Consider the following 144,179-nt stretch of genomic DNA (forward strand, 5'->3'; position numbering starts at 1 on the left):
TTAAAGAAATTTTTCATACAAGATGGATGATAAAACCCCAGGAGACATATGCTCCCTGGGGTAAAATTACAATTATCAATAAAAGCTAAAGAAGAAGCAGTTTTAATGCCTAGAGGAAAAAAATACAGAGTATGTGGGCTGTGGCTTTTAAGTAAATTGGTGAAATTACAAGTACCCACCACAATAAGATGAGGAGCCTGTGTCAGAGTATAAGTGAACCCACAGCTTCCATCTACAGAAAAATCTTGCTTTGGAAAATAAATAAATAAAAGGAGTGGAAAAAGTGTGTTTGATGACTAAATTGATTTACACTCTGATACAAATTGGTCTCAAATAGTTCGGCCACCAGAGACCTCACTCTTGAGTAGCTCTGGAACATACAAACTCCAAAAAGAAATGGAAAGAGAAAGGTTTAGATGGTGAGTCAGTTAGGGCTCAATGGAGGACACAGAAATCACTCTAGACATTTCAAGTAGGAAAAGGACTTAGTACAGGAATTCAGTGCACTCAGAAATGTTGGAAGGCCAGAAGCATAGGTGTAAAGTCAAAGAGGCACTACTTAGTTGAAGAACTTCCACCATAGCTCCAATCCAAAGATCAGGAAGCTTTCATCACTGCCACTACCACCTCTGATTCTTAACATTCATGGAGCTGGTGACTAGACAGAGGACTGCTGAGCCTGGTCAATGCAATAACCTCCAGACCCCAATGAGCTCGCTTGACAGCTAAAAGTGACCTCCATCTCTCTTCTCTCTCCCAAATCTCATACCAGTGCACCTAAATGAAACAATCTGTCTTGCAACCTACCCTGGCTTCAAGGAAGTAATCATTAGCTTTTCTACTGAAAGAATAAGAATATTTGTAGAAGAGTGTAGGAAGAGAAGGCAATAATAACTGACTATACCTAACCTGGTAAGATGATATTTTGTAAAAATGAATTTTCAAACACATGAAGGGCATTATCGCAGAAGAAAAACTAGACTTATTTTGAGTGCAGCTGAGAGCAGGCTAGAATGCTTAATCTGCCCTGGTGTATCTTCCTAAATGGGAGTTCCCTGGAATCCACATCTTTGGGTTGGGACAACTTCTGCTCTGAATATGTTCGTTCTGGGGCCCAGGCTGAAGGGGCAATGGCTATCCAGGGAATGATCAGCTTATAGAGATCAAGCCAAACTACACAAGCAGCTATGAGGCCTTTGCTCACAACACATCTCCCAACATTCCCTTGGCAAAAGCAAGTCACATGACCAAGTTTAATACCAGTGAAAAGTATACTCTACCAACAATGGAATAACACTCAAATATTACACAGCAGAGGGACGTACTATTGCAGGGAAGTCAAGAATTGGGGCCAATTATTCAATTTGCAACAATTTCCAAAGTCTTTTCTAATGCTACTGCTTTGCAGTCTGTAATTCAATGACAGAGATTCATGAAAATATGCGAACTACTTCAACTCTCCAGTTACCCACTTTCTTGCCCCCAAAAGACCACAAATAATTAATCTCAGTCAAACTGAGCCTTTTCTTAACCCTTTGTATCTCAAGGGAAGAGTTTTCTGTCTCTAACCAAGACCAATTTTCAATCTCTCCTCTAAATTTCAACCCCCAATCTCAGAGACTTTCATTCATCCCTATTTCCTCTTCTCCTCTCCTAAATCTTCACCCTGGCTCCTTACCCAACACATCAAGCATTTGGCCTATGATATTAGAAACAAAACCTCTCTCATGACCTTATACCTCCTCTTGCACTCTGCAGCACTCTCTGAAATCTGGCCCAAACTACAAAGAACTACAAAGAACAAAAAACAAAGAACAAAAACATATTCACCGAGTTTACCATTTCTTGTTGGAGGCTGTGGTGAGGCACAAGAAAGAATATTCCTCTTTCCTGCCTGAGTTCCACATCAAATGAGAAAGATGAAGAAAGACGAAGCTAATGTTGAAGAATGTGGCTTAGCTGTGAGATCCAGAAGCACCTATCGACTTCCTTGCCCTCAACAGAGCCAATGTGAGGACAGTTTGAGTCTTCAGGGCACACACACTTCACCCAAGCTTCTGGCTTATTGTTTCAGGTAAAAGAGGAAGGAGAAATGTTCAAACCCCATCCTACTTCTTGATTAGTTCTGTTAATGGAGATAAATGGACCAATAGCAACAACCTAAGACCCGAGAAAAAGATGCAGAAATAGTTGTAAAATGTCTGCTTAAAGTGTCCTTCATGGAGACTAGAGACTGGAACAGAACTCTCTGAGAGCTGCTTTACAGGTCTGTAACTTGATTGAGTTCTCTGGGCTATTTACAGTATTGTTCCTTCTGGAATACATATAGGTAATACATATACTTCCTTTGCTATGGAAAGCTTTTATCCCCTTAACTTCTCAGAAACCCTCATTTCTGGGTTTTCCTCTTAATACTCTGAGCTGTTCTATTTGATCACCTTAATGGAGTGATCATGGGGACACTTCCTCTTTTCCCACTCTGCAGTGTCCCTTGGAAATCCCATCCACTCCTGTAATTTCCACAGTCACTCAGGTGCTACAGACCCATATAACTGGGTATTTATATGCCTGCCAGACATTTCACCTCAAGGATGACCATCTACATCTCAAATACAAATGTCAAATCAAATCTGGCATCTTTTCCCCAAAGCAAGCTTTCTCTTCTATTGTCTCTGCCTTTGTGAGCAGTGTTAACATTCACCCGGTCATTCAGGTCAAAAAATTTTAACATCCAGACTCCTCTCTCTTCTCTCCCTCTCTGTCCTCTCTACCACATTAGCAAGCCCAAAGAATTTTATTTCCTAAATATCTTTCAAGTCAGACCCCTCCCTCAGCCTCCATTTCTATTTGCCCTTGCCTTGGTTGGAACCCTCGTATCCATTCAAACATAATTTACTATAATAGTTCCTCAACCACTACACCCAATTTCAGCTTCCTTAGAGTGGACCTCTTTTGCTTGAGGTTGTTTGTTTTCTTTTATTTTTATTTTCTTCTTTACCAGTCTAACAATAATTACCTCTTACTTTGTTAGCAGCATGACAATTTTGCTGAACAAATATAAGATGCCAGCATGTTTTCTCTTAAAAAATTCTTTTAAATCCTTGATGTGTGTGTGATGTATATGGCAGATCCCTGACAGCTGAAATATTTGAGTAACCAGAACTGTCTATTTTTTAATAATGGTGGTGAATAGAAATGATACAGGATATGTTAAGGGTGAGAGAATTTTTAATTCCAACTTTTTTAGGCCCAATAAAGGATTTCATAATAAAAATTAAATACATCAAACCAGATGATCAATGATTCTCTGCCTTCTTCTTCCTTGTCACTAGTAATGATTTAATATCCTCGGGGCTCAATTGTGCAGTTTCTGTGGGTTTTGTTTCAGGCAGACATGGTTCCTTTGAGTAGAACTGTGTCTGTTACAATATCCAGGTTACTGAAACCCACTCCATAAACTTGCGCTATACAAATCTGTGCTTTCAGCTCTGTAACACCCCCTGAAACACTTTTCTATCAAAGTAACAGTTACCTTAGATGTGTTGAAACCCACCAAACATAAAGTACTCACTTTAGTCTGTCACACACTGCTTCCTCCACCTTATACACCAGAAGGAAGTCCTTTGGTTTGAAAGATTTTCCAGTGTTTGAAAAAATGAATCACTTTCAAGTTCCAGGTGAATATTTTCTAAAGGAATTTGCAAACGGTTTTAATGACACCACTGTTTCTCTTCCCCCAGTCTCAGCTCAAATCTGATTCTGTGCTCTTTAAATTCAATACCAAGCTTAGATTTTTAGACTGTAAGAGCAGAAAGAATTTTTGTTTCCATCTCAATCCCACCTACTCACTTTACAGCCGAAGAGACAGAGACCAGGAAAGAGCAAAACAGTTGTTTAAGGTTTTGATATGGTTGACATGACTGAGATTTTTCCTAATCGACTCAGGATTTTGAACAGCAGGGGTTCCTCTGACCCTCGGACTATGGCACCTGTCCCGCCTGATGCCCTGGCTTCTGGCACTATCTCAGTTGCCACTCATGATCACCCATAAAAGGCCAACTGTGGCCTCTCTTCCTTAAATCTGAAGAGCTCTCTTTAAGTCTTTCTCAGAGAAAAGAGCCATGTGAGTGGGGCTGGGGAATTTCTGCTAAGGCTGAGCAGTGAGCCACTGTTTCTGGTGGCTTATACCCCTTATCAGAAAGAACAACATGGTGTAAATAGACACTGTCAAAGCCAGTGGCTCAGAGAGGCAGCTGGTATCCAACTTGAAATATAAGTGACACTCTGGTTGCCTAATAGAACTGGGAGTAAGGGGGTTGTCGGTGAGGGATGGAACATGATAGCATCATAATTTTCTCTTCCAAAAACACAAAAATAAAATGATTAATCTCCCATTCCTTTTTGGCAACCCTCCCTACACACACATACTAACACACACAAAAATAACCACTACCTATTCCAGCCAGCTATCATTCTGAGATTTTGCGATATACTTACATCTATTAATCTAGGGACATGGGATAAAGACAGTGTGATTTCCTCTGCGTATTTGAATATTTCCACTTTTTCTAGAGTCATCGTCTTTACTTTGTATCCTAAACTATAAGGAATATACATGAAATGCTGAGATTGCAAGAGTTAGCCTTCATCTTGCAGCAAACAAGAAATGCAAGTATTCATTTTCCAATTCTTTTTTCAGTCACCCAAAAAGACAAGCAAGGTCTAGAGCCCAGCTCAAAGAATCTATAAGGAATGCTATACTATTACACTATGAAATGTGAAATGAGGTATACCTGGAGGTAATGATGCCCCCGTCATTGGAAATAATCAAGGAGGGAGTCAGCAAACAGTTGATCAAAAGTTTGTTAAAAGGAGTTTTTAGCATCCAGCTGAGGGTTGGAAGAGATGGTCTTTCAGTTGCCTTCTAACGCTGAACTCCTGAGGCCGAGTTGTGGTTATGTGCTGAGAGCAGTTGGAGCATTGATTAGAAAGTGGACTAAGGGTGAAAATGGAGCAAGTGTAGAACAAGCCATCATGGAAGCTGGTGAGGTGGATTCCAAGGAGACACCAATTCTACAAATCAAAACATCAAGGTAATAAGTCCTTGCTGTAGTCAATATTTTTCTTTCAGGTTAATCTGTCTGGAGGGTGAACAAAAACAAGAATTAAGTGCTCTGGCTATCTTCTCCATATACATAATCAATTAAGCAATGCAAGTTAGATTGGTGTCTGGCTGCATAAGAATTGACTATTGAGGCTGTTCTTTTTCAAAGAACATCCAGAAGGCAAAACGGCCTAAAGAGCTTGTAAAAAGTCATACCTGCTTTCTGAGAATCGAGTACAATTGTAGTCAAGGCAAACAATTGTCACTGAACTCGGCAGCAGCCAATGGAGAGGACCTACTTGTGTTTGTGAATTGACTAGGTAATACTATTGCAAAGCATCATTGATCCTAGACAGTATGAATGAGAACTAGGCTGAATACTTTTACTTCTTTTCCCTTTCCCTTCACAAACCAATAGTTTGGGAGTAAATGGACATCATTGTTTTGTAGCTAGATACTCCATGTTATTTGAAAAGTATCCCTCTTACTAAACAGCTTCCTTCTTTCACAGAGAAAATCTGGCAGACAAAACTGGTTTCACAATCAAGTGACAGAAAAAATACCTGTGATCCAAGAGAAGGTCATCTAATATAACAAGGGCCAAAAATATTCATGTAGGGCAGGAACAAGGGTCATGCATTTGTAAATAGGAGGGGATATATTATCGTTGACATTGTTCATAATTGCCGATGCATGGTGATAATCAAGCAGATGAACTTTTCGTCAGCTTTCTGATAGATTATCCTTCTCATATAGACAGTTGATTGCTTCATGGCCACACTAGACCTCCCCCCATGATAAGACACCATTTGTGAGTATCTTCCAGCCCTTCTCCCTCATGGCATCTCTCCAACATACTCCTTTTAAAAGAATATTCCACATCTACCTGCTGGTCCTCATAGTCTCTTTGCTAACTGGTATGATGAACAACCTAGATAGCATATTAAAAAGCAGAGACATTACTTTGCCAACCAAGGTCCGTCTAGTCAAGGCTATGGTTTCTCCCGTGGTCATGTATGGATGTGAGAGTTGGACTGTGAAGAAGGCTGATGGCCAAAGAATTGGTGCTTTTGAACTGTGGTGCTGGAGAAGACTCTTGAGAGTCTCATGGACTGCAAGAAGATCCAACCAGTCCACTCAAAAGGAGATCAATCCTGTGTGTTCATTGAAAGCACTGATGCTAAAACTGAAACTGCAATACTCTGACCACCTCATGCGACGAGTTGACTCACTGAAAAAGAGTCTGATGCTGGGAGGGATTAGGGGTGGGAGGAGACGGGGACGACAGAGAATGAGATGGCTGGATGGCATCACCGACTCGATGGACATGAGTTTGAGTGAACTCTGGGAGTTGGTGATAGACAGGGAAGCCTGGCGTGCTGTGATTAATGGGGTCGCAAAGAGTCAGACACGACTGAGTGACTGATCTGAACTGAACTGATGATGAACAAAAAGATTTGAGAAGTGGAAGGTGCCAAACATAAGCCATGGGATTTTTTTTTTTAATTGAAAAGAGATACACAGTTCAGTTCAGTCACTCAGTTGTGTCCAACTCTTTGTGACCCCATGGATTGCAGCACACCAGCCTTCCCTGTGCAACACCAACTCCTGGAGTTCACTCAAACTCAGCTCCATTGAGTCGGTGATGCCATCCAGCCATCTCATCCTCTGTCGTCCCTTTCTCCCCCCACCTTCAATCTCTCCCAGCATCAGGGTCTTTTCCAACAAGTCAGTTCTTCACATCAAGTGGCCAAAGTATTGGAGTTTCAGCTTTAGCATCAGTCCTTCCAATTAATATTAAGGACTGATCTCCTTTAGAATGGACTGGTTGGGTCTCCTTGCAGTCCAAGGGACTCTCAAGAGTATTCTCCAACACCACAGTTCAAAAGCATCGATTCCAATGCACTAAGCTTTCCTTATGGTCCAACTCTCACATCCATACATGACTACTGGAAAAAACCATAGCTTTCACTAGATGGACCTTTGTTGGCAAAGAAATGTCTCTGCTTTTTAATATGCTGCAGTTGATGCCATTTCCTACATCCAACGTCTAGTCAAATTGCAGCAGGTATGACCAAATACAGGCTCCCCAGGTGGTGCTAGTGGTAAAGAACCCACCTACCAATGCAGGAGACCTACGAGATACGGGTTCAATTCTTGGGGAAGATTCCCTGGAGGAAGGCATGTCAACCCACTTCAGTATATTTGCCTGGAGAATCCCATGGACAGAGGAGCATGGCAGGCTACAGTCCACGGGGTTGCAAACAGTCAGACACGACTGAAGCGACTTAGTATGCATGCACACATGACCAAAGGCACTTCCTGATCCTCCCACTAGAGAGCCACCCCTCGGGCTAACTGTAGGCTAACAAGCCCCCTCTTTACAGCAGTAACTAACACACATTGCAAGTCAACTAAGCCATGTCTGACTCTTTGCAACCCTATGAACTGTAGCCTTCCAGGCTCCCCTGTCCTTCACTATCTCCCTATACTTTGTTTTTTTTAAAAAAAAATTTTTTAAAGGAGAAGAAAACTGCTAAATTCTCCTATATCAACCAGGTTTGTTCATTTTTCTGACTTCTACAAATCTAACGCTTTCTATTTGACTCCTTATGGTTCTGTTACATTAAGACTCCTGCAAGGTCAAAAGAGACCTTGGTTTACTAGGTCTAGAGCTAGGTTTACTAGCTGCCAAGGATCAAAACTGCAGAAGTTCTCAGAGACAAGTAAGTTTCTAATAAACTAAGTTTGCACTTGCTTAAAAAAAAAAAAATAAATAAAATGTCAACACTGTGCAGGCAAGTACAGAGATGGAAATGAAAGCTCTGCCTATCACCGCAAGCTTTATTATTTTTTTTTTTTTTAAATAAAACTGATTTGGATCAATTTGAGATAACTGCTGGGAGACGCCAGGTTTTATTTTAGCTACATTATTTGTTTTTGTTTCTGACCTGTGTCCTGAGCGGAATGCTGCCAGTGTTTTACCAGCAGCACAATACAGTTCTAGAAGAGTTAAAATAAGAAACCCTACCTGTTTAATCTGCCAGAAAACACAGGAGAGGAGCAATCAGCCCTGGGAAGAGGTGCTCTGAATGAGGTATGCCTGGCTGCTTTAGGCCATGCTGTCTGTCAGTCTTTCAAAATTCAAGTCATTACCGGATGTTGATCTACTATAATATTGTGATATTTTATCTGATTGCACTTACCTGATTGTGCCTTATCTGCTATTTGCCTTCCCATTCTTCCATGTATATTAAATGCAGGTGCTTTTATTATTCTGAGAGCTAGAAAGTGTTGACTGCTCTGAATATAAATGGGGATATTATATCATTAACTTGCTCCAAAAGCAGGGCCATTCACTGTGTAAATCACATGCAAGGCACCTAGTGGAGACACAATAAACCATAATGTATTCAGAAAGAAAGCAATGGAATGGATAAGGAGACAAAAATTTAAGGCATTGTTAAAGAAGGGTAATCTTCGAAATCCTATTTGATTCTTTCAAACTAGCATTTGTTGATAATACAACCTTTACATTAGAAACTTTTTTAACTTCATAAAAAAAGCTTTGGGGGGAGGCAGCATCATATGGAATGCTATCACTAATAGGATTGCATAGAAACGCAATCACTAACCTAATATGGCTTGTCTAGGTTAGAAGAACGTTTCAGAAGTGCTAATCTTTCAGCAGTGTCTACTCTGCTTTGGCAAATACAGCCTTACCCAACTCGGGTGTACTGCTTAAACAAGATGAACAAATGACCAAATTCTCTCAGCATTTCCAGATGTTGAAAGGTGAATAGTTTAGAATCTGGTTGCAAATTTCAAAGGAAGTAATCAGCAGCGAATTAAGGCAACACTGTGACCACACATGGCTGCCCAACCATCTGGGGTTACATGCTCTGCTTAGTTCCCACTAGGTTGGCCTCACTGAAAGCTAATCCACAGCTATTTAAGTGGAAAGTTTCAGAAAAATCTATTTTCAGAGCAAACGTTATGTGCGAGTTTCAGTGAGCCACTGCCCTCTGTTGGATAGAATATCTGATGGCCTGTTCATTTATTAGAGTGTTAGATTCCTCCACCATGTAACAGCTGGGAGCCAGGCCTTGTAAAGGAACACAGGTGACACACTGCCTGAAGCAGGGTGGCCGGAGTCATCACCCGACTATCAGGGCTGAGTGTGTGAGACAGAAAAGAGCCTGTTGTGAGGACAGCTGGGAACAGGAGGAATAAGCTCCTCTCCACTGTGTCATCAAGGAGGATGTGTTTTCTGCTCCCACTTTCCTCCCAAATTCCATGTGAGCCAACAAAGCCTAGAGTGTGAGTGCCATTTCTGTCTCCCCCAACCCTCAACCTTCCCCACACTTCCCCAGCTGTTGCTTATAAACGTAGGCCTGCACACATGTTAAGTCACTTGAGTCGTGTCCAACTCTTTGCGATCTTATGGATTATAACCCACCAGGTTCCTCTTTCCATGGGATTTTCCAGGCAAGAGTACTGGAATGGGTTGTCACCGCTCTTCCAGGGAATCTTCTCCACTCATCAATCAAACCCTGGATCTGGAGAATATCACCGAGTCTCCTGCAGCTCCTGTATTGCGGGCAAATTACTGCTGAGCCACTGGGAAGCCCTTACAAATGTGTAGAACAGTCTGTTTTCTCTTAACTGAACAATCGTATGTTGAAAACACCTCTATTATTTTTTACTTTCATACCTGATTTCATTAATTAAAAAATGAGGCAATAATCAAATCATTATAATAATCTTTATAAAGAAACAAGGTTTTTCAAGCCCCTCCCTAATGGGCCACCTACTTCAGCCATCATTTTTTTTATTATTATTTTTTATTGGAGTATAATTGCTTTAGAAAGTAACATAACATTGTAAAATACCTCTTTAGGTCAAGGTTGCTCTTTAATTAGAGACTCCTCTATTCTTCTTAAATGATAATGCTTGAAAGCAAAGCACATATATGGAGGATAGTCTGATCTTTTCAATGATCCCATATTTACACATGTTTTCTCTGGAAAGACATTGTAATAGGTTTCTTATAACATGATGTTGGGGCTGAGCGTGGGCCATCCGCTGCTTGAGAAGCAGTGAACCCAAGAAGAAAATTCTGACCCTCTTCTGTCTCCCTGAAAAGCAGGAAATAAATTTCTCATGTGAAAAATGCACTCCCAAGGACTTCCCTGGTGGCCTGGTGGTTAAGAATCTACCTTCTGATGCAGGGGGCATGGGTTCAATTCCTGCTCAGGGAACTAAGATCCCATGTGCCAGATGGCAACTAATCCTGCGTGCTACAACTAGAGAGCTTGCATGCCGCAATGAAGATCAAGCATAGCCAAAAATAAAGTGCATTTCCTGCGTCTGAAAGTAAGACGGCCTTACAGCGGAAATATAGAATTACAGCCGGGAAGCTTCCTGTTACTTTTTTTGTTTACTACCCCAAAGTCAAACTCTGTTTAGATTCTTTACAAATTACACATGCTAAATCTAAGTTTCTTTATCCTGTCCGTTCCTTATTAATTGTTTCTTTGACAGCTCATACAACTCAATTAAAAAAAATAAATTAAAAATGGGCAGAAGAACTAAATAGACATTTCTACAAAGAAGACATACAGATGGCCAACAGGCCCCTGAAAGGTGCTCAACATCAGGAATTATTAGAGAAATGCGAATCAAAACCATAATGAAACATCACCTCACACAGGTCAGAATGGCCATCATCAAAAAATCTACAAATAACGAATGCTAGAGAGGGTGTGAAGAAAAGGTAACTCTCCTGTTCTGATGAAGGGAATGTATATTGGAGCTGTTACTATGGAAAACAGTACAGAGGTTCCACAAAAAATTGAAAATAGACTTGTCATATGATCCAGTGATCCAACTCCTGGGCACTAATTCAAAAAGATCCATGCACCTCAATGCTCAGAGCAACACTACATACAGTAACTAAGACATGGAAGCAACCTGAGTGTCCATCAATCAATGAATGGATAAAGAAGATGAGGTACATTTATAAAATGTAATATTACTCAGCCATACAAAAGAATGAAATATTGCCATTGGCAGTAACATGGATGGACCTGGAGAATATCACACCAAGTGAAGTAAATCAGACAGAAAAAGACAAATATTATACAGCGTCACTTATATATGGAATAAAAAAAGATAATACAAATGAATTTATTTATAAAACAGAATAGACTCACAGACATAGAAAACAAACAAAGTTTTCAAAAGGGAAACAGAGTGGGGAAGGATAAATGAGGAGTGTGGATTAAGATACACACTATAATACACAAAATAGATAAGCAATAAGGATTTACCATGGAGCGCAGGGAAGTATATGTAATATCTTGTAATAACCTATGATAGAAACCAATCTGACAAAATATACGTAACTGAATCACTTTGATGTGTGTCTGAAACTAACACAACATTATAAATCAACTATACTTCAATAAAAAAAATTATTGTTTATTTATTGTCACTCCTTAGATCTCGTTTCTATAAGACCTCTGTGGGCATGAGTTAAAATTTATTCCTCCTATGAATATGTCTTGTGTCAATTTTATTATTAGTCTAGCCAGAAGAACTCAAGGGGCAGAAGAGCAAATTTCCCCTTCCTTGACACTGAATAAATTTCATTTATTTGCTTATATATAAAAGAAAGTTTTACTGGATATTATTTTAGACAATTTAGGAGGTTCATTCTTAAAAACTGTGAAAATTAGTGAAAAAGCAAAATAAATATCCTAAACATAAAAGCTAAAATTATAAAGCTTTTACAAGAGAGTATTGGAGAATATGTTCATGACACATGAGTCAAGATTTCTTAGTTCATACAAAGCAATAATTGTAAAAGAAGACAAAAACAGACTTCATCAAAATTAAAAAAAATTTACTCATCAAAAGACACCATTAAGTAAATGAACAGGCAATCCATAAACTTACAGAAAACACTGGCAAAACGTGTATCTGACAAAGGATTATTACCCAGGGTATACAACGATCTATGGCACTTCAGCAGTAGAAGACAGACAATTTGCTTTTTCTTGCTTAGTAAAATTACTCTTATGAACCTTGAAAAAAAACCAAAAATGGGCAAAAGATTTGAAGAATCAAAAGTATGTATGCCTGAATGGCCAATAAGCACATGAAAGAAATGCTCAACATCACTTGTTATCCCAAACTGCAAATTAAAACCACAAGGAGACAAGACCAAACACCCCTGGAATGTCTATAGTCAAAGAAACTGACCCCAGCCATCAATGGAAGTGGGGATGGGGGACCTGAAGCAACGCTGTCCACGGAAGTGTAACTGAGGCAACTGCACTGGGAACCAGTTGGGCAGTTTCTTCTAAAACGAAGCATAAGTGCACCCTATGACCAGCACTTCCACTGAGGTATTTATCCAATATAAGTGAAAATATTGACACGCTCACAAAAAATATTTGTGAAGTTTACAGGGGCTTTACTCACATAACCAACAACTAGAAAGGCTCACAGTGCCCATCAACAGAAAAAGAGATGCTGACATGGTGGTAAGCAAGGAAACTAGCAACACAAAAGAACAAATGACTGAAACATGAAAGAGTGTGGATCACTCTCATGAATATTGTGCACAGTGAAAGAAGTCTTGCACACCAAAGAGTATACATTATATGATCTCATTGACAAGATGCCATAATACACAAAACTAATCTACAGTGGAAAAACTCAGAACAGGAGTTACCACTGGGCCTTGGAGGAGAGATTCACTAGGAATAGGAGTGAGAGAACTTTCTGTGTTCTGTGTCTTGATAGCTTATATGTGTATATATGTTTGTCAAAATGCAATGAACATACTCTTAAGATGGTGCAGGTTCATTGTAGATTTTAAATGCTAATATTAATAATATGCCTTTAAAATATTTAGGGGAAGTATACAGATGTCTTTGATTTACTTTGAAGTAATCACAAATAATAAGATCGTTAATGCATTGATAACTATGTAATAAAGCAAGTCCAGTAATGCCAATGGTAGAATCTAGGAGCTGGGTATGAGGGTGTCCCACAGTAAGATTCTTACAATGTTGCTACTTGCTTAAAAGTTTTCACAACAAAATGCTAGAAAACGTGGGGAAAAAAATATGAACTACAATGCACACAACAGTAACTTCTCATTTGGTCATTTATTAAATTTCAAATTATAATTATAGAAAAAGGCTTATTTGTTCAGGCCTTAAAGACACATGCTAGCAAAGTAATACTCAAAATTCTACAAGTCAGGCTTCTACAGTACATGAACCATGAAATTCCAGATGTTCAAGCTAGATTTAGAAAAGGCAGAGGAACCAGAGATCAAATTACCCACATCTGTTGGATCATTGAAAAAACAAGAGAGTTTCAAGAAAAACATCTACTTCTGCTTTATTGACTACACCAAAGCTTTTGACTACGTGAATGACAACAAACTATGAAAAATTCTTCAAAAGATGGAAATACCAGACCACCTTTCCTGTCTCCTAAGAAATCTGTATGCAGGTCAAGAAGCAACAGTTAGAACTGGACATGGAACAACAGACTGGTTCCAAATTGGTAAAAGAGTACATCAAAGCTGTATATTGTCACCCTGCTTACTTAACACATATGCAGAGTACATCACACGAATGCCAAGCTGGATGAAGCACAAGCTGGAATCAAGATTGCAGGGAGAAATATCCTCAGATATGCAGATGACACCATCCTTACAGCAGAAAGTGAGGAAGAACTAAAGAGCCTCTTGATGAAAGTGACACAGGAAAGTGAAGAAGTTGGCTTAAAACTCAACATTCAGAAAGCTAAGATCATCCAGTCCCATCACTTCATGGCAAATTGATGGAGGACAATGGAAACAGTGAGATATTTTATTTTCTTGGGCTCCAAAATCACTATAGACGGTGACAGAAGCCGTGAAATTAAAAGATGCCTGGTCCTTGGAAGAAAAATTATGACCAACCTAGATAGCATATTAAGAAGCAGAGACATTACTTTGCTACAAGTTCTGTCTAGTTGAAGTTATGATTTTTCCAGTAGTCATGTATGGATGTGAGAGTTGGACTATAAAGAAAGCTGAGCACAGAAGAATTGATGCTTTTGAACTGTGCTGTTGGAGAAGACTCTTGAGAGTCCCTTGGACTGCAAGGAGATCCAGTCAGTCAATCCGAAAGGAAATCAGTCCTGACTATTCACTGGAGGGACTGATGCTGAAGCTGAAAGTTCAATACCTTGGCCACCTGATGCGAACAACTGACTCCTTGGAAAACACCATGACACTGAGAAGGGAACAACAGAGGATGAGGTAGTTGGATGGCATTACTGACTTGATGGACACGAGTCTGAGCAAACTCTGGGAGTTGGTGATGGACAGGGAAGCCTGGCTTGCTGCAGTCCATGGGGTCACAAAGAGTAAGACACGACTGAGCCACTGTACTCAGCTAAATACACACACTAACAAGCTTAACTTTATTAAGCTCCACAAAGCAGGGCACTTTGACTCTTTAACTGATTAGAAGTACATAGTCTGGCTGGCATATGAAAGAAAGAAAGTGAAAGTGTTAGTAGCGCAGTTGTGTCCAACTCTTTGCAACCCCATGGACTGTAGCCCACCAGGTTCCTCTGTCCATCAGATTCTCCAGGCAAGAATACTAGAGTGGGTATCCATTTCCTCTCCAGGTGATCTTCCCAACCCAGAGATCAAACCCTGGTCTCCTATACTGCAGGAGGATTCTTTACTATCAGAGCCACCAGGGAAGTCCTCAGTCTAACATATAGTAGGTGCTAAATAAATATTTGTGGATGGAATTTTTCATATACAATTCTTTTTTTAAAAAAATACTTATTTGGCTGAACTGGTTCTTAGTTATGGCACGTGATTCTTCATTCTTGGCTGCAGCATGTGGGATCTAGCTCCCTGACTAGGGATCAAACCTGGGCCCCCATGCATTGGGAGCATGGAGTCTTAGCTACTGGACCACCAGGGAAGTCCCTCACATATAATTCTTAATCAGACTATTTCACTTTTAGAAAGTGAAATGTGATCAAAGCAATTCAGGTGTCTTCTAAAACCCAGCCCACAATCAGAAGTATTCCTAAACTCAGTTTAGACGGTTCTAACACTGGTTAATATTTGTTACCTAACTAAATTGATTTTTAAATGATAATGGGAGAAAATAAAATGCAAAGAATTTCAAGAGTTCGTGTAGTTCATCGATCTAAAACTGAATTTGGCATCAGAATTATCTGAAAGTTTTATAAAAATTATAGTTCTCTTGGCTACAGTTTGGAGATTCAGATTCAATAGTTAAGTAGTTTTTTTTTTTTTTTTTTTTTAGTTCTCGTGTAATTTTAGAGCATATGTAGGCTTGCCAATCAATTATCTTGTTCATTTCAACTACTTCAAATGTATCTTCCAAAATGATGGCAAGAGAAGTAACTTTTATTTGGCTGCTTCCTTATCAGATAGTAAAGAATCCGCTTGCAATGCAAGAGACCCTGGTTTGATTCCTGGGTTGGGAAGATGCCCTGGAGAAGGGAACGGCTACCCACTGCAGTTTTCTGGCCTAGAGAATTTCATGGACTGCACAATCCATGGAAGATTGTGAACCACCAGGGAAGTCCCTCACAATCCAAAGAGTTGGACACGACTGAATGATTTTCACTTTCATTTTCCTACATACTAGTCACTGTGTTCTGTTATCTCATTTTGATCACATAGCGACCCCTCCAGGTGAGTATTATTAACTCCACTTTACAGTTTGGAAAATAGAGACTAGGCGAAGATGTGTCTCAGGGCCATTGGAAAAGACGCTGATGCTGGGAAAGATTGATCGCAAAAGAAGAGGGTGGCAGAGGATGAGATGGTTGGTGGTATCACCAACTTAACGGACATGAATCTGAGCAAACTCCAGGAGATTGTAAAGGATAGGGAAGCCTGGCATGCTGAACCCCTTGGGGTTGCAGAGTCTGACATGACTTAGCCACTGAACAACAATAAAAAAAAATGTTAAGTAACTTTGTCTTAGGTCATTATAGCTAACCATAGAGGTGACTTCCCTGGTGGATCAGCAGTAAACAATCTCCCACCAATGCAGGAGACAATGTTTGATCCCTGATCTCCTGGAGAAGGAAATGACAACCCACTTCTGGAAAATCCCATGGACGGAGGAACCTGGTGGGCTAGAGTCCATGGGGTTGTAAAAGAGTCAGACACAACTTAGTGACTAAATAATAATAACAACAAATTATAGAGGACACAGGGTTTGAGGCCAGATGTGTCTACAAAGCTGTCACACTAGAGCAAATTTTTGTCATAAAAGGGTAAAAATTAAAGTTTTTCTTCTGGCATTAGTGACTGTGATGCTGTGCAGCAAGTTCTTAATTTATTACTTAAATGCCAATTGGTATAATCTTGGCCTCTGCCTCGTTTCAGTATCAATGGAAAAGAGCAGCTGATATGATCCTTTATATACAAACTTCCATATCTTTGGAGGCAGTGAAGGAGGGAGAGTGAGTTCTAGATTTGTATTCTTCACTTCTTTCTAAACCTAGATTACTCCACTTCAGATCCTCAGAGTTCTCCAAATAATGTCCCAAATTAAATATTGCTTTCTCCTCTGTCTCATGCACAAACACAATAGTCTTGAGCTCTTCACCATTTGAACATACCTTAGGCAAACTCTCATCTGCCTTACTGCTAGAATAAGAAATTCTTGGCCAAGGTCTAAAGTAAATTGCTATTAATACCTCCTTCCTGGGTTGTTGAAGTGATTATTTGGGATTTAGTTCTCTCTCTCTGATGCTGTTTCTAGGTTCTAAAAAATTTACATATATTAACTAATTTAAACTATCAACTCTTTGAGGTTAATACTATTATTATGCCCCCATCTCATAGATGAGGTCAACTGAAGCCCAGAGAAATTTGAGGCCAGAGGTGCCACAACCAGGATGAGAACCAAGAAGGCTGACACCAGAGCAGAATTAATGTTTAGTTTTATTCTGAGAAAACGACCCAGTACTTGAGGGTCTTTTCTGGAATATATTTTACTGCTCTAAAAAGAGGTGGTGAACTCATGACTCTCTACCCATTCCTGAGTCTTTGACAGACTTCATTAGTAGAAGGTGGCCTCCATGGCAACCCACTTCAGTATTCTCGCCTGGAGAATCCCATGGAGGGAGGAGCCTGGTAGGGTACAGTCCATGGGGTTGCAAAAAGTTGGACATGACTGAGCTACTTCACTTTCACTTTCCAGGTGGGTTCTCAGAATCCTTTGTACTGTAGAGCTCAGAGCAGACCTAACTGTCATTTGGAGTTGAACATAAAATAGTGTGTGCATGTGTGTTCAGTTGCTCGGCCATATCCAACACTTTGCGACATCATGGACTCCTTTGTCCATGAGGTTTCCCAGGGAAGAATACTGGAGCGGGTCGCTGTTTTCTCCTCCAGGGGGTCTTCCCGACCCAGGGATCGAGGCTACATCTCTACATCGCCTACATTGACAGGCATATTTTTTACCCCTAAGCCATCTGGGAAGTTCCACATAAAATAGACCACTGACTAAAAATAGAGATGTATCTACAGCTGCCAATTGTCTACCCTTACTTTTCCCATTAAATGAAAATGCCCATTTGGCACTCTCTTCATGCAGAGAGTGCCAAATGGGCATTCATCTATGATCAATCACTTCTATGCTGTTTGAACATAGCTTGAAAATGTAAAATGCCTCTATCAATGATTAATGATGCTCTTACCCATTGTGTGCAACTACTCAAGTGAGGAGATGCTGCTTCACCTGATAGTCACAGAAGGGCACCAACAGCATTTAGGAACAAACAGGGGCAAAGTGGTTGATGGTTCGTGGGTGCCGCAATTTCCCAGGATGATACTCCAATTATCAGACAAAACCTCCTGTCACCATCAAGGCACTTCATTTATTTTCTCTGCTTCTAGCTCCCTCATACGTTTTAATCTATTCAGATCCTTGGAGCCACAAAAACACTTGTATGGTGTGTGAGAGAGTCTCTGGTTCTGGAATTAACTTTGTCTCTCCATAACTGGAAGTAGTTAAGATCCCTGTCCTAAATGATGTCCCACTGTGATGTGGAAAAGTCCAGTTATCAGCCATTCATAGTGGAAAATCAGAGGAAAAAGAAACAGTCTGGCTTTGGCAGAAAACTGAAACTTGGCTCTATTTTCCTGGGTTGTTGTGGGCATGGCTTCTAAGAAGTGGGGAGAACTATCACTCCCCACTGTTTCATGATGGAAGACAATGTATAAAAAGTACTTTGCACAGTGCCTGAAACACAGGCAACTCATTATTATGATTGCCACCATTACGTTTATTGCTAGAATTGTCATTTCCCTGGGTTCTCTCTTCATATATTACCCACACTCAGAGCAGTGACATTCGAAGTCCACACTGTCTTTGCTTGATGGGGTTTCTTTCCTCTTTGGGGCCCAGGCAGCAATGATGGCATGAATCCCTTCAGCAGGAAGGACACTTCAAAAGAGCGAGTGGGTTGACAGAAAGGCACCTGGCCTGTTTCACAGCTGTGTCTAAGGCCATGCATCCCAAATAGTTAACATTCCCCATACAGCAATTTTGTCCTTGCCAAACAAGGATTATTGAAACAAAAATCTTTAAAAAAAAAAAAAGTCTGTCCAAATGTAAAAAGGCAGTAAGAAGCAATGTAATGAGGCAAACGCTGTATATGAAGGTTATTTAAAATGTGACATAATTTTTTACACTCTGTTTCAAACTTCTAACCACCCTGCCTGCTTATACCTGCCAAAAACCTGCGATAATATCTGATGACACCTTAGGGACCACTTCCAGGCCTCTCCTGCCTTCTCGTTCTTCATTTGCAGAGATGTGTAAAAGATTATGTGGGTCCACATCTCACTTGAAAGTTCAAATCATATTCATTTGCTTTTAGATCATCCCTTTGTTCATTTATAGAGCCAGAGAATGTTTCCAGGTTCCAAACAGGGAAACAGGAGCTATTACGCAACATACATATCAAACAACTACAACTTTATAGTCCCTGAAGCATAGTTACTAGAGAAACACAGCAAGGGCAGGAAATGTCTAGCTATCAAGGTAATACTTTTATACAACGTAATTGACATATAGATAAATAGATAGATAATCTCAAAGAGCCTGCATAACCCAGCCTCATAAACTACACCAAAAATAAAACCACTAGGCCACACAAATATTTTATTAGCAGGTTTTCACAGCTCTGATGAGGTTTTCACTGATGACATCTGTACTTTCTCATCTCAAGACATCAGAGAGAAATTCAACAGTCATGGCAAATTTCCATGATAGTAAGTTAAAAAGTAGAGTTTCTAGAAGCAGCACAGGGTGTCTCCCACTGAAATTACAAAATACCTCCACACACCAATGCTCAATTGCCGACCTGTTAGTCTTTGTTAGTCTGTAAAAATCTCTGGGACTCGCTGAAATCCAAGGGTCTGAATTAGAAAACCCATAGAGCATTCTTAAAAGTCAGGAGAAGTTGAGTAGCTATTTGCTTACAGCCTAACTCATCCATCTAGAGATTGATCTCTGCCAAATTCTTCTTGATTCTGTTACTCTGTTATTTATGAGGACTGTGGCATCATGTTTCAGGAATTACCAACCAGTCAGCACTGATGGGTATATATTTTACTTTCTCACTCAGTGGCAAAACACATATATAATGAATTCTTGGGAACTTATCTCTTTCAGGGAAAGTCAAAATAACTACTGACTCAATGATCTGCTACACTACATATTCCTGGATAAAAGGAAGGTTCCCCTCCATTTTTTACAGAAATATTTCAAAACATCAGCATTTCCAACAAGATCAGAGAAGTACCAAAAACTAGCAAAACAAGAAAGTATGTTCCATGAGTGAGAAATTGTTTATGAATATTTTTATACCATTTTAAATTTGTTCTCAATGGAAAGACAGCAACAGATTAATTGCCCACATGTCCATTTGATTAAAAAAATTTTTAAACAAACTTACTTTACTTTTATGGCTGCAGATAGGAGTTATTAACCATCTGCCTTTGCATTATTTAAACATTATACAAGTAAACTTTTTTTACAACCAGAAAACAGTTATTCATAGAATTGTACATTTATTCCCCAATAATTCTTCTTTGCCACTTTAATAAGGGCTTAAAGTTACCATCATGCCAACTCTTTTTAAAATTCATTACCTATAATACTAAGAAAAACAGATGACAATACAATTATTTGATTGCAAATAAAGAAGGCTTAAAAGAGATTGTTTTAAGAAATTTATTAGCAGTACATGGAATTCCCTGGCAGTCCAGTGATTAGGACTCCGTGCTTTTACTACCAAGGTCCCGGGTTCAATCCCTGGTCAGGGAACTAAGATCCCATAAGTTGTGCAGCACATACACACATACACAAACTACTAGCAGTATCAATTATCTCCTCTTGAGAAAACAGTTAAGAGGGGAAAATGACAATCTAAATTATAACTCACACTGTTAAAGGAAATGAGGGAGACCAGTTGACAGTTGCACTAATGGTCTTACATACGCAAATATCCTGCTGCATAGTAACAAAATATGGCTAAACAAATTACCATTTTACTTCTCTCCTTCTATGAAACACAGAAATGAGTAGGCCTGCAGAATCAGACAATGTGTCATCTGGGAAGACAATTCTTAGATCTCAGACTTCTAGTTTCAGAATTCTGAGAAAATACAGTTCTGTTGTTTAAGCTACCCAATCTGTGCTTTTTGCCATGGCTGCTGTATAGCAAACTAATACAGGAAAACTATTAATATCTTTGTGATCCGTGTGACACGCACTGAAATAACATTAATAATCATTTTAATAGTTTTATTAAAATTTATTCCAGATGTTTAAAAAAAAAAAGTTCTTTGCTATATAAAGCAAGGAAATAGAGGAAAATGGGGGTAAAGAGAGGTGGAGAGATAAGGCTTAAGATCTCCTGAAGGGAATATAATAAATCCAGATTTATTAATATTACAGAAACACCCTGCAACTTCCCTGGTGGTCCAGTGGCTAAGACTACATGCTGTCAGTGCAGGGGGCCCAGGTTCAAAACCTGGCCAGGGAACTATATCCCACCTGCCACAACTAAATGATTCCATGTGCCGCCACTTAAAAAAATACAAAGAACCGATGTGTTTCAGCTAAGACCCAGAACATCAAAAAAAAAACAAAACAAAACAAAACAAAACAGTATACATATATATATATATATATATATGCATATTTATTTAAATATCAATTTTTTAATAAAAAGAGGAAACACCCTAAGGAACAGAAGTCAGAAAAACCTAGCCAAAGACAAATTTACACTGAAGACAAACTCTGAATGAGAGACAAGAAAGTGACACAGAAGCTCTGTAGAAGGGCAGAGGCCTCCCCAGTCACTCCGCTGAGACTGAACAGGGAATTCAGGTAAGGAAACTGCTCAGGCCAAGAGAATAACCACGATCAGCACATGAGGTAATGGTGCTCAGCATTGACATGAAGCTAAGAGCAGTGCTTGTTCACAAAAGCCAGACAGGGAAACATCATGACCCACAGGGCACTTGACTAAGTACACAGAGAGGGCTTTTCTTCAGCAAGGGGGACTAAAATAATCATGTTCCAGTTGGGCTTAATGAATTTTAAAAGCCAGAATGGAAAGGATCAAACTGTTTACAATAACTTAACTATGTCCCAGTAAAAAGACTAAAGACCATTTTACATGAATGAAAATATCCAGCATCCAACAAAGTAAAAGTCATATTGTCTGGAATTCAATTAAAAAATTGCCAAGTCTGTACAGAAACTAGAAAGTGTGACCCATCATTGGGAGAAAATTTTATCAATTGAAACTAACCAAGAACTGACACAGAAAAAGGAGACAAGTGCTTTTAAAAAGTCATTGTGACTATTTTCTGTATGTTCAAAATAATAAGCAAAGATATGAGAATTATTTAAAAGATGGAAATTAACCTGATTAAATCTAAAATTACATTGTAGTAAGGAACAAGGCGGCGGAGGGATAAGACATCGAGACAACTCTCTCCCCCACAAATTCATCAAAAGAACATTTGAATGCTGAGTAAAGTACACAAAACAACTTCTGAATGCTGGCAGAGGACATCAGGCACCCAGAAAAGCAGCCCATTCTCTTTGAAAGGAGGTAGGAAAAAACATAAAAGATAAAAAAAGAGACAAAAGAGGTAAGGACGGAGGTCCGTCCCGGGAAGGGAGGCTTTAAAAAGAGAGAAGTTTCCAAACACCAGGAAACACTCTCACAGGCAAGTCAGAGGGCCACATAACCGGGAGGAAAAAGAAAGAAATAATTAAAACCCACAGATTAGCTGCGAAAAGGTAACTCCCAACGGAAAAGCAGCACAGACACCTGCTTACGCCATTAGCAAGCGGGGGCTTGGCAGGGAGGAGCCGGCTGAACTGCTTAGAGAGAGGACTGGGCTTGAATGCCACAAGAACAATCTAAGAGAAATGGGGATAGCAAAGCAGGCTGGGATAGCTTCCCCACGAAAAGGCTGAAAGCTCTAACCTAAGACTCCTCCAGCCCCGCTCACAGATAAAAGGGCTGAGCAGAGTGAGCTGGCTGTGGTCAGCCCATCCACCATCCCCCGTCGAGACAGGCAGGGAAGTCAGCTAGAGCCAGAGGGGGCAACCGCAGCCCCAGAAAGGCATCCAATAAAAGCTACAGGCAGGCTTGTTGCTAATCAAGACTTCTTGGGCTCAGGCCAGTCGATATCCACCTGAGAAGGTGCGCCGGTTGTACACCCAGAAAACCGAGTGGCAGGGACTGGGGAGGCGATAAGTCGCAGCCACCGCGCTCTCCAAACACCTGGTCACCTGAGCTGCTCGGACCGGGGAAGGCACAAAACGCAGGCCCAACCAAGTCTGCGAGAAACTGAACTTGAGACGCTTAGACCTGGGAAGTGCATGCAACCCAGTGCCGGCATCGGGCAGTTCCCGGCAGAGCAACCTAGAGCCTGTGCAGTGTAGACTGGGACAGCACAGGCGCTGTGAGCGGGGGCAAACCCAGTGTCGCCGAGATGCTGCGAGCACTCCCCACAGTCACCAGAGATATTTGTCTGCAGCGTTCCTTCCTTCCCAGAACAGGACTGAACAACTGAGCCTTAAAAAGTGTCCACCCACCTCCTAGTATCAGGGCAGAAATTAGACACTGAAGAGACCAGCAAACAGAAGCTAAAACAGAGGGAACCGCCTTGGAAATGACAGATAGAGAAGTCTAGAGGCTACTCCAAGAATAAGACCAAAAACCAGAGGCAAGAGGATTAAGCCCGAATCCTGAGAACACCAGAGAACTCCTGACTCCAGGGAACAATAATCTATAGGAGCTCATCAAACACCTCTATACCTACACTAAAACCAAGCATAACCCAAGGGTCAACAAGTTCCAGAGGAGGACATAAAATGCAAATTCTCCAGCAACACAGGAAAATAGCCCTGAACTTCAATACACAGGCTGCCCAAAATCACTCCAAACCCACTGACATCTCATAACTCATTACTGCAATATAAGCAATATGAAGAGGCAGAGAAATACCCAACAAGTAAAGGAACAAGATAAATGCCCACCATCACAAACAAAAGAGGAAGATATAGGGAATCTATCTGATAAAGAAATTCGAATTTTAATTGTGAAAATGATTCAGAATCTGGAAAGCAAAATGGAGTTACAGATAAATAACCTGGAGAAAAGGATTGAGAAGATGCAAGAAAGGTTTAATAACGACTTAGAGGAAATAAAAAAGAGTCAATATATAATGAATAATGCAATAGATAAGATCAGAAACACTCTGGAGGGAACAAACAGTAGAATAATAGAGGCAGAAGACAGGATAAGCGAGCTAGAAGATAGAATTGTAGAAATAAACGAAACAGAGATGAAAAAAGAAAAACAAACTAAAAGAAATGAGGACAATATTAGAGACCTCTCAGACAATGTTAAACGCTTCAACATTCGAATCATAGGAGTCTCAGAAGAAGAAGACAAAAAGAAAGACCATGAGAGAATACTTGAGGAGATAATAGTTGAAAACTTCCGGCGAGAGACGCCCGGCTCCCGGCGGCGCAGATGCGAGAGACGCCCGGCTCCCGGCAGCGCAGACGCGAGAGACGCCTGACTCCCGGCAGCGCAGACGCGAGAGATACCCGGCTCCTGGCGGCGCAGACGCGAGAGACGCCCGGCTCCCGGCGCAACCGACCACGTGCAGAATCGTGGCTGAGAGGAGCTGCCCCGCACCCAGGGTTAGGGCGGTGGCCGAGAGGAGCTGTACCACGTCCAGGAGGTGGTGGCTGCTTGGGCACCAGAGGGCCGGGAGGAGCTGATCCATATTCAGGGCAGGAGGGGCAGCCTTGAGGAGATACCTCTCGTCCAAGGTAAGGTGCAGCGGCTGCGCTTTGCTGGAGCAGCTGGGAAGAGATACTATACGACCAAGTGGAATATAAGAATCCAGTGTTCTGGGGAGGAAGGAACAAGACGGCGAGACCACTTTCTTCCCAACAAATTCATCAAAAGAACATTTGAACGCGGAGTAAAGTCCACAAAACAACTTCTGAATACTGGCAGAGGACATCAGGCTCCCAGAAAAGTAGCCCATTGTCTTCTAAAGGAAAGAGAAGAAATCCAGCTCCACCCACCAGAACACTGACACATGCTTCCCTAACCAGGGAACCCGGACAAGTCACCTGTCCAACCCCACACACAGCGAAGAAACTACATAATAAAGAGAACTCCACAAACTGCAAGAAGAGGGAAAGGACACCCCAAGCAAAGCAATATAAGCAAGATGAAGAGGCAGAGAAATACCCAGCAAGTAAAGGAACAAGATAATTGCCCACCAACACAAACAAAAGAAGAAGATATAGGGAATCTACCTGATAAAGAATTTCGAATTTTGATGGTGAAAATGATTCAAAATCTTGAAAGTAAAATGGAGTTACAGATAAATAACCTGGAGAAAAGGATTGAGAAGATGGAAGAAAGATTTAATAAGGACTTAGAGGAAATAAAAAAGAGTCAATATACAATGAATAATGCAATAGATGAGATCAGAAACACTCTGGAGGGAACAAACAATAGAATAACAGAGGCAGAAGACAGGATAAGCTAACTAGAAGATAGAATTGTAGAAATAAATGAAACAGAGAGGAAAAAAGAAAAACGAATTAAAAGAAATGAGGACAATATTAGAGACCTCTGGGACAATGTTAAACGCTCCAACATTCGAATCATAGGAGTCCCAGAAGAAGAAGACAAAAAGAAAGACCATGAGAGAATACTTGAGGAGATAATAGTTGAAAATTTCCCTAAAATGGGGAAAGAAATAATCACCCAAGTCCAAGAAATCCAGAGAGTCCCCAACAGGATAAACCCAAGGCGAAATACTCCAAGACACATATTAATCAAATTAACAAAGATCAAACACAAAGAACAAATATTAAAAGCAACAAGGGAAAAGCAGCAAATAACACTCAAGGGGATTCCCATAAGGATAACAGCTGATCTTTCAACAGAAACTCTTCAGGCCAGAAGGGAGTGGCAAGATATACTTAAAGTGATGAAAGAAAATAACCTACAGTCCAGATTACTATACCCAGCAAGGATCTCATTCAAATATGAAGGAGAAATCAAAAGCTTTACAGACAAGCAAAAGCTGAGGGAATTCAGCATCACCAAACCAGCTCTCCAACAAATGCTAAAGGATCTTCTATAGACAGGAATCACAGAAAGAGTGTATAAACTTGAACCCAAAGCAATAAAGAAAATTACTACTGGATCCTACTTTTCAATAATTACCTTAAACGTAAATGGGTTGAATGCCCCAACCAAAAGACAAAGGCTGGCTGAATGGATACAAAAACAAAACCCCCATATATGTTGTCTACAAGAGACCCACCTCAAAACGAGGGACGCATACAGACTGAAAGTGAAGGGCTGGAAAAAGAGAGTCCATGCAAATAGAGACCAAAAGAAAGCAGGAGTAGCAATACTCATATCAGATAAAATAGACTTTAAAACAAAGGCTGTGAAATGAGACAAAGAAGGAAACTACATAATGATCAAAGGATCAATCCAAGAAGAAGATATAACAATTATAAATATTTATGCACCCAACATAGGAGCACCGAAATATGTAAGACAATTACTAACAAGTATGAAAGGGGAAATTTACAATAACACAATAAAAGTGGGAGATTTTAACACCCCACTTACACCTATGGATAGATCAACTAAACAGAAAATTAACAAGGAAACACAATCTTTAAATGATATAATAGAAGAGTTAGACCTAATAGATATCTATAGGACATATCACCCCAAAACAATGAATTTCACCTTTTTCTCAAGCGCACACGGAACCTTTTGCAGGATAGATCACATCCTGGGACATAAATCTAGCCTTGGTAAATTCAAAAAAATTGAAATCATTCCAAGCATCTTTTCTGACCACAATGCAGTAAGATTAGATCTCAATTACAGGAGAATAACTGTTAAAAGTGCCAACATATGGAGACTGAACAACACGCTGCTGAATAATGAACTAATCATAGAAGAAATCAAAAGAGACATCAAAATATGCATAGAAATGAATGAAAATGAAAACACAACAACCCAAAACCTCTGGGACACTGTAAAAGCAGTGCTAAGGGGGAAGTTCATAACAATACAGGCATACCTCAAGAAACAAGAAAAAAGTCAACTAAATAACCTAACTCTACATCTAAAGCAACTAGAAAAGGAAGAAATGAAGAACCCCAGGGTCAGTAGAAGGAAAGAAATCATAAAAATTAGGGCAGAGATAAATGCAAAAGAAACAAAAGAGACCATAGCAAAAATCAACAAAGCCAAAAGCTGGTTCTTTGAGAAGGTGAATAAAATTGACAAACCACTAGCCAGACTCATCAAGAAACAAAGGGAGAAGAACCAAATCAATAAAATTAGAAATGAAAATGGAGAGATCACAACTGACAACACAGAAATACAAAGGATTATTAGAGAGTACTATCAGCAATTATATGGCAATAAAATGAATAACCTGGAAGAAATGGACAAATTCCTAGAAAAGTACAACTTTCCAAAACTGAACCAGGAAGAAATAGAAAATCTGAACAAACCCATCACAAGCACGGAAATTGAAACTGTAATCAAAAATCTCCCAGCAAACAAAAGCCCAGGTCCAGACGGCTTCACAGCTGAATTCTACCAAAAATTTAGAGAAGAGCTAACACCTGTTCTACTCAAACTCTTCCAGAAAATAGCTGAGGAAGGGAAACTTCCAAACTCATTCTATGAGGCCACGATCACCCTAATCCCAAAACCTGGTAAAGACCCCACAAAAAAAGAAAACTATCGGCCAATATCACTGATGAACATAGATGCAAAAATCCTTAACAAAATTCTAGCAATCAGAATCCAACAACACATTAAGAAGATCATACATCATGACCAAGTGGGCTTTATCCCAGGAATGCAAGGATTCTTCAATATACGCAAATCAATCAACGTAATACACCTCATTAACAAACTGAAAAATAAAAATCATATGATTATCTCAATAGATGCAGAGAAAGCCTTCGACAAAATTCAACATCCATTTTTGATAAAAACTCTCCAGAAAGTGGGAATTAAAGGGACATACCTCAACATAATAAAAGCTATATATGACAAACCCACAGCAAACATTATCCTCAATGGTGAAAAACTGAAAGCATTTCCCCTAAAGTCAGGAACAAGACAAGGGTGCCCACTCTCATCACTACTATTCAACATAGTTCTGGAAGTTTTGGCCACAGCAATCAGAGCAGAAAAAGACATAAAAGGAATACAAATTGGAAAAGAAGAAGTAAAGCTTTCACTGTTCGCTGATGACATGATCCTCTACACAGAAAACCCTAAAGCCTCTACCAGAAAACTACTGGAGCTAATCAATGATTACAGCAAAGTTGCAGGATATAAAATCAACACACAGAAATCCCTTGCATTCCTATACACCAATAATGAGAAAATAGAAAGAGAAATTAAGGAAACTATTCCATTCACTGTTGCAATCAAAACAATTAAATACTTAGGAATATATCTACCTAAGGAAACAAAAGACTTGTACATAGAAAACTATAAAACACTAGTGAAAGTAATCAAAGAGGACACGAATAGATGGAGAAATATACCGTGTTCGTGGATTGGAAGAATAAATATTGTAAAAATGAGTATACTACCCAAAGTAATTTATACATTCAATGCAATCCCTATCAAGCTACCAACAATATTTTTCACAGAACTAGAACAAATAATCTCACAATTTGTATGGAAATACAAAAAACCTCGAATAGCCAAAGTAATCTTGAGGAAGAAGAATGGAACTGGGGGAATTAACCTGCCGGACTTCAGGCTCTATTACAAAGCCACAGTCATCAAGACAGTATGGTACTGGCATAAAGACAGAAATATAGATCAATGGAACAAAATAGAAAGCCCAGAGATAAACCCACGCTCCTATGGACGCCTTATCTTCGACAAAGGAGGCAAGAATATAAAATGGAGAAAAGACAGTCTCTTTGACAAGTGGTGCTGGGAAAACTGGTCAGCCACTTGTAAAAGAATGAAACTAGAACACTTCCTAACACCATACACCAAAATAAACTCAAAATGGATTAAAGATCTAAATGTAAGACCAGAAACTATAAAACTCCTAGAGGAGAACGTAGGCAAAACACTCTCCGACATAAATCACAGCAGGATCTTCCAAGACCCACCTCCCAGAATATTGGAAATAAAAGCAAAAATAAACAAATGGGACCTAATTAAAATCAAAAGCTTCTGCACAGCTAAGGAAACTCTAAGCAAGGTGAGAAGACAGCCTTCAGAATGGGAGAAAATAATAGCAAATGAAGCAACTGATAAAGGATTAATCTCCAAATTATACAAGCAGCTCCTGCAGCTTAATTCCAGAAAACTAAGTCACCCAATCAAAAAATGGGCCAAAGAACTAAACAGACATTTCTCCAAAGAAGACATAAAGATGGCTAATAAACACATGAAAAAATGCTCAACATCCCTCATCATCAGAGAAATGCAAATCAAAACCACAATGAGATACCATTTCACACCGGTCAGAATGGCTGCTATCCAAAAGTCTACATGCAATAAGTGCTGGAGAGGATGTGGACAGAAGGGAACCCTCATACACTGTTGGTGGGAATGCAAACTAGTACAGCCACTATGGAGAACAGCGTGCCATATGATCCAGCGATCGCACTCCTGGGCATACACACCGAGGAAACCAGAATTGAAAGAGACACATGTACTCCAATGTTCATTGCAGCACTGTTTATAATAGCCAGGACATGGAAGCAACCTAGATGTCCATCTGCAGATGAATGGATAAGAAAGCTTTGGTACATATACACAATGGAGTATTTCTGAGCCATCAAAAAGAATGCATTTGAATCAGTTTTAATGAGGTGGATGAAATTGGAGCCAATTATACAGAGTGAAGTAAGCCAGAAAGAAGAACATCAATACCGTATATTAACGCATATATATGGAATTTAGAAAAATGGTAACCTGAACCCTGTATAAGAGACTGCAAAAGAGACATAGGCATTTAGAACAGTCTTTGGGACTCTGTGGGAGAGGGTGAAGATGGAATGATTGGGGAGAATGGAATTGTAGCATGTATATTATCATAAGTGACCAGTCCAGGTTCGACGCATAAATTTTCCTCTGTTCATTTCTTTGCATTTGTGCTTTTTTAATAAAATTCTTTTTTAGAAAAAAGAAATAGTTGAAAACTTCCCTAAAATGGGGAAGGAAATATTCACCCAAGTCCAAGAATCCCAGAGAGTCCCCAACAGGATAAACCCAAGGTGAAATACTCCAAGGCACATATTAATCAAATTAACAAAGATCAAACACAAGGAACAAATATTAAAAGCAGCAAGGGAAAAGCAGCAAATAACACTCAAGGGGATTCCCATATGGATAACAGCTGATCTTTCAACAGAAACTCTTCAGGACAGGAGGGAATGGCAAGGCATACTTAAAGTGATGAAAGAAAATAACCTACAACCCAGATTACTGTACCCAGCAAGGATCCCATTCAAATATAAAGGAGAAATCAAAAGCTGTACAAACAAGCAAAAGCTGAGATAATTCAGCATCACCAAACCAGCTCTTCAACAAATGCTAAAGGATCTTCTCTAGACAGGAAACACAGAAAGGGTGTATAAACGCGAACCCAAAGCAATAATGAAAATGGCAATGGGATCATACTTATCAATAATCACCTTAAATGTAAATGGGTTGAATGCCCTGACCAAAAGACAAAGGCTGGCTGAATGGATACAAAAACCAGAACCCCATATATGTTGTCTACAAGATACCCACCTCAAAACTAGGGACACATACAGACTGAAAGTGAAGGGCTGGAAAAAGATATTCCACACAAATAGAGACCAAAAGAAAACAGGGGTAGCAATACACATATCAGATAAAATAGACTTTAAAACAAAGGCTGTGAAAAGAGACAAAGAAGGAAACTACATAATGATCAAAGGATCAATCCAAGAAGAAGATATAACAATTATAAATATTTATGCACCCAACATAGGAGCACCGAAATATGTAAGACAATTACTAACAAGCATGAAAGTAGAAATTATAAACAATGCAATAATAGTGGGAGATTTTAATACCCCACTTACATCTATGGGTAGATCAACTAAACAGAAAATTAACAAGGAAACAAAAACTTTAAATGATACAATAGACCAGTTAGACCTAACAGATCTCTATAGGACATTTCAGCACAAAACAATGAATTTCACCTTTTTCACAAGCGCACACGGAAACTTTTCCAGGATAGATCACATCCTGGGCCATAAATCTAGCCTTGGTAAATTCAAAAAAATTGAAATCACTCCAAGCATCTTTTCTGACCACAATGCAGTAAGATTAGATCTCAATTATGGGAGAAAAACCTTTAAAAATGCCAACATATGGAGGATGAACAACACACTGCTAAATAATGAACAAATCATAGAAGAAATCAAAAGAGAAATCAAAATAAGCATAGAAATGAATGAAAATGAAAACATAACAACCCAAAACCTCTGGGACACTGTAAAAGCAATGCTAAGGGGGAATTTTATAGCAATACAGGCACACTTCATGAAACAAGAAAAAAGTCAACAAAATAACCTAACTCTCCATCTAAAGAAACTAGAAAAGGAAGAAATGAAGAACCCCAGGGTTAGGAGAAGGAAAGAAATCGTAAAAATTAGGGCAGAGATAAAAGAAAAAGAAACAAATGAGACCATAGCAAAAATAAACAAAGCCAAAAGCTGGTTCTTTGAGAAGGTAAATAAAATTGACAAACCACTAGCCAGACTCATCAAGAAACAAAGAGAGAAGAACCAAATCAATAAAATTAGAAATGAAAATGGAGAGATCACAACTGACAACACAGAAATAAAAAGGATCATAAGAGACTACTATCAGCAATTATATGGCAATAAAATGAATAACCTGGAAGAAATGGACAAATTCCTAGAAAAGTACAACTTTCCAAAACTGAACCAGGGAAAAATAGAAAATCTGAACAGACCCATCACATGCACGAAATTAGAGGCTGTAATCAGAAATCTTCCAGCAAACAAAAGTCCAGGTCCAGTCGACTTCACAGCTGAATTCTACCAAAAATTTAGAGAAGAGCTAACAGCTATTCTACTCAAACTCTTCCAGAAAATTGCTGAGGAAGGGAAACGTCCAAACTCATTCTATGAGGTCACCATCACCCTAATCCCAAAACCTGATAAAGATCCCACAAAAACAGAGAACTACAGGCCAATATCATTGATGAACATAGATGCAAAAATCCTTAACAAAATTCTAGCAATCAGAATCCAACAACACATTAAGAAGATCATACATCATGACCAAGTGGGCTTTATCCCAGGGATGTAAGGATTCTTCAATATCCGCAAATCAATCAATGTAATACACCACATTAACAAACTGAAAAATAAAGACCATATGATTATCTTAATAGATGCAGAGAAAGACTTAGACAAAACACAACATCCATTTATGATAAAAACCCTCCAGAAAGTGGGACTAGAACGGACATATTTCAACATAATAAAAGTTATATATGACAAACCCACAGCAAACATTATCCTCAACAGTGAAAAACTGAAAGCATCTCCCCTAAAGTCAGGAACAAGACAAGGGTGCCCACTCTCACCACTACTATTCAACAATTCAACATAGTTCTGGAAGTTTTGGCTACAGCAATAAGAGCAGAAAAATACATAAAAGGAATACAAATTGGAAAAGAAGAAGTAAAACTTTCACTGTTTGCTGATGACATGATCCTCTACACAGAAAACTCTAAAGACTCTACCCGAAAACTACAGTAAAGTTGTAGGATATAAAATCAACATACAGAAATCCCTTGCATTCCTATACACTAGTTATGAGAAATTAGAAAGAGAAATTAAGGAAACTATTCCATTCACTGTTGCAACGAAAAGAATTAAATACTAAGGAATATGTCTACCTAAGGAAACAAAACACTTGTACATAGAAAACTATAAAACACTAGTGAAAATAATCAAAGAGAACACTAATAGATGGAGAAATATACCGTGTTCGTGGATTGGAAGAATAAATATTGTAAAAATGAGTATACTACCCAAAGTAATTTATACATTCAATGCAATCCCTATCAAGCTACCAACGATATTTTTCACAGAACTAGAACAAATAATCTCACAATTTGTATGGAAATAAAAAAACCTCGAATAGCCAAAGCAATCTTGAGGAAGAAGAATGGAACTGTGTGAATCAACCTGTGGACTTCGGGCTCTACTACAAAGCCACAGTTATCAAGACAGTATGGTACTGGCATAAAGACAGAAATATAGATCAATGAAACAAAATAGAAAACCGAGAAATAAATCCACCCACCTATGGTCACCTTATCTTTGACAAAGGAGGCAAGAATATAAAATGGAGAAAAGACAGTCTCTTTAACAAGTGGTACTGTGAAAACTGGTCAGCCACTTGTAAAAGAATGAAACTAGAACACTGCCTAACATCATACAGCAAAATAAACTCAAAATGGATTAGAGAGCTAAATGTAAGACCAGAAACTATAAAACTAAAGGAGAACGTAGGCAAAACACCCTCTGGCATAAATCACAGCAGGATCCTCCAAGACCCACCTCCCAGAATATTGGAAATAAAAGCATAAATAAACAAATGGGACCTAATTAAAATCAAAAGCTTCTGCACAGCAAAGGAAACTATAAGCAAGGTGAAAAGACAGCCTTCAGAATGGGAGAAAATAATAGCAAATAAAGCAACTGATAAAGGATTAATCTCCAAAATATACAAGCAGGTCCTGCAGCTCAATTCCAGAAAAATAAATGACCCCATCAAAAAATGGGCCAAAGAACTAAACAGGAATTTCTGCAAAGACATAAAGATGGCTAACAAACACATGAAAAAATGTTCAACATCCCTCATAATCACAGAAATGCAAATCAAAACCACAATGAGATACCATTGCACACCAGTCAGAATGGCTGCTATCCAAAAGTCTACATGCGATAAATACTGGAGAGGGTGTGGAGAAAAGGGAACCCTCTTACACTGTTGGTGGGAATGCAAACTAGTACAGCCACTATGGAGAACAGTGTGGAGATTCCTCAAAAAACTGGAAATAAAATTGCCATATGATCCAGCAATCGCACTCCTGGGCATACACACTGAGGAAACCAGAATTGAAAGATACACATGTACTCCAATGTTCATTGCAGCACTGCTTATAATAGCCAGGACATGGAAGCAACCTAGATGTCCATCTGCAGACGAATGGATAAGAAAGCTTTGGTACATATGCACAATGGAGTATTACTCAGCCATTAAAAAGAATGCATTTGAACCAGTTCTAATGAGGTGGATGAAACTAGAGCCTATTATACAGAGTGAAGTAAGCCAGAAAGAAAAACACCAATACAATATACTAACGCATATATATGGAGTTTAGAAAGATGGTAATGACAACCCTGTATTCGAGACAGCAAAAGAGACACAGATGTATAGAACAGTCTTTGGGACTCTGTGGGAGAGGGTGAGGGTGGGATGGTTTGGGAGAATGGCATTGAAACATGTATATTATCATATGTGAAATGAATCGCCAGTTCAGGGTCAATGCTTGTTACAGGATGCTCAGGGCTGGTATGCGGGGATCACCCAGAGGGAGGATAAGGGGAGGAGGGGAGGGGTTTCTGGAGGGGGAACTTATGTACACCCGGGGCGGATTCATGTCAATGTATGGCAAAACCAACCAATATAATATTGTAAAATAATTAGCCTGAAATAAAAATAAATAAATAAATAATTAAAACAATAATAATTACAATGTAAAATATGAGAACTATATTAGATGGGATTAACAGCAGGTTAGAAATTACGGAAAAAAGATTGGAGAATTTGAAAGACAGTAAAGAGAATTTCAAAAAATGAATGGAGCATCAGTGAGCTATGATAAAAAAAATTAAAGTATACTACATATGTGTAAAGTAAGTCCCCAAAAGAAAAAGAGGGAAATAAAAAATTATTTGAATAATGGTAATAATAAATAATAATGATTTTGAAAAATAAATAATAATTGTTTGAAGTAATAATGGTTGAAAATTTTCTAGATGTGATGAAAATAATAAACTCACAAATCCAAGAAAAATAAAGACTCTGAGCACAGGAAACATGAAGAAAACTACACAAAACCACATTGTAATCAAATTGCTCAAAATTAGTAATAAAGAAAACAGAAAAAAGCACTTGAGAAAGACATGTTATACAGAGGGGTAATAAGGACAGGAAATATCTCACTGGAAACAAGCAAAGGACACTACAATAAAGCAACATCTTTCAAATATTAAAAAAGACAGACAATAACAGGTATTAAAGGAAACTGGAACCCTGATATACTGCTGGTAGTAAAGTCAAATGGTCTAGCCATTTGGAAAAAAGTTTATGAATTCCTTAAAAAGTTAAACATAGAATTACTATATTATATAGTAATTCTACTCAATATAGCCAAGAAAAATGAAATGAAAACATTTGTCCACACAAACTTGTACATGAACATTCATAGAGGCATTATTCACAATAGCCAAAAAAAATTAGAAATAACCCAATAATGAACCAACTAATGAATAAATAAACAAAATATGATATACTAATACAATGGGAAATTATTTAGCCATAAAAAAGAAACAAGTGTGGCATCTGCTACAATATGGATGGATCTTGAAAACAAGCCAGATACAAAAGGTCACCTATCGTAAGATTCTATTGAGAGGAAATGTCCAGAATAGCAAATTCTACACAGAAGAATTTATTAGTTTTTGCCAGGGCCTTGGAGAAGGTGGGCATGGAGAGACTGCTAATAGGTAAAAAGTTTCTTTGCAAGGGGTGAAGAAAATATTCTAGAATTACATAGTGTTGATAAATGGGCTTCGCTGGGGGCTCAACGGTAAAGAATCCACCTGCCAATACAAGAGACAAGGGTTCATTCCCTGTATTGGGAAGATCCCCTGGAGAAGGAAATGACAACCTATTCCAATATTCTTTCCTGGGAAATATCATGGACAGAGAAGCCTGGTGGGCCACAGTCCATGGGGTTACAAAAGATTTGAACACAACTTAGCAACTAACTTAAAACAATTATCAACTAAATTAAAACAACAACATGAATGCATAGCTCTGTAAAAATCTCTAAATTGTACATTTTAAGGCAGTAAACTTTGTGGTATGTGAATTATATATCAATAGAACCATCAAAATAAAAGAAATTATAGAAATATAGAAGATATATAAAAGCTGAGAGATAGGGTTACATATAATATGCTATGTACAAATACTACGCATAAAAATAAATTCTGAAGAAAATTTAAAGAATAAATAAAAGGCAGAGATTTCAACATTGGATAAAAATTTAAGACCCAACCATATGCAGCCTACAAGAATCACAGTTTAAAGACAGAAATAGATTAAAATGCAAATAGATGGGGAAAAATTGGAAACAGTGGCTGACTTTATTTTTCTGGGCTCCAAAATCACTGCAGATGGTGATAGCAGCCATGAAATTAAAAGACGCTTACTCCTTGGAAGGAAAGTTATGACCAACCTAGACAGCATATTAAAAAGCAGAGATGTTACTTTGTCAACACAGGTCTGTCTAGTCAAGGCTATGGTTTTTCCAGTGGTCATGTATGGATGTGAGAGTCGGACCAGAAAGAAAGCTGAGCACTGAAGAATTGATGCTTTTGAACTGTGGTGTTGGAGAATACTCTTGATAGTCCCTTGGACTGCAGGGAGATCCAACCAGTCTATCCTACAGGAGATCAGTCCTGGGTGTTCATTGGAAGGCTAAAGTTGAAGCTGAAACTCCAATACTTTGGGCACCTCATGTGAAGAGTTGACTCATTGGAAAAGACCCTGATGCTGGGAGGGATTGACGGCAGAAGGAGAAAGGGATGACAGAGGATGAGATGGTTGGATGGCATCACTGACTCGATGGTCATGGGTTTGGGTGGACTTCAGGAGTTGGTGATGGACAGGGAGGCCTGGCGTGCTGTGATTCATGGGGTCGCAAAGAGTCAGACACAACTGAGAGACTGAACTGAGCTGAAGATACACCCTGGGCTTCTCTGGTAGCTCAGTTGGTTAAGAATCCACCTGCAATGAGTAGATACAAGGGACATGGGTTTGATCCCTGGGTTGGGAAAAATCTGTGGAGTGGGAAATAGAAATCCACCCCAGTATTCTTGACACTTTATTACTATAGATTAACATTAAGCCCAATTTGTGGTAATTTGTTATGTGGCAATATGAAACTAATATGTCCTCTCTTAATAAGTAAAAAATACACACAGAAAATCAGTAAGAACATGGAAGATTTGAACAACACTATTAACCAACCTGATCTAGTTGACATTTATATAACACCCCACGAGACAACAGCAGAATATGCATTCTTTTTCAGTGATAATGGAATACTTAGCAACATAGACCCTATTTTAGGGCATATTACAAAACTGAATAAATTTAAAAGGAGACAGGTCATATAAAATATGTCCTATGACCAAGTAGAATTAAGTTAAAAATCAGTAACAGAAATATTTCAAAAGTCTCCTAATATTAGGATCTTAAGTAACATTCGAGTTTCCTTGGTGCCTCAGCAGTAAAGAATCCACCTGCAATGCAGGAGATGCCAGAGACTCGGGTTCTGTCTCTGAATAGGCAAGCTCCCCTGGAGGAGGGCATGGCAACCCACTGGGGTCGCACAGAGTTAGACACGGCTGAAGTGACTTAGCACACATGCATGCAAGAAACATATATCTATTCTATCCATGAATCAAAGAAAAAAATCAAGAGGAAATGATCGTATAAAAAATATTGCAAATCTCCAAAAAGACTGAGCAATTAGAGCATTACAAAATTTTAGGTAAATGAACAACCAAATGTAGACTTAATTATTGTATTTAAATATTTTAATATGCAACTTCTATAGAAGATAATGAGCTTCTATCACAGGTGTAAAAACAGGATTGTTATATTAGCAAGTATTTTTCCTATAAGTGACAAAAAGAAGTTGTTTCTTAGCCTGATGGCAATGAAAGAGAGGAGACAAATCATTGCTTGTGCAAACCAATTTATTTAGTCACTTTGGACTGCTGTTATTTATGACTTGTCAGCACATGCTGTTAGTTCAATTAAATACAAGAATCTTAAATTCTCTTTCTTCCCGACTCCAATCTATTTTTTAAAAAAGACACAAAATTAAAACATTAAAAGAACACTTTAAATGTATTGTTTCTATTATTTTACTCAGGCATTGTTTATTAAACATCCTGCAACAAAGGAAAGACTTATTTATTGCTTTGACTAGTTAAATTGAAACGGTTACAGGGTCTGGATATGGAAACATAATTTGGAAGCTCTCCTTTCAGGATAATACAAAAACGAAAATTTAAAACAAGGCCCTCAGAGAAAGTGTACATTGCAGCATGCACTGAATTGCCAGGAAGCTATAGACAGCAAACTCACAGCTATTAAAAAGTTGGATTTCTTGACTTGATATATTTCAGCTTGATTATAACATTCGTATTTATTACATACAAAGTATACACTATTTCACTTTGACCATATCACAGAGTTCTCATCATTTAAGTACAATCAAACACTTTTAAAAAATCTTACTTATGTTAAATAACACACACATGGGGGCACACGTTGCCATGGAAAAGCATGATATTTAGAAAATCTGTCAAGAGAGTAACATCAAGCACTGTATATTAAATATACGCACCACCTACCCTGGCCAAGCATAAAACCCTGTTATACCTAATTATGTTCCTCACCAAGTTTATACCTTTAAAGAACAAAACACAGGCCACTAGTTCTGGGGCTAATTTCAGTTTTCATTGAATGAAATGAAGGTTGAGCCATGTCTCAAGCTTCAAATGACATTATGGGGCCATCCACCAAGGAATACACAAGTCCATTTTCTTTATTCTGTTGTTTCAGTGAACAGAAGTTATATATATTCTGACAAACTTAGAGAGTTTGACTAGGGCTCAGAGCAGATAGGAGAGAACATAACAAAGTGTTTTCAAATAGTTGCCTAAAGACAATGCCTCATTTATCCAGTAAATCAAGAAAAGATAGCATTACCTATTCAATGGACAGCAATTTGAGCAAACTCCAGAAGATAGTGAAGGATAGGGGAGACTGGCTGACCAATACATAAGAAGCTGCCCAATACATAAACGTATTCTTTTTACACACAAACATCTACTTTTTACACATTTTTACAACAAAAATCTGCGACCACCACCACATAAACTTCACTTCTTACAGACTCAGATTCATCATTAGGGATGTCAGTTTTCACACCATAGTGAGATTCTAAGGGCAAACAAAACCTCCTGAGTGAGACTATTTGCCCTGCACTGAATGGTCTCCAAGGACCACACAACCAGAACTCTTTCACTTATTTCATTGCGAGCTGTCATTTCTCCTATTGGACGTGCTTTCCCCATACATTCCCTAGCACTCCCTCCCTCCCCTCCAATATTCTCTGAGCTTCAGGAATCAGTAACCACACTGTACACACAATTCTACGATACTGACACTTTATAATTTCTCGATTATATGGACTACATCTTTTTTTTTTTGACTGAAGTATTGTTGTTCAGTTGCTAAGTTGTGTCCAACTCTTTGACCCCAAGGACTGCAGCACGCCAGGCGCCCCTGTTCTTCACTATCTTCTCGAGTTTGCTCAAATTCATGTCCATTGAGTCGGTGACGCCATCCAACCATCTCATCCTCTGCTGCCCCCTTCTCCTCCTGCCTTCAGTCTTTTTCAGCATCAAGGTCTTTCCCAATGAGTCAGCTCTTTGTACTGTGACCAAAGTATTGGAGCTTCAACTACCTTATCAGTCCTTCCAGTGAATATTCAGGACTGATTTATTTCTTGAAGTATACCTGCTTTACAATGTTGTGCTAGTTTCTGCTGTACAATGAAGTGAATCAGCTCTGTGTGTTAATATATCTCCTCCCTCTTGGACCTCCCTCTCATCCCAGCCCCATCCCACTCCTGCAGGTCATCATAAAGCACCAAGTTGAGCTCCCCAGATATACAGGAGTTTCCCATTCGCTGTTTTACACATGGTGGTGTATATACATCAATCCCTATCTCCCAATTTATCCCATCCCCACACATGTCCATAGGTCTGTTCTCTACATCTGTGTCTCTATCCCTGCCCTGCAAATAGGTTCATCTGTATCATTTTTCTAGATTTCATATATATGTTCTAACATATATTTTTCTCTGACTTCATTTTGTATGATAATCTATAGGTCCATCCACATCTCTACAAATGATCCAATTTCATTCCTTTTCAGTTCAGTTCAGTTCAGTTCAGTCGCTCAGTCGTGTCCGACTCTCCACTACCCCATGAATCACAGCACGCCAGGCCTCCCTCTCCATCACCAATTCCCAGAGTTCACTCAAACTCATGTCCACATAGTCGGTGATGCCATCCAGCCATCTCATTCTCCGTAGTCCCCTTCTCCTCCCGCCCCCAACCTTTCCCAGCATCAGAGTCTTTTCCAGTGAGTCAACTCGTCGAATATGACTGAATAATATTCCATTGAATATAGGTATTAATACATCTTCTTTATTCATTCCTCTGTTAATGGACATTTATTTTGCTTCCAGTCCTGGTTATTGTAAATAGTGCTGCAATGAACATTGGGGTGCATGTTTTCTCAAAGTATGGTTTTCTCAGGCTATATACCCCTTAGAGGGACTGCTAGGTCATTTTGTTTTTTAAGGAACTTCCTTACTGTTCTTTCTATCAATTTACATTTCCATCAACAGTACAAGAAGGTTCTCTTTCTTAAGGATATCAACACTGTGGCTTCCATTTGCTCTTTTTCCTCCAGACTGCTTGCCTTTTATTCTTTTATTCCTGATGCAAATGGTTCCCAACTTATGACGGTTTGACTGTGGATTTTTCAACTTTTATGATGATGTGAAAGCAATATATGCATTCAGTAGGAACTATACTTTGAATTTTGATCTTTCAGGTTAATGGTGTGTGGGATGACACTCTTGCATGATGCTGGGCAGTGGTGGGGAGCTACAGCTCCTAGTCAGTAACAAGATCATAAGGGTAAACAACCAATACCTTTTTAACCATTTTGTACCCAGCCAGCCATTCTGTTTTCCACCTTCAGTACAGTATTCAGGATTCCATAAGATATTCAACACTTGGTTGTAAAACAGGATTTGTGTGAGATTGATGTTGCCCAACTGTAAGCCAGTCTAAGTGTTCTGAGCATGTTTAAGTAGGTGAGGTTAAACTCTGATGTTCAGTAGGTTAGATATATTATTAATAAGTGAACTTTCAGATTAAAGCATATTCAGATTATAATGGGTTTATTAGGACATAACGTCATCGTAAGTCAAGGAAACACTGTACTCTTGACAATACTGAGTATCTTGTGTATGTGTATTATTAATTTGATCAACAAACAATGATTTTGAATACTGGAGAGCAAGGCAAAATACCCAGCAATAAAGTGCAAATGCTGCAGATGAGAAATTAGGAAACAGAGCTTTTTAAAAACAAAAACAAAACAAAACAAAGCTCTGAACTTAAAAGCATTCAGTGTTCATATACTTTTGATAAATTAAACTGAAAATGTGGGAAAAGACAAGAGAAGATAATTAATATTTAAGTGACATATGTACTGAAATGATTTTGGGGAATGGGCTCAAAAACTTTAATCTTTCTTATAATGGAAAAACATTAATCCAAAAGTGTAATTTTTTGAAAATCATATACAAAAAAAAAGACATTGAATTTGTTGTTATTTTGAATTAGATCTTCAATATCCCATCAAGTAAAAAATTGTTTCTCTGATTCTCTATGATTATAAAATTCTCAATTACATAAAGAAAATCAGGTTTCTAAACATAGCTTATATTTTCCTTTTCTTTTTAAATTTTTTGTTAATATGGCACATAGGATCTTTGTTCCCTGACTAGTGATCAAACCCACGTCTGCTGCAATGGAAGCTCAGAGTCTTAACTGCTGGACTGCCAGGGAAGTCCCTAAACAAAGCTTTGACATGGATTTTCTTTTAACATATAAGTTGAGAAAACAACAAAGGATTTTACAAACTGTCTTAAATGATCATCAGTTAAGGAAGAAAATGTAGAGCAGGAAAATGACAAAAGAGAAAAGGAAAAGTTCATATTAATAGTAAGGTGGAAGAAAAAAGGGAAGAGAGGACACAAAGGTATACTAAAACGTTGGTCAGGAGAAACTGGTAGAAAGCAAACCCACAAACCAAGCTAATGTGATGTGGTTAGCTGTAGCCCATGGTCTCCTAACCATCTTTTAGATCCATAAATTCTAAAGTTTCTTCTCTTACCAAAACTATTTCCTGGTAATAGCAAATAAAGATAAATAATTTCAAAGTAATTCATAATAAGACGTGCTTAAGATCAACAACTCACGATATTTACGTACTTTGAGAAAAAGGTACAAAAGTTTCTGAATTCCAGGTATGGCACTGGGTATTTTTTCTTTTTGCAGCTTGAGGCAGTTGTAAAATCACTTAATGTAGCTTTTTGCAACTGTGTATTCTATAGTATTTTTTTCATTTGATGAAATTTTAACTGTTAATGTTTATGGCATTGTGCTTTGTATCATTTATTAAATAAAAATAAAATAAATAAATAAAATTTCTGAATTCCAAATCAATGCATCTAATAATATTTCGTTTTGGAGACTAAAAAAGAAAAACTACCAGTGGACTATTTATCTTTCACTAAAGACTAGCAGGCTTTTTGTTTTTAAAAAATCAACTAACAATATATAAGTGGAAATATGAAAACAAAGCTCTTACAGTTGTCAGATGTTGGCATAAACATGTCCCATACTGGGAGGGACTGATTTTATTTACTCAACACAGAAAACAACAAGTATTTATATAAGACTGACCTTTTTATCAAAGGTTAAAATTCACACCTAGTTCTGCCAAAAGAGTCTGCCAAAAGATTAGGTAAAAAAATGATATGTGAAGGCATATTTAAAAGCGAATAGTGAATTGTATTAACATAATTAAAAAGAAAAAAAGGAATACTATTTGTCCTACAAAGTTTCATAAATGTATGGCATAAAAAGTTAACACCTTCTGTTCTTTCTCACATGACAACAGCAGCCGTTTGATTATCCTGTGTGCAGCAAGAATCTTTCCGCAGGCTTCAGATTGAATAAGAATTCCATTCATCCACTTAAATGTTAATAAAAAAGAACTATGAAACATGAAACTCGATCAAAAATGCAGTATTTTAAACTTTAAATCTGTTTGTAAACAAGATATACATAATAAACATTTTTTCTCTTTTTATATATTGCATATTTGATGCAGGCATATATACAAAGAGTTATATAATTGTAAATAAGTGAAGACAATTAGATTTTGATTTGATACTTTAAGTGTTCTTGACATAGTCTCTTCTTCCATGTTTACTAATAGGAAAATTCCACAGGTAAACTATTACACAGATATTTAATACGAAAACAATTGTGCTGTAATCAACCACATCAAGTTATCTTTTAAACTAAAAGAGAGAAAAAATTTATATAGTAATGGTAATGGATACTTTCTGAATCTCTTTTCAAGCAGAGCTATTTTGGTTTTTGAGATCATGTTACAATAGGTTGGTTGATAAACATATACAATATCACCAGTTTTCCATTAATACAGTGATTTTAAATATCATACTAAAAATAGAATCTTATTTAAAAACCTACACCAAATGTATTTCAGTTCAGTTCAGTTCAGTGCAGTTGCTCAGTTGTGACCGACTCTTTGTGACCCCACGAAACACAGGACGCCAGGTCTCCCTGTCCATCACCAACTCCCAGAGTTCACTCAAACTCACGTCCATAGAGTTGGCGATGCAATCCAGCCATCTCATTCTCTGTCGTCCCCTTCTCCTCCTGCTCCCAACCTTTCCCAGCATCAGAGTCTTTTCCAGTGAGTCAACTCGTTGCATGAGGTGGCCAGTGTATTGCAGTTTCAGCTTTAGCATCAGTCCTTTCAATGAACACCCAGGATTGATCTCCTTTAGAATGTATTTAGAGGGGGGAAAAAATCAGTTGCTAAAATTTGCAGGTCTCTTTTTGACTCTGAGAAAATATGTGCCAGACAGAGATGCTACACAGAAGAGTAATGAATAAATATTAATTATTCAAAGAATGAAAAAAATTATCTTTTAGAAGTGACACCATGACTTCAATTCTCTTCCCCCCAAATTTCACATTAGAATATTGGTTCTCTTAATCTATAATGTCATATCTTTTTATTTTTATACAAATGATTTTCAATCTTCAATTCAGTTGCTCAGTCGTGTCCAACTCTTTGCAACCCCATGAGCTGCAGCACGCCAGGCCTCCCTGTCCATCACCAACTCCTGGAGTCCAACCAAACTCATGTCCATTGAGTCGGTGATGCCATCCAACCATCTAATCCTCTGTTGTCCCCCTCTCCTCCTGTCCTCAATCTTTCCCAGCATCAGGGTCTTTTCAAATGAGGCAGCTCTTCACATCAGGTGGCCAAAGTATTGGAGTTTCAGCTTCAACATCAGACCTTCCAGTGAACACCCAGGACTGATCTCCTGTAGGATGGAATGGTTGGATCTCCTTGCAGTCCAAGGGACCCTCAAGAGTCTTCTCCAACACCACAGTTCAAAAGCGTCAATTCTTCAGTGCTCAGCTTTCTTTATAGTCCAACTCTCACATCCATACAAGACTACTCACTCTTAAGAGGGTAAAAAAGTCTTCAACTGACAATTACTACTATAAGAATATACCCAATAAAGCTAATTCCCTTGCTATTAAGGGGCAGTGTAAATGTGTTCTACAGTCTAGCTAACAACTGCTTCTACCAAACAAGATAACAAGCTGTGGTTTTAAAATTAAAAACATAACTGTCAAAATTAACAAGATAATTTTAAGACTACTTTGAAATAAATCAGTAAGATACTTTACATATTTATCAGCTCTCCTTGATATACAGTACTTTGTTATTTGTATATAATGAAGACTGCCTACATATCTTAAAACAAAAACACAGGAGTATCCTGGGAAGATAATGGTGACAAAACCAAAAGTTTTTGTATGTCTACATAAAGCCAGGCAGAACAATGAAAAGAAAAGCAAAAAAACCATGGACAACATTTAAAACAAGACTAAGCGGAGGTATGACACAACCTCAAAATATAAGCAAGTAGAACAAACCACTAACAAGTCTTAAGACCTTCATAATATCAGCACTTCTGAAGGAGAAAATAAAGGGAAGCCAGGCAACACCCAGAATAAGGTGCCCACTCCAGTACTCTTGCCTGGAAAATCCCATGGACGAAGGAGCCTGGTAGGCTGCAGTCCATGGGGTCACTAAGAGTTGGACACAACTGAGCAACTTCACTTTCACTTTTCATATTGGGGAAGAAAATGGCAACCCACTTCAGTGTTCTTGCCTGGATAATCCCAGGGACAGGGGTGCCTGGTGGGCTGCCGTCTATGAGGTCACACAGAGTCAGACACTACTGAAGCGACTTAGCAGCAGCATCAGGTATCACTGATTATAAACTGCCCTCACCCTTATCTACTTTCTTTCCCAGTTTTCCACTTGTAATCAATTAACCTAAATTCGCACTTAGCAGAAACAAAAAAAGACTTAAGAGTTGAAAAAAGCAGACAAGTTAAAAATGCAAAATATAGATAGCCTGAAGGCAACATGCTTGGTCAATCTTTCATAAACTTTTTGGTTTGATTCCAAAATATTTTAAAATAAAGGAAAAAATATCATGACTCTTTTTAGCTAATGGCTTTTCAGATATTAATTTGCAGATATACTAAATACTCATCTAACAAAGTATCTAGAGTACCCAATGATATGTGTCATGAATTCAGACAACAATTATATAATACAAAAGTAACAATAACAATAACATGTATTTTAGACCTAAGATGAGTTTATCTAGTAAGAGTTACATGAGAAATATCAGGTAAGATCCCAAATAAACTTTAGATACAAAATGATATGGTGTGGCATTGTTCAAACACATCCAATATTCAGACAGAACTTAAATAAACTAGGCTGGCTTTTTTATATCACCAGATTTCATCAGCGCTTTAATAGCTCTGGCCCTCATTTCAAGTTCGAGCAGCTCCAGCTGCTGTGCGGAAGGCTGAACATCTTCTGGTGGAGGAACAGGCAGGGTGGCGGCTTTGGGCTCCTTTGGACTGGACTCTGCAAGTCCTAGAATCTCGTTCACGCTTTTCTCAATGTCTTTCTCCAGGTCATCTATCTGACCAGCTTCACTCTGGACTGTATTTTCTGGCATCTCAGGAGCAACTGTTTCTTCATTACATGGGCCTTCTATGTCGCTGTCATTCAGTTCAGTTCAGTCGCTCAGTCGTGTCCGACCCCATGAATCACAGCACGCCAGGCCTCCCTGTCCATCACCAACTCCCGGATTTCACTCAAACTCATGTCCACAGTCGGTGATGCCATCCAGGCATCTCATTCTCGGTTGTCCCCTTCTCCTCCCGCCCCCAACCTTAAGCGTCTGCATTTATACTGAGTACATCGCTATCTTCCCCTTTGCCTGTAACACACACAAAAAGGAAAGAATCATGTGACCTAAAGGTTCTGATCAAAATTTCCCTTCTATTTATAATGTAAGGGCTGCTTTGACCTCCGTCACCTCCCACACTGGAGTCCCAAATTCCATAAATCCCATCCCAAAGCCTTTTCCCCTGACTCTTCAACCTTTTTTTTTTTCACCTGCAGAATCTTAATTTTCAGACCAGGGATCAAATTCAGGCTCTGGCAGTGAAAGCACTGATTCCTAAACTCTGTACTGCCAGGGAATTGCCCTATCAACTTTGAAAACGTCTAATTTAATGTAAATCCTAATGTATTTTTCATCCCAATTTAGTAGAACATGGAAGCATTGGGAAATGTATACGATCATATGGATGTCCGTGACCAACTTTCCAAATTAAAATGTTGTACCACTTTAGACCACAGTGAAGCCTTGACATTACAAACTGTTGACAGCCTTTGGACAGAATACTGCTTATTACTGAAGTAAAAGTCCACTCAAAAAGGAGTTTAAAGTACTCTGCCTTATAAGCTATAAAAACAGAAAAATATCACCGGTAAGCTGGACACCATGTGCACTGCAGTTATTCCAAAGCTTTTCATATGCTTTTTCAAATACTTTGCTCTAAATCAATAAATTAAAGGAGAATGCCTAAAGCTACTTTCTAAGATAAAATAACTTTCATCAAGAGGATTTTAATTAATGAAGTTAGTAAACAATTATTTTTTAAAAAATGCATATGTTATAAGACTTCTGTAACTGATGCTAAGACGTGCATATAAAAACAGATTGTAGCCCTCAACCACTATGGTCTTGGAGCATTACTAAAGTCCACAAGTTAGTTACAACTTTGAGTGCTCCTGTATACCTCCAATTTATTTATATTTTAAATTCCTGATATGTCTTTTAAAAAGAAAGTAATGATCCCCCAATTGTTAGCTTTTTTAATTTTCCTGTGGTAGGGAAAACATTTACAAAACACAGACTGACAGATGGAAAATTCTGATAATATAACGTACAAAAATTCTACTCAATGGATTTTAAAGTAAATGATTTACTGACCTTAATTGATTCTCCTACATCCTAAATATTCAAAAACTACTCCCATTCCAAAATTGAAGTAGAAAATGAGCTAAAAAATTATGTGTCCACAAACAGAACTTATAAAAAAAAAAAAGTTACAATTTTAATCATTTAATGCCAAAGAATAGTTTATATATCTCTCCAGAGCAAAAAATATTTCCAAACAGCTACAGAAAAAAATGAATATAGCCTTTTATATAAATAAATAATGTTTTATATCTAAGTATTCTAATGTGAGACGAAACAAATTCAAGAAAAAAAGTGCTGCTAAGTTGTTCATAGTCTCAAAGTTAATTTTCATGCCTAAAAGGCTTCAGTCTAGAATTCTAGATCTGTAGTCACTGATTCTGAGTGAAAGTATGCAGCCCATTTTAAAAGATTTTAAAATATAAGCTTTTAGAAAAATGTAATTGTTTTTTCAGGCTAGAAGTTGTTGCCTGATAATGAAGAGCAGAATGTAATGGATGACTGGGGAGAGAGGGAGAGTCTCAAAGTGGAATACCTGAATTCTAACCCTTACTCTGCTTTTAATCATATGGTTTGGGGAAAATCCCTTACCTTCTCAGAGGTTCTCTCCTGTAAAAATTATGGTAGACTGTCTTAGGATGTTCTGAATGCCTAATTTTATATAGTAAGCTGTCTATACAAAAAATGTATAAAATGGCAATATTTTAAACTGTTTTCCTTTTTTCTCCCCATAAGATTCAGGTGTCACTTATCTTTCACATAATATATTTGTCAGCTGGATAATAATCCAAAAGAATTTCCTACTAGCCAATGAAAGTAGCCAATGAAAAATAAGTAACAAGTCAGTAAATCCTGCTCTACTAAAATTTGTTTCACTAAAAATTCTTTATTGGCAACAGTTTTCTAGTGAAAAGAAGTACATTTACAAGTTCAGGCATTATAATTGAAGTTCATGTATTACCTTAGGGATCAATGTGTAACTGATCAACAACTATGGAATCTCTAAGTCACAAATGTTGAAGCAGCTGCATTTTTATGAAATTAGTGTTCTTTGAATCTAAATAAATGAATGAGTGAAACTTAAGAGATATTTTCATTAAATAAGTGGAGAATCTATTTTAGTAGATCCTGTAGATGTTTACATGGCAAATCATCAGCCTATATTTGCTCTCAAAAGAGACAACATGTGAGTATGTAAAAGTATTTGTTAGTGAAAATATGTTATGTTCATCCTTTCTTTCCCCCTCTTTCAAGCACGTTTGAAATGGCTGAGATCTACTGAGCTATATACTCTCACTTAATTCAGATCACTCTTTAAGCTTATTTATATAAGCTACTCAAAAAGCAGCCACAGCTAAAGAGCTCCTCTGCCAACTTAAGATCGCCAGAAGGAGGAAATGGCAACCCACTCTGTCCTGGGAAATCCCATGGACAGAGAAGCCTTGGTGGGCTATAATCCATGGGGTCGCAAAAGAGTCAGACACGACTTAACGGACTAAACAAGTTCATAAAGTTATCAGCACTAGAGATTCAGGATCAAAATGTTTATACAAATGCTTCCAATGTTTCAAAGGAAAAAAATCTTGATGAAAAACTTTTTTCATTTATATTTTCTATAGGTTTGTTTCAAATGTTTTTAGAGAGCAGAGGTGGAGCTTGCTTTACATTTTTTAAAAATCAGAAACAGTAGTATACATAGTACTCAAAGAAACCAGTCCTCTATCAATTTGTTGTTCTCCGTTTACATTTAAAATTATTGAAATCCAAGTGACTGAGTTCTCTGCAGCACAGTATAGGTAAGAGCATTCATAAGTCCCATCTGCCCATTACCTGTACTGTAGAGGCCAAAGCTTTGTAGAATCTGTACTTGAAATAATTCAGCATAAGTACTTCACTTCACAAATGTGAAAACAAGATAAGTGACTTGTACAATGTAACGTGACAAACTATTTAAAGGTCTAAGATCATACTTTGTTGTTTCACTAGTTCTTAATTTTCTTCATTATACTGACTCATTTTTAAGATAATAGTTTGCAAACATAAGAATATATTTTCAAAGATAATTTACTCTCATCCTTAGTATCAGAAAATCGTAGGGTCTTTTGTTACCAATATGACCCTTCAATCAGAAGGGGTAAAACTTGTACACTCTTTCTAAAACAGTAACCTTAACCTAATATGTCTTATTCTAAGTCCTCAAAATGCCAGTGCAGTCATGGTTCTGTCCTTTTGCACCCCCACTCTGCATACATAAAAGGAAGTGTGTGAGTGTGCATGCACATCTGTGCACAAGTGTGTTCAGGGGAGTGAGCACCCATTTAAATTTTAAGAGGATTCTACAAAGGTCCATTTTCAAGCTTTTACACAGGCTGAGGAGTCTCTGGGAAGTTGTTTGCACTCCTCTAAGAGAAATAAAAACAGTGTCAGTGCATGCATGATGCTAAATAAGGTCACTGAAACCCAAGAAAAATAAAAGACATGGCGGTTTGAGATAAAATAATACAAATATAATTTAAAATATCCATACTATTAACTGTTAAAAACATTAATACAGAAAATGGCTGGGGGAAGAGACCAAGCATAAAATTAGACCAATTACTGAAGTCATAAAGCAGCAAAATAACTAAAGTAACTTAGACAGGGTACATATATGCAACAAAATATTGCTCAGCCATAAAAAAGAATTAAACAACATTATTTGCAGCAACAAGGATAACACCCAAAAAATATGTCCTTTTCATTACAGGGGACTGTAATGAGAAAGTAGGAAGTCAAGAAACACCTGGAATAACAGGCAAATTTGGCCCTGGAGTACAATACGAAGAAGCGAAAAGGCTAAAAAGAGTTTTGCCAAGAGAACACACTGGTCCCAGCAAACACCCTTTTCCAACAACACAATAGAACACTCTACACATGGACATCACCAGACAGTCAACACCAAAATCAGATTGATTATATTCTTTGCAGCCAAAGGTGGAGAAGCTCTATACAGTCAGCAAAAACAAGACCAGCAGCTGACTATGGTTCAGATCATGAACTTCTTATTGCCAAATTCAGACTGGAATAGAAGAAAGTAGGGAAAATAACTAGACCATTCAGGAATGACCTAATATCAAACCCCTTATGACTATACAGGGGAAGTGAGAAATAGATTTAAGGGACTAGATCTGATAGATAGAGTGCCTGATGAACTCTGGACGGAGGTTCGTGACATTGTACAGGAGACAGGGACCAAGACCATGCCCATGGAAAATAAATGCAAAAAAGCAAAATGGCTGTCTGAGAAGGCCTTACAAATAGCTGTGAAAAGAAGAGAAGCAAAAAGCAAAGGCGAACAGGGAAGATTTAAGCATCTGAATGCAGAGTTCCAAAGAATAGCAAGGAGAGATAAGAAAACATTTCCTTAGTGATCAGTGCAAAGAAATAGAGGAAAACAGCAGAATGAGAATGTCTAGAGATCTCTTCAAAAAAATTAGAGGTACCAAGGGAACATTTCACACAAAGATGGGCACAATAAAGGACAGAAATAATATGGACCTAACAGAAGCAGAAGATATTAAGAAGAGGTGGCGAGAATATACAGAAGAACTACACAAAAAAGATCTTCACGACCCAGATAATCATGATGGTGTGATCATCAACCTAGAGCCAGACATCATGGAATGTGAAATCAAGTGGGCCTTAGGAAGCATCACCATGAACAAAGCTTGTGGAGGTGATGGAATTCCAGTTGAGCTATTTCAAATCCTAAAAGATGATGCTGTGAAAGGGCTGCACTCAATACACCAGCAAATTTGGAAAACTCAGCACTGGCCACAGAACTGCAAAAGATCAGTTTTCATTCCAATCCCAAAGAAAGGCAATGCCAAAGAATGCTCAAACTACCATACAATTGTACTCACCTCACACACTAGTAAAATAATGCTCAACATTCTCAAGGCCAGGTTTCAACAGTACGTGAACCATGAAATTTCAGATGTTCAAGCTGGACTTAGAAAAGTCAGAGGAACCAGAGATCAAATTGCCAACATCTGTTGGATCATCAAAAAAGCAAGAGTGTTTCAGAAAAGCATCTGCTTTATTGACTACACCAAAGCCTTTGACTGTGTGGACCACAACAAACTCTGGAAAATTCTTCAAGAGATGGACATATCAGACCACCTAACCTGCCTCTTGATAAACCTATATGCAGGTCAGGAAACAACAGTTAGAACTGGACATGGAACAACAGACTGTTTCCAAATCCCAAAGGAGTACATCAAGGCTGTATATTGTCACCCTGATTATTTAACTTATATGCATAATACATCATGAGAAATGTTGGGCTGGAGGAAGCACAAACTGGAATCAAGATTGCTGGGAGAAATATCAATTACCTCAGATACGCAGATGACACCACCCTCATGGCAGAAAGCTAGAAAGAACTAAAGAGCCTCTTGATGAAAGTGAAAGAGGAGAGTGAAAAAGTTGGCTTAAAGCTCAACATTCAGAAAACTAATATCATGGCATCTGGTCCCATCACTTCATGGCAAATAGATGGGGAAACAGTGGAAACAGTGACAGACTTTATTGTGTGGGGCTCCGAAATCACTGCAGAAGGTGACTTCAGCCATGAAATTAAAAGATGCTTGCTTCTTGGAAGAAAAGTTATGACCAACCTGCTGCCGCTGCTAAGTCACTTCTGTCATTTCCGACTCTGTGTGACCCCATAGACGGAAGCCCACCAGGCTTCCCCATCCCTTGGATTCTTCAGGCAAGAACACTGGAGCAGGCTGCCATTTCCTTCTCCAATGTGTGAAAGTGAAAAGTGAAAATGAAGTCGCTCAGTCGTGTCCGAGCCTTAGCGACCACACGGACTGCAGCCTACCAGGCTCCTCCATCCATGGGATTTTCTAGGCAAGAGTACTGCAGTGGCTTGCCATTGCCTTCTCCTGACCAACCTAGATAGCATATTAAAAAGCAGAGACATTACTTTACCAACAAATGTCCATCGAGTCAAAGTATGGTTTTTCCAGTAGTCATGTATGGATGGACTATAGTTGGACTATAAAGAAAGTGGCATGCCAAAGAATTGATGCTTTTGAACTGTGGTGCTGGAGAAGACTCTTGAGAGTCCCTTGGACTCCAAGGAGATCCAACCAGTCCATCCTAAAGGAAATCAGTCCTGAATATTCACTGATGCTGAAGCTGAAGCTCCAATACTCTGGCCACCTGATGAGAAGAACTAAGTCATTTGAAAATACCCGGATGTTGGGAAAGATTGAAGGCAGAAGAAGTGGGTGACAGAGGATGAGATGGTTGGATGGCATCACGGACTCAATGGACATGAATCTGAGTAAACTCCGGGAATTGGCGATGGACAGGGAGGCCTTATGTGCTGCAGTCCACAGGGTCCAGAGTCAGACACGACTGAGCGAATAAACTGCACTGACTGGATGGACCTAGAGATTATCATACTAAAGTGAAGTAAGTCAGAGGGAGAAAGAAAAATATCATATAGTATTACTTATATGTGGAATCTAATTTTTAAAAGAAGATACAAATGAACTGACTTACAAAACAGGAAAAGACTTGCATACATCAAAACAAGCAGATGGTTACCAAAGGGAAAACTTGGAGGGGAGAGATAAATCAGGAGCTTGGAATGAACATACATACACTACCATATATAAGACAGATAACCAACAAGGACCTACTGTATAGCAGAGGAAACTCTACTCAACATACTGTGATTACCTAAATGAAAAAGAATCTAAAAAAGAATGAATATATGTAAATACATATATGCATAACTGAGCCCATTAGCTGTACACTTGAAACTAGAACAACTGTAAATCCACTACAATCCAATAAAATTAAATTTTTTTTTAAATAAAACAAAGTAACTTTAAAATATACACAAAGAGGGACTTTCCTGGTCGTCCAGTGGCTAAAACCCCTCATTCTCAATGCAGGGAACTAGGTTCCATCCCTGGTTAGGGAATTAGATCCTGCATTCTGCAACTAAGACTCAGCATGGTCAAATAAATAATAACTAAGACTTGGCACAGCCAAATAAATAAAAATGGTTTATATATATATATATATATATATATATATAATAAAAAAATTCTTTAAAAATATATAAACCCTAAAATACTAAATACCATTTAGAGAATTTTAGAGAAAAGTGATATAATTGAAGAAATGAACCAAATAACGTAATGGAAAGGACAAAAGAGTTCAAGAACTTGGCTAAGCAAAAGTTATAGGAAGACAAAGAGTTAAAATATTGATATTTTTCAAGGAAAAAAAAATAAAGAGTTCAAGGACTTATTGAGCATTCATCTTATGGTTAACCCCCTAGCCAATTAGTCACAAAATAAATTCTATTCCATTTTCTTCTGACCTGTGTATGTTCAACTTTTGTTTTCCTGCTATCTTCTTTGCTATCAACTTGATTCATACTCTAGTCAAACTCTGTACTCACTCTTTGTGACCCCATGGACTATACAGTCCATGGAATTCTCTAGGCCAGGAAACTGGAATGGGTAGCCTTTCCCTTCTCCAGGGGATCTTCCCAACCGAGGGACTGAACCCAGGTCTCCCACATTGCAGGCGGATTCTTGAGCTATCAGTGAATCACTCAGTGGACATAAGTTTAAGCAAACTCTGGGCGATAGTGAAGGATGGGGAAGCCTGGCGTCCATAGGGTCACAAAGGGTCAGGCAGGACTTTGCAACTGAACAGCAACAACACCACAAACATGGGATAAAACCATAAAGGGAAAGTATTTCGCAACTAAGCAGAACACCTACCACTCTAAATATTTTACTGACAAGGAGAAAATTACAACTATGAAAGATCCATGCACTTTAAAATTTAATGGAATTTCAATATTTTTAAAAGGGAACATACTACATAATAAAAAAGCTAAAATACTTGTATTTTTATTATCATCTATAACAATTCTCAATGCCTGAGAGCTACAGAGATTCCCTAAGCTAGATAAAGGAAAATATTTTATGCTTTAGATTTGCTTTCTATTATAATAAAAGTTTTAATTACCCAATGAAAGTAAACATACGTAGAAGAGTTTTTAAACATTTTGAGTAATAAAAATTAAAAAGGACTTTTAAGTTGTGCTGCTGCTGCCGCTGCTAAGTCGCTTCAGTCGTGTCCGACTCTGTGCGACCCCACAGACGGCAGCCCACCAGGCTTCCCCGTCCCTCGGATTCTCCAGGCAAGAGTACTGGAGTGGGCTGCCATTGTCTTCTCCGTTTAAGTTATGCTAGCATGTTTAAACCTTGTTTGGGCCTGTAATATTCCACGTGCAAATAATTCAACTTACCAGAATACTTTTAATGCATAAAATGAAGCTGTATTTAATGTTATGAGTGACTACATGCCTGTGAAACTTTTTGATAATGAGTTATTAAATTAAGCCAAGAGACAAACCCAATTACATGGAATAATTAAATATCTGTCTGAATTTCTGCTAAAGATGTCAAATTGAGAACACATATCTAATTCCCTTCCTCATCAAGAATCCACTGAAGTAACAGAAGAGAGGATATTTAAAAATAATAGCTAAAAATTGTAAATTATCTGAGGGTGAAACTAACAAACATCAGTGCTTCCCAAGTAAAGTGCAAGACAGAGACTGCACAAAAGGAAAACAACAACAACAACAAATAAAGCTAAAAAAATGTGAGACTTCTGAGAAAGAAAATATAGACTACAGATAAAATTATAAGACAGGGCAAACTTATAAGAAAATATTAGCAAAATACATTTTTTTTAAGAATACAAATGTAAGAATATACAATGTATAGGTATTGTTAGAAACAAGTAAAAACACAGGTACAGAGTATGAAATACAAAAGCTCAGTAAAAATGAAAAATACTCAACATAATTTCTAATCAGGGAAATACAAATTCAAACATTAAGATATTACTTTTTACTCATTAGATTAAAAAAAAAGGAATTTCACCCATCTGCAGAAAAAAATAATGAATTGGCAAGATGCAAAAAATGATCAAGACACACTGTTAAATCAAAAAAGTAACCTAAAGAGTTGTTAATAATGGCTTACTTCCAGAGAGGGGAAAACAAGTAGAAGAGGAAGAGAAGAAAATGAGTTTTCCAGTTCCCCTCTATGAACATATGTATTTCTTCAACCATTTCTAAGAATATAACCTTATAAGAATTTTTTTAAGAAATTAGAATACTAGATAACAAGAAAGGGTATCATCTAGAAAGAAATTAGTCTTGAAAGCAAGGAAGAGATGGCTTTGGAACAAAGAGTGAGAAAATTAAACTCACTTCAGATATCTGAGCCCAATGAACCTTTCTTTTGTATCCTCCCCTTCCTTGCCACAGACCCAAGCACTCTACTGGGAGGCCTACTCCATGCACTTACATTAAAGAGGTCTGGAAGCGAAATATAAATAAACAGTTACTGAAGAAGCCCAAACCAGCTACCAGAAAAACTAAAATAAATGAAGGACAAGATGAACATAGGAAGACAATGTGGAGATCAGAAGATATTCTACTAGAGGAGAATGAGGCATTGGGAAGTCTAGTTAGTATCCTTATGGAGCCTGAAGTAGATCTGCAACTATAAGAAAAGTACAGGATGCAATGAAAAAGGACCAGAGAAAAGAAACACTAAAATTTAAAATTACAGTGATCAAGTGCAAACACTCAATGATTACTGGAAGATAATGTTTGAAAAAAAATCAAAACAAAGAACTTTTAGGGACTTCCCTGGTGTTACAGTAACTGGGACTTCACCTTCCAACACAGAGGGTGTGGCTTCAATCCTGGGTCAGGGAGCTAAGATCCCACATGCTTCCTGCCCGCTTGCCCCCAAAAAACACATAAAACAGAGGTAATATTGTAACAAATTCAATATAGACTTAAAAAAAACCTTTCAAGATGTAGAAAAGAAATAAAAATATATTTAAAATATGCAATATAAGTCAAGAAATGGGGATGACTCACACGTCCAACAACCTAATCTTTTAAAAAACTACTGAGTGCCTACTATGTATAAGACATCATTTTACACACTGAGAAAACAGCAGTGACTTTTAAAAAGTCCCTGCCTTACCATAAAGTCATTGGAAAGACATTACAAATCAACATCAGGTGCTATGAAAAAAATAAAGCAGCATATGCAGCTCAATATCACACATACATACTCTCAATCAAAAAACAAGCAGAGGAGCTAAATGGACATTTCTCCAAAGAAGACAAGGATGGCCAAGAGGCACATGAAAAGATGCTCAATATCACTAATTATTAAAGAAATGCAAATCAAACAGCCACTATAAAGAACAGCATGGTGGCTCCTTTTAAAACTAAATATAGAACTACATTATGATCCAGCAATCCAACTATTGGGCATATACCCTGAGAAAACCATAATTCAAAAAGACACACATACCCCAATATTCATTGCAGCACAATTTACAACAGCTAGGACATGGAAGCAACCTAAATGTCGATCGACAGATGACTGGATAAAGAAGATGTGGTACATATATACAATGGAATATTACTCAGCCATAAAAAGGAACGAAACTGAGTCATTTGTAGGGATATGGATGGACCTAGAGCCTGTCATACAAAGGGAACTAAGGCATAAAGAGAAACGTAAATATCGTTATTAACACATATGTGGAATATAGAAAAACAGTTCAGATGAATCTACTTGCAGGGCAGGAATAGAGACGCAGACACAGAGAATGGACATGTGGACATAGTAGGTAAGGGGAGGGTAAGCAAATGAGGAGATCAGAACTGACATATGTACACTACCACGTGTACCTAGCGAGAGCCTGCTGTACAGCACAGGGATCTCAGTTCAGTGTTCTCTGATGACCTAGAGGGGTGGGACAAGGGTGGGAGTAGGAGTGAAAGGGAGGTCAGGAGGGAGGGGATATATGTATACTTATAACTGATTCATTTCTTTGTACAGCAGAAATTAACACAACTCTGCAAAGCAATTATACTCCAATTAAAAAATAAAGACAGCAGCAGAATGCTTTCAAACAGTCAGCATTTTGATCTGGTACAGTAACAGCTGAACAGAGACTTAAAGCAACAGAACAAGTCAGAAAGCAAGAAAAGAGGGAATGAAGAAGGAAAATGAAGAAATAAGAAAATTGGTATGAAATGAAAAAGGCCTTCACACTGAAAGGGTCTCCCAGGAGAATAACACCTAAGACACATCCTGTGAAATACCAGAACTCAAGGGTTAAAAAAAAAAAAAAAAAAACTTAAAAATTCCCAGAGGCAGGAAAGAAATAGATTTCCAAGAAAAGATAGGTTCAAGAAACCAAGCACATTCTTAACAGCCATTGTGGACAACAGATTCCAAAGGCTACAATATGCTCACAAAAAATGGAAGAACTATATACTGTGTGCCTTAAGGACACAACATTGCTTCTAAATAATCCTGTTAAAAAAACTGAACATGAATCTTGATTCAAGACTCTATTTCTAATTACCTATTTACAGAAAAAACAATGTTAAACGAAACACTGAGAGGCAATCAGCAAATTCAAATGGAGAAACTCTAACAATCCCGATTCTTCAAGAAATAAACTGCAGAGAGAGGGAGAAAAGGGGGAGCATACAGATTAAAAAGAGGCTGATATTATCCAATTGCAATGTAGAGACCTTATTTGGATACTGATTCTTACATAGTTTGTATACCTATGGCTGATTCATGTTGATGTTTGGCAGAAACCAACCATATTCTGTAAAGCAATTATCCTTCAATTAAAAAAGAAATTTTAAAATGAATAAGGATAAAATAAAGATAACTTCAAATTATTAAAAAATAAATTTAAAATTAAAAAATACTATAAGGTCGTTAAAAAAAATTTAAAAAATACTATAAGAAAATTAGTTAGTTAGTTCAGACTCTCAGTCTTGTACAACTCTCCGCGACCCCATGAATCACAGCATGCCAGGCCTCCCTGTCCATCAACAACTCCCGGAGTACAGTCAAACTCATGTCCACAGAGTCGGTGATGCCATCCAGCCATCTCATTCTCCGTCGTCCCCTTCTCCTCCTGCCCCCAACATTTCCCAGCATCAGAGTCTTTTCCAGTGAGTCAACTAGTCGCATGAGGTGGCCAAAGTATTGGAGTTTCAGCTTTAGCATCAGGCCTTCCAATGAACACCCAGGATCGATCTCCCTTAGAAAATTTAAAAAAGAATAAGGATAAAATAAAAACTTCAAATTATTAAAAACTAAATTAAAAATTAAAAATACTATAAGACAGAGAAATTTGAATATTGACTATCTCAAGATTAAAATTACATTATTACAATTATTACAGCGAAATAATGGAAAAAGATAATACTAAATAGCTACTAAAACCATTAATGGAGCTTTCCTGGTAGCTCAGCTGGTTAGGAACCTGCCTGTAATACAGGAGACCTGGGTTCAATCCCTGGGTTGGGAAGACCCCTGGAGGAGGGCATGGCAATTCACTCCAGGATTCTTGCCTGAAGAATCCCCACAGACAGAGGAGCCTGGCGGGCTACAGTCCACAGGGTTGCAAAGAGTCAGACACGACTGAGTAAGTACAGCTCAAAACCATTAATGCAAGGCTGACATCACCTGACCCAACAGTAGATCTTAATATCACAATATCCACCAATGAACAACAAGGTTAAATTTGAACACTTTCTGAATATTATCTGATATTTAAGAAATGCTACTTTTTAAGGTATTCTGATTATGTTTAAAAACTGAGCTCTTATCTTTAAGAGATATACTGTTACTAAAATATTTACAAATGAAGTGAAAAGATATAGGATTAGCTTTAAAATAATATAGCAGGTAGGAAGCAGGAAGGAATATGGATGAAGAAAGATTAGACACTGCAGATAATTACTGAAGATGGAGCTGAGTATATGGGAGTTAAAATTCCTACTTCATTTTCTATTTATGCTTGAAAATTTCTAAAAAAGGTTTCTAGGTTGATTTTTATTTAGGAACCAAACATCAGGTTTTAAAATATATATATTTCCGTCGCTAAGTCTTGTGTGTGTGTGTGTATATACCGGAGAAGAAAATGAGAGTACTGAAATCCAATATTCCTATCAAGCAAGCAGAGTTGGTTATTAGAAGGGTTAAACTATTTTATTTTGTTTTCTATTTTAATAAGTTTTTCTCATCTGATTTTAAGTTATTCATGTTTAGTGGTTATGCTATTTAGAACAACACATTTTACCAGCCTTCCCTCTAGAATCTTAACTCTCCAAGTCCTCTGGCATTATCAATCTGCTGGAATCGCATTAGTAACAAAGCCGATGATATATTGGATAGCAGTGCTGTGTCCCAAATGGATTTCCTTCTTTTCTTAGACTACAGATAACTTTGGTTTTAAAAAATTTTAAGTTATAAAGAACACATTTTCAATATATTCTAACTGTAGAAAGTCAGCTTGATAACTTTTAACAATTTTAGTGAGCTTCAGCCTTTTCAAGAAGCCAAAACGTTCCTTTCTGAAAAAGAAAGAAAATGGTTCTTTTAATATGTAAGAATAAACTTTTTGGAGAAGCTTTCAATCATTCTCTTAGCAAAACTAACAGACTTTCTTGCAGTGTTTTAAACTAATGAATTAAGTTTACTTGCATCATGTTAACCATGATATTCTAAATCAATCAATTATTTTCATAAAGAAGAAAATATAAACAATTTGGTACAGAAAAACTGTCTAGAATTCTACCAAATTCCTTGAACTGTCCTTTGAACTTCTGGATAAATGACTAACAGCCTGTAAACCTAACTTTTAAGAACCACAAATCCAGTCTTCAAGAAAGAAAGGATATATGTATACTTACAGTTGATTCACACTGTTGTACAGCAAATACCGACACAACATTGTAAAGTAATTATCCTTCAATTAAAAATAAAAAAAATAACAAAACCACAAATCCAGAGATAACTCCAAGAATCAATAAATATCCATTCAGTATCTATCACATATGAGCTGTAAAGGCCACAGAAGCAGGCTTTACAAAATGCCACATGTAGTGTGTGTATGGCAGGATTTAAGACACAAGTTTTGCCTTCACAGTGTTTTTATATACTTAAAATATGAATATCACACTTTAAAGTGATAAATTGTGCAATATGAAGCATAACAAAATTTCAGAGTACATAAGGCAATGGTGAAAAGTCAAGATCTTACAGACATGTATTATGAAGTAGGTCTTAAAACCTAACAAGTAATATGGACAGGGGAGGAACTCCAAGTGTGAGGGATAGGGTGGACAAAGATATAAAGTATTAGATCTAAACTTAGTACATGCTGAATCTAACAGAATGAAATGCACATATGAGAATACAGAAAAGGATAGTATTCAAAATTATTGCCTCTGATGATATCACCAATCCAGGACAAAATGCACAACAGGGATCTCCTGCCAGCCTTTTACAACGGATCAGGTAGGGTTATTTTGGGGTTGCACTGGGGTACAATAATTGGCTAATGGAAGAGAGGCCTAGCTTTCCTCTAGTAATCTAAAAGTAAGTAGGAAGAACATATTTTTAAATATGATTCATCATTTCTCCTACCATTTGATCAAACGGACTTAAAAGTTTGACCTAAGAAGAAATTATGAAAATATACAAAAGGGTTAAAAATGAAGAGAGAATAGCATATTTCCAAGCAATGATGCTTAAAATCAGGCAACTGCTCACCCCTCAAATTTGTTGGAACTTACTAATTTGAAAGGGCATCACACTCAAATATTCTCTGCTAGTAACATTTCAGTGCTTTACAGGCTGCCTATCCAAGGAAGTTATGCTCAAACCCATCATCTATTCACAATCCGCTGTTTCTGCAGCACTGCTTTAGTCTATTTATATTGTTTACTTTGTTAAAGTTTAGAAAGAGATACTAAAAACTTGATTCTAATTTTAGATAACTTAAAGTTATCTTTTATATTTGTTTCCCTGGTGGCTCATCTGGTAAAGAATCTGCCTGCAATTCCGGAAGGCGTGGATTCAATCTCTGGGTTGGGAAGAGCCCCTAGAGAAGGGAACAGCTAGTATTCTGGCCTGGAGAATTCCATGGACTTTATAGTCCATGGTGTCTCAAAGAGTCAGACACAACGAAGCAAAATATTGATTCTAACTTTAGATAATGTAAAGACATCTATTATATACATAGTCATGTAGAAAGCAGTCAATCATTATCAGTATGGCAAAAAAAAAAAAAAAGTGGTAGTGTATTTCATTAAAAAAAAAAAAACAAAGGAATCCTACCCTAAAACTAAAAACACTTTCATTAAAGAAGTACGAAAAATAACAAACCTGTCAGTTTCAACCTTATTCTTTCCTTAAAATAAGTAGTGAGAGTCTTTGGGAAAATAACTCTGGTACTGAAGGTGGAAAATGTAAAAAGTGCCCTATATGTTTTCAGAATAGTTGGAGAAAAGGTATAATCTCACGGGGAAGAATAGTGAAAGAATTTAAAAAGATGCTAAAAAATAAACTTTATCCAAACATTAATTATCCAAATGAGGAAATATCCAAAGCAATACAAGCTATGGAAGAATTCCCACTCTTCCCACTGCCTGAAAAAGTTTCCTGGAGGAGGCTCAGAAAAACAGGGGAAAGTAGAGCTGAGGTTTCTGAAGAGAAGGAACTCTCTAAAATATGGGATTCCAGCGCACATTTAAAAATTTTTAAGGGGAACAAGATGGAGGAGGAGTAGGTGGACATGGAGTACATCTCTTTCCATGGATACATCAGGAATACACCGTCAGACACAGAAGTGCATGCAGAACACCATCTGAGAGTGGACAGGAGTACCTGACCAGTGGAAAAGAATATATAGAACCACACAAAACTCAGTAGGACAAAGGAACTACGGGAAAAATAGGAGTGTTAGTAGGACTGGACCTGCCTTTGGTGGGTGGGGGAACTGAAGCTGGGGTCTGATTCCCACATCAGGGCAATTGTCTGAGTCAGAGAAGCGTTTAAGGCTGGGAGTGAAACAGCTGATCAGTGGCAGCCTAAATGGTATGAGAATCAGACAGTCCTTGCTGCAGCCATACACATGCTGGGAAGGAACGTGGGTCTCCCGGAAGGGACAGAGGCTGAAAGCTGGAGTTTAGACATTGTGGAGCATTCCCAGGGCAATGGCTGCTGCTGACTGTGCAGAGACGGATAGAGGGGATGTGAGGGAGGAGCCTATGGTGGGGAATGCTGGTGGAGGAAAGCCAGGCAGCCATGGAGCAAGGTGATACTGCTGAGTCACGTGTAGGGGGTAGAGCCATTACCATAGGCTCTCCCTCCCCACACACCAGCATCGGCAGCTGAAGGAGAGAAAGGCTGGCCCATCAAACACCTGAGGCACTGAATTACAGAGTAGGACCCCAACCAGGGTGCCCTGTTAAGTTCCTGATGTGCCGTTCTACAGAGCAGAACCTCAGCCAGGGGGGGTCCCTCTACGTGCCTGAAACACCAAACAACAGAGAAGGACTCCAGGCAAGGGAGCCCTCTAAGTGCCTGAATGGGTGGAGCAATGGAAAAAGACTGGCCAAAGAGGCCTTCTGATTGCCAGATACAAAAGACTTGAAAAAAGACTCTGATAGGGCCATAAATACTGTGGTAGATGCAGTCTATGTCCCTGCACACTTGGCGCCGCATGGGTCCCCACAAGCCAAGCAGCTGCACCACCTTCATGTTCAACTCTCACTGGGAGAGCTGCCACAGGCAAAAAAAGTCTTGCATCTATGTGCACAGTTTCGCTTTGGTCATGTCCAACAGTTTGTGACCCTGTCGAATGTGGCCTGTAGGCTTCTCTGTCAGGGTGGTTCTCCAGGCAAGAATACTGGTGCGTATTGGCCAATACTGGTTGCCATACCCTTCAATTGCATTATATTTCCTGCTGCCTTAGCTGACAACTCCCCTGGGTGCCTGCTGCTGCCAGAACCCCTGTGACCCAAGCAGCTCACCACCTCCACACCTGGCCCTCACAGGAGCAAACCCAAGTCCTCCAGGGCAGCCTCAGGAGCAAACCCCAGTGGACAACCCACATGCAGAGGTGGAAATAAAACCACAATTGAAACCCAGGGACAGTGTGTCTAAGGAAGAAGACCCAAAACCTTCCCACCAGCTGTATAAGCTGCAGATTAAATCCACACCATCAACTAGGCAGACTCTCTGTCTATGAAATATCTCAAAGGACATGGAGAGCTCCCACAAAAGAAAACGCACTAGTTCTGATAGCTGTGGACACTGGAGGCAAGAATACAAAGGTGTAGGAACAGAGTAGAATCTGAGCTGCCTCCACAGCAGGTCCAGAGATAGCATAGTGTTGGAGGGAATCCTAGGGAGGTGAGGTGGACTATGACTCCCAGTGAGGGAAAGGACTCTGACAGCAGTGACTCAAGAAAGACATTTACTATTAATATATTTTGACTTGTTCTGTAGATTCTCCTGGACTATTTTTTTTTTCTTTCATTTTTTCCCTTCTGTTGTAGCTGTTGATTTCATTTTCACTATGAAATCTATTAAGCTTTTGCTCCTTTTTTCCCCCCTCACATTTTTTATAGTTTTAATAAACCTTTTCCTCTACATTGGGCTTCTGCAGTTCTGTGGAGTATTTTTTTTTTCCTCTGTTTTTTAATTTTAATTTTTTAAACCTATTATTTTTTCTACATTTATTCCTGTGTTTGCTTTTCCTACTGTTCTTTCCCCCTTGCAGTTAATTTTTAATGTATATAAATCTTCATCTATTTAACTCTGCATATCTATTCTTTCTTTCCTTCCTTTCCTCACAACATATTTGTTAGTTTTATTTTCATTGTTCTATTCTCCAATTAGTATCTTGCTTTAGTTTTGTTTTCCAGTGTGTGTTTTAGTTTTGTTCTATTTATTCATTTATTTTAATTGGAGGTTAATTACTTTACAATATTGTAGTGGTTTTTGCCATACATTGACGTGAATCAGCCATGGATACACATGTGTCCCCATCCTGAGTGCCCTGTCTCATGCATCAAACCTGGCCTGGCAATCTATTTCACGTATGGTAATATACAAGTTTCAATGCTATTCTCTCAAATCACCCCACCCTCGCCTTCTCCCACAGAGTCCAAAAGTCTGTTCCTTATATCTGTGTCTCTTTTGCTGTCTTGCATATAGGGTCATCGTTACCATCTTTCTAAATTCCATATACATGCGTTAATATACTCTATTGGTGGTCTTCTTTCTGACTTACCTCACTCCTTATAATAGGCTCCAGTTTCATCCACCTCATTAGAATTGATTCAAATGCATTCTTTTTAATAGCTGAGTAATATTACACTGTGTATATGTACCACAGTTTTCTTATCCATTCATCTGCCAATGGACATCTAGTTTGCTTCCAGACATTAGCTATTATAAACAGTGAGCAGTGAACACTGGGGTACGTGTCTCTTTCAGTTCTGGTTTCCTCAGTGTGCATGCCCAGCAGTGGGATTGTTGGATTGTATGGCAGTTCTATTTCCAGTTTTATAAGGAATCTCCACACTGTACACCATAGTGGCCGTACTAGTTTGCATTCCCATGAACAGTTTACGAGGGTTCCCTTTTTTCTGCACCCTCTCCAGCATTTCTTGTTTGTAGACTTTTTGATAGCAGCCATTCTGACCGGCACGAGATGGTACCTCACTGTGGTTTTGATTTGCATTTCTCTGATAATCAGTGATGTTGAGCATCTTTTCATGTGTTTGTTAGCCATCTGTATGTCTTCTTTGGAGAAATGTCAGCTTATTTCCTTGGCCCGTTTTTTTTATTGTGTCGTTTATTTTTCTGGCATTGAGCTGCAGGAGCTGCTTGTATATTTTGGAGGTTAATTCTTTGTCAGTTGTTTCATTTGCTATTATTTTCTCCCATTCTGAAGGCTGTCTTTTCACTTTGCTTATAATTTCCTGCATTGTGCAAAAGCTTTTAAGTTTAATTAGGTTCCATGCTTTTATTTCCATTACTCTGGGAGGTAGGTCAAAGAGGATCCTGCTGTGATTTATGTCGGAAAGTGCTTTGCCTATATTTTCCTCTAGGAGTTTTATAGTTTCTGGTCTTACATTTAGATCTTTTATCGATTTTGAGTTTATTTTTGTGTATGGTGTTAGAAAGTGTTCTAGTTTCATTGTTTTACAAGTGGTCGACCAGTTTTCCCAGCACCACTTGTTAAAAAGATTGTCTTTTCTCCATTGTATATTCTTGCCTCCTTTGTCGAAGATAAGGTGTCCATAGGTGTGTGGATTTATCTCTGGGCTTTCTATTTTGTTCCATTGATCTTTATTTCTGTCTTTGTGCCAGTACCATACTGCACTGTAGTTTTGACATATAGCCTGAAGTCAGGCAGGTTAATTCCTCCAGTTCCATTCTTCTTTTTCAAGATTGATTTGGTTATTCCAGGTTTTTTTTTTTTTATTTCTAGACAAATTGTGAAATTATTTCTTCTAGTTCTCTGAAAAAATACCACTGGTAGCTTGATAGGGATTGCACTGAATCTATAGATTGCTTTGGGTAGTATACTCATTTTCACTATAATGACTCTACCTCTCCATGAACATTGCATATTTCTCCATCTATTTGTGTCATCTTTGATTTCTTTCATTAGTGTTTAATAGTTTTCTATAGATAGGTCTCTTGTTTCTTTGGTAGATTTATTCCTAAGTGTTTTATTATTTTCGTTGCAATCGTGAATGTAATTGTTTCCTTAATTTATCTGTTTTTTCATTATTAGTGTATAGGAATGCAAAGGACTTCTGTGTGTTAAATCTATATCCTGCAACTTTACTATATTCATTGATTAGCTCTAGTAATTTTCTGGTGGAGTCTTTAGGGTTTTCTATGAAGAGGATCACGTCATCTGCAAACAGGGAGATTTTTACTTCTTTCAATCTGCATAACTTTTATTTCTTTTTCTTCTCTGATTGCTGTGGCTAAAACGTCCAAAACTATGTTGAATAGCAGTGGTGAGAGTGGGCACCCTTGTCTTTTTCCTGACTTTAGGGAAAAGGCTTTCAATTTTTCACAACTAAGGATAATGTTTGCTGGGGGTTTATCATATATGGCTTTTATTATGTTGAGATACATCCCTTCTATACCTGCTTTCTGGAGGGTTTTTATCATAAATGGATGTTGAATTTTGTCAAAGACTTTCTCTACAACTATTGATATAACCATATGGTTTTCATCTTTCAATTTGTTCATGTGGTGAACACACTGATTGACTTGCAAATACTGAAGAATCCTTGCTTCCCTGGGATAAAGCTGACTTGGTCATAATGTATGAGGCTTTTAATATGTTGTTAGATTCTGTTTGCTAGCATTTTGTTGAGGATTTTCACATCTATGTTCATCAGTGATACTGGCTTATAGTTTTCTTTTTCTGTGGCAACTTTGTCTGGTTCTGGTATTAGGCTGATGGCGGCTCCAGAATGAGTTTGGCAGTTTACTTTCCTTTACAATTTTCTGGAAGAGTTTGAGTAGGATAGGTGTTAGCTCTTCTCTAAATTTTTGGTAGAATTCGTCTGTGAAGCCATCTGTTCCTGGGCTTTTGTTTGTTGGAAGATTTTTGATAACAGTTTTGATTTCAGTGCTTGTGATGGGTCTGTTCACATTTTCTATTTCTTCTTCAGTTTTGGAAGGTTATACTTTTCTAAGAATTTGTCCATTTCTTCCTAATTGTCCATTTTATTGTCATACAGTTGCTGATAGTAGTCTGTTATGATCCTTTGTATTTCTGTGTTGTCTGTTGTGATTTCTCCATTTTCATTTCTAATTTTGCTGATTTGAGTCTTCTCCCTTATTTTCTTGATGAGTCTGCCTAAAGGTTTGTCTATTTATATTCTCAAACAGCCAGATTTTAGTTTTGTTGATTTTTGCTATAGTCTCCTTTGTTTTTATTTCTGCCCTAATTTTTATGATTTCTTTCCTTCTACTAACCCTGAGTTTCTTCATTTATTCTTTCTCTGGTTGCTTTAGATTTAAAGTGAGGTTATTTATTTGATTTTTCTCTTTATTTCTTGAGGAAAGCTTATATTGCAATGAACCTTCCCCCAGCACTGCTTTTTACTGGATCCCATAGGTTTGGGGTTGTAGTGTTTTCATTTTGTTACTATGCATATTTTTATTTCTTCTGTGATTTGCTGGTTATTCAGAAGTGTCATTTAGCCTCCATAAGTTTGTATTTTTAATACTTTTCTTCCTGTTCAGTTCAGTTCAGTCACTCAGTCGTGTCCAACTCTCTGCGACCCCATGAATCACAGCATGCCAGACCTCCCTGTCCATCACAAACTCCAGGAGATCACTCAAACTCATGTCCACAGAGTTGGTGATGCCATCTAGCCATCTCATTCTCTGTCGTCTCCTTCTACTCCCGCCCCCAACCTTTCCTAGCATCAGAGTCTGTTCCAGTGAGTCAATGCGTCGCATGAGGTGGCCAAAGTATTGCAGTTTCAGCTTTAGCATCAGTCCTTCCACTGAACACCCAGGATTGATCTCCTTTAGAATTTGTGGTGGAGAAAGTGGTCTCACCATCCTATTCCTCAGTCATCTTAGGACCACCGTTAGTATTATTCTTAACTGGTAGATATAATTTTTGGTTTCCTTTGCCAGGTAAATCTGCCGTAATTTATTTTTGTTGGATTGTTGTGATTTTGCTTATGGGTGTGTATATATATATACATATTCAGTTATGCTTTCTTTGTTGTTATAGACCTCTGTCTCTAGGTTGGGCTCTTATAGTTCTGAGGAGTTTTGCTCTATTTTTTTTTTCTTTCTTCTTTTCTTGGGCTTCCCTGGTGCCTCAGAGGTTAAAGTGTCTGCCTCCAATGCGGGAGACCCGGGTACGATCCCTGGGTCGGGAAGATCCCCTGGAGAAGGAAACGGTAACCCACTCCAGTATTCTTGCCTGGAGAATCCCATGGACGGAGAAGCCTGGTAGGCTACAGTCCATGGGGTCGCAAAGAGTTGGACACGACTGAGCAACGGAACAGAATGGAACTTTTAACTCTATTATATTTCTTCTACATTTTTCCTTTGTTTGCCTTTCCTACTGTTCTTTACCCCTTGCAGTTAATCTTTAATGTACATAAATCTTCTTTATCTACCTTTATTTAACTTTGCTTATCTATTCTTTCTTTCTTTTCTTTCCGCTCAACATATTAGTTTTGTTTTCATTGTTTTACTCTCTTCTTGGCACCTTGCTTTAGTTTTGTTTTCCAGTTTGTGCTTTAGTTAGTTTTGTTCTTTACTGATAAACATAATTTTTGACTTCCTTTTTTCACTGGGTCAATCTACTGTACTTTATTTTTGCTGGACTGTTTTGACTTTGCTTATGGTTATATATGTATACGTGTGTATTCCATTATTTTAATTACTATTTGCCTGATTTTGTAACTGCCATTTGTCTGGGGGTCATCTTTGGCTTGTTTTTGGATATTTGTTTCAATATCACTTAACACCATAACAAACCACTTGTATAATCTTCGTTCCTGACCAGAGATCAAGCTCTGAGCCTTTTGAGTGAGAGTAATGACTCCAAGACCCTAGACTGCCAGAGAACTAAACCTAGGGAGTATCAAATGGTGAGAATTCACACAATGGAAGCCATTTGAATACAAGACCCAACCACCCAACCACCAGTAGCACCCTGTGCAGGACACCTCATTTAAACAACAAACAAAACGAAAATAAAAAACCCAATCATCAGCAGACAGGATTACCACATCACTCAGCCTTGCCCATCAGAGGAAAAGCAAACAAACAAACAAAAAACTCAGCAAAAATCTTAGCCTATACGAAGCTTACACAAACCACTGGACCAACCACAGTAGGGCAAAAACCAAAAGGAAGAAAGAATTCAACCTTGAAGCCTGGGAAAAGGAGACCTCAAACACAATTAAATTAAAAAAAAAAAAAAATAACGAAAAGGCAGAGAAATGCTACCCAAATGAGGGAACAAACTAGAAACACAGAAATTCAAACAAATGAAGAGAAAATATGCAAACTAACTGAAAAAGAATTCAGAATAATGATAGAAAAGATGATCAAACACCTTGAAAACAAAATAAAGTGCAAGAATCAATTAACAAAGATCTAGAAGAATTAAAGAATAAACATACAAAGACAAACAATACAATTACTGAAATTAAAAATCCTCTAAAAGCAATCAATAGCAGAATATCTGAAGCAGAAGAATAAATCAGTGAGCTGGAAGATAAAATGGTGGAAATAACTTCTGAAGAGCAGAATAAAGTAAATGAATGAAAAGAATTGAGGATAGTATCAGAGACCTAAGGACAATATCAGACGCACCAACATTAGAATTCTAGGGGTCCCAGAAGAAGAGAAAAAGAAAGGGTATGAGAAAATTTTTGAAGAGGTTGTATTTGAAAATTTCCCCAACATGGAAATGGAAATAGTCAATCAGGTCCAAGAGGCACGAAGAGCCCCATATAGGATAAACCCAAGGAGAAACACACTAAGACACATACTAATCAAACTAACAAAGGCTAAACATAAAGAAAGAATATTAAAAGTAGCAAGGGAAAAGCAACAAGTAACATACAAGGGAAACCCCATATGTTTAACAGCTGATCTTTCAGCAGAAACTTTGCAAGCCAGAAGGGAATGGCAGCATATATTTAAAGTACTGAAAGTGAAAAACCTACAACCAAGATTACTATACCCAGCAAGGATCTCATTCAAAATTGATGGAGAAATAAAATCTTTTCAGGCAAGCAAAAATTAAGAGAATTCAGTACTACTAAATCAGCGTTACAACAATGTTCAGTTCAGTTCAGTCGCTCAGTCGTGCCCGACTCTCCACGACCCCATGAATCACAGCACGCTAGGCCTCCCTGTCCATCACCAACTCCCAGAGTTCACTCAAACTCATGTCCACAGAGTCGGTGATGCCATCCAGCCATCTCATTCTCTGTCGTCCCCTTCTCCTCCCGCCCCCAACCTTTCCTAGCATCAGAGTCTCAATGTAAAAGGGACTTATATAGTCAAGAAGCACAAGAGAAGAAAATGATCTACAAAATCAAACCCCCAAAATTAAGAAAATGTCAATAGGAACATACATATCAATAATTACTTTAAATGTGAATGGATTAAATGCTCCATCCAAAAGACACAGACTTGCTGAATGGATACAAAAACAAGACCTATATATATGCTATCTAAAAGAGACCTACTTCAGACCTAAAGACACATATAGAATGAAAGTGAGAGGATGGAAAAATATACTCCATGTAAATGGGAAGCAACAGAAAGCTGACAAAATAAACAGCTTTTGTCCTCATATCAGACAAAATTGACCCTAAAATAAAGATTACAAGAGATAAGGACGGACACTACATAATGATCAAGGGATCAATTCAAGAGGAAGACATAACAATTTTAAATATCTGTACACCCAATATAAAAGCACCTCAATATTTAAAACAATTACTAATAGACATAAAAGGAGAAATTGACAGTAGCACAATATTAGGAGACTTTAATACCCCACTCACACCAATGGACAGATCATCAACACAGAAAACAAGGAAACACAAGTCTTAAATTATACATTAGATGAGATGGATCTCATAACTTCAGGATGTTCCATCCAAATGCAGAAGAATACACCTTCTTCTCAAGTGCACATGGAACATTCTCCAGGATAGACCACATTTTGGATCACAAATCAAATCTCAGTAAATTTAATAAAATTGAAATTGTATTAAGCATCTTCTCTGACCCCAATGCAATGAGACTAGATATCAATTACAAGAAAAAAGCTATAAGAAACACAAACACATGGAGATTAAACAATACTTTTCTAAATAACCAACAGGTTACCGAAGAAATCAAAAGAGAAATGAAAATTTTCTAGAAACAAATGACAATGAAAACATGACAACTGAAAACCTATGGGATGCAGCAAAAGCAGTACTAAGAGGTAATTTATAGCAATACAATTCTACCTCAAGAAACAAACAAAATAAAAATCAAATAGACAACCTAACTTTACACGTAAAACAACTGGGAAAAGAAAAACAAAACAGACAACCAAAAACCCCCAAATTAATAAAAAAAAATAAATCATAAAGATCTGAGCAGAAATAAATGAAAAAGAAGTGAAAAAAAAAAACAGTAAATATTAATAAAACTAAAAGCTGTTTCTTTGAGAAGAAAACAAAATTGACAAACCTTTAGCCAGACTCATCAAGAAAAAAAGAGAGAAGAATCAAATCAACAAAATAAGAAATGAAAAAGGAGAGGTTACAACAGACAATGCAGAAATACAAAGGATTATAAGAGACTATTATGAACAACTATATGGCAATAAAATGGATAACCTAGAAGAAATGGACAGATTCTTAGAAAAGTTCAATCTTCCAAGACTGAAACAAGAAGAAATAGAAATTATGAACAACCCAATTACAAGCACTGAAATAGAAGCTGTGATCAAATATCTCCGAAAAAACAAAAGCCCAGGACCAGATGGCTTCACAGGTGAATTCTACCAAACATTTAGAGAAGAGTTAATGCCTATCATCCTAAAACTCTTTCCAAAAACTGCAGAGGAAAGAACACTTCCAAACTCATTCCACAAAGCCACCATCATCCTAATACCAAATCCAGACAGAGACAACACAAAAAAAGAAAACTATAGGCCAATATCACTGATGAACATAGATGAGAAAATCCTTAACAAAATTTTAACAATCAGAATCCAGCAACACATCAAAAAGCTCATACACCATGACCAAGTTGGGTTTATTTCAGGGATGTATGGATTCTTCAATATACACAAATCAATTAATGTGATACACCATATTAACAAATTGAAAGATTAAAGCCACATGACCATCTCAATAGATGCAAGAAAAGCATTTGACAAAATTCTGCACCCATTCAAGATTAAAACTCTTCAAAAAATGGGGCAAAGAAGGACCTACCTCAACACGGCAAAGACCATAGATGATAAGCCTACTGCAAACATTATTCTCAATGGTGAAAAACTGAAAGCATTCTCCCTAAGGTCAGAAACAAGACAAGGGTATTCACTTTCACCACTATTACTCAACATAGTTTTGGAAGTCCTAGTTACAGCAATCAGAGAAGAAAAAGAAATGAAAGGAATCCAAATCAGAAAAGAAGTAGTAAAGCTCTCACTGTTTGCAGATGACAAGATATTGTACACAGACAACCCTTAAGATAGTATCACAAAATTGCAAGAGCTAATCAGTGAATTTAGCAAAGTCACAGGATACAAAATCCATACAAAGAAATCACTTGCATTTCTATATACTAACAATGAAAAAAGCAGAAAGAAATTAAGGAATCAATCCCATTCACCACTGCAACAAAAATAATTAAATATCTAGGAATATATTTACCTAAGGAGACAAAAGAACTGTACACAGAGTATTATAAGACACTAATGAAAGAAATCAAAGATGACATAAACATATGGAGAGATATTCTGTGTTCCTGAGTAGGAAGATTCAATATGAAAATGACTATACTACCAAACACAATCTACAGATTTAATGTGATCCCTATCAAATTATCAATGACATTTTTCACAGAACTAGAACAAAAAATTTTACAATTCATATGGAAACACAAAAGGCCCTGAGTAGCCAAAGCAGTCTTGAGGAAAATTGGAACTGGAGGAATCAACCTTCTTGATGTCAGATTATACTTCAAAGCTATAGTCATCAAGAGAGTATGATACTGGCACAAAAACAGAAACATAGACCAATGGAACAAGATAGAAAACCCAGAAATAAACCTATGCACCTATGGGTACCTTATCTTTAACAAAGGAGGCAAGAATATACAATGGGGCATAGACAGCCTCTTCAAAAGTGGTGCTGGGAAAACTGGACAGCTACAAGTAAAATAATGAAGTTAGAACCCTTCCTAATACCATACAAAAAGATAAACTTGAAATGGATAAAAGATCTAAATGTAAGACCAGAAACTATAAAACTCTTAGAGGAAATCACAGGTAGAATACACAATGACATAAATCAAAGCAAGATCCTCTATGACCCACCTTCTAGAGTAACGGAAATAAAAACAAAAGTAAGCAACTGGGACCCGATTGAACTTAAAAGCTTTGGCACAGCAAAAGAAACTATAAGCAAGATGAAAAGACAACCGTCAGAACAGGAGAAAATAATAGCAACTTAAACAACTGACAAAGGATTAATTTCCAAAATATACAAGCAGCTCATACAACTCAATACTAGAAAAACAAACCACCCAATCAAATAGTGTGAAAAAGACCTAAGCAGACATTGCTGCAAGGAAGACATACAGATCGCTAACAAACACAGGAAAAGATGTTCAACACTGCTCATTATTAAAGAACTGCAAATCAAAACTACAATGAGATATCACCTCACATCAGTCATAGAATGGCCATCATCAAAAAGTCTACAAACAATAAATGCTGGAGAGGGTGTGGAGAAAAGGAAACTCTCTTGTACTGTTGGTGGGAATGTAAATTGATACAGCCATATAGAAGAAGGTATGGAGATTCCTCAAAAAACTAGAAATAAAATGACCATATGACCCAGCAATCCCACTCCTAGGCACATAACCTGAGGAAACCAAAACTGAAAAAGACACATGTATCCCGATGTTCACTGAAGCACTATTTACAATAGCTAGAACGTGGAAGCAACCTAGATGTCCATTAACAGATGTATGGATAAAGAAGTTGTGGTACATACACACAATGGAGCGTTACTCAGCCATTAAAAAGAACACATTTGAGTCTGTTCTAATGAGGTGGATGAACCTAGAACCTATTATACAGAGTGAAGTAAGTCAGAAAGAGAAAGATAAATATCATATACCAATGCATATATAGGGAATCAATCCTGGGTGTTTACTGGAAGGACTGGTGCTAAAGCTGAAACTGAAATACTTTGGCCACCTCATGTAACGAGTTGACTCACTGGAAAAGACTGATGCTGGGAGGGATTGGGGCCAGGAGGAGATGGGGACGATAGAGAATGAGATGGCTGGATGGCATCACCGACTCCATGGACATGAGTTTGAGTGAACTCTGGGAGTTGGTAATGGCCAGGGAGGCCTGGCGTGCTGTGATTCATGGGGTCGCAAAGAGTCGGACACGACTGAGCGACTGAACTGAACTGATATACGGAATCTAGAAAAATGGTACTGAAGAATTTACTTACAGGGCAGCAATGGAGAAACAAACATAGAGAATAGACTTGTGGGCATGGGAAGAAAGGAGGAGAGTTTGATATACACGAAAAGAGCAACTTGGAAACTTATGTTATCATATGTAAAATAGACAGTCAACGGGAATTTGTTGTATGGCTCAAGAAACTCAAGCAGGAGCTGTGCATCAACCTAGAGGGGTGGGATGGGAAGGGAGATGGAGGGAGGTTCAAAAGGGAGGGGATATATGTATACCTATGGCTGATTCATGTTGAGGTTTGATAGAAAACAAAAAAATTCTGTAGAGCAATTATCCTTCAATAAAATTAAGTTATTAATTAAAAAAATACAGGTACGGCAATAAAAAAATTGGACAAAAAAGAAAAATAAAAGAACCTCTATGAGGACCACATATTTTAAAAAGGACACATGATCAATGCTTAATATAAAAGATTGATATCAATCTATAAAAGTAATATAAACAAATCTAAAGGCTAAGGGAAATGAACCACAATTTAACTCAGTTTTGTTAAGACCAGAATGAAAAACACGCTTATAAGCAACTCAGTCTTTGGGGTAGGTGGCAGAATATTAAAGGACAAATATAACTAATATTCTGTTTCACTTTTATCTTCTTTTTAAGAACTTGTACACACTGGACAGGATAGAAGAGAAAGAAGGAGTTGGTGATGGACAGGGAGGCTTGGGGTGCTGTGATTCATGGGGTGATGCCATCCAGCCATCTCATTCTCTGTCGTTCCCTTCTCCTCCCGCCCCCAATCCTTCCCAGCATGAGAGTTTTTCCAGTGAGTCAACTTGTCACATGAGGTGGCCAAAGTACTGGAGTTTCAGCTTTAGCATCATGGAAGTTACCAAAACTCATAGCAGGTACAGCACAAAGAATGAACCCTAATGTAAACTATGGATTTTAGTTAGTGATAATGTATTAATATTGCTGCATCAATTGTAACAGATTTACCTCACTAATGCAAGATAATATGGGAAACTGGAAGAACTGGTAAGTGGGTATACAGGAGTTCTGTTGTTTCCACTCAAATTTTTTTTATAAATCTAAAGACATTCCAAAATTTTTTTAAGTATTACTTTTCAAAAATAAAGTTTGTTAACTACAAGCTTATTATGTATCAACTATATGATATAGCAATCAAAACTGCTAAGTATATCATAGGCTATGGATGCTAGGTACATAAAAAGTTCAGAACCTGCTGACAAAATCTGATTTCAAGCCTAGTATTTACGATCTTCCCTTTGGGAGGAGAGCTTTTATATAAGGAGTTATTTTTTCCAATGAACTGGATGAGAATATAATGATCAAAAAGCACACTGGATCCAAAGCGGATTCAAACATCTAAGGAGGTTTGGCATATATGAACTCCAAAGTAGCTGAAGAGAGACACTTCCTCACAGTGTGTCTACAATACTGTCAAACACATCACAAGATATAATGGTTAAAATGAGCACAATTTAAAGAAACATGGAAACAAACATTTCTCTCAAAATTCTGAATCCAAGTCTTCATAATTTCCTTCTTGATAAAACACACACAGACTATTACACATCCCATAATCTTGTCAGTTTACTTTAAAAAAAAAAAAGAAATACAGAAAAGTCTCACATTTAAATTCAACAGGAGGCCTTCAAAAGGTACAGGAAGAGTATGGGCTAATTTGCCATATAAAATGTAATTTTCACCCTTTCATTTAACTATTACTCATAGAAAGAGACAAATTAAAAAGCAGGGAGGATCATGTTTGGTGTCACTGCTGGTAATAACTTGTGAAAAACTCAGAGGAATGAGAAAAGAGATGTAGATTCTTAAGCCACACTGATGGTTATCCCACAATCTCTTCTTACTTCACCAATCACTGAATTGGATATCATTTCCCCAAAACAATGTTTTGGTTTTTTTTTTTTTTTAATCGTTAAAGAAGTTAACTCCTGTTGAGAAGCCACATTCTGTGAATACTCATTTGTTAGAGCCAGTCAAGGGGATAATCAAGGGCTAGGAGGAAAGGAATTAGACTCTAACTTTGAAAACAAACCAGCAGTACAAGTGTACACATGCTTTCTGTTTTCAACTCCACAACAGGCTTGCAACACTTTCTTTTCAGTCTCCCCTCAGCTCTCTAACATGCCTGCCTGCAACTGTAGTCTTCAAATGAAGAGGCTGTGCAGAGTTCATTTGCCAAACCAGGGATTTCCTCACATAAAGCTTTTGGCCAATAAATGCTACTTTATTAATTGATGATCTCCATTCTCTCTTCCTTTACTGAGCAATAAAAGTCTCTGATGACAGTTTTCTCATTGTCTTTTCAGTTTTTTCTAAATTGTACTTAAAGGGTTGTGAAGTTCTTTTCAGCAAAAATCAACCCCTTTGTAAGTGCAAGTTCATTTCTTCACTCTTTTTTATTCTAGTTCCCCTCCGTACCTACCTTCGTTTCCCCTAGAGCAGTATCACCTCAGAACAACAATAACAACAAAAGCAGTAAGAACAAAAATTAACTGAGTTTTTCTATTTACTCTCACCTTAAGGATTCAAATAGTCTCCTACAGTTTTTTGTTTAGTATCTTTGCTAAACAATGGGAAAATCTCATATCACATTTAATTTTTTAGAAGTAATAAATGAACACTATGGTCACCATCAATCCTTAATAGCCTAAAAGAGTCACCTCTCAACTTCATTGTTTACATAAACCTATCAGTGAAAACATTTTTCAGTACCTGTCCCACTACACACACATAAACTTTATTTTTACTTATAAATTAATACATAATTAATACGAACTATAATAATTACCATATTTAACTGAAAAATTTTAAAGGAAGAAATTTAAATATATTAGTTTTTATGTATTTATTCACTTTAAAATTTCTAGTATTTTTATTTTATATTCTCAGGGAGTGTGTATAATTATAATTTGTTGACCAGCAGTCTGAAAGGCTGAAAATATCTAAATTTCATCACATGGTTTAACCACTGTGAACAATTTTTCCCTATTAAAGTCTACTTTTCCAATTCTTGAAGCTCTCAATAAGGTAAATTCTTAAAGTTATCATTCACTAACTCCTGAATTAGAAGGCCAAAATATAATTGCGTGAGGCGATGACATTAATTAAAAAAAAAAAAAAAAAAAAAGGGACAAGACTTGCGTCTAATCATAATAAAAGTCTGTGTGCATTTTTCTGTGTGTTTGCATGTCTTTCTCTAATAGATAAGAGGAATAATTTTCACATGAGAAAGATGATGTAAAAGATGCAGAGTAAAATGCAGTCAATGTTTTATTAATTTTGATCATTTTCTATATCATGCGGTTTCATTACCTATTTTTATAGCTATATTCAAATGAATGTATTTCGAAACCATCATACAGCTTCAGTTCAGTTCAGTCGCTCAGTCATGTCCGACTCTCCGCGACCCCAAGAATCACAGCACGCCAGGCCTCCCTGTCCATCACCAAATCCCGGAGTTCACTCAAGCTCATGTCCACAGAGTCGGTGATGCCATCCAGCCATCTCATTCTCAGTTGTCCCCTTCTCCTCCCGCCCCCAACCTTTCCCAGCATTAGAGTCTTTTCCAGTGAGTCAACTCGTCGCATGAGGTGGCCAAAGTATTGCAGTTTCAGCTTTAGCATCAGTTCCCCCAATGAACATCCAGGATTGATCTCCTTTAGAATGGACTGGTTGGATCTCCTTGCAGTATAAGGGACTCTCAAGAGTCTTCTCCAACACCACAGTTCAAAAGCATCGATTCTTCGGCGATTAGCCTTCTTCACAGTCCAACTCTCACATCCATACATGACCACGAAAGACTAAAAATCAATTATGTTTTTTTCTAACAGAAAAATGGAGACAGAGAAAAGATTGTATATCTCATTATTCTTCCATTAAACAATTTAATAAAACAATTATTAACACTTCGCAAGTGCCAGCACTGCACTAGGCACTGGTCTTTAGAAAATCTGATAGAAAGGAACTTCAAGATTAAGGTCAAACATCCAAACGTTTAAACACTACTTGAATCTTCTCTACAGCAGCACCACCAAGTGGCCATTTGTGTAACTTGTGTGAAAACACCTTCAGCAATATGGATGTATCAGAAAGCAGAATGCATTTTCTGATACATCTGACTATTTGAAATAAGCAAACTGAACCAACCATATCTAATAATAACCTTATCTACTAGCCCTACTTTTATTCTCTATTAGAACGAACCTAATCAGTCTTCTACATAGCAGCCTTTCAAATATTTTAAAGGAACTACTATAAATCTCAACTCCTCTTCATCCTAAATATAAATTTTAAATTAGCTATTTAATTATGTAGAGTTAAAAAGAAAAATTCTCATAACAACTTCCAAGAAGGAACACAAACATAAGGACTTAATTTTTGAAGTTACAAAGGAGAATACTTTGCAAAATTACACATACTCCAGCAATAAACTTTAAAGCAACAATTTAAATTGCTTTAATATTACTGAGTATCTTAAATTTATTTATTTATAGATAAATATATGAGAGTTCAATAATATTAGCAAAGATCTGTTTTATATTTTTTAAATATTTTCAATGTATTAAATAACTGTGACACGCTGACAGAGACCAGACTCGTGGACACAGCAGGAAAAGGCGAGGCTGGAATGATTAGAGAGAGCAGCACTGAACCATATAGGTTACCATATGTGAAATACAAGCTGCTGTGCAACACAGGGAGCTGAACCTGGTGCTCTGTGACAACCCGGGGTGGGGGTGGGGAGCAGGGTGTGGGTGGGAGGCTCAAGAGTCAAGAGGGAGGGGATATATGCATACCTATGCCTGATTCATGCTGTTATATGGCAGAAACCAACACAACACTGTAAAGCAATTATCCCCCAATTTTAGAAAAGACAAAGAAAGAAACTGTAAAGCACATAAACTGAAAAATAAATATTTTTAACAAATAGCAGTTCCATTTTTTTAACTGTGGCACAAATGACCAATTTAGAAAATTTATACAAACCATTCTTCTACCCTTTTGCTAAAAATGATTTACAACACTAATCCTAATGCTATTTTACTGCAATATCAATCAACTGGATTATATTTACATTTAAATGTTTTTTCAGTGAAGGCAGAAGTTAGTGTACAGTCTGATACTCATCTTCAGCACAGCCAGTTTCATAAATGAATTTCCTATCAACAAGATAAGTAATACCAGCACTAGACAAAGAAATGCCAATTTCAATTTATCCAATTCACAGTTACTATTTCTCAATATTGAGTATTCCAGAAGCTGAAAAAACTGAAAAGATAATTTAGATAACTTGCCAATATCACATACTATTAATAGGGCATAAAAATAAGATTTATTTTATCCTGAAAGAGCAATGAGAAAATTCAATGCTGCTTTATATTTTGGTCTACTGAACAGTTACTTTAACACTAAATAAGCTTCAATGAATTTTCTTAAATGGTCAAGCCATTAAATAAAATGACAATGCATTCACAAGGAGAATTATGTTCTGTTTTTATTAACCAACTGTGAGCAAAAATAAAAAGTTAGAGATAACAATAAATCACTTTTTAAAATCTACATATTAAAAATAGACAATATTAGTCTATTTAGAAAAAAGTCAATCTTTACTGAGCCTACCAGCATTTCTGTCTCCTGGGGTACCTCAACTTCTTGGGTAACTCCCATCAAGTTATACTTACTCCCTGGTTTGAATTTCAGTTTTACTAACATTCGTCTGTAAGGTGTTCCACATAATTGAATCTTCTAAATAATTTATAATATACCCCATTATGCAACAAAATTTAAAATTTTAACCATTTCATAGGCATTTGTCTAAAAGACTTGACTTATTTTCCTGTTTTCTGAAAGGAGCTGAAAAGTAACCATTTTCTATCAATTCAGTCACAGTATGCACATGAACAGTACTGCACAATGGTCCTGCTGGGCTTGGATCTTCTGTTTCCTCACTCCTGCTGGCTGTCACTTACTGATTACTGTGTTCCTCACGATTCTGATGCTGAGGTGAGAACTTAAGAGTGTCTATCAAGGCTCCTGAGTATTAAAAACTGGGCTTTGTGGTATCTGGCTACTGAGTTATTTTCCTTTCCTTCTTTGCCTCCATCGCTAATTTTCAAATGACTGAAGTTACCATTAAAAAAAAAAAGTCACAGAAAAACAGGCTGTTGGCACCAGGAAGGAAATCCTGTTTAAGAGAGCTCCAGGTGCCGGACCAAGGGAGCAGAAAAAACCCCTCCCCTTAGAGCGCGGCACTAACTAATTTGTACAATGTGGTCTCCATTCCTTTTTCCCTGGGAACGAGAATCAACCTGTCCATTCTGAACTTTTCCATCCTTTATATGGCACTCTTTTCTCCACAGATAATCTAGTAACAGTCTCCACACCACCTGCTCATTAAACGCAAAAACAGAAACAAAGGCAGAAACAACAGCAGTGTTGTCAAAATACACACAGGGTACAAGAGTTAAATGATTATGACTACATAATATGAAAATGATGTGTGCTTAGCATGTACTTATACATGACAAATATAAATAAAACTATGAATCTGAGTTTATGAAGGTGGGGAGGCTAAAAAGAAGCAAGAATATACTGAGAAGAAGTAAGAATAAAAAGATACAATTTTGTCTGGCTATTGAAGAAGTTAACAGGACTTCTAAAAAGCATTGGAATACTCAAAATCATCGGAAATATATATAAATGCCAGAGGACATAAGTTAGAATTATAGAAAACTTAGATTTTGTTCTTTCTACATGCAAATTGAAAGAATCACAAAATTTACCAACTTTTTTTCCCCTTTCCTAATTAAGTGTTGGTAATACAGACCACAGCTTAAGAAATTCTGCCTGAATAAACTGATGACCTGTATCTCTCTCCCAAGGAAGTTCTCATGACTCAAAGTTTTAGAGAAACTATTCTAAGTCATCAAAGATTAGCAGCCTATGAAACAAACAACATAACCCTTTTGGCCGCAACGGACTCTCATGTCTCTGAAGTAATTTTATCAGGAAAATGGAAAAATGTGAGGTATTCTTTGAGGAACTAATAAAAATTTATTTTTACATTCAATTTTCCCTACCAGGCATGAGGAAAAAGCAAACAAACAAAAAGACATCTAATAGATTAGCCCATTGACTATGCCAAAGCCTTTGACTGTGTGGATCACAATAAACTGTGGAACATTCTGAAAGAGATGGGAATCCCAGACCACCTGACCTGCCTCTTGAGAAACCTGTATGCAGGTCAGGAAGCAACAGTTAGAACCGGTCATGGAACAACAGACTGGTTCCAAATAGGAAAAGGAGTGCGTCAAGGTTGTATATTGTCACCTTGCTTATTAACTTATATGCAGAGTACATCATGAGGAACGCTGGGCTGGAAGAAGCACAAGCTGGAATCAAGATTGCTGGGAGAAATATCAATAACCTCAGATATGCAGATGACACTACCCTTATGGCAGAAAGTGAAGAGGAACTCAAAAGCCTCTTGATGAAAGTGAAAGAGGAGAGTGAAAAGGTTGGCTTGAAGCTCAACATTCAGAAAACAAAGATCATGGCATCTGGTCCCATCACTTCATGGGAAACAGATGGAAAAACAGTGGAAACAGTGTCAGACTTTGTTTTTTTGGGCTCCAAAATCACTGCAGATGCTGATTGCAGCCATGAAATTAAAAGACGCTTGCTCCTTGGAAGGAAAGTTATGACCAACCTTGATAGTATATTAAAAAGCAGAGACATTACTTTGCCGACCAAGGTCCGTCTAGTCAAGGCAATGGTTTTTCCCGTGGTTATGTATGGATGTGAGAGTTGGACTGTGAAGAAAGCTGATCGCCGAAGAATCGATGCTTTTGAACTGTGGTGTTGGAGAAGACCCTTGAGAGTCCCTTATACTGCAAGGAGATCCAACCAGTCCATTCTAAAGGAGATCAATCCTGGATGTTCATTGGAGGGACTGATGCTAAAGCTGAAACTCCAATACTTTGGCCACCTCATGAGACGAGTTGACTCACTGGAAAAGACTCTGATGCTGGGAAAGGTTGGGGGCGGGAGGAGAAGGGGACGACGGAGAATGAGATGGCTGGATGGCATCACCGACTCTGTGGACATGAGTTTGAGTGTACTCCGGGAGTTGGTGATGGACAGGGAGGCCTGGCGTGCTGTGATTCATGGGGTCGCGGAGAGTCGGACACGACTGAGCGACTGAACTGAACTGAACTGAACTGAACTGAAATGACCTACCTGGCTTGAATAAACAACACATACCACTTTCCTTGTGTTACAAAAGTTACTGATTTGTAGAAAACAATATATAAGGAAGAAAGTAAATGACAAAACATTAAGCAAAAAAAAAAAAAATATTAGAGACAAATAATCCTATAAAACTTTTTTCCTCTACATAAAACCCACAGTTATCCAGTCAACATATCTACAGTATCCTTCAGCTAAGAGTATAAATAGATTATTGAATTAAAACTTTTCAAAATGAAACCTTGCTGATGGCACTTGTAACCATATATTACTAAGACAGAACCACTCCAATACCCAAAGGGGTCATGAAATAAAGGATGTATTCCTTACTTTTGACCTCAGACCAAATAAATTTTCTTTCCCTATTTATAAAACGAGGGAAAACTAGAAGACTATGAAAATTTATTATTGGTAAAGTGCTTATAATTTTCAGGCAAATGTTTCAGAAAAAGTCAAGTATGTGATCCATACCTTGTTTTAATTCCAAACCTTCAGGTTGCTTGTTCTTTCTCAGGGATGAAGTAGAATCTACACAGCTGTCTTGTCTGAGGAATGAAAGTAAATAAAAACAACTTTTTAAACAATATTCAAGGTCCTAAAATTAAGTTATACACTTGAAAAGACACAATGAATCCTTCTCAGTCCCCAGGGTACCATTAGTACACTCTGGAGACAGAAACATGTATACAAGTGTCAGAAGTAGCAGCTACAAACTACTACAATTTAAGTAGTGTACTTCTTTGTAAAATCAAAAAGCAAACCTGGAAAGAATACCAAGGTAACTTTTTCTCCTTTTCAATACTCTGCAGGGTAGCTAATGGGAGAAATCTAACTCACAGAAGAATCCAATAATTTTTCAAGTTCAAGTGTTAAATTTAATGGGCACTTTGACATTCAAATCATTTTACAGTCATCTAATTTCATACCTCAAATGCTTTGATGTTTATAGTTCAGTTCAGTTCAGTCGCTCAGTCGTGTCCGACTCTCCGCGACCCCATGAATTACAGCACGCCAGGCCTCCCTGTCCATCACCAACTCCCCGAGTACACTCAAACTCATGTCCACAGAGTCGGTGATGCCATCCAGCCATCATTCTCCATCGTCCCCTTCTCCTCCCGCCCCCAGCCTTTCCCAGCATCAGAGTCTTTTCCAGTGAGTCAATTCGTCGCATGAGGTGGCCAAAGTATTGCAGTTTCAGCGTTTACAGTACGTGGGCAATATATATTTTATTTGTAATACACATATGTAATCAAAGTAAATGGATTATGTTTAAGATGCCACTAAAGAGTTCTTGATCCACTATGTTCTGCAAAAGACCTCAACTAATACTTTTTCTTAGAGAACGCCGTACCATCTTTATACTGATGTTACAAATACTTTTCAGAAAGTCAAGAAATTAACGATTATGAATACTCAAAATGACTATTTTCTTTAAAATATGTGTCTATCATCTTCTGATAATTTTTATACAAACTCTAAGACTAACAAACTAAAAATATCTAAGAAAGTTACCTATTCACAAAACTTTATATTCACTTAATAATAAATTCCTCAAATAACTAAAGGATAAAGATGTGATTATTTCTCTGAGAAGTTTACAATTTTCTTTCCAGCCAACACATTTGGCTCTTTTAAGTTCATTTTGTGTTGAAATTTTTCTAATAAGTACAAACTCAAATAGACATTATAAAAATATTTTAATCTGGTGTTAATTGTGACATGTTAGAGATTTAATATTGAGATATCTCAATTTTTAAAATTTCTTTTAGTCTAATTTCAATTTTCTTCTTTCACCAGAATGACTAGCAGATCCCAAAGAGGATAACAACAAGACTCCATGGCAGTCTGGGGACAGATTAAATGCCAATACACTACATAGAAACTTTGCATAAATAAAGTTAAAATATACCACCTCAAGTCTTACGTCAAATTAGATTTTATCTATTGGGAACCTTATTTCTAAGTATATTCCTTTGAAGAAAATATTGTTTGCTCTTAAACTTGAATGGCATTTATTTCCCTTCTAAACACATACACCTAATTTTTAAAAAATTACTTGAACAAAAACATAAAGTAACATCACCATTAAAAGGACATATAGTTAGTTCAGTTGCTCAGTTGTGTCCGACTCTTTGAAATCCCATGAATCACAGCACGCCAGGCCTCCCTGTCCATTACCAACTCCTTAGGTATACACAAGACCTTAATATACAGAACATGATTCATGTAAAATTACACCTGAGAATGTATAATCTGTATCATGAGGAATCATTAGACAAAGCCAAAGTAGGAATAAGTAATATTCTATTAAAAGTGGGAAGGGAAGTTAAAGTCAATGTTATAAAATACAAAGATAGGCTGTGGAAACATTCCAGTAAAGGAAGCTAAAAAGTAGTGACAATTAAATGTTACAACTGTTGTGAGGCTCCTCAACTAAAGTGGAAAAACATTATAAAGGATATTGTTGAGTCAAGAGACAAATGGAAATACTGATGGCAGATTTGTCAAAACTAATTTAGCAATGTTAATTTGCTAAAGCTGAATTTACTGAAGTTAACAATATATTGTGGTTATATGAAAAAGAATATCACTATTCTTAGGGAAAAATGCAATGCAGTATTTAGAGGTAAAATGTCATGATGTATGTTACTCAACTTTAAATGTTTCAGAAAGAAATACACAAGTATATAAACAGCATATGTGCAATGGGATAAAATATTAATAACAGATAAATACAGGTAAAGCACACATGTATACTTCTTATATTATTATTCTTATTCCTGCAACATTTTAATAACTCTTAAATTTTTCCAAGTAAAAATTAACTAAGCAATGAAATTATTTTATGAATTATTTTAATTTTATTTTTTATTTTCTCTGTGAAAGCTCCTTGAATCACCTTAAGATAAAACTAGACCCCTCTATAAAGACTATCTGCTGTCATAAACAATTTCTTTCACTGCTCAAAGTGAAACTTTTATAATGTTCTTTTTCTCTTAAGTTGGATTTGATCTGGCTGTTGAAGAAAGTTACCAAAAAAAAAAAAAAAAACACGACACACACACACAGACAGTAGACGCAGTATACCTCCTTGAGGCTGTAGAGTGAAAAACTAGATGCTTTTACATCAGTATCATCTGAAGCTGAAAAAAATTCCAGACACAGATCGACAACTAAAACTACCATATACATTTAGAGTTCTGTAATACAATTCAGAGATTTTCACTGAAGAATATCAAAGGCAAGATAGAAACAAAATAGGAAATGTCTTAAAGTAGAAGAAAATTATGTGTACATACATCTTATTTCCAGCTTTAGGAAAATAAAAAATGCCATCCCCAGATGATAAAACATACTAAGTGCCAAAGGTAGGAAAACTAGAGGAATTCCAATTTATATTTAAACGGTATTTAAATATTTCTATCAAAAACTTTAAAATCATGTCAGAATTTTATAGCAACTAGAGAGAAAGGAGGTAAAGGAAGGAGGTAAGAAACGCATGGCTGGCGTGAGTTTAAGAATCTCACAATGCTTTCTGCATTCTTTTCCATGAAGAAAAAAGAAAGGCAGTTTTAATTTTCCCGGTTCTCTTCTATCATCTGCAGTGGTCCTTAAAGCAGCTTAATTTACAGTCTTGGCCCTGAATTATAAGAGAGCCCTATGTCTATACTTGGGATTTGTTCTCAAACCAACATCAGTCCACCTTTCTTTCTTTTCCCTCCAATATAGTTCTAGGCAGGATTCTTTCTTGCAACTCGAATGAGTTTGTTTTTAAATCAGAGTAATACACTGGGAGATCTGCAGGACTTAATCAAAAAGAACCACACAAGTGAATTACTAAGGTTTATCTTTTTAAAAGAAAAAAAAAAAAAACAATTTTTTTTTTTTCCAAAATAAAAATACTGGGAAGAGACCTCAACAGAAGAATAAAGAGACAGAACTGCAACAGGATTCTTCCCATTCTGGCAAACATCAGCTATCAATCAGGCAAACTAGCCTAGCAATAGGTATAACCCTTGGTTCTTTTCACTCTCCTAGGAGTAAAACAGAAGCTGAAAGAAGCCAGTCTACTAACTTATGAGTTTTGTACTATTAAAAATGAGACACAGGCAGAAGCTAGAGTATCCAAAACAATTTTGTAAAATAACAAAATTTAAGGATGCACACTGTCACATTCAAGACTAAAAGGCTACAGGAATTAGGACAGTAATGGTATTCAGTTCGGTTCAGTCACTCAGTCGTGTCCGACTCTGCAACCCCATGAATCACAGCACGCCAGGCCTCCCTGTCCATCACCAACTCCCAGAATTCACTCAAACTCATGTCCATCGAGTCGGTGATGCCATCCAGCCATCTCATTCTCTGTCGTCCCCGTCTCCTCCTGCCCCCAATCCCTCCCAGCATCAGAGTCTTTTCCAGAGAGTCAACTTGTTGCATGAGGTGGCCATTAGAGAAAGGATAACATCTAAATTAACAAAACAGAAGAGAGTCCAGAAACAGATCTAACACACATATATATGGTTAATAGTTGAAAATAACATAAATGTATATCACAGCTCTGTAGGTCAGAAGTCTGGCCAGGGTCTCACTGCACTACAATCAAAGTCCCTACAGACAACTGCCTTTGTTTCTGGAGGCTCTAGGGGAGAATTCATTTCCTGCTCATTTGGGCTGTCAGTTCCCTGATACACTAGGACCAAAGTCCCTGCTGCCTTGCTGGTTGCCAGCTTCCAGTCAAGGTCCTCTCATGGCACATCTCTTTGACCTATTCTTCTTTCCCTTTAAATTACTCCATGTGAAGAGAACTGGGATAATCTAAATAATTCAGAATAATATCCCCATCTCAAACTCCTTAACCTTAACCAAATCTGCAAAATCCCCTTTGTCAGTATACAAAACTAAGACATTATCAGGTTCTAGAGACCAGAGAGTCATTTTTCTGCCTACTATATGGCCTCAATTGGAGAAAGGGTAACAAATTATGGTACATCCACACAGTGGAATGCCAACTACTCATCAAGGAAAAGGAAGGAACTACTGAGACACACAGCAACATTAACAAATCTCAATCGCATTATGCTGAGTAAAAGAACCCAGGCTCAAAAGGCTATATACTGCACTGCTCTATATGACATTTTGGAAAAAGAAATAGTATAAGGACAAAAATCAGATCAGTGGTTGTTAAGGGTTGGAGACAGGAGAACGAGTGGACTACAAAGGGTCATGGGGGAAATTCTGAGTGTGATGGAAGGGGTCTTATTGTGGTTGCAATGGTAGATAAATTTGTCAAACCCACATAACTATATAATTTTTTAAATGAATTTTGTTCTAAATTACACTTTTACTATTTTTCAAATTGGGGTACTGCCAAGTCTTAGAACAAGTTTACAAAAATGAAATCACATAGTGCTCAAATGTAACCCTCGAACACCACGGAATGGAGCAAAACTATTTTCCTCAAAGGGCCTTTTCCAAACAGCAAATTAATCCATACCTCTAATATTTCCCTCAGCAAGCTCATTACTCAAGATAGCAAAATTGAACCCTTGTTTCCATTTCCATTCCCCAAATAATGTAATTCTAAAAATCAGTTACCATATTCCAGTTTCTCTGGTCCATGATTCTCTAAGAATTTGTTCTATAAATTAGCTCTACAATTACATGTTTTGTAAATAAGGCAGTTCTCTAAACGGGGGGCTATACTCTATACAAAAGTGACTAAAGGGAACAGAGGTTCTCCTCTTTCTGCTATCCCTTTACTACTGCTTTCAAGCCTTTCCAGTTTTAAGTTGTATGAGATCACTTTGTAAGTGCTTTATTTAAAGGGGTACAAGAAGGATATGCAAACATTCTATTAATGTTAAATCTGGAGTCCTATCCAAGTTTTAAGTCACAATATTGTCAATGATTAGTAGCATTTTCTGTGAAGGTTTTCTGAAAAACTTATCCTATAGTTTTGATATCCTGACTAAGGATCACAGCCTAATAGCAATTTAAAAGGACATAAGTGGGAGAGGGGTGGGATGATTTGGGAGAATAGAACTGAAACATGTATATTATCATATGTGAAACAAATTGCCAGTCCAAGTTCGATGTGTTATACAGGATGCTCAGGGATGGTGTACTACGATAAACCCGAGGGATGGGATGTGGAGGGCGGTGGGAGAGGGCTTCAAGATGGGGAACATATGTACACCTGGGGCAGATTCATGTCAGTGTATGGCAAAACCAATACAATAATTTAAAGTAAAAATACAATAAAACTCAATATTCAAAAAACTAATATAAGTCAGTCAGTCAGTCAGTTCGTCGCTCAGTCATGTCCAACTCTTTGCGACCCCATGAATCACAGAACGCCAGGCCTCCCTGTCCATCACCAACTCCCGGAGTTCACTCAAACTCATCTCCATTGAGTTGGTGATGCCATCCAGCCATCTCATTCTCTGTCATCCTCTTCTCCTCCCGCCCCCAATCCTTTCAAACATCAGAGTCTTTTCCAGTGAGCCACCTCGCCCCATGAGGTGGCCAAAGTATTGGAGCTTCAGCTTTAGCATCAGTCCTTCCAATGAACACCCAGGATTGATCTCCTTTAGAATGGATTGGTGGGGTCTCCTTGCAGTTCAAAGGACTCTCAAGAGTCTTCTCCAACATCACAGTTCAAAAGCATCAATTCTTCGGTGATCAGCTTTCTTCACAGACCATTTCTCACAGCCATACATGACCAGTGGAAAAACCATAACCTTGACTAGACGGAACTTGGTTGGCAAAGTAACGTCTCTGCTTTTTAATATGCTATCAAGGTTGGTCATAACTTTCCTTCCAAGGTGTAAGCGTCTTTTAACTTCATGGCTGCAATCAGCATCTGCAGTGATTTTGGAGCCAAAAAATAAAAATAAAGTCTGACACTGCTTCCACTGTTTCCCCATCTATGTCCCATGAAGTTTTGGGATCAGATGCCATGATCTTCGTTTTTTTGAATGTTGAGCTTCAAGCCAACATTTTCACTCTCCTCTTTCACTTTCATCAAGAGGCCTTTGAGTTCCTCTTCACTTTCTGCCATAAGGGTGGTGTCATCTACATATCTGAGGTTACTGATATTTCTTCCAGCAATCTTGATTCCAGCTTGTGCTTCTTCCACCCCAGTGTTCCTCATGATGTACTCTGCATATAAGTTAAACAATCACGGTGACAATAAACAACCTTGACGTACTCCTTTTCCTATTTGGAACCAGTCTGTTATTCCATGTCCAGTTCTGACTATTGTTTCCTGACCTGAGGCAGGTCAGGTGGTCTGGTATTCCCATCTCTTTCAGAATTTTCCACAGTTTATTTTGATCCACACAGTCAAAGGCTTTGGCATAGTCAATAAAGCAGAAATAGATGTTTTTCTGAAACCCTCTTGCTTTCTCTATGATCCAGCAGATGTTGCCAATTTGATCTCTGGTGCCTCTGCCTTTTATAAAACCTGCTTGAACATCTGGGAGTTCATGGTTCACATATTGCTGAAGCCTGTCTTGGAGAATTTGGATCATGACTTTACTAGCGTGTGCGATGAGTGCAAACGTAGGATACAGGTAATCAATGCTCTTTAAAATACACACTGAGTTTAAAATAACTGAGCATAATGATGGGTGTAAGGAAAACAAAGACCTGGACTGTACAAATAAATAAATAACTGAGCAAAGAATAATGACAATTTAACAATTTGATCCCATTTGTGGGGAAAAAAATCCTTCTATGCTTTAAAATATGTATACAATAGTTTTCTCTTAAACTATTTTTGTAATAAATGAAAAAGTTTGAAACTTGTAAGTAATAAATTATTTTCTAAAAAAGTAGTAACAGTAAAAAATAATAATTAAAAATAACAATGAGTTATTTTGCTTTCTTTAGGTTTTCATAAAAAGAATTTGGGGAAGGGAATTCCCAATATGCATCAAGGTAAAGTGGAATTTTAAGAATAGTGATTGTTACAAATTCAAAGTTAAAAATTCTAGAGCAGATACAACAACATTTTTTCACTGCTTCTCAACAAGTATTAATCTAAGTGCTTTACAATTTCTTTCTCATTTAATGATCATCACAATCATATGAGTAGGTACTGATGTTACTCCTATTGTCCAAATAAAGTAATTCAGGCACAGAAAGGTTAAGTAACTTGCCAAAAGTCAGAGATATAGTAAGCTGTGTAGATCTGCTGTTAAAAATGCAGGTTTAGTTTAACTCGGGAACCTTCATTTTTTTTACATTTAAGGAGACTTTCTCCTACGTAAAGATATAGTTCTCCAAGTGGTAATACTAAAAATTTTAAGTAGTCATTATCTATATCTCAAAGTATCAAGTCAGTTTTCATTCAAAACGTGGCCCCAAACCTCACAGGAAAATACTTATTTCTACTGGTAAAACTAAGATATGCTATTAAACCAAGATGGAATTACTATTTTACAGTGGAAATTTTCAATGAAGAGACAGACAAGATCAATAACAACTGGTAACCAACTGTGGTGTTGGAGAAGACTCTTGAGAGTCCCTTGTACCGCAAGGAGATCCAACCAGTCCATTCTAAGGGAGATCGATCCTGGGTGTTCATTGGAAGGACTGATGCTAAAGCTGAAACTGCATTACTTTGGCCACCTCATGCGACGAGTTGACTCACTGGAAAAGACTCTGATGCTGGGAAAGGTTGGGGGCGGGAGGAGAAGGGGACGACCGAGAATGAGATGGCTGGATGGCATCACCGACTCGATGGACATGAGTTTGAGTGAACTCCGGGAGTTGGTGATGGACAGGGAGGCCTGGCGTGCTGTGATTCATGGGGTCACAAAGAGTCGGACACGACTGAGCGACTGAACTGAACTGAACTGAACCAAGTATTGGGAGGGGGCATTAGAGGGCAGACACACTCAAATCATAATCACACACACACACACAAAAATATCTGATCATATGGACCACAGCCCTGTCTAACTCAATGAAACTAAGCCATGCCGTGTGGGGCCACCGAAGACAGACGGGTCATGGTGGAGAGGTCTGACAGAATGTGGTCCACTGGAGAAGGGAATGTCAAGCCACTTCAATATTCTTGCCTTGAGAACCCCATGAACAGTATCAAAAGATAAAATGATAGGATACTGAATGAGGAATTCCCCAGGTCAGTAGGTGCCCAGTATGCTACTGGAGATCAGTGGAGAAATAACTCCAGAAAGAATGAAAAGATGGAGCCAAAACAAAACAAATACCCAGTTGTGGATGTGACTGATGATAGAAGCAAGGCCCAATGCTGTAAAGAGCAATATTTCATAGGAACCTGGAATGATATGTTCATGAATCAAGGCAAATTGGAAGTGGTCAAACAGGAGATGGCAAGAGTGAACGTCGACATTCTAGGAATCAGTGAACTAAAATGGACTGGAATGGGTGAATTTAACTCAGATGACCATTATATCTACTACTGTGGGCAGGAATCCTTTAGAAGAAATGGAGTAGCCATCATGGTCAACAAAAGAGTCTGAAATGCAGTACTTGGATGCAATCTTAAAAACAACAGAATGATTTCTGTTCATTTCCAAGGCAAACCATTCAATATTACAGTAATCCAAGTCTATGCCCCAACCAGTAATGCAGAAGAATCCGAAGTTGAACAGTTCTATGAAGACCTAAAAGACCTTTTAGAACTAACACCCAAAAATATGTCCTTTTCATTATAGGGAACTGGAATGCAAAAGTAGGAAGTCAAGAAACACCTGGAGTAGCAGGCAAATTTGGTCTTCGAGCATGAAATGAAGCAGGGAAAAGGCTAACAGAGTTTTGCAAAGAAAACACACTGGTCATAGCAAATACCCTCTTCCAACAACACAAGAGAAGACTCTACTCATGGACATCACCAGATGGTCAGCACCGAAATCGGATTGATTATATTCTTTGCAGCCAAAGATGGAGAAGCTGTATATAGTTAGCAAAAACAAGACCAGGAGCTGACTGTGGCTCAGATCATGAACTCCTTATTGCCAAATTCAGACTTAAATAGAAGAAAGTAGGGAAAACCATTAGACCATTCAGATATGACCTAAATCAAATGCCTTATGATTATACAGTGGACGAAAGAAATAGATTTAAGGGTCTAGATCTGATAGACAGTGCCTGATGAACTCTGGACGGAGGTTCGTGACACTGTACTGGAGACAGGGACGAAGAACATCCCCATGGAAAAGAAATGCAAAAAAGCAAAATGGATGTCTGAGGAGGCCTTACAAATAGTTGTGAAAAGAAGAGAAGTGAAAAACAAAGGAGAAAAGGAAAGATATAAGCACATGAATGTAGAGTTCCAAAGAATAGCAAGGAGAGATAGGAAAGCCTTCCTCAAATATCAATGGAAGGAAATAGAGGAAAAGAGCAGAATGGGAAAGACTAGAGATATCTTCAAGAAAATTAGAGATTCCAAGGGAACATTTCATGCAGAGATGGGCTCTATAAAGGACAGAAATGTTATGGACCTAACAGAAGCAGAAGATATTAAGAGGTGGCAAGAATACACAGAAGAACTGTACAAAAAAGATCTTCACGATGAAGATAATCACAATGGCGTGATCACTCACCTGGAACCAGACATCTTGGAATGTGAAGTCAAGTGGGCCTTAGAGAGCATCACGACGAACAAAGCTAGCAGAGGTGATGGAATTCCAATTGAGCTATTTCAAATCTTGAAAGATGATGCTGTGAAAGTGCTGCACTCAATATGCCAGCAAATTTGGAAAACTCAGCAGTGGCCACAGGACTGGAAAAGATCAGTCTTCATTCCAATCCCAAAGAAAGGCAATGACAAAGAATGCTCAAACAACCTCATAATTGCACTCATCTCACACGCTTGTAAAGTCATGCTCAAAATTCTCCAAGCTAGGCTTCAGCAATATGTGAACCGTGAGTTTCCAGGTGTTCAAGTAGGTTTTAGAAAAGGCAGAGGCACCAGAGATCAAATTGCCAACATCTGCTGGATCATGAAGAAAGAAAGAGAGTTCCAGAAGAATATCTATTTCTGCTTCATTGACTATGCCAAAGCCTTTGACTGTGTGGATCACAATAAACTGTGGAAAATTCTGAAAGAGATGGGAATACCAGACCACCTGACCTGCCTCTTGAGAAACGTGTATGCAAGTCAGGAAGCAACAGTCAGTACTATACATGGAACAACAGACTGGTTCCAAATAGGAAAAGGAGTACGTCAAGGCTGAATATTGTCACCTTGCTTATTTAACTTATATGCAGACTACATCATGAGGAACGCTGGGGTGGAAGAAGCACAAACTGGAATCAAGATTGCTGGGAGAAATATCAATAACCTCAGATACGCAGATGACACCACCCTTATGGCAGAAAGTGAAGAGGAACTCAAAGGCCTCTTGATGAACGTGACAGAGGAGAGTGAAAAGGTTGGCTTGAAGCTCAACATTCAAAAAACGAAGATCACGGCATCTGGTTCCAACACTTCATGGGAAATAGATGGGGGAACAGTGTCAGACTTTATTTTTTTTGGCTCCAAAATCACTGCGGATGCTGATTGCAGCCGTGAAATTAAAAGACGCTTACTCCTTGGAAGGAAAGTTATGACCAGCCTAGATAGTATATTAAAAAGCAGAGACATTAATTTCCCAACCAAGGTCTGTCTAGTCAAGGCTATGGTTTTTCCCGTGGTCATGTATGGGTATGAGAGTTGAACTGTGAGGAAAGCTGATCACCGAAAAATTGATGCTTTTGAACTATGGTGTTGGGGAAGACTCTTGCGAGTCCCTTGGACTTCAAGGAGATCCTACCAGTCCATTCTAAAGGAGATCAATCCTGGGTGTTCATTGGAAGGACTTATGCTAAAACTCCAGTACTTTGGCCGCCTCATGCGACGAGTTGACTCCCTGGAAAAGATTCTGATGCTAGGAGGGATTGGGGGTAGGAGGAGACGGGGACGACAGGGAATGAGATGGCTGGATAGCATCACCGACTCAATGGAAATGAGTTTGAGTGTATTCTGGGAGTTGGTGATGGACAGGGAGGCCTGGCGTTCTGTGACTCATGGGGTCGCAAAGAGTCGGACACGACTAAGCGACTGAACTGAACTGAACCAAGAGTAAATCCCAAATGAATCAAACATTTCAATATTTTAATCCTAAGAGAGATCAACCCTGAATATTCACTGCAAAGACTTCTTCTGAAGCTCCAATACTTTGGCCACTTGATGCAAAGGGTCGGCTGCAAGGAGAAGACCCTGAGGCAGGGAAAGCAGGAGGGCAAGAGAAAAGCACAAGAGAATATCAGACGGTTGGATGGTATCAAAGGATTCAAGGGACGTGAGTCTGAGCAAGCGCAAGCATATCGTATGGACAGGGAATCCTTGTGTACTGCATTTCACTGGGTCCTTCAGGGTCATAGACATGGCTTAGTGACTGAAAAACAACAACTCCACCAAAGAGAACTTAGGCTAATCTGTCATTATCCTGAAAGGCAAATGGGTTTCAATCTATTGGGTATCCCTTGGATCACAGGCCATGAATCCAGCTAGGGCTCCGGACTGCTACACAGGAGAAAATAACAAAGGAAAGAAAATGATAATTGAAAAACTGGCCCTGAATAAAAACTTCTAATGTAAGGAAAAAATATGAAGGTCAAGGACCAGATTATCTTTAGCCACACATCATGTTTCAAATAATAAAAATATTTGTGTTTGTGCCTGAGTATGTGTGTGTGTGTGTGTCTGTTTAGTGACTTGCATTAATGCAGGAATAAGTACGTGGCTTTGTGATGAAGTGCTGGAAATTACTGAAACAAACGGACAAATGTGAATGGCCAGCTCAACAACAGAATAGAATTTTCAGTTAAGAGAAAAGCATGCATTTGAACTGAACAAAACGTTAACTTCAATTCATTTCAACATCTGCACTTGTCTACTGGCTATCCCATACCACAGGTTTGTACAGTGGCTCAGCCATGAAGAATCCACCTGCAAATGCAAGAGACAAAGGAGACACGCGCTAGACCTCTGGGTCAGGTTGATCCCGTGGAGAAGCAAATGACAACACACCCAGTATTCTTGCCTGGAGAATCCCAAGGACTCAACAGCCAGGGGGATTACAGTCCACGAGATCGCAATAGAGTCAGACATGACTAAGCACAAGCAACAGGGCTTGAAAAAAGTAGTGTTTAGGTGGTAGTACAACAGCAAGCTTCAATATCTCGAAATCGTGCTAATGTAGTTACATAAGGAAAAGGCTTTGCTCATAAAGGATGACATATTTAGGGCTAAAAACCATAGCTGCATGTAACTAGACCTGCGTATAAGAAAGTTTAAAACGTTAGGAGGAAAACGTGCATGTTCCAAAAGAAAGCACAGGAAGAAAACATTAAAGATTAGTGATTCTAATTAAAAAACAAACAAAAAACATATAGGAGTTTTCACATATTTCAACTCCTCTTCCCATGAAAGGGAAAAAAGTAAGTGCTTCAGTCACCTATTTCACTCTTATTTTAGTCTGCACTTACTTAACTAACAGATAGTCAATTATTCAATTACTTTATTCAATACAATCATGCGCTAGTGACATTAGGGTACCGAGGCGCTGAGTTCTTGCCTTAGATTTCGCATAATCTACTATTACAAGAGTAGGCAATTTTCAGTATTGGCAGCCAGGCTTACACTGCTCTAAACACTGCGATTCACTGTCATTTATACCATGTTTTCCACAGAATTAAAACAGGACACCTTATTTACAGAAATGCCACATTAAGCCTGCATGAGAAATAGTGTAAAATGAATTGTTTAATACAGAAATTCTGGAAAATGTAGGGCACTGTCAATGGGGAAAAGCTAGAGATACAAGGGGCTTCTATGGTGGCTCAGTTCAGACACAGCTTTGATCACTGGTCCAGGATGAACCCACATGCCTCCGAAAGACTGAGCCCCTGTGCCACAGCTATTGAGCCTGTGCTCTACAGCCTAGAAGCTGCAACTGCTGAGCCCACGTGCTGTAGCTACTGAAGCCTGGTCTCCCTAGTGCCTCTGTTACACAAGTTGAGACAACACCACAATGAGAAGCACGTGCATTGCAACTACAGAGTTGCCTCTCTTCCCACAACTAAAGAAAAGCCCATTCACAGTAATGAAGACCCAGCGCAGCAAAATAAATAAATCCAATAAAAACATAAGCAAATAAAATAATTTATATTAAAAAGAAAAAGGAGTTAGGAGACAATTTCTCAGGATTATGACAAAGATATGTTACAAATTAAAGACAGAAATTCACATTATTAGAAAAGGTATAAGTAACTAAAGAATTCTTACCTTGTCCATTCTCCTTTTTCATAGTCATTCTCCTTTTTACCCTTGCGACTGGTTCTGCCTCCTTTACCTAAGTGATTAAAAAGTGAATAAAAATTGAATTCTAATCACCTGTATATTTACAAACTCAACTATCAAAGAAGATAACATAAGTTTTTAAACTTTTTAAAAACACAGTGACATATTCAGTTCAGTTCAGTGGCTCAGTCATGTCCAATTCTTCGTGACTCCATAATTTATAGCACGCCATTCCTCCCTGTCCATCACAAACTCCGAGTTCACTCAGACTCATGTCCATCGAGTCGGTGATGCCATCCAGCCATCTAATCTCAGTCGACCTCTTCTCCTCCTGCCTCCAATCCCTCCCAGCATCAGAGTCCTTTCCAGTGAGTCACTCTTCGCATAAGGTGTCCAAAGGATTAGAGTTTCAGCTTTAGTATCAGTCCTTCTAAAGATCACCCAGGACTGATCTCCTTTAGAATGGACTGGTTGGATCTCCTTGCAGTCCAAGGAACTCTCAAGAGTCTTCTCCAGCACCACAGTTCAAAAGCATCAATTCTTCGTCACTCAGCTTTCTTCACAGTCCAACTCTCACATCCATACATGACCACAGGAGAAACCATAGCCTTGACTAGACGGACCTTGGTTGGCAAAGTAATGTCTCTGCTTTTTAATATGCTATCTAGGTTTATCATAACTTGCCTTCCAAGCAGTAAGCGTCTTTTAATTTCGTGGCTGCAATCAGCATCTTCAGTGATTTTGGGGGCCATAAACATAAAGTTTGATACTGAATCCAGTGTTTGCCCATCTATTTTCCATGAGGTGATGGGACCATGTGCCATGATTTTTGTTTTCTGAATGTTGCGCTTCAAGCCACCTATTAAACTTTCCACTTTCACTTTCAACACAAGGGTTTTTAGTTCCTCTTCACTTTCTGCATTAAGGGTGGTGTCATCTGCATATCTGAGGTTATTGATATTTATCCTGGCAATCCTGATTCCAGCCTGTGCTTCTTCCAGCCTAGAATTCCTCATGATGTACTATGCATATAAGTTAAATAAGCAGGGTGACAATATACAACCTTGACATACTCCTTTTCCTGTTTGGAATTACTCTGTAGTTCCATGTCCAGTCCTAACTGCTGCTTCCTGACCTGCGTACAGGTTTCTCAAGAGGCCGGTCAGATGGTCTGGTACTCCCATCTCTTTCAGAATCTTCCACAGTTTATTGTGATGCATACAATCAAAGACTGTGGCATAGTCAATGAAGCAGAAATAGATGTTTTTCTGGATCTCTCTTGCTTATTCCATGATCCAGATGATGTTGGTAATTTGATTTCTCGTTCCTCTGCATTTTCTAAAATCATCTTGAACATCTGGAAGTTCACGGTTCATGTATTGCTGAAGGCTGGCTTGGAGAATTTTGAGCATGACTTTACTAGCGTGAGAGATGAGTGCAATTGTGCGGTTGTTTGAACATTCTTTGGCATTGCCTTTCTTTGGGATTGGAATGAAGACCGAACTTTTCCAGTCCTGTGGCCACTGCTGCATTTTCCAAATTTGCTGTCATATTGAGTGCAGCACTTTCACAGCATCATCTTTCAGGATTTGAAATAGCTCAACTGGAATTCCATCACCTCCACTAGCTTTGTTTGCAGTGATGCTTTCTAAGGCCCACTTGACCTCACATTCCAAGATGTCTGGCTCTAGGTCAGGGATCACACAATCGTGATTATCTTGTAGTTATTCTGTTTATTCTTGCCACCTCTTCTTAATATCTTCTGCTACTGTAAGGTCCACACCATTTCTTTCCTTTATCGAGCCCATCTTTTCATGAAATGTTCCCATGGAAACTCTAATTTTCTTGACGAGATCTCGTGTCTTTCCTATTCTGTTGTTTTCCTCTAATTCTTTGCAGTGAGTGCTGACGAAAGCTTTCTTATCTCTTCTTGATATTCGTTGGAACTCTGCATTCAGATGGTTATATCTTTCCTTTTCTCCTTTGATTTTCACTTCTCTTCTTTTTACAGCTATTTGCAAGGACTCCTCAGACAGCCATTTTGCTCTTTTGCATTTCTTTTCCATGGGGATGCTCTTGGTCCCTGTCTCCTCTACAATGTCATGAACCTCCGTCGGTAGTTCATCAGACACTCTATCAGATCTAGAACCTTAACTCTATTCCTCACTTACCACTAAATTCAAGGGATTGAATTTAGGACATATCTGAATGGTCTAGTCGTTTTCCCTACTTTCTCCAAGCCTGAATTTGGCAATACGGGGTTCATCATCTGAGCCACAGTCAGGTCCTGGTCTTGTTTTTACTAACTGTATAGAGCTTCTCCATTAGCCACTTAGAAATTGCCAATGGCTGTCTCTTAATCCCTTACCAGATAATAATATTATCAACCACAGAAAATGGTGCACTAAATAAGCCAGCAAATTTGGAAAACTCAGCAGTGGCCACAGGACTGGTAAAGGTCGGGCTTCATTTCAATCCCAAAGTATGGCAATGGCAATGAATGCTCAAACGACCGCACAATTGCACTCATTTCACACGCTAGTAAAGTCATGCCTAATATTCTCCAAGCCAGGCTTCAGCAATATGAGAACCGTGAAGTCCCAGATGTTCAAGCAGGTTTTAAAAAAGGCAAAGGAACCAGAGATGAAATTGCCAAAATCCGCTGGATCATGGAGAAAGCAAGAGAGTTCCAGAAATACATCTATTTCTTCTTCATTGAGTATGCCAAAGTCTTTGACTGTGTGGATCACAATAAACTGTGTAAGATTCTGAAAGAGATGGGAATAACAGACCATCTGACCTGCCTCTTGAGAAAACTGTACGCAGCTCAGGGAGCATCAGTTAGAACTGGACATGGAACAACAGACTGGTTCCAAATAGGAAAAGCAGTACGTCAAGGTTGTGTATTGTCACCCTGCTTATTTAACTTATATGCAGAGTACATCATGAGGAATGCTAGGCTGGAAGAAGCACAAACTGGAATCAAGATTGCCAGGAGAAATATTAATAACCTCAGATATGCACATGATAACACCCTTGTGGCAGAAAGTGAAGAGGAACTCAAAAACCTCTTGATGAAAGTGAAGGAGGAGACTGAAAAGGTTGGCTTGAAGGTCCATATTCAGAAAACTAAGATCATGGCATCTGGTCCCATCGCTTCATGGGAAATAGATGGGGAAACAAGTGGAAACAGTGTCAGACTTTATTTTTTGGCGCTCCAAAATCACTGCAGATGATGATTGCAGCCATGAAATTAAAATACGCTTACTCCTTGGAAGGAAATTTATGACCAACCTAGATAGCATATTAAAAAGCAGAGACATTACTTTGCAAACCAAGGTCCGCCTACTCAAGGCTTTGGTTTTTCCCGTGGTCATATATGGATGTGAGAGTTGGACTGTGAAGAAAGCTGATTGCCAAAGAATTGATGCTTTTGAACTGTGGTGCTGGAGAAGACTTTGAGACTCCCTTGGACTGCAAGGAGATCCAACCAGTCCATTCTAAAGGAGATCAATCCTCGGTATTCTTTGGAAGGACTGATATTAAAGCTGAAACTCCAATACTTTGGCCACCTCATGACACGAGTTGACTCACTGGAGAAGAGTCTGATGCTGGGAGGGATTGGGAAAGGTAGGAGACTGGGACGAGAATGAGATGGCTGGATGGCATCACCACTCGATGGACATGAGTTTGAGTGTACTCCGGGAGTTGGTGATGGACAGGGAGGCCTGGCGTGCTGTGATTCATAGGGATGCAAAGAGTTGGACACGACTGAGCAAATCAACTGAACTGAACTGAACCCATTACCAGAGTTAACTTGAGCATTTTTATTATCCATGCTTTTCAATTAAACCTGGATTCTATACAATCTCTGCCACAATTTATTTTCAGATTAATAAACCAAGACTATTCCATATATTTGTAAAGGATTGAAAACTGAAAAATCATATGTAGAAATGTCTACAGTTTGGCATGAGAGTTAGCAGCTAGTTTAAGAGTCGCACAGAAGGAAGATGGGAGCTACCCCCAGGTGGAGTGAAGCCTAGGAAGATAACATTAACAGAAATATACTGAACATCTATTAAGCACCAAGCTGTAGCAATTCAACATTCCTAAGGAAAGTCCTATTCTCCTTAGAATACACAATCTAGAGACAAGTATTCGAAGATGGCGGAGGAATAGAATGACAAGACCACTTTCTCCCCAACATATTCATCAAAAGAACATTTGAACGCTGAGTAAATCCCACAAAAAAACTTCTGAATGTCGGCAGAAGACATCAGGCAGCCAGAAAAGCAGCCAATTGTCTTCAAAAGGAGGTTGGAAAAAACATAAAAGATAAAAAGAGAGACAAAAGAGGTAGGGACAGAGCTCTGTCCCAGGAAGAGAGGCTTAAAAAAGAGAGAAGTTTCCAAACACCGGGAAAACTCTCACTGGCCAGTCTGTGTCGCGTCTTGGAAACTCAGAGGGCCACATAACTGGGAAGAAAATAAATGATTAAAACTCACAGCTTAGGCAGACGCGGGAGACGCCCGGCTCCGGCGGCGGGGCTCCGGCGGCGCAGGCGCAGACGCGGGAGGCGCCTGGCTCCGGCGGCGCAGGCACAGACGCGGGAGGGGCCCGGCTCTGGCGGCGCAGGCGCAGACGCGGGAGGCGCCCGGCTCCGGTGGCACAGGCGCAGACGCGGGAGGCGCCCGGCTCCGGGGGCGCAGATGCGGGAGATGCCCGGCTCCGGTGCAACAGACCACGTGCAGAATCGTGGCTGAGATGAGCTACCCCGCACCCAGGGTTAGGCCGGTGGCCGAGAGGAGCTGTACCACGTTCAGGAGGCGGTGGCTGCTTGGGCACCGGATGGCAGAGAGGAGCTGATCTACATTCAAAGCAGGAGGCACAGCCTTGAGGAGATACCCCTTGTCCAGAGTAAGGTACAGGGGCTGCGCCTTGCTGGAGCAGCTGGGAAGAGAAACTCCACGACCAAGTGGAATATAAGAATCCAGTGTTCTGGGGAGGAAGGAACAAGATGGCGGAGGGATAAGATGGCAAGACCACTTTCTCCCCCACAAATTCATCAAAAGAACATTTGAACGCGGAGTAAAGTCCACAAAACAACTTCTGAATACTGGCAGAGGACATCAGGCTCCCAGAAAAGCAGCCCATTGTCTTCTAAAGGAGAGAGAAGAAATCCAGCTCCACCCACCAGAACACCGACACATGCTTCCCTAACCAGGGAACCCGGACAAGTCACCCATCCAACCCCACACACAGCGAAGAAACTACGTAATAAAGAGAACTCCACAAACTGCAAGAAGAGGGAAAGGCCACCCCAAGCAAAGCAATATAAGCAAGATGAAGAGGCAGAGAAATACCCAGCAAGTAAAGGAACAAGATAATTGCCCACCAACACAAACAAAAGAAGAAGATATAGGGAATCTACCTGATAAAGAATTTCAAATTTTGATGGTGAAAATGATTCAAAATCTTCAAAATCTTGAAAGCAAAATGGAGTTACAGATAAATAACCTGGAGAAAAGGATCGAGAAGATGGAAGAAAGATTTAATAAGGACTTAGAAGAAATAAAAAAGAGTCAATATACAATGAATAATGCAATAGATGAGATCAGAAACACTCTGGAGGGAACAAACAGTAGAATAACAGAGGCAGAAGACAGGATAAGCGAACTAGAAGATAGAATTGTAGAAATAAATGAAACAGAGAGGAAAAAAGAAAAACGAATTAAAAGAAATGAGGACAATATTAGAGACATCTGGAACAATGTTAAACACTCCAACATTCGAATCATAGGAGTCCCAGAAGAAGAAGACAAAAAGAAAGACCATGAGAGAATACTTGAGGAGATAATAGTTGAAAACTTCCCTAAAATGGGGAAAGAAATAATCACCCAAGTCCAAGAAACCCAGAGAATCCCCAACAGGATAAACCCAAGGCGAAATACTCCAAGACACATATTAATCAAATTAACAAAGATCAAACACAAAGAACAAATATTAAAAGCAGCAAGGGAAAAGCAGCAAGGGAAAAGCAGCAAATAACACATAAGGGGATTCCCATAAGGATAACAGCTGATCTTTCAACAGAAACTCTTCAGGCCAGAAGGGAGTGGCAAGACATACTTAAAGTGATGAAAGAAAATACCCTACAGCCCAGATTACTATACCCAGCAAGGATCTCATTTAAATATGAAGGAGAAATCAAAAGCTTTACAGACAAGCAAAAGCTGAGGGAATTCAGCATCACCAAACCAGCTCTCCAACAAATGCTAAAGGATCTTCTATAGACAGGATACACAGAAAGAGTGTATAAACTTGAACCCAAAGCAATAAAGAAAATGGCTACGGGATCGTACTTATCAATAATTATCTTAAACGTAAATGGGTTGAAATTTTCAAAAAGGCTAGGAAACAATTCTCATGGACATCAATAGTTCAGTGTTGAGTTCATGAATAGTTTTTAAAGTTTGGGACAAACTGTAGTATTTGCTATTTGAAGTACTATTTGTAATTGGCATATTACGATGTAACATTGGTCTTCATTTCCATCTTAAAACGCCTAAAAATGCCTAACAGGTTTTTAGATCTGTGAATTTTAGTTGAAATGTATTTTACGATGTTACTAAACCTGCAGAAATATTGAAATATTTCAGAGAACTTATTCACTGTACATTTAATTTATTTTATTTATAAAAGTTATGAACTGTAGAAAGTTTTACTTGTTGGGTCAAATGCTTGTTGCTTCAAATGCTTGTTGCATTTGAAGTGCTAGTTACAAGAAAATCAAATACCTTCAATGTATAAATGCTATTAAGTTTTTAAAGGACTCTGGAGTATAAGTAAGTTTGTTTAAAGAAATTTAGTCTGTTTAACTTGAAAAAAATAAATAAATAAAATTGGAAAAAAAAATAAACACTAAAAAAAAATTAAAAAAAAAAAAATCACAGCTTATGCGCCCAACAGTACCTCCCAGTGGAGAAGCAGCTCGGACGTCCGCATCGGCCATTAGCAAGTGGGGGCTGGTCAGGGAGGAGCTGGCTGAACTGCTTAGAGAAAGGATTGGGCCTGAATGCCTCGAGGGCAATCTGAGAGAACTAACTGGGGATAGCAAAGCAGAGTGTGGGATAGTTACCCCGCGAAAAGATGAAAAGCCCTAACCAGACTCCACTAGCCCTGCTCACAGAACAAAGGACTGAGGAGAGATAGCCGGCATAGATGGCCCAAACCCCACTGAGACAGGCAGGGGAGGGCAGCCAGAGCAGGAAGTGGGCAATAGCGGCCCCAGAAAGGCATCTGATACCAAACTGCAGGCAGCCTTCATTGCTAACCAAGACTGCTGGGGCTTCTGGCCGGTCAACATCTGCCTGAGAAGGCGCGCTGGTTGTACACCCATAAAAATGAGCGGGAGGGACTGGAGAGGCAAGAAGTCGCAGTGACCACACTCGCCAAATACCTGGTCCCCTGAGCTGCTCGGTCCGGGGAAGGGCACAAAACGCAGGCCCAACCAAGTCTGCGCCTTTGTGGAGTACCTGAGTACCTGAACGGCTTAGACCTGGGATGTGCATGCAACCCAGCGGTGGCCTCAGACACTTCTTGGCAGAGCAACCTAGAGCCTGTGCATTGTAGACTGGGACAGAACTCATGCCGTGAGTGGGAGCAAACTCAGTGTGACCGAGACACTCTGAGCACTCCACACAGATGCCAGAGATATTTGGCTGCAGCGGTCCTCCCTTCCCAGAACAGGACTGAACAAGTGAGCCTTAAAAAGTGTCCACCACCGCCCACTAGTTTCAGGGCAGAAATCACACACTGAAGAGACAGGCAAACAGAGGGAACCATCTTGGAAGTGATAGATAGAGAAGACTAGAGGCTACTGCAAGAATAAGACTGAAAACCAGAGGCAAAAGGATTAAGGCCAAATCCTGAGAACACCAGAGAACTTCTGACTCCAGGGAACATTAATTGATAGGAGCTCATCAAACACCTCCATACCTACACTGAAACCAAGCACCACCCAAGGGTCCACAAGTTCCAGAGCAAGACATACTGGGCAAATTCTCCAGCAACACAGGAAAAGAGCCCTGAACTTCAATATATAGGCTGCCCAAAGTGATTCCAAACCCACCGACATCTCATAACTCATTACTGCACACTTCGTTGCAGTCCACAGAGAAAAGATACAGCTCCATCCACCAGAACACCGACACAAGCTTCCCTAACCAGGGAACCTTGACAAGCCACCCATCCAACCTCACCCATAGCGAGGAAACTCCACAATTAAGAGAACTCCACAAACTGCCAGAAGACGGTAAAGCCATCCCAAACACAGTAATATAAGCAAGATGAGGCAGAGAAATACCCAGCAAATAAAGGATCAGGATAAATGCCTACCAACCAAAACAAAAGGGGAAGAGATAGGGAAACTACCTGATAAAGAATTCCGAGTGACGATAGTGAAATTGATCGAAAATCTCGAAAATAATTTGGAGTTACATGTAAATAACCTGGAGACGAGGATTAAGAAGATGCAAGCAAGGTTTAACAAGGATCTAGAATAAATGAAACAGAGACAGTATACAATGAATAATGCAACAGATGAGATCAAAAGCACACTGGAGGGAACCAACAGTAGAATAACAGAGGCAGAAGACAGAATAAGTGAGTTAGAATATAGAATGGTAGAAATAAATGAAGCAGAGAGGAAAAAAGAAAAACGAATTAAAAGAATTGAGGACAACCTCAGAGACTTCTGAGACAATGTCAGACGACCCAACATGCGAATCATAGGAGTCCCAGAAGAGAAGACAAGAAGACCATGAGGAAATACTTGAGGAGATAATAGTTGACCATATCCCTAAAATGGAGGAAGGAATTAATCACCCAAGTCCAAGAATCCCAGAGAGTTCCAAACAGGATAAAGCCAAAACAAAATACCCCAAGACACATAGTAATCAAATTAACAAAGATCAAACACAAAGAACAAATATTAAAAGCAGCAAGGTAAAAGCAACAAATAACACACAAGGGGATCCCCATAAGGATAACAGCTGATCTTTCATTAGAAAGTCTTCAGGCCAGGAGGGAATGGCAGGGCATACTTAAAGTGATGAAAGAAAATAACCTACAGCCCAGATTACTGTACCCAGCAAGGATCTCATTCAAATATCAGGGAGAAATCAAAAGCTTTCAGATGAGCAAAAGCTGAGAGAATTCAGCATCATCACACCAGCTCTCCAACAAATGCTAAAGGACTTTCTCTAGACAGGAAACACAGAATGAGTGTATAAACTCGAAAACCAAACAATAAAGTAAATGGCAACAGGATCATATTTACTAATAATTACCTTAAACGTAAATGGGTTGAATGCCCCAACCTAAAGACAAACCTGGATGAATGGATATAGAAACAAGACCCCTGTATATGTTTTCTACAAGAGACCCACCCCAAAATGAGGGACACATACAGATTAAAAGTGAAGGGCTGGAAAAAGATATTCCATGCAAATAGAGACCAAAAGAAAGCAGGAGTAGCAATACTCATAAAGGCTGTGTAAAGAGACAAAGAAGGACACTACATAATGATCAAAGGATTAGTCCAAGAAGAAGATATAACAATTATAAATATATGTACACCTAACATAGGAGCACCACAATATGTAAGACAACTACAAACAAGTGTGAAAGGGGAAATTAACAATAACGCAATAATAGTGGGAGACTTTAATACCCCACTCACACCTATGGATAGATCAACTAAACAGAAAACTAACAAGGAAACACAAACGTTAAATGATACAATAGACCACTTAGACCAAACAGATATCTATAGGACATTTCATCCCAAACAATGAATTTTCAACCGCTTCTCTCAAGCACACATGGAACCTTCTCCAGGATAGATCACATCCTGGGCCATAAATCTAGCCTTGGTAAATACAAAAGAATTGGAATCATTCCAATTTCTGAACACAATGCAGTAGGAGTAGATCTCAATTACAGGAGAAAAACTATTAAAAATGCCAACATATGGAGGCTGAACAACACGCTGCTGAATAATCAAAAAATCATAGAAGAAATAAAAAAGGAAACCAAAATATGCATAGAAACGAATGAAAATGAAAACACAACAGCCCAAAGTCTCCAGGACACTGTAAATCCCATGCTAAGGGGAAGGTGCATGGGTATTCCTCAAGAAACAAGAGAAAAGTCAAGTAAATAACCAAACTCTATACCTAAAGCAACTTGAAAAGGAAGAAATGAAGAACCCCAGGCTTAGTAGAAGGAAATAAATCATAAAAACTAGGGCAGAAATAAATGCAAAAGAAACAAAAGTGACCAACCAAAAATCAATAAAGCCAAAAGCTGATTCTTTGAGAGGGTAAATAAAATTGACAAATCACTAGCCAGACTCATCAAGAAACAAAGGGAGAAAAACCAAATTAATAAAATTAGAAATGAAAAGGGAGAGATCACAACAGAAAACAGAAATACAAAGGATAAAAAGAGACTACTGTCAGCAATTATATGCCAATAAAAAGGACAACTAGGAAGAAATGGACCAATTCTTAGAAAAGTTAAACTTTCCAAAACTGAACCAGGAAGAAATAGAACATATTAGCAGACCCATCACAAGCACAGAAATTGAAACTGTAATCAGAAAACTTCCAGCAAAAAAAGGTCCAGACGGCTTCACGGCTGATTTCTACCAAAAATTTAGAGAAGTGCTAACACCTATCCTACACAAACTCTTCCAGAAACTTGCAGAGGAAGGGAAACATCCAAATTCATTCTGTGAGGCCACCACCACCCTAATCCCAAAACCTGACAAAGATACCACAAAAAAAGAGAACTTCAGGCCAATATCACTGATGAACATAGATGAAAAAACCCTTAACAAAATTCTATCAATCAGAATCCAACAACACATTAAAAAGATGCATCATGACCAAGTGGTCTTTATCACAGGGATGCAAGAATTCTTCAATATCAGCAAATCAATCAATGTAATACAACTCATTAACAAACTGAAAAATAAAAATCATATGATTATCTCAATAGATGCAGAGAACGCCTTTGACAAAATTCAACAACATTTATGAACAAACACGTCCAGAAGGCAGGAATAGAAGGTACATCCTCAACATAATAAATGCTATATATGACAATTTACAGCAAACATTATCCTCAATGGTTAAAAATTGAAAGTGTTTCCCCTAAAGTCAGGAAGAAGACAAGGGTGCCCACTCTCACCACTATTAGTCAACATAGATTTGGAAGTTTTGGCCACAGCAATCAGAGCAGAAAAACACATAAAAAGAATCCAAATCGGAAAAGAAGAAGTAAACTCTCACTGTTTGCAGATGACATGATCCTCTACACAGTTCAGTTCAGTTCAGTTCCGTTTCTCAGTCGTGTGCGACTCTTTGCGACCCCATGGACTGTAGCCTACCAGGCTTCTCCATCCATGGGATTCTCCAGGCAAGAATACTGGAGGGGGTTACCGTTTCCTTCGCCAGGGGATCTTCACGACCCAGGGATCGAACCTGGGTCTCCCGCATTGGAGGCATACGCTTTAAGCTCTGAGCCACCAGGGAAGCCCAATATTTTGCCTCCCCGTCGGGGAATCGAACCCCGGTCTCCCGCGTGACAGGCGGGGATACTCACCACTATACTAACGAGGACCAGCTCTGATCCTCTACACAGAAAACCCTAAAGTCTCTACCAGAAAATTACTAGAGCTAATCAATGAATATAGTAAAGTTGCAGGATATAAAATCAACACACAGAAATCCATAACTTTCCTATACACTAATAATGAGAAAATAGAAAGAGAAATTAAAGAAACAATTCCATTCACCGTTGCAAGAAAAAGAATAAAATACTTAGGAATATATCTACCAAAAGAAGCAAAAGACCTACATATAGAAAACTATCAAATACTGGTGAAAGAAATCAGAGAGGACACTGATAGATGGAGAAATATACCGTGTTCATGGATTGGAAGAATAAATATTGTGAAAATGAATCTATTACCCAAAGTAATTTATAAGTTCAATGCAATCCCTATCAAGCTATCAACGGTGTTTTTCATAGAGCTAGAACAAATAATTTCACAATTTGTATGGAAATACAAAAAACCTCGAATAGCCAAAGCAATCTTGAAAAAGAAGAATGGAACTGGGGGAATCAACCTGCTGGACCTCAGTCTCCACTACAAAGCCACAGTCATCAAGACAATATGGTACTGGTATAAAGACAGAAATGATGACCAATGGAATAAAATAGAAAGCCCAGAGATAAATCCATGCACCTATGGACACCTTATCTTTGACAAGGGAGGCAAGAATATTCAATGGAGAAAAGACAACTTCTTTAACAAGTGCTGCTAGGAAAACTGGTCGAAAACTTGTAAAAGAATGAAACTAGAATACTTTCGAACACCATACACAAAAAAGAACTTAAAATGGATTAAAGATCTAAATGTAAGACCAGAAACTATAAAACTCCTAGAGGAAAATATAGGCAAAACACTCTTCGACATAAATCACAGCGGGATCCTCCATGACCCACCTCCCAGAATATTGGAAATAAAAGCAAAAAATAAACAAATGGGACCTAATTAAAATCAAAAGCTTCTGCACAGCAAAGGAAACTATAAGTAAGCAAGGTGAAAAGACAGCCTTTAGAATGGGAGAAAATAATAGCAAATGAAGCAACTGACAAAGGATTAATCTCAAAACTATACAAGCAACTCTTGCAGCTCAATTCCAGAAAAATATATGACCCAGTCAAAAAAAGGGCCAAAGAATTAAACGACATTTCTCCAATGAAGACATACAGATGGCTAACAAACACATGAAAAGATGCTCAGCATCACTTGTAATCAGATAAATACAAATGAAAACCACAATGAGGTACCATTTCACGCCAGTCAGCATGGCTGCTATCCAAACGTTTACAAGAAATAAATGCTGGAGAGGGTGTGGAGAAAAGGGAACCTTCTTACACTGTTGGTGGGAATGCAAACTAGTACAGCCACTATGGAGAACAGTGTGGAGTTTCCTTAAAAAACTGGAAATAGAACTGCATACGACCCAGCAATCTCACTCCTGGGCATACACACCAAGGAAACCAGAATTGAAAGAAACCCATGTATTCCAATGTACATCGCAGCACTGTTTATAATAGCCAGGACACGGAAGTAACCTAGATGTCCATCTGCAGACAAATGGATAAGAAAGCTGTGGTACATTTGAACAATGGAGTATTACTCAGCCATTAAAAAGAATATATTTGAATCAGTTCTAATGAGGTGGATGAAACTGGAGCCTATTATACAGAGTGAAGTAAGCCAGAGAGAAAAACCCCAATACAGGATACTAACACATATATATGGAATTTAGAAAGCTGATAACGATAACCCTGTATACGAGACAGCAAAAGAGACACAGATGTATTGAATCGTCTGTTGGACTCTGGGAGACGGCGAGGGTGGGATGATTTGGGAGAATAGCATTTAAACATGTATAGTATCATATGTGAAATGAATTGCCAGTCAAATTTCGATGCATGATACAGGATGCTCGGGGCTGGTGTACTGGGATGAACCAGAGGGATGGGATGGGAAGGGAGATTGTACGGGGGTTCAAGATGGGGAACATATGTACACCCGGGGCAGATTCATGTCAATGTTTTGCAAAACCAATGCAATAATGTAAATTAATTAGCCTCCAATTAAAATAAATAAATTAGAAAGAAAAGGAATACACAATCTAATGTGGGCATCTGAAATAAAATATGATTCTTAAAAACACATGAGGAATGTATGGAAATGTTAAACTAAAAGTGAATTGAATAGATTAAAAAATTAACAACAACAACGAAAATAAGTAGAAGTGGTTTGTAACTTACCTAACACATTGTGAAAAAGACATTCCTAGAGTTTCCCTGAGTAGCCAGCAGCAAAACACTTGCTTGCTACAGAAAGGCTGTGCCAGTTGGTTTGGGGAATATAGAAAGCACTGAACTCAAAGCTAAAGAAGTATGACAAAATATGGCAAACGTTAAGTAAGCCTTGAAAGCTAAAATGAAGTGCCAGGAATGAATAACAAAGAGAGATTTGTTGTGGAATGAGGTATTCCCATTCCTTGCATTTACAGTTTTCCAGGAGGCATTACAAAGACATCAAACATGACACGAGAAGAACTCAGGTCTGTAAAAAGGAGAATTCAAGGAATGACTGTCCCAGTGCCCTGCATCAGTTAGCAGTGAAGTACCGTTTTGGAAGTTACAAGTAAAGTTATTGTCAAATCTGATTATTTGTGAACTGTCTGCCTCAGAATAAAGATAAGTAGAAATACATAGTGCCAGCATCTACTTTATGAGAAAAGAAGGCTGAATGTGTTGGGATATGGTGCCTACTAAAGAAGGTTAAAGTTTGTGACAGGTAGAGGAAAGTAAACTGGCAGACATGAACCTAAACATGCAACAAAGTTTTACCTCTGTGCTTCCAAAGAAGCACTAGTTTGACCAGCAGTCAACTGTTCACAAAGTGAACTGTTGACAAACATTTAATGGCCCCAAAAGAAAGAATCAGTGTGTCAAAACTGATAGCTAAGGGAGAGTCCTGGGAAGGGATGAAGCCCGGAGGGGCGAAGCCTCGGCTGCCCCAAAGTAGCCAGTTCACTAGTGCTCCCGCAGTTAAACTGGCATGAAGCCAAAATAATCATATTTTGCCCTCCATGTAAACTTGACAAAAGTGGAGAGGAAATTATAGCGCTTTGTGAACAGAGCGGGAGGAAGCAGGGGCAGCTTCTGGCTCCTATGTGGACTGTGCAGTCCCATCAGACACCAGCCAACCACAAGAAGGAGGAGCTACCACTGACGGCGGCTGAGGAATCAGCTGTTTGGGAAACCCAGTCATTACCTTTATTCTTGGGCATAGCGGAAACGGGCAGGCTCACTGTCTCCAAGCAGCTTCCTGTGCCGCTGCCAGGTAATCCTCCGAGGTTTCCAAGGAACTAAGATTCCCTCTCGGAACTGAGAACTCGGGAGGGATTGGCACGCGGCCACGCTGCGCAGCCACAAAATGGTGACCTATCAGGGACCAGCCTCGATATGGCCCAGGGTATCCTCGGGATGAATGGCGTTGGCGTCAGAGAGAGAGAGAGAGAAAGAGAGAGAGACAGGGGCTGATGATTCCTTGGTTTATGCTGGAAAGCAATAAAACCCCAGCACGGGGTTTGCTCTGTTTACGTAGGCCGCAGGAGCCCTCTCGAATCACTGGAAGCACCCCACCAGGGCACCCCCTTGAGTGGGTCTTAGAAGCCCAGGCAGATGAGTAAACTCAGAGGGCCCAGCGCTCCAAGGATCTCAACCAGAAAAAGGAGAATAGACTAAAAGGATGGAAAAAGAGAAAGAACGACACGGAGAGACCAAGCTTCAGTGAGCAAGGCCCAAAACTTTATTTTCCAGTGCTGCTTTTATACCCTAAGTTATGCGCATAAGAAACAGAGAAAGAGAGGTACAGACTCATGCCAAAATCACGCGGGGTCAGCAGTCTTGACCCTTATCAGGATCAGGGCTCATTTTTGTATGTCTCATGATATACAAAAGTGTTGGGTGGTTTACATCATCTTCTGGCCAGGTGGCCTGCTAACAGTTTATGGCCCTCTCTCCTAACAAAGGTTAGTTAGCTAGAAAAAGTTTTATATTCTTTTAAGATGATTTTCCTAAAGTCAGGTGCTAGACATATGACATGGTTACATTCCTATAAGGCACAGGTGTAGTGAGCTACAAGAAAGGAATTTATTAACTTAAGATCTGATGTGGTTAAATCAAAGGTTACTACTTATATTCTCTATATGTGATTAATATATTTCCAAGGATACAATAGATAGAGGAAACTTTGCAGCAAGCATTGATTCAACAATGAAATCTTTTTTAGTACTATTCTAATGATTTTAACTTCTTCAACAGATTTCTGTATTTTAGAATATTAGGCTTTCTGTCCTTGCATGGCTGGGAGGCTATAAACAGTCACACTCATAGTTGTAAGAGCCCGGACAAACTTGTCATGCGAGTTAGAAAGCAAGAGGGGCTTGGATTGGAACACTCCTATTAAGCCGAGGATAACTTTTAAACTACAGCTCTGAATTAATGTTTTCAGAGAAAGGTGGTTGGGGGAAGCCCCCGTAAGTATTAGAGGACTTGGTAAGAGGCGTAAGATAGTAAGGCAGTCAGACTCCGGTTTTCTTTGGGGTAGATGCTCAGGTAAGTCCAGGGGGTTCCTCGAGTCCTGATTAGCCTTTGCCCATCAGGCCTTTTCCCCAATTGACCTTTGCCACGGGTAGGATTTCCCTCGCTGGCTCCCGGCAACGACCAGGTTGGTGTCACCAGGATGACGTCACTTTTCTCGCCTCTGCCACTACCGGCCTAGCCCCCAAGCACAGTCTCTTCTGCTCTGTGGAGCAGGCGTAGATCAAACCAACCAACTTCCTGACACTCAACAATGTGAGGGGTGCTGTCTCAGATTCTAGTAAAGAGTGATTTATTTTTGGAGAACCCCGCGGCTGACCTTAAAAGGAGATGTGTCAATATAGCGGAGACCGTATGCACTTCCCCAACGAGAAACCGCTTGAGCTAACTCATACTACTGAAGAGACTTTTCCTACTTTCCACTAAGTGCTCTTGACCATTTGCTCTCTGACCACTTCTTCATTTAAATTGTATCCATCGTCTTCCTTCTTGGAGAAACAAATTCCATCACCACGCTTCTGTTAGGAATCTAGCGTAATAAAAGTGGTGGAGAAATTAAACAGAAAGGGTATATATGTCTCTCTAAAGACTGAACCAAGGATCATTACAGACCCCTCTCTTAGGGCCACCAAGTCTGGGTAGAGCAGCATGGGTAGAGCAGCAAGACTGTGTAGCCAATGTCGGAGGGGTAGAATACAGTTTAAAGTTAGCGTAAACACACAACATTAACGGATTAAAATTTGGAAGCATAAATTTTTAAAATATCAAAAAAACTTTCTCTTCAGAAATAAAATGTTCGGGATTGTTTTTCAAAGTGATGCAAGTTATTTTCACCTATTTAAGTATGAGGAAACCTTCTGGATTACATATGACTTTGCTTCAACTTAATGCAAGACGCCCTGTCCTTTGACGTGATAAACCAATATTGGACATGTGCTTCAACCACTAAAGAAAAGTCACTGCTCATCGACGTAAGGAAAGAAGTCAAAATCTACTACAGTTGGCCACCAGCACTGCACGCTTCAGGAATTCTGGACGGGAAAAACAAGATGAAGCATTTTTGTGCTTTGGATCTATGGGTTTTTAGACAGTTAAGATGAATATGGAAATCAAAATTTTAATGTTTCCACATTCTTGCCTAGACAAACACTAAAATCACTTGCTTGCAACCTCTGTTATTTGTGATTATCAGGAAACTTTTACGAAGCTATAAGTTTTACTACATATATTGTCCACTCTAAAGAAAGTTGTATATGGACTGGCTCTGCCCCAGAAGTCTCCTCTCAAAATGGTTTGAACGACCTTTTCCCAGCCCGAGGTCTTCCACTTTCCTGAAACTTTTTTTCCTCTTTATACCAAAAAAAAAAAAATAAAGTTTATTGATTATTTTAATCAGTATCACTATAATTTCCCTCACTTTTTCTTATTTTTGTTTTGCTTCAAGGTCGAAACTGTGTATGCAAAGTTGATCTACAGTCATGCCATATGAATAGTTAGCCCACGTAGTAAGTAATGAGAATTTATACTTTTTGGCAGTATCCAGGGCTTCCCTGGTAGCTCAACCGGTAAAGAATCCACTGCAATGCAGGAGACTCCAGGTTCTTTCCCGGGTTGGAAAATTCCTCTGGAGGTTGCATGGGCTCCCCACTCCTGTATTCATGTGCTTCCTTCATGACTCAGATGGTAAAGAATATGGTTTCAATGCGGCCACCCTGAATTCCATCCCTGTGTTGGGGAGCTCTCTTGACTAGTGCGGAGCACCCCACGCCTGTATTCTGGCCTGGCAGATACCCATGGACACAGGAAGGTGACAGGAAACAGTTCATGATGTTGCAAAGAATCAGACACACTGCAAAACTAAGCGCACCAGAAACCAAAATCTGTTTTTGTGAGGGAGGTGCTTGAAATGCTTGAAATATGGAGGTCTGCCTAAGAAAGTGTATTTGACCCTGAATAAACTACAAAAAATAATGATCTTTTACTACTCTCTTGTCCCTATAGAACCAGAGGACAAATGGAGTGTCTGTTCCCTTTTCAGAGGCAAGTTGTTGTGGTAGCAAATGTTAAAAGATTAAATAAACAATATATCCCTACTGAAATGCTGCTTTCACCTTGAAGCAAAGTGGAATTCACGATCAATACCAAAGCAAGCACGTAACTGCTATCAGTTCCTGTAAGGCATAACCTCAAAAGAGAACTACATACATGCATATAAATGACTGACTGAATTACCTTCCAATACACTATAAAAATACATAGACAGTATTGTAAAGGATTTTGTTTACCGAGTCAATAATATAGAAGTGCCTTTAAGTTACTCATAGTTTTAATAACCAAAAGCAGTGACTACTTTTCAGACGTTCCAGCTAGTCATTTAAACAAAAATGTCAAATTTATTTTCCCAAAAGTAACATGCTGATGGTAGTGGTGGTGACTAATCACTAAGTCAAGTCCTCCTCATTTTTGCCTCCATGGACCACAGATTACCAGCCTCGTCTGTCCCTGGGATTTCCCAGGCCAGAATAATGAAGTGGGTCTCCATGCCCTCCTCCAGAGGATCTATCTTCCCCACCCAAGGTTTTCCTAGCCCTGGGTCACCTGCATTCTCTGGTGGGTTCTTTACCACTGAGCCAGCAGCTAATCCCCCAAAGTCATAGTATCTACTTAAAAAGGAGGTCTTGTCTTTCATATGTACTGTATCTAACTTCAAGTCTTTCAAGACTGGGCTTGTTCAGGATTTCCTTAGTTATCCAGTATTTAGAGTCTACTTCTCAATGCAGGGGATGTGGATTAGATCCCTGGTCTGAGAAGACCCCACATGCTGAAGAATAATCAAGCTCATGGGCCACAACTAAGGATCCCATGACCCACAACTAATGAGCTCATGGGCTGGAAATAGAGCCAGTGCTCTGCAATAAGAGAAGCCACCACAATGAGAAGGCTGTGCCCCACTTGCCACAGCTTGAGAAAGCCCTTGGGCAGCAATGAATACCAGGCACAGCAAAAATTAATACCAATTAAAAAATAATAATGATATGAAAGCTGAGCTCTTAGAAAAAGACTGAGTTTGTGTAAAATAGAAGTGTAGCAACAAGCAAATATGCTTTACATTTGGAAAACGAAAAACATAATTATTCTTCCACTATGATGAAACAATACTGATTGGGTCAAATTTATCAGAAAATGAAAATAAGCAATAGTTCCACCAGGAGGAGAGGTCAGGATATCCCAAGCATCAGTGTTCTAATTTGTGTTTTGAATGCCTGAATCTAGGAAACATCATGTCGTTTGTGTACTTCTCATATACATGTATCTCTTTAAGCTGCTAAACTATCTGTTGTGCAACTACGAACACACTGATTTTATATTCCTTTGAAGCCACTTGGACTTTCTAATACAAGTACATTCATGCTTTATTTGTTTTAATTTCTGAGGAGACTTCTCATTTATACAGACACTAAGAAAATTTTAATATGTTTTCCATTAATAGATTTCATGCTTCCTCTTCCCTAACCAGGCTTACAATTTCATATGTACTGCATTTGTTTTAGCAGGCTCTTTAGCACAATCATCTTGAAGCCGTTTTTGCCATTTTTTATTTGGGTTATAAAGGTCACAAAATTTAACAGCACATTAGCGCCTCTATTCTAATGTGAGCTGTTAGAGTTTGGTGAGCTCTTGGTGAGTTTCAGGGTTTCAGTTGGAAAGCCCTGCATTACTGTTAGGGCTGTAGAATCTTCTGAAACTGAAGGAGAAATTACAAGTATTCCAGACTAATTTGTTTATGATTTATTTTTCTAAAGAATTAAACAGTTTCTGCCACCACCCTTAATAAAATTGCCCCTAAATCCTGAAGTCCTTCAGATTTTATTGTGGGAACCTTGTAGAACTGACATTTCTCAGTCCTTCATAATTTCATCAGTAAGCATTTATGAGGTGTAAAACATATTAGAATTATATATATATATTATATATATATAATTTTATACATATATAAATAGGTAATATACATATTTAAAAATAAATATTAATATATATATAAATATTTAATATATATAATATATATATTAAAAAACTAATTATATATATATATAATTAATTTTTAAATCAGTCCTAGACATGGAAATCAGAGTAAAAAACATTTCTATAGGGAAGATATAGAGATGGCTAATGAACATATGAAAGATGCTCAACATCACTCTTTATCAGAGAGATGAAAGTCAAAATAACATGACGGGTCAATTCAAGCTGTTAACAATGACCATCATCTCAAACAATAAATCCTGGAGAGGGATTGAAGAGGTAACCATCTTACACTGTTGGTAGGAATGCAAACTGGTGTAGCCAGAATAAACTATATGAGTTCTTAAAAACCTGGAAACAGAACTGCTGTATGAGCCATCAATGCCACTGCTTGCATACAGAACTTGCATATATTTCAACAGAATTGAAAGAGACACTTGTACCCCACATGCATCACAGCACAATTTACAGTAGCTGAGACATGGAAGCAACCTAGATATCCATTGCAGATGAATGAATAAGGAATTTGTGGAGTATATACACAATGGGCTCTTACTCAGCTGTGAAAAGCAAGAATTTGAGTCAGGTCTATGAGATGCATGAAGCAAGAACCTGTTCTACAGAGTGAAGTTAAGTCAGAAAGAGAAATACAAATACTATAGAGGAATGCATATATATGGTCACAGTGATCCTAGATTCAGGGCAGCAAAAGAGACAGAGATGGAAAGAATAGACTTTTGGATTCTGTGTAGAGGGAAACAGTGGGATGATTTGAGAGAATAGCATTGAAATATGTACATTCAGTTCAGTTCAGTTCAGTTCAGTGGCTCAGGCGTGTCCGACTCTTTGTGAACCCATGAATCACAGCACGCCAGGCCTCCCTGTCCATCACCAACTCCAGGAGTTCACTCAAACTCATGTCCATCAAGTCGGTGATGTTATCCAGCCATCTCATTCTCTGTTGTCCCCGTCTCCTCCCAGCCCCAATCCCTCCGAGCATCAGACTCTTTTCCAGTGAGTCAACTTGTTGCATGAGGTGGCCAAAGTATTGAAGTTTCAGCTTTAGCATCAGTTCTTCCTGGCGTACTGTGATTCAGGGGGTCTCAAAGAGTCAGACACGACTGAGCGACTGAACTGAACTGAACTGATATGTATCACAGCTTTCTTATTCATTCGTCTGCTGCTGGACATCTAGGTAGCTTCCATGTCCTGGTTATCATAATCAGTTCTGCGAGAACATTGGGGTACATGTGTCTCTTTCAGTTCTGGTTTGCTCAGTGTATATGCCCAGCAATGGGATTGCTGGGTCGTATGGCAGTTCTATTTCCAGTTTTTTTTTTGTTGTTGTTGTTGTTGTTTGTTTGTTTGTTTTAAGGAATCTCCACATTCTTCTCCATAGTGGCTGTATTAGTTTGCATTCCCACCAACAGTGTAAGACAGTTCCCTTTTCTCCACACCCTCTCCAGCATTTATTGTTTGTAGATTTTTTGGATAGTAACCATTCTGACTGGCATGAAATGGTACCTCATTGTGTTTTTTATTTGCCTTTATCTGATAATGAGTGATGCTGAGCATCTTTTCATGTGTTTGTTGGCCATCTGTATATCTTTGGAGAAATGTCTGGTAAGAGGTTTCTTTACCAGTTTCCTTTCCCTGAGAACCTTGATAAGAAAAGGAGACCTCATTTGAAATTGAAAGCCTCTTTGCAAGAGAAAGTGGCTATATTGCTTTGTTGGCATTGCCAGAACAAGGGGCCCCATACCAGGTAGCTTAAATAAATGTTTTCTTATATTCAAATGTCAGCAGATTTGTTTTCTTCTGGATTTCGACTGGCCACCTTCTGGCTTTGTCTTCACATAGAAATGTCTCTGTGTTGTCTGTGACTGATCTCCTTTTCTTAGAGGGAAACAGTCATATTTGAGGCCCTATTTCCTAATCAAGTTGAAAGTAAATGACAATTTGCTCACATTTTATTAAATACAATGCACAGCGTGTTAGGCCTTCAATGTACAAATTTTGAGAGAATATAATTTATTCGTGATGCTGATTTTCTTGTTTCCGTTTGTTACTGCTGTGCAATCATCTGTCTCTCAGACTTCACAACACGAGCCAGGTCTCCCCAACCCAGAAAGCAGATTCATAAGAAAAATGGCTTTTTTTCTGGAGTAATACAGATGAATACAAAATTAAAAATTTTTTGCTAACCTAGAAATCCTCACTACAGAGTCATACAGAAAGAAAATATTTTTATTATTGAATACATATTAAACCATAATGTGATGCACATTGTAAAAAAGCTACCAAAAACGTGCAAAAACAAAGGATACGTCTTATATGCCTATTTTATAAAACTATTGACTATGCTAAAGACTGACTTTGTGGATCATAATAAACTGTAGAAAATTCTTAATACTGACCACTTTACCTATCTCCTGGAAAACCTGTACACAGATTAAGAAGCAAGAGTTAGTGACAGACATGGAACAGTGGACTGGTTTCAAATTGGTGAAGGAATACATAAAGTTTGAATATGGTCATCTTGTTCAATTGACTTATATGCAGAGTACATCATGCAAAACGCAGGACTGGATGAAACACAAGCTGGAAATAAGATTGCAGAGAGAAATATAAATTACCTCAGACACGCAGTTGGCACCAAAATTAGTTAAGAAAATGAAAAGGAACTAAAGAACATTTGGTTGAAAGTGATAAGGAGAGAAAAGCTGACAAAATTTCAAAATTCATAACATAAAGATCAAGGCATCTTGTCCCATCAGTTCATGGCAATAGATGGGAAAACAATGGAAACTGTGACAGACTTTGTCTTCTTGGGCTCCAAATTCACTGTAGATGGTGACTGCAGCATGAAATTAAAAGACCCTTGGTCTTTGGAAGAGAAACAATGACACACCAAAGCAGCATTTAAAAAAGTATATCCAGTACTTTACTGTAAAATGTCTGTAAAGTCAAAGCAATTATTCCTGCAGTAGTCATGTATGGATGTAATAACTAGACCATAAATTAAGCTGAGCACCAAAGAATTCATGCTTTTGAACTGTGGTTTTGCTGAAGATATTGAGAGTCCCTTAGACAGCAAGGAGATAAAACCAATCAATCCTAAAGGAAATCAGTACTGAATATTCATTGGGAAGACTGAAGCTGAAGCTGAAGCTCCAATATTTTGGGCACCTTATGTGAAGTGCCAACACATTAGAAAAGACCCTGATGCTGGTAAAGATCTAAGGTATGAAGAGAAGTGAATGACCGAGGATGAGATGTTTGGATGGCATCATGGAATCAATGGACATGATTTTGATCATGCTTGAGGAGATGGAGAAGGACATGGAATCCTATAATGCTACAGTCAATAAGGTCGCAAATATTCAGACAAGATGGAGAGACTGAATTGATCCTAGAAAGCACAGTTCATTACAAAATCTTCAGAACAAGTATTCGTCTTCATATAAGACCTGATGACAACATTTATCACAGCTCAGTTCAGTTCAGTAGCTCAGTCGTGTCAGACACTTTGTGACCCCATGGACTTCAGCATGCCAGGACTCCCCGGCCATTATTAACTCCTGGAGTTTGCTCCAATTGACGGTCAGTGAATGAATTGGTCAGTGATGCCATCCAACCATCTCATCCTCTGTCATCCCCTTCTGCCTTCAATATTTCCCAGCACCACGGGTTTTTCAGACAAGTCAATTTTTGCATCAGGTGGCCAAAATATTGGAGGTTCAGCTTCAACATCAGTCCCTCCAATGAATATTCAGGACTGACTTCCTTTAGGATGGACTGGTTGGATCTCCTTGAAGTCCAAGGGATGCTCAAGAGTCTTCAACATCAAGGTTCAAAGCATCAGTTCTTGTGTGTTCAACTTTCTTTATAGCTATTTTGTCACAGCTCAGTCAGTTCAGTTCAGTCACTCAGTCGAGTCCGACTCTCCGCGACCCCATGAATCACAGCACTCCAGGCCTCCCTGTCCATCACCAACACCGGGAGTTCACTCAAACTCATGTCCACAGAGTGGTGATGCCATCCAGCTATCTCATTCTCGGTCGTCCCCTTCTTCTCCCGCCCCCAACATTTCCCAGCTATTTTGTTCTAAATTCACCTGGCATTTGGGGTAGCCATCAGCATTTACTAACTTGGCTGCTACAAAAGAATGATAAACTTCATGTATATTCATGACTGAATATGGGTTTGGAATGATGCATTTTCTTTTTTATTTATTTATTTTTAATATTTTAATTATATATATTTTTAAATTAGAGGCTAACTACTTTTCAATATTATATTGGTTTTGCAATATATTGACATGAATCCACCCCGGGTGTACATGTGTTCCCTTTCTTGACCCCCTTCCTACTTCCCTCCTCTCCTTATCCTACCTCTGGGTCATCACTGTGCACCAGCCCCAAGCACCCTGTATAATGCATCAAACCTGCACTGCTGATTTGTTTCACATATGATAATATACATGTTTCAATGTCATTCTCCCAAAACATCCCATCTCCACCCTCTCCCACAGAGTCCAAAAGACTGTTCTATACACCTGTGTCTCTTTCCTGTCTTGTATACAGGGTTATCATTTCCATCTTTCTAAATTCCATATATATGCGTTAGTATCCTGTATTGGTGTTTTTCTTTCTGGCTTACTTCACTCTGTATGATAGGCTCCAGTTTTATCTACCTCATTAGAACTGATTCAAATGTATTCTTTTTAATGACTTAGAAATACTCCATTGTGTGTATGTACCAAAGCTTTCTTATACACTTGTCTGCAGATGGACATCTAGGTTGCTTCCATGTCCTGGCCATTATAAACAGTGCTGAGATGAACATTGGAGCCCATGTATCTCTTTCAATTCTGGTTTCTTCAGTGTGCATTCTCTAAGGTAGTCTCTTACCATTCACAGAATTGAGAGAGAAGGTGCTACTGCTAACGAATACCCATGTATACAGCATAGTTAAGTGAAACAGTATCAGAACACTGGAGTTTAATGCAGTTCAGTTCAGTTCAGTCACTCAGTCGTGTCCGACTCTCCGCGACCCCATGAATTACAGCACGCCATGCCTCCCTGTCCATCACCAACTCCCGGAGTACACTCAAACTCATGTCCACAGAGTCGGTGATGCCATCCAGCCATCTTATTCTCCGTCGTCCCCTTCTCCTCCCGCCCCCAACCTTTCCCAGCATCAGAGTCTTTTCCAGTGAGTCAACTCGTCGCATGAGGTGGCCAAAGTATTGCAGTTTCAGCTTTAGCATCAGTCCCTCCAATGAACACCCAGGATCGATCTCCCTTAGAATGGACTGGTTGGATCTCCTTGCAGTATAAGGGACTCTCAAGAGTCTTCTCCAACACCACAGTTCAAAAGCATCGATTCTTCAGCGATCAGCTTTCTTCACAGTCCAACTCTCACATCCATACATGACCACGGGAAAAACCATTGCCTTGACTAGACGGACCTTGGTTGGCAAAGTAATGTCTCTGCTTTTTAATATACTATCAAGTTTGGTCATAACTTTCCTTCCAAGGAGTAAGCGTCTTTTAATTTCATGGCTGCAATCAACATCTGCAGTGATTTTGGAGCCCCCAAAAATAAAGTCTGACACTGTTTCCACTGTTTTTCCATCTATTTCCCATGAAGTGATGGGACCAGATGCCATGATCTTGGAGTTTAATGCAAAGAGAGGTTAATTGTAGGGCCATGCAAGGAGATGTGTGGCTATTGCATTTAAAAATCCATGTATACCAATGACTGATTCAAGCTGAGGTTTAACAGAAGATCCTTCAATAAAAAATAAATTAATTTTAAAAAAAATCCTGAATTCCAGAAAAGCTTTCAGTAAAACCAATTATAGGAAAGGTGAGGGAGGAATGTGCTTAGCTGTTGCAAACATCTTGCTGTCAGTACACTGTTCTTGAAGTAAGGTCACAGTGAGGAAACTGTGTTCATGTAAACCTCTAGCAAAGCAAATATCATAACCTATGCTCTAAGGGAAGTTTCCAACCTTGACTTTTACCCTTCAAGGTCCTGTTTAGGAGGAGGGGTTCCTTGGGAGTCTGATTATCCTGTCTGGGACAATTCATGCAGCACCCAGTCTCATTCCTCCCATCACTGACCAGTCCCAGTTGAAGAGGCAGCTCTCAGTTCTATGTTCTCCTCTTACCAAGATCCCCATACCATGCTCAACCATCTTCAATGTGGGATCCTGGTGTCCAGCACGTAGCTGGCCATCCTCAGTCTACAGAAATGGTGGGGGGGGGGGGCTAAGTTCCATAGACTTTGGAGATGGGGATGGGAGTTAGGCTGGTTATTGATCTGAATCCTAGGGCTCTCCAGTGTATGACTCCAGCAGGGGAACAGGGCCACTTAAAGGCATATCCTGTCTGTAACTCTGCAACTCACTAACCAGCCCAAGACCAGAGTGACTGGAGGGTCCTGGGCAAAGGCTGAAATATATCTTTGACACTCTACTGAGAGGATGACTGTTGGTGGAGCTGGACTTTGAACTTCACTAATAGCCTTGAGCTAAGGGCTACAGCTCCATGTCCGTGCTGTCCCATTACAGTATTTTTCTTGGTGAGATTATTCAGCCTAAAAGTTGGTAACTTGGACCCACGTGGTCCACTTCCTCTAGGCCCTGATAACAACATTCTACTCTGTTTCTAAAACTAAGGTATTTCCACTAAAAATATGTGGTGATTGAGTTTTGTCTTCTTCTAACTGAAATATTGTACTTAGCATAGTGTCCTCAAGGACATATACATCACAAATGGAGGAAGCATTTATTGATTCACTGCCTGAAGAGTAGCTGAATTGTAATATTTTAAGACAATTCTTACTGGAATATAGTTGCTTTACAATATTGGATTCATTTCTGCTGTACATCTAAGTTAATCAGTTATATGCATACATAGATGCCTTCATGTTTGGATGTTATCTCACTCTCACCAGGGAGCACTGGATAGAGTTCCTTGTATATTTCTTCTCTTCTCTTCTTAACAACTGAACTTCATTTGTTTCTTTAAAATTAAAATGCAAGTTGCTCAATCACGTTCAACTTCTTGAGACTCATGGAATGTATAGTCCATGGAATTCTACAGTCCAGGATAGAATACTGGAGTGGTTAGCCTTTCCCTTCTTCAGGGGATCTTTTGAACCCTGGGGTTGAACTCAGGTCTCCCACTTTGCAGGCAGATTCTCTACAAGCAAAGCCACCAGGGAAGCCCAAGAATACTGGAGTAGGTAGCCTATCCCATCTCCTGTGTGTCTTAACAAACTGAAAATGGAACTGAGCCTCGGCTCTTTACCAGGTGAACTACCAGGGAAGTCCTAACAATTTATGAGCCATAGGATACATGTATTCACACATCCTTAAGCCCTCCCTCGTCCCTACCCAACCTATTTCTCTGTGTTGTTCCAGAACATTGGCTTTGGATGCCCTGCTACATGTCTATGTATACATGAATGGTGAATTTCCTGCATGAAATATGCAATTTACTATTTTTCACCTATGAAAATATGGGTGCAGATTTTTTTGCATGAAATGTGAAATCTGTATTTCACATTTGAAAATCTAGCTGTATATTGTTAGTCACAATATAAGCGTTATTTGATGTTTCACATCTGTATATTTGCACACACCTCATAGTAAATAAATATGGAATTATGTATACTTCACATAGGAAAATTTGAGTATACAATTTTTTGTTTGAAGTATGGAATTTTATCAGTTTTTGAAAATCTAAATTAAAATTGTCTGACATAAAGTATGTGATTCTCTATAGATCAAATATGAAAACCTGAGGCCAATTTTCAGTCATGAAATGGAAAATTTGTATATCTCTCAAAGGAAAGTCAAGGTACAGATTATCCTACATGAAAGTTGGTCTATTTTATATTTCACATAAAGATATTTGGGCACAGATTTCCTTGATTTACATATGTAATATTCAATAGTTCACATACGAAAATATGGATGCTTTTATTTCTGCATTAAACATATGCAGTTCTCTGTATTTCACATTTTAAAATCTAGCACAGATTTCCTGCATGACATATAGAACATGCTCTTGGAAAATCTCAAAGGGGGTTTTTCAAATGAAATATCTTTATGTTACATTTATGCATATCTGTGTGCACATTTTCTTAAATGATATATGGAAATCTCTGTGTTTAGCCTTTGGAAATATGGAAATTCATTTTGCTACATTAAATATTACATTCTCCTTACGACACATGGAAAAATATCACAGTTCTTTTGGCAAAGAATTTCAAATGTGAAGCATAGTATTCTGTATGTTTCACATGTGAATATCAGAGTGCAGATTTGCCTAAATGAAGTATGAAAACACATACATTTTACAGATGAAAATTGGAGCGAATTTTTTTTTTTCTGCTATATAGCTAGAAGGGATACTGTATATTTCATATAAGAATACCTTAATTAAGATTTTTTCACATAAGTAAGTAATTTTCTATATTTCACAGATATAAATCTGTGAATAGGTTTTCCTACATGAAAAATGAAATCTCTACATTTCCCATATAGAAATCTGAGAACAGTTTTTCATACATGATGTATGAATTTTTTCTTGTTCATGTGGAAATCGCAGCCCATATATTTGCGCAAAAATTACAGAACTATCTATATTTCATACATGAATACGTGTGGCATGTTTCCCACATAAAATATCAAATTATCTATATATCATATGTTAAATAAATCATTTTTCTATATGAATTATTCTATATATCATATATGATAGTCTCTCCTTAAATTTTCCTATAAGAGGTATGGAACATTATATATATCACCTATGAAATACTCAGTGCCAATTTCCCCACATGCAATCTGGAATCCTCTCTATTTCAGATAAAAACATGGCACACTGATTTCACTATACAAAATATGTAATTCTGTATATTTCACATATGAAAATCAGGGTGACAATTTTGCTCTGTTAAAAAAAGGAATTCTCTATATTTTACATATTAAAATTTCAATATTGATTTTACTTCATGAAATATTGAAAGTTTTTGTATTTCACTTTATGAAAATACATATCTAATTCTGCATATTTCATATATGAAAATCTGGGTGGTGATTTTCTTACATAAAATATGAAATTCTATGTATTTCATACCTGACTGTCTTGCACTGATTTTATTAAGATACGGAGAATTAATATGATTTTGGATTTATCTGTGTTTCCAAATGAATATATGGACACCATTGTTTCTTCATGGATTATGGAATTCTTTGTATTTCTGACACATATATCACGAAAATGATTTTGTTGCATTAAATATGGAATTCTCTGTATTTCCTATATCAAAATTTAGGCACTGAAACCCCTTCATGTTACTTGGACTTCTCTATATTTCACATTTGAAGGTCACAATGGAGATTTTCCTATAAGAAATATAGAAATACCTACATTTTGTATGAACCACTGTTTCATCATGAACTGACATGTGTTCCTCGTTTGCATTTGCATTCCTGTGTCTTACGTGTGCGTGTACACACGTGTGCTTATGTCACCTCTATTTGTCCTTGTGTGCATAGGTCTACCTGACTGCAGTCACAGAGAAGGTGAGAGAACACGAGACATGGAGCAACCAGAAGAGGAGGAACAAGGAATCCACAGACTAGGGGAAACTCGTCCATGCACCTCAGTGATACTTCTGTATCACAGGACAAGTACCAGGAAAGATTGGCCAATGACAACTCTGGACTGTGGGTCTGCAAATCTGCAGTTCCATCAAGGGACATGAACAGGCTCACAACTTCTGCTGTGTTGTGGGTATTTGTGTTGGTAAGCAGGGTGGAGGGTTTGAGGAGTCATGAAGAGTAAATAAAAAGGTCTGGGTCTTTGAAACTGCTTCCTGAGGACCCCTGAATCTGTGGGGCACTGGGTGCTCTGTGGAAATGGTGGGCATGGCTAGGGTAGCTCAGGATTGTAAAGAAGACAAGGTGCTTCGGGAAAAGGCAGAGACTGGGAGAAGAAGGCACAGAAAAAAAGAAGCCTGCTGTACTGGAGACTTGTTCTACTTATGAGAAGGACATAGGGGAAGGTCCTTGACTAGTGCTGCTCAGGATAAGCCTGTCGGCCAGAAAACTCTCCCTCCAAATATGGCACACATTGGCACTATAGAGATGAATGACATGCTAAAGTAGGCTCTCGCTGTAAAACCCCAGGCATCGTAGGAGAGATAGAGTGTGAGCATGCTTCTGTCTGGGCATTTCCCGCCTAACAGGCAGTGCAGAAAGGGGAGGAAAGAGCACGTACTGGATGTATGCTTGTGCCCTTCTGCTGGTATGTGCCTGTGAGGAAGGAAACAGAGATGAAGCAAGGGAGGTCTTTGCATGCAGGGGCCCTAGGACAGTGAAAGACAAGGATGCCCGGGGGCAGTTTAGAGCCTGCTGGTTTCAGGCTGCAGAGTCAAGGGCTTAGCAGTCCTGCAGAAGATGTCCCACTGTTGCATGTGAAAAGTCTTGACATGAATTCCACGATTCGTTGGGGTGTTGTCATTGGTTTTATAGGTCAGAGGGGAAAAGGTTTTGTTCTGCACATTTGGCAGTGTTATGAAAATCTTGCTGGAGCAGAATTTCCGACTTTTTTCATGGGGATCCTGAAGGGTACTGCATCACCTGCCTTTCACAGGGACCCTGGACTCTAAGCAAATGCATTGGATGTCCCCTACCCCAACTATTAGCTATGACCATAGACCCTGGGCTTTTTAGGCTAGCAGGGATGCCTGAGCGGTAGGCAGAGTTACCACAACCTAGTGAAGGTAACAGAAAGTGATCCATGGCATTTAGTCAGTCAGTGACAGCTGTTGTGGAATCAAGCTCTCTTGGTGTATTTGGGAGAGAAATGACGCTGTCTCCACAAGGAAGACATGAGCTATGGGCCAAGAGCAGACAGGTTTCCCAGGGTGCCATCAGTGTGGCGCTCTGTGTCTGTGGGTAGTAGTAAAAATTAGAGGTGAGGAGAAGGGAGTTCATCTTACAATTTCAGCTTCACGTTCAGTGACTTTTTTAGCAGAGTCCTTATATCCTTGTGTGTTCTCCACCACATTGTATCAGACTCTTAGGCCAGTCACAATCTCATTGACATTTTGGAGGATTGGGCATCTATTTGGCCTTTTTCCGCTACTGGGAGATAACCCTTGGAAGTAAAGGAAAGCAGTTGCAAACAGAAAAACACACAGTTAGGAGGAGCAGGTGAACCTCACTTAGAAGACCATTGGCCCAAGTGTGTGTTAGGACTGCGAACAATGTATGACGTTGACAAGGAATGATCCTGAGATGTGCAAGGCCAAGAAAGGGCACAAAGCCAGTTCAGCCAAAAGTACCTGGTCGTTACTGTGTGGTTCCTGGGAGGAATACATAAGGTCACATTGCGACCATGCCAATGTGATTGGCACTGTGAAACTGTCTGAGGCGGTGGGAGAATTCAGAACATGCATGAATGTCACTCAACTGTCCATGGGGAACTCCCTGCCCATCTCTTTGCAGGTCAGTCATTTTCATGAGCTACACCCATGATTTTCTAACCTCCCAGGAAAAGTCGTGTGTGTACAAACCAATCATTGATTTAACCAACAAGCAAGGGAAAGAAAATAAGCAGGACAAAAATAGATATGCTTACCAAAATCCATTATCCTGGACAAGTAAAGCTATAATTCTGCATGAGTGGAAATTCCCATTCAGGGGTGTGTGTATATGTATGTGTTTGAGTGTACACCGGCATAACTGTGTATGCAAGCTATCCGAATGTGCCTGGCCAGGGGATGGAAGTATGGACATTGAATGTGGGGTGGGGATGACAGAAAAGACCAAGCATACCATATCTTATGGGGTGAACCTCATCAGAAATGTCTAACTGGAGGAGAGATAGGTTCTGGTGTTTCTTCTGTGGACTAAAGATTAATAAACAGATTTTTGATGAACATATTTGTTTTATAGTCTTTGAATGAGGTGTTTTCAACCTACCCATAGTTAGTAGTAGAAGAGCAGGAGAGTGATGCTTGCCCTAACTCCTACAAGATCTGCAGCATAATTATAGTTACTAGGAAGTTCATGGAAATGAGGTCTAGAAAGACAAGGGAACACAGACAATTTTGACTGGGTCTGACTCAGAGATTTATGTTTCTCTTCTCTGCACTCTACTCCCACCTATCCACCTATTTCTCCTGCCCTAGGTTTTGAATGGCAATTAAGAATGGCTCTTATTGTGTTATATATTTTATTTAATTTATTTTGTTTTCTTATTTTCATTTTCTTTATTTATTTTAATTGGAGGCTAATTACTTTACAATATTGTATTGGTTTTGCCATACATTGACAGGAATCCGCCACAGGTGTACATGTGTTCCCCATCCCGAAACAGCCTCCCATCTCCCTCCACATCCCGTCCATCTGGGTCATCCCAGTGCACCAGCCCAGAGCATCCTATATCATGCATCAAACCTGGACTGGCCATTCATTTCACATTTGATAATATATGTGTTTCAATGTCATTCTCCCAAATCATCCCACCCTCTCCCTCTCCCACAGAGGCAAAAAAACTTCTGTATATCTGTGTCTCCTTGGAGGTCTTGCATACACGGTTGTTCTTCAGTCAGTTCAGTTCAGTCGCTCAGTCATGTCCGACTCTTTGCGACCCCATGAATCACAGCACACCAGGCCTCCCTGTCCATCACCAACTCCCGGAGTTCACTCGAACTCATGTCCCTCGAGTCGGTGATGCCATCCAGCCATCTCATTCTCCGTCGTCCCAGTCTCCTCCCACCCCCAATCCCTCCCAGCATCAGAGTCTTTTCCAGTGAGTCAGCTCGTCGCATGAGGTGGCCAAAGTATTGGAGTCTCAGCTTTACCATCCTCTAAATTCCATATATATGTTGGTATCCTGTTTTGGTGTTTTACTTTCTGACTTAATTCACTCTGTATAATAGGTGCAGTTTCATCCACCTCATTAGAACTGATTCAAATGTATTCTTTCTAATGACTGAGTAATACTCCTTGTGTGTATGTACCACTGCTTTCTTATCCATTGGTGTGCTGATGGACACCTAGGTTGCTTCCATGTCCTGGCTATTATAAACAGTGATGCGATGAAAATTAGGGTACACGTATCTCCTTCAATTCTGGTTTGCTCAGTGTATATGCCCAGCAGTGGAATTGCTGGGTCATACGGCAGTTCTATTTCCGTTTTTAAATTTTTTAAAAAAATTTATTTATTTTAATTGTAGGCTAATTACTTTACATTATCGTATACATTTTGCCATTCATTGACATGAATCTGCCAAGGGTGTACATGTGTTCCCCATCTTGAACACCCCTCCCACGTCCTTTCCCATCCCTACCCTCTGGTTCATCCCAGTACACCAGCCCCAAGCATCCTGTATCATGCATTGAACCTGGACTGGTGATTCATTTCACATAAGATAATATGCATGTTTCAATGCCATTCTCCCAAGTCATCCCACCCTCACCCTCTCCCACAGAGTCCAAAAGACTGTTCTGGTCATCTGTGTCTCTTTGCTGTCTCATACACAGGGTTATCGTTATCATCTTTCTAAATTCCACATATTTGCATTAGTATACTGTATTGGTATTTTTTTTCTGGCTTACTTCACTCTGTAAAATAGACTCCAGTTTCGTCCACCTCGTTAGATCTGATTCAAATCTATTCTTTTTAACTGCTGAGTAATAATCCATTGTGTATATGTACCATCACTTTCTTATCCATCCCTCTGCAGATGGACATTTATGTTGCTTCCATGTCCTGGCTATTATGAACAGTGTTGCGATGAACATTGGAGTACCTGTATCTCTTTCAATTCTTGATTCCTCGGTGTGTATGCCCAGGAGTGGGAATGCTGGGTCCTATGGCAGTTCTATATCCAGTTTTTTAAGTAATCTCCACACTGTTCTCCATAGTGGTTGTACTAGTTTGCATTCCCACCAACAATGTAAGAGGGTTCCCTTTTCTCCACACTCCACCTTCAACAGCATTTATTGCTTGTAGACTTTTGGGTGGCAGCCATTTTTGCTGGCGTGAAATGGTCCCTCTTTGTGGTTTTTATTTTTCGGGAATTGAGCTGCAGGAGTTGCTTGTATATTTTTCTGATTAATCTTTTGTCAGTTGCTTCATTTGCTATTATTTTCTCCCATTCTGAAGGCTGTTTTTTCACCATGCTTATAGTTTCCTATCTCTGCAGAAGCTTTTAATTTTAATTAGGTCCCATTTGTTTATTTTTACTTTTATTTCCAATAATCTGGGAGGTTTATGTCACAGAGTGTTTTGCCTATGTTCTCCTCTAGGAGTTTTATAGTTTCTGGTCTTACATTTAGATCTTTAATCCATTTTGAGTTTATTTTTGTGTATGGTGTTAGAGTGTTCTAGATTCATTCTTTTACAAGTGGTTGACCAGTTTTCCCAGCACCACTTGTTAAAGAGAGTGTCTTTTCTCCGTTGAATATTCTTGCCTCTTTTGTCAAAGATAAGGCGTCCTTAGGTGCATGGATTTGCCTCTTGTGTTTCTATTTTGTTCCATTGATCTATATTTCTCTCTTTATGCCAGTACCATACTGTCTTGATGACTGTGGCTTTGTAGAAGAACCTGAAGTCAGGTAGGTTGATTCCCCCAGTTCCATTCTTCTTCCTCACGACTGCTTTGGCTATTTGAGTTTTTTTTTTTGTTTTTGTTTTTTTTTTGTATTTCCATACAAATTGTGAGATTATTAGTTCTAGATCTGTGAAAAATACCGTTGGAACATTGATAGGGATTGCATTGAATGTATAAATTACTTTGGGTAATGTATTTATTTTCACACTATTCATCCTTCCAATCCATAAACGTGGTATATTTCTCCATCTATTAGTGTCCTCTCTGATGTTTTTCACTGGTGTTTTACAGTCTCCTATATTCAGATGCTGGGAAAGGTTGGGGGTGGGAGGAGAAGGGGAAGACAGAGAATGAGATGGCTGGATGGCAACACCGACTCTGTGGACATGAGTTTGAGTGAACTCCGGGAGTTGGCGATGGACAGGGAGGCCTGGCATGCTGTGATTCATGGGGTCGCGGAGAGTCAGACTCGACTGAGCAGCTGAACTGAACTGAACTGAATATATAGGTCTTTTGTTTCTTTACATAGATATGTTCCTAAGTAGCTTATTCTTTTCATTGCAATGGTGAAAGGAATATTATCCTTAATTTCTGTTTCTAGTTTCTCATTATAAGTGTATAGGAATGCAGGGGATTTCTGTGTGTTGATTTCATATCCTGCAAATTTACTACTTTCATTGATTAGCTCTAGTAATTTTCTGGTAGAGTCTTTAGGGTTTTCTGTGTAAAGGATCATGTCATCTGCAAACAGTGAGAGTTTTGCTTCTTGTTTCCCAATTTGGATTCCTTTTATGTCTTCTTCTGCTCTGATTGCTGTGGCCAAAACTTCCAAAACTATGTTGAGTAATAGTGGTGAGATTGGCACCCTTGTCTTGTTCCTGACCTTAGGGGAAACCCTTTCATGTTTTCACCATTGAGGATAATGTTTGCTCTGCGTTTGTCATAAATAGCTTTTATTATGTTGAGGTATATCCCTTCTATTCCTGCACTCTGGAGGGGTTTTATCATAAACGGATGTTGAATTTTGCCAAAGGCTATCTCTGCATCTATTGAGATAATCATATGGTTTTTATTTTTCATTTTGTTAATGTGGTGTATTACATTGATTGATTTGTGGATATTGAAGAATCCTTGCATCCTTGTGATAAAGCCCACTTGGTCATGATGTATGATCCTTTTAATGTATTGTTGGATTTTGATTGCTAGAATTTTGTCCAGGTTTTTTGCATCTACGTTCATCAGTGATATTGGCCTGTAGTTCTCTTTTATTTGTGTGGCATCTTTGTCAGGTTTTGGTATTAGGGTGATGGTGGCCTCATAGAATGAGTTTGGAATTTCACCTTCCTCTCTAATTTTCTGGAAGAGTGTGAGTAGGATAGGTGCTAGCTCCTCTCTAGATTTTTGGTAGAATTCAGCAGTGAAAGCTGTCTGGACCTGGGTTTTTGTTTGCTAGAAGATTCCTGATTACAGTTTCAATTTCCGTGCTTGTGATGGGTCTGTTAAGATGTTCTATTTCTTCCTGGTTCAGTTTTGGAAAGTTGTACATTTCTAAGAATTTGTCCATTTCTTCCAAGTTGTTCATCTTGTTGGCATATAATTGCTTTTACTAGTCTGTTTTGATCCTTCGCATTTCTGTGTTGTCTGTTGTGATCTCTCCATTTTCATTTCTAATTTTATTGATTTTGTTTTCTCCATTTGTTTCTTGATGAGTCCAGCTCAGTTCAGTTCAGTTCAGGTCAGTCATTCAGTCATGTCGGACTCGTTGCGACCCCATGAATCACAGCACGCCAGGCCTCAATGTCCATCAACAACTTCTGGAGTTCACTCAAACCCATCACCATCGAGTTGGTGATGCCATGCAGCCAGCTCAATTTTTGTCGTCCCCTTCTCCTCCTGCCCCCAATCCCACCCAACATCAAAGTCTTTTCCAGTAAGTCAACTCTTCGCATGAGTTGGCCAAATTATTGGAGTTATAGCTTTAGCATCAGTCGTTTCAACGAACACTCAGGACTGGATCTCCTTGCAGTCCAAGAAACTCTCAAAAATCTTCTCCAACACCTCAGTAGTTTGTCAGGTTTATTTACCCTCTCAAAGAACTAGCTTTTCGCTTTGTTGATTTTTGCTATGGTCTCTTTTGCTTCTTTTGCATTTATTTCTGTCCTAATTTTTAAGATTTCTTTCCTTCTACTAACCCTGGGGTTCTTCATTTCTTCCTTTTCTGGTTGCATTAGGTGTAGAGTTAGGTTATTTACTTGACTTTTTTCTTTTCTTTTCTTTTTTTTTAGGAATGCCTGTATTGCTATGAACCTTCCCCTCAGCACTGCTTTTACAGTGTCCCAGGGGTTTTAGGTTGTTGTGTTTTCATTTTCAATCGTTCTGATGCATATTTTTATTTCTTCTGTGATTTGTTGGTTATTCAGCGGTGTGTTTTTCAGCCTCCGTATGTTGGCATTTTTAATAATTTTTCTCCTATAATTGAGGTCTAATCTTACTGCATGTGGTCAGCAAAGATGCTTGGAATGATTTCAATTTTTTTGAATTTACCAAGGCTAGATTTGTTGGCCAGGATGTGATCTAGCCTGGAGAAGGTTCTGTGAGCGCTTGAGAAGAAGGTGAAATTCATTGGGGGTGAAACGTAGATATAGATATCTGTTAGGTCTAACTGGTGTATTGTCTCAGTTAACGCTTGTGTTTTCTTGTTAATTTTCCGTTTAGTGATCTATCCATAGGTGTGAGTGGGCTATTAAAGTCTCCTACTATTTTGTGTTATTTATAATTTCCCCTTTCAAACTTATTAGCATTTGTTTTACATATCGTGGTGCTCCTTTGTTGGGTGCATGATGCTGCTGCTGCTAAGTCACTTCAGTCGTGCCCGACTCTGTGTGACCCCATAGACGGAAGCCCACCAGGCTCCCCCGTCCCTGGGATTCTCCAGGCAAGAACACTGGAGTGGGTTGCCATTTCCATCTCCAATGTGTGAAAGTGGAAAGTGAAAAGTGAAAGTGAAGTCGCTCAGTCGTGTCCGACCCTTAGCGACCCCACGGACTGCAGCCTACCAGGCTCCTCCATCCATGGGATTTTCTAGGCAATAGTACTGGAGTGGCTTGCCATTGCCTTCTCCTTCTTCTTCTTCTCTTCTCTGTTGGGTGCATATATATTTATAATTGTTATATCTTCTTCTTGGATTGATTCTTTGATCATCATGTAGTGTCCTTCTTTGTCTCTTTTCACAGCTTTTGTTTTAAAGTCTATTTGCTCTGATATGAGTATTGCTCACCTGCTTTCTTTTAGTTTCTCTTTGCATGGTATATCTTTCTCTAGTCCTTCATTTTCAGTCTGTATGTGTCCCTCGTTTCGAGGTGGGTCTCTTGTACACAGCATATACTGGGGTCTTGTTTTTGTATCAGCTCATCCAGTCTTTGTCTTTTAGTTCAGCCATTCAACCCATTAACATTTAAGATAAATATTGATAAGTATGATCCCACTGCCATTTACTGTATTGCTTTGCATTATAGCTTATACACTCTTCCTGTGTTTCCTGTCTAGAAAAAGTCCTTTAGCATTTGTTGGAGAGCTGGTTTGGTGAGGCTGAATTCTCTCAGCTTTTGCTTTTCTGTAAAGCTTTTGATGTCTCCTTCATATTTGAATGAGATCCTTGCTGGATATAGTCATCTGGGCCGTAGGTTATTTTCCTTCAACACTTTAAGTATGCCCAGCCATTCCCTGCTGGCCTGAAGAGTCTCTATTGAAAGATCAGCTGGTATCCTTATGGGGATCCCCTTGTGTGTTTTTTGTTGCTTTTCCCTTGCTGCTTTTAATATGTTTTCTTTGTGTTTCATCCTTGTTAATTTGATGAATATGTGTCTTGCGGTATTATGCCTTGGGCTTATCCGCTTTGGGACTCTCTGGGATTCTTGAACTTGGGTGATTATTTCCTTCCCCATTTTAGGGAAATTTTCAAGTATTATCTCTTCAAATATTTTCTCATGGTCTTTTTCTTGTCTTCTTATTCTAGAACTCCTATGATTCGGATGTTGGAGTGTTTAACATTGTCCCAGAGGTCTCTGTGATTGTCCTCATTTCTTTTAATTCGCTTTTCTTTTTTCCTCTCTGTATCATTTATTTCTACCATTCTACCTTCTAACTCACTTATTCCATCCTCTGCCTCCGTTATTGTACTTTTGGTTCCCTGAAGAGCATTTTTTATCTCATCTATTGCATTATTAATTGTATATTGACTCTTTTTTATTTCTTCAAGATCCTTGTTGAACCTTTCTTTCATCTTCTGAATCTTTGTCTCCAGGTTATTTATTTTTAACTCCAATTTGTTTTCAAGATTTTGGATTATTTTCACTATTATTATTCGTAATACTTAATCAGGTAGGTTCCCTATCTTTTCCTCTTTTGTTTGAGATGGTCGGCATTTATTCTGTTCCTTTATTTGCTGAGTATTTCTCTGTCTCTTCATCTTGTTTCTATTGCTGTGTTTGGGGTGGCCTTTCCGTTTCTGGCAGTTTGTGGAGTTCTCTTTACTGTGGAGTTTCCTCACTGTGGGTGAGGTTGGACGGGTGGCTTGTCAAGGTTCCCTGGTTAGGGAAGTTTGTATAGGTGTTCTGGTGGGTGGAGCTGGATTTCTCTATGGAGTGCAATGAAGTGTCCTGTAATGAGTTATGAGATGTCAGTGGGTTTGGAGTGACTTTGGGCTGCCAGTATATTGAAGCTCAGGGCTATTTTCCTGTGCTGCTGGAGAATTTGCATGGCATGTCTTGCTCTGGAACTTGTTGGCCCTTGGGTGGTGCTTGGTTTCAGTGTAGGTATGGAGGCATTTGATGAGCTCCTGTCGATTAGTGGTCCCTGGCGTCAGGAGTTCTCTGGTGTTCTCGGGATTTGGACTTAAGCCTCCTGCCTCTGTTTTTCAGTCTTATTCTTGCAGTAGCCTCAAGACTTCTCCATCTGTCACTTCCAAAGTGGTTCCCTCTGTTTCAACTTCTTTCTGCTGGTCTCTTCAGTGTCTCATCTCCGCCCTGACACTAGGGGGCGGTATTGGATACTTTTTAAGGCTCACTTGTTCAGTCATGTTGTGGGAAGGAAGGAGCACTGCAGACAAATATCTCTCGCATCTGTGGGGAGTGCTCTCAGTGTGTTTGCCCACGCTCATGGCGCCTGTGCTGTCCCAGTCTACACTGCACAGACTATACCTTGCTCTGCCAAGGGACTGTCTGAGGCCTGTGCTGGTTTGCATGCAAATCCCAGGTCGAAGCCACTCAGGTTCAGGTACTCGGGCACTCCACAAAGGCAGACTTGTTTGGGCCAGCGTTTTGTGCCCTTCCCCGGTTTGAGCAGCTCAGGTCACCAGGTGTTTGTTGAGCATGGTCGCTGCGACTTATCGCCTCCCTGGTGTCTGCCACTCAGCTTTCTGCGTGTACAACCAGCGCTCCTGCTCAGGATGATGTTGACTGGCCAGAAACCCAAGAAGTCTTGGTTAGCAGAGTAGCCTGCTTGAAGCTTGGTATCAGATGCCTCACTGGGGCCGCGATTGCCCATTTCCAGCTCCGGCTACCCTCCCCTGCCTGTCTCAGCGGGGGATGGGGGATGAGCTGTCTGTCTCGGTGGGGGATGGGGATGAGCTATCCTTAGCTGGCTATCTCTGCACAGTCCCCTACTCTGGGAGCGGGACAGGCGGAGTCTTAGGTTAGGGCTTTTCGCCTTTCTGTGGTTTAGCTCTCCCACAGTCTGCTTTGCTCTGTCCAGTTAGCTCTCTCAGATTACTCTCGGGGTATTCAGGCCCGGTCCTCTCTGTCCTTCTCTTGCGTCTCTCCTCTTCTAGCCTTCTCCTCCCTGCCCTCCCCCCTCTTGCTAATGGCAGATGCCAGCGTCTGCACTGCTTCTCCTCTGGGAGTTACCGTTTTGCACATAATCTGTGCGTTTTAATTATTTATTTATTTTCCCTCTTGGTTATGTTGCCCTCTGAGGTTTCAAGGCTTGCCACAGACTCGCCAGTGAGTGTGTTTCCCAGTGTTTGGAAACTTCTCTCTTTTAAAGCCTCTCTTCCCAGGTCAGACCTCCATCCCTACTTCTTTTGTCTCTCTTTTTATCTTTTATGTTTTTTCCTACCTCTTTTCGAGACGATGGGCTGCTTTTCTGGATGCCTGATGTCCTCTGTCAGCATTCAGAAGTTGTTTTGTGGAATTTACCCAATGTTCAACTGTTCTTTTGATGAATTTGTGGGGGAGAAAGTGGTTTCCCCATCCTAGTCTACCTCCATCTTGTTCCCTCAACCTATTTCCTTTCTTTTTTTAAGGAATCTTCACACTATTCTCCATAGTGGCTGTACTAGTGTGCATTCCCATCAACAGCTTAAGAAGGTTCCATTTCCTCCACACCCTCTCCAACATTTATTGCTTTTAGACTTTTAGATAGCAGCCATTCTGACTGCCGTGAAATGATATCTCCTTGTGGTTTTGATTTGCATTTCTCTGATAATGAGTGATGTTGAACATCTTTTCATATGTTTGTTAACCATCTGTATGTCTTCTTTGGAGAAGTCTGTTTAGTTCTTTGTCCCATTTTTTGATTGTGTTGTTTATTTTTCTGGAATTGAGCTACAGGAGTTGCTTGTATGTTTTTGAGAATAATTCCTTGTCAGTTGCTTCGTTTGCTATTATTCCTTCCCATTCTGAAGGCTATCTTTTCACAATGCTTACAGTTTCCTTTGTTGGGTAGAAGCTTTTAGTTTTACTTAGGTCCTATTTGTTTATTTTTGCTTTTATTTCCAATATTCTGGGAGGTGGTTAGAGAGGATCCTGCTGTGATTTAGGTTGCAGAGTGTTTTGCCTATGTTCTCCTCTAGGAGTTTTATAGTTTCTGATCTTACATTTAGAACTTTAATCCATTTTGAGCTTATTTTTTGTATGGTGTTAGAAAGTGTTCTAGTTTCATTACTTTAGAGTGGTTGACAAATTTTCCCAGCTTATTAAAGAGATTGTCTTTCCTCCATTGTATATTCTTGTCTCCTTTGTCAAAGATAAGGTGTCCATAGGTGCGTGGATTTTTCTCTGTGCTTTGTAGTTTGTTCCATTTATCTATATTTCTGTCTTTGTGCCAGTACCATACTGTCTTGATGACTGTGGCTTTGTAGTAGAACCTGAAGTTAGGCAGGTTGATTTCTCCTGTTCCTTTCTTCTTTATCAAGATTGTCTTGGCTATTTGAGGATTTATTTTTATTTCCAAATAAATTGTGAAATTATTTGTTCTAGCTCTGTGAAAATTACTGTTGGTAGCTTGATAGGGATTGCATTGACACTATAGAAGCTTTGGGTAATATACTCGCTTTCACTATATTGATTCTTCCAATCCATGAATATGGTATATTTCTGCATCTATTAGTGTCCACTTTGACTTCCTTCACCTGTGTTTTATAATTTTCTATATACAGGTCTTTTGTTTCTTCAGGTAGTTATATTCCTAAGTACTTTATTCTTTTCATTGCAATGATGAATGGAATTGTTTCCTTAATTTCCATTTCTATGTTCTCATTATTAGTGTATGGGGATACAAGGGATTTCTGTGTGTTGATTTTATATCCTGCAACTTTTCTACATTCATTGATTACCTCTAGTAATAACCTACAGTCCAGATGACTGTAACCAGCAAGGTCTCATTCACATATGAAGGAGAAATCAAAAGTTTTGCAGACAAGCAAAACCTGAGAGAATTCAGCACCACCAAGCCAGCTCTCCAACAAATGCTAAAGGATCTCATCTAGAAAGGAAACACAGAAAGGGTGTATAAACTCTAACCCTAAACAATAAATTAAATGGCAACAGGGTCGTATTTATCAGTAATTACCTTAAATGTGAATGGGTTGAATGTCCCAACCAAAAGACAAAGACTGGATGAATGGATACAAAAACAAGACCCCTATATATGCTGTCTACCAGAGACCCACCTCGAAATGAGGGACACATACAGACTGAAAGTGAAGGGCTGGAAAAAGATATTCCACGCAAATAGAGATCGACAGAAAGCAGGAGTAGCAATACTCATATCACATAAAGTAGACTTAAAACAAATGTTTTGGAAAGAGACAAGAAGGACACTACATAGTGATCTAAAATCAATCCAAGAAGGACATATAACAAGTATGAATATATATGCACCCAACATAGGAACAGCACAGTATATAAGACAAATGCTAACAAGTGTGAAAGGGGAAATTAACAATAACTCAATAACAGTGGGAGACTTTAATACCCCACTCACACCTACGGATAGATCAGCTAAATGGTCAATTGACAAGGAAACACAACCTTTAAATGATACAATAGACCAGTTAGACCTAATTAGTATCTATAGAACATTTCACCCCAAAACAATGAATTTCTCTTGTTTCTGAAGTGCACGCGGAACCTCTTCCAGGCTAGATCATATCCTGAACCATAAATCTCGCCTTCGTAAATTCAAAAAAATTGAAATCATTTCAAGTAACTTTTCTGATCAAATTTCAATAAGATTACATCTCAATTACCTTCAGTTCAGTTCAGTTCAGTCGCTCAGTTGTGTCCGATTCTTTGTGACCCCATGAATCACAGCACGCCTGTCCATCACCAACTCCTGTATTTCACTCAAACTCATGTCCATCGAGTCGGTGATGACATCCAGCCATCTCATTCTCTGTCATTCCCATCTACTCCTACCCCCAATTCTTCCTAGCATCAGACTCTTTTCCAGTGAGTCAACTCGACGCATGAGGTGGCCAAAGTATTGCAGTTTCAGCTTTAATGTCAGTCCTTGCAATGAACACCCAGGATTGATCTCTTCCAGAATGGACTGCTTGGATCTCCTTGCGGTCCAAGGGACTCTCAAGAGTCTTCTCCAGCACCACAGTTCAAAAGCATCGATTCTTCGGCGATCAGCTTTCTTCACAGTCCAACTCTCACATCCATACATGACCATGGGAAAAACCATAGCCTTGACTAGATGGACCTTGGTTGGCAAAGTAATGTCACTACTTTTTAAAATGCTGTCTAGCTTAATTATAACTTTCCTTCCAAGGAGTAAGCGTCTTTTAATTTTCTGGCTGCAATCAGTATCCACAGTGATTTTGGAGCCCCCCAAAATAAAGTCTGACACTGTTTCCACTGCTTCCCCATCTATTTCCCATGAAGTGAATGGACCAGATGCCATGCTGTTTGTTTTCTGAATGTTGAGTTTCAAGCCAACCTTTTCACTCTCCTCTTTCATTTTCATCAAGAGGCTTTTGTGTTCCTCTTCACTTTCTGCCATAAGGGTGGTGTCATCTGCATATCTGAGGTTATTGATATTTCTCCAGGCAATCTTGATTCCATCTTGTGCTTCTTCCACCCCAGCGTTCCTCATGATGTACTCTGTATATAAGTTAAATAAGCAGGGTGACAATATAGAACCTTGATGTACTCCTTTTCCTATTTGGAATCAATTTGTTTTCCCATGTCCGGTTCTAACTGTTACTTCCTGACCTGCATACATGTTTCTCAAGAGGCAGGTCAGGTGGTCTGGGATTCCCATCTCTTTCAGAATGTTCCACAGTTTATTGTGATCCACACAGTGAAAGGCTTTGGCCTAGTCAATGAAGCAGAAATAGATGGTTTTCTGAAACTATCTTGCTTTCTCCATGATCCAGCTCATGCTGGCAAATTTATTTCTGGCTCCTCTGCCATTTCTAAAACCTGATTGAACATCTGGAAGTTCACGGTTCACATACTGCTGAAGCGTGGCTTGGAGAATTTTGAGCATGACTTTACTAGCGTGTGAGAGGAGTGCAATTGTGCGGTCTTTTGAGCATTCTTTGGCATTGCCTTTCTTTGGGATTGGAATGAAGACTAAACTTTTCCAGTCCTGTGGTCACTGCTGAGTTTTCCAAATTTGCTGGCATATTGAGTGCAGCACTTTCACAGCATCATTTTTCAGGATTTGAAATAACTCATTTATAATTCCATCACCTCCATTAGCGTTGTTCATAGTGATGCTCTCTAAGGCCTATTTGACTTCACATTCCAAGATGTCTGGCTCCAGGTGAGTGATCACGCCATCATGATTATCTTTGTCATGAAGCTCTTTTTTGTACAGTTCTTCTGTGTATTCTTGCCACCTCTTCTTAATATCTTCTGCTTCTGTTAGGTCCATAACATTTCTGTCCTTTATAGAGCCCATCTCTGCATGAAATATTCCCTTGGTATCTCTAATTTTCTTGAAATGACCTCTTGTTTATCCCATTCTGTTGTTTTCCTCTATTTCTTTGCATTGATTGCTGAGGAAGTCTTTCTTATGTCTCCTTGCTATTCTTTGGAACTCTACATTCAGCTGCTTATATCCTTCCTTTTCTCCTTTGCTTTTCACTTCTCTTCTTTTCACAGCTATTTGTAAGGCCTCCTCAGACAGCCATTTTGCTTTTTTGCATTTCTTTTCCATGGGGATGGTCTTGGTCCCTGTCTCCTCTACAGTGTCACGAACCTCCGTCCAGAGTTCATCAGGCACTCTATCTATCAGATCTAGTCCCTTAAGTCTATTTCTTACTTCCACTGTATAATCATAAGGGATTTGATTGAGGTCATATCTGAATGGTCTAGTGGTTTTCCCTACTTTCTTCCATTTAAGTTTGGATTTGGCAATAAGGAGTTCATGGTCTGAGCCACAGTCAGCTCCTGGTCTTGTTTTTGCTACCTGTATAGAGCTTCTCCATCTTTGGCTGCAAAGAACATAATCAACCTGATTTCGGTGTTGACCATCTGGTGATGTCCATGTGTAGAGTTTTCTCTTGTGTTGTTGGAAGAGGGTGTTTGCTATGACCAGTACGTTCTCTTGGAAAAACTCTATTAGCCTTTCTCCTGCTTCATTTCATGCTCGAAGACTAAATTTGCCTGCTACTCCAGGTGTTTCTTTACTTCCTACTTTTGCATTCCAATCCCCTATAATGAAGAGGACATCTTTTTTGGGTGTTAGTTCTTAAAGGTCTTGTAGGTCTTCATAGAACGGTTCAACTTATGCTTCTTCAGCATTACTGGTTGGGGCATAGACTTAAATTACTGTAATATTGAATGGTTTGCTTTGAAAACGAACAGAAATCATTCTGTCGTTTTTAAGATTGCATCCAAGTACTGCATTTCAGACTCTTGTTGACCATGATGGCTACTCCATTTCTCCTAAGGGATTCCTGCTCACAGTAGTAGATGTAATGGTCATCTGAGTTAAATTCACCCATTCCAGTCCATTTTAGTTCACTGATTCCTAGAATGTCGATGTTTGTCATCTCCTGTTTGACCACTTCCAATTTGCCTTGATTCATGGACCTAACATTTCAGGTTACTATGCAATATTGCTCTTTACAGCATCGGACCTTGCTTCTATCACCAGTCACATCCACAACTGGGTATTTGTTTTGCTTTGGATCCATGTTTTCATTTTTTCTGGAGTTATTTCTCCTCTGATCTCCAGTAGCATACTGGGCACCTACCGACCTGGGGACTTCCTCTTTCAGTGTCCTATCATTTTCCCTTATGATACTGTTCATGGGATTCTCAAGGCATGTATACTGGAGTGGTTTGCCATTCCCTTCTCCCTTGGACCACATGCTGTCAGACCTCTCCACCATGACCCATCTGTCTTGGGTGACTCCACACGTCATGGCTTAGTTTCATTGAGTTAGACCGGGCTGTGGTCCATATGATCAGATCAACTAGTTTTATAGGATTATGATTTCAGTGTGTCTGCCTTCAAATGGCCCCTCGCAATACATACCGTCTTATTTGGTTTTTTCTTACCTTGGTTGTAGAATAGTTCTTCACAGCTGCTCCAGCAAAGCGCAGCCTCTGCACCTTACCTTGGACGTGGGGTAGCTCTTCTCGGCCCCACTTCTGCGTGTGGTC

The 144,179-nt window shown here is 38.8% G+C and overlaps 1 protein-coding gene and 1 non-coding gene across 2 annotated transcripts; both read right to left on the reverse strand.

The window, feature by feature from the left end:
• Window positions 1–45,938: 45,938 nt before the first annotated feature.
• Window positions 45,939–104,350, reverse strand: LOC129557906 (caspase activity and apoptosis inhibitor 1-like). The gene is made up of 5 exons (XM_055428565.2): window positions 104,311–104,350; window positions 97,321–97,387; window positions 83,469–83,542; window positions 46,410–46,454; window positions 45,939–46,240 (listed from the first exon to the last, which is right to left on the reverse strand). The coding sequence occupies exons 1-5, from the start codon at window positions 104,348–104,350 to the stop codon at window positions 45,939–45,941; spliced, it is 528 nt and encodes a 175-aa protein (XP_055284540.2).
• A 4,603-nt stretch (window positions 104,351–108,953) lies between these two features.
• TRNAD-GUC (transfer RNA aspartic acid (anticodon GUC)) lies at window positions 108,954–109,025 on the reverse strand. The gene has a single exon. It is a non-coding gene; the product is annotated as a tRNA-Asp (tRNA).
• Between the last annotated feature and the right edge of the window lie 35,154 nt (window positions 109,026–144,179).

This window comes from Moschus berezovskii, chromosome Y (assembly GCF_049115385.1).
Source record: "Moschus berezovskii isolate FMDL1 chromosome Y, NW_MosBer_1.0, whole genome shotgun sequence".
Classification (NCBI taxonomy): Eukaryota; Metazoa; Chordata; class Mammalia; order Artiodactyla; family Moschidae; genus Moschus; species Moschus berezovskii.

Coding starts and splice junctions, on each gene's coding strand:
- LOC129557906 (XM_055428565.2), bottom strand. CDS start 104,350: ATGGCCGATGCGGACGTCCGAGCTGCTTCTCCACTGGGAG. Junction 97,388..104,310: donor AGCTGCTTCTCCACTGGGAG/GTACTGTTGGGC, acceptor TTAATCACTTAG/GTAAAGGAGGCAGAACCAGT. Junction 83,543..97,320: donor GAAAAAGGAGAATGGACAAG/GTAAGAATTCTT, acceptor TTCATTCCTCAG/ACAAGACAGCTGTGTAGATT.